Raw genomic sequence first — 122,193 nt, forward strand, 5'->3', positions numbered from 1 at the left:
TTTTTGTTTGTTACCCTTGCTTGGCAAACACTGTATAATTCTGAGCACATGTTATAAATATAAGGTAACTTTGGCTGTTTTAGATTACGTTTTTACGGAATTATTATATACTTGTAAAATACATTTGCCCCAGTGGACTGCCACTCCCGTGACCCTTATCCTTGGTTACCTCTTCCATGCTTAACCCCTTAAGGACTGAGCTAAATGTACACGTTGTGATCAAATAAAAACTTGAATTTTGACTATATGTCTGTTCAACCGTAATTCACCTCTTTCATATTAACCTCTTAAGGACGGTGGGCGTGCTATGCCGGCCTTAGGGACCTGGCTCTAAACGCCTGGCTCGCGGCGATCCCACGCTTGCGATCCCACGCTTGCGATCGCGATGGGTGGACTTACCTGCCATGCCAGGGAATCCCCCTGCTGCCATTCCGTCCCTCCTGGGCCATGTGATCGAAGGTTATTGCGAGGACCTCGCGATCACATGGACGGTATAGCCGTCCACAGGAGTGCCAGCAGGGGGAGTGCCTGTAATTACAGGTAGTCCCCCTGCTGCCTGATAAAAGTAAAATACAAGTTTTAAAAACAGTTTAAAATAAAATATATACTTGGATCATATATATATATATGTGTGTGTGTGTAAGGAATAATTGACGACAGGCCGTTGAATTATTAGAAAAATAATGCACACCCGAGGTGGTAAAGCGGTCCCGACGTGAAGTGTATCAATTTAACTGTTAATAGCTCTTGACTGATTCCTCTTCTGCAACTGTCAATAGTCGAATATAATAAAAGTAGTAAGAGGCTTGCACTCACGGATTTTTGAAATAGAAAGAGACTCCTTTTATTGTATATCCATTAAAACCAGACCAACGTTCCAGCCACCATCCGTGGCTTTCCTCAGGATCAATACATCACACACAATACATATGATAAAACGAAACTTATATAGTCAAACAATTGATTAGTTAATTAGAAAAAACACACCCCTCAGGTGTTCACTTTATTTCTCCGGCGTCCCTCTATTCTAAGTGCGCATGTGCCAGCATATCGCAACCCGGAAGTTGCGGGCTGACGTCTCCCCCTGTTGCCCCGGTAACCCGATGTTACCTCGGGCTCCATAGCAACTGAGGTAACATATCTAACCGTGCGCCGGGACTGTGAAACACCTGATCATGCATACAATCATACTTATTTACAGTGACATAGTATAACCTAACAGTACACATCCTCATAAGAAGTAATTAAATAGCATGCTTATAACAATCAACTCTTATATGCTGCATAACAAATATTTAGTCAATGCCTGTTAAATACAACCAGGTGTTATAACCTTTTATATCTTACTGAATTGAAATATATATATATATATTTCTCACTAGAGCTAGTCTTTATCTAAAGTGACTTGTTCAAAGGGACAACCGTGTCACATAAAGCACTTTAATGTATATATAACACACGGTTGTCTCTTTGGATTTGTTCTATGCACTTTAATGTACATAAAAGCATTTAAGTCACTTTAGATAAAGGATGTGTACTGTTAGGTTATACTATGTAACTGTAAATAAGTGATTGTATGCATGATCAAGTGTTTCACAGTCCCGGCGCACGGTTATGGAGTTGTTATGGAGCCCGAGGTAACATCGGGTTACCGGGGCAACAGGGGGAGATGTCAGCACGCAATTTCCAGGTTGCGATATGCTGGCACATGCGCACTTAGAATAGAGGGACACCGGAGAAATGAAGTGAACACCTGAGGGGTGAGTGTTTTTTTCTAATTAACTAATAAATTGTTTGACTAAATAAGTTTGGTTTTATCATATGTATTGTGTGTGATGTATTGATCCTGAGGAAAGCCACGGATGGAGGCTGAAACGTCGGTCTGGTTTTAATGGATATACAATAAAAGGAGTCTCTTTCTATTTAAAAAATATGTGAGTGCAAGCCTCTTACTACTTTTATTATACAGTTTGGCAATGGCTTTAAGAATGCACCCGGTGTCATAAAAATTTGAGTTAGAGTGCAAGGACTATTGGGATTTATATATATATATATACATATATATATATATATTATTGGCAAAATACACATAGAATGCTATTGATTAAATTTATAAATATATATATATATATAATAATTCTACATATATATATTTATGTAATAATTTACATAATTAGGTCATTTTATTAATTACAATTTGCGGGACCTGCCTGACAACCCAGGCCGAAAGTCCAGGGAATTTAATTTGCTAGCACTATATTTAACCCTGTAACTTGTACATAGGGGTTACTATTTTACTTGGAAGACTTTGCTGAACACAAATATTAGTGTTTCAAAACAGCAAAATATATAACAACGATGATATCGTCAGTGAAAGTGACATTTTTTGCATTTTTCACACACAAATGGCACTTACACTGACGATATAATCGTCCTTAAGTGGTTAACAAGGGGATCCTGAGGCTCTGCTATATGGGAGTTGGGATACATACAATTGTCAGTGCCTCCACCTGACTGGGTATCCAGGCCATGGTTAGGTTTCCCAGGCAGGAACATAATAAATAACTACCATACACAGCAGTAACAGTAAAACAGTATGAATGTGTATTAAATGACAATGGCATATAAAAGTAAGGCAAGTAATGTAGTGGCTAACTAAACACACCAAAATCAGTCTAACCAGGCCCAGAAGCCAAACCACCTGCAGACTCATCCTCAGGTTTCACCCTAATGGCTGATGGGTACCATTTAATGCACTGAAGTGTTGGGGTCCTTTAAGATAATCCACAAGATTAAAGGGACACTATAGTCACCAGACCAACTACAGTTTATTGCATTTGTTCTGGTGAGTATAATTATTCTCTTCGGACTCTTTGTTGTAAACACTGCCTTTTCAGAGAAAATGCAGTGTTTACATTACAGCCTACTGATAACTCTATTGGGCACCCTTTAGAAGGCTACTGGGGGTGCTTCCTGGGGCAGTCCTGCCTAGCAGTGTCAATACCCTCTGCATGGAGACACTGAATTTTCCTCATAGAGATGCATTAAGTCAATTCATCTCTATGAGGACATGATGATTGGCCAGGGCAGTGTTTGACTTGGGCTGGCTCTGTCCCTGATCTGCCTCCTTGACAGTCTCAGCCAATCCAATAATCAGAAGCACTGTGATTGGCTCAGATGACCATGATGTCAGCAGACAGAGGCAGTTCACAGGCAAACAGGTGTAGAGGTAGCAGATGCAGACTATAATGCAAGCAAGATTTTACTATATTTATGGGGGCATGAGGGAAGCAGAGGGGCTAGACGGTGGTTTTAACACTATAGGGTCAGAAATATAGTGCTCCTTTAAAGCAGTTATAAGTCACAGGAAGGCAGTTACTACAATGCCACGGGAGGGCTGTGTGACTCTTTATCATTGTATGTGAAGGATAGAAAGCCCTGTGAGAAGGGGAGAGAATACTCCTCACCACTGATTACTTAGGTGGAGCCAGAAAGATCCAGGGTCAGTTAGCCATTTGCTGTGTCTGGATCCTGCTTCACAACTCTGTAACTGGATCAGGGTGCAGCTGGCAGCACACACTGGATTCACACTGCTCCCAAGCTCTGTCACTGGATCAAGGTGCAGCTGGCAGCTCACACTGCTTCACACCTAGGCCTCACACACCTTCCCTGCTGCAGCGCGTCCTTCTCCCCCTGAATCTCACATTGCTCTGAAGAGTTCCAGCTCAGGGTTCCCCCTAATGGTTGAATTGGTCACATGTTGCTTGGTTTAGTCCGGTGAATTAACACTTCACACCTAAACCAAGCAACTACCAATCAGCCGAAATGGCGCAAACCAAATCGCTCCAATTAGCGTTAGGGGGAGGAAGGAGTTTTGCCGCCCAATCCAAAGAAATGGCGCGAAACTTGGTTGCATCAATCCGTGCTTGAGGAGGATGGTTTTTTTTGCGGCTCAATCAGAAGATAGGGCGCAAAACTCGATGTCACCAATCCGTTGGAAGGCGCGAAACTTATTTGCGCCAATCAGCGTCCAGGGATGGGAGGGGTTTCGCCACCCAATCAGATAGAAGGGCGCGAAACCCCGTTTGAACAAGCGCTCCTCCTCGGATTGGTCGCTCGCTCCCTGCGGCGACCAATCAGCGCTTTATTCGTGCTGGCCAACCAGGAGAGTGGGCGCTCCCTCTCCCATTGGTCGGCACGGACATCCATGCGACCAGCGGGAACCCTGTGGCCGTGAGACCTACTCACAGGCCCAGAGACTCTCTGGGCTGGCACGCGTCCCTCTCCCCGGTGGGTATCACCACTCAGGTATCCTGGGGAGAGCGCTCTCCTGGGCAGCCACGAGTGTAACCTCGTAGCTACCAGGTAAGGGGCAGTGATGAGGGATTACGGGTAGGACAAGGAAAGGGAGGAGTGAGCGGGTAGGGTGATCCCTGACACTGGGATCAAAGACAGTGTATACAGGCCGGTTCGGGAGACGAATGCTCTCCCCCTGGTGGGTGTTCGGTAATACGAACCGGCGGCCACCCAAGGGAAGCATGCGCCGCTCGTTCCCTTGCGGTCTGTGGTTTTCACATCTCATTAGTGAGGTGGGAACATTTTAAGTAAACGTTCTAACTGAGGTGGCGGGTGGTCCAGCGCCCGGGGCTCAGAGCGCCCCCGGTCGGTCAAAAGGTGTAGTGCAGAATTTTATAGTCAAAATTATAGAAAAAGGAATAGGAAAGAGGGGAAACACACATTCTAGTAGGGTACATCCACACACAAAAGAAAAAGGCAATTCAGAGTTTACGCAATCCCACCACAAGCCAGATATGGAATTTTAGATCTTCGTATACCGATAAATTGTCCTGTAACATGCAATTGTCACTTGCCTCAATAAATGATTGCGAAATAAATTGCACATGACTGATATTAGCAAGCCTGGAACTTATGATCTAGGCTGGCTAAAGACGCCCCAATGGTTCTGCCAGAGGTGGAGTTACACCACCAGCTGCCAAGGGGTTAAACTCTGTATGTGCAGCGTTTCACAGTAACATTCTGCACATACAAACTACAAACACCATGGCCACTTCAGATCACTGAAATGGTGATGGTGCTTGGAGTAACCCTTTAATTGATTGCCCTAATAAATATTTAAACAAGGAACTGTTTAAATTCACAAAGATGATCATAGTATTTCTGGTGCTGGTTTATTGAACTCTGAACACAGTGGTGGGCATGAAATGTCTCTCAATTAGAATGCAGTGTTGCATTATTTCTATAATATAATTGGTGATCACAGACATTTTCTCATCGCTGTATATTGAACAATTGAATGCATGCCATGTTAAACCTCTTAGTGCTTTTTTCTCATTAAAAAATAATAATACAGAAAGAAAGTCTGTAAAATGATTTATTACAGACTGGAATACACCTAATTGCAAAAGGCAAAACTGGAACTGTGTGGACTGTAGAGCTGTTTGCGGGATCCGATTAAGCATGTGTATGATAATCTAATAGAATCACTGCCAGGAAAAGAAGCACTCACAGCAGTTGTCAATCAAGTACGAAAACAAGGTGTTATAAGAGTGCAGAGAGCACTTCTTGGCCATCCATGACCAGCCTTTACTATAATACCCATCAAATGCCAGACCTAGCAGGAACATCTCAATTTACTTTGCCATTTCTGAAGGTTACCAGGAACACAAATAAAGATATTTCCATAAAATTTATGCACAAGGAGATGTACCCGATTATTACAGTTTACCGATAAAATGCAGTAGAAACAGCATTGGCAGCACAGTTAAATGTTTGATTTTTATAGGAGAGTCACCACTTGTTATTATGTTACAGGGATGATAAAAATAAACCTGTACTAATTCTATCAGCTGTATTATTATTGTATTTTACTTTTATTTTAATATTTTATTTTTTCATAAACCACCATGTTTAATAGGCACAGAAATGTTCATTTGAATAGGAAATGGATGAGAAGCATATCCCCCAATTAGATAAATACATAATTTGGTTATCATGACCTTCTTTGCTCGAGCCATCATGACTGTTGAGGGTACTGTCCACAAAATTATTTCCTCATGTTTCTCATAATTTTAACACAGAGTTCCCATGGTCAGCCTTTAGTTATTTATTTATTTATAAAATATTTTATTTATAAAATATTTTACCAGGAAGGATACATTGAGATTTCTCTCATTTTCAAGTATGTCCAGGGTACAGAGGGAGACAAATGGACAGAAGGACAGAAGTTGCACACAATAGCCATGAACCTCCACACTCTGTAGGGTAAGAGAAGAGCTAACCAGCCTCCTGTTCACAGGACTTCCAACCATTTGCAGACAGTCCTGATTGATAAAGAAACAGGGAGGGGGGATAAAGAAACAAGGGGGGAGGGGGGTAAAGAAACAGGGAGGGTGGGGGGGATAAAGAAACAGGGGGGAATAAAGAAACAGGGAGGGAGGGGGGAGAAAGAAACAGGGAGGGGGGGAGAAAGAAAGGGGGAGGGGGAGAGAGAGTGACAAGGGAGGGAGGGGGAGAAAGAGAGTGACGAGGGAGAGAGATTGACATCCATCACACACACACACAATCACACAATCATGCCACCCTTACACACACAGAAACACACAATTCATCCTTACACACACTCAATGCACCCCGTGCACACACACACAATCGCACAATCATGCAATCCTTACACACACAGAAACACACAATGCATTCCTTACACACACTCAATGCACCCCTTACAGACGCACACACTGCATCCCGTACATACACAGAATCACACCTTGCAGCCCTTACACATACAAACACAGATTCACACAATGCATTCCTTACACACATATCAGGACATCCCCTACACACTCCACCCCCTGTGAACAAACTCATTGGTGGAACGTGAAGGTGGATCCTGGGACCCAGACCTTGAGCTGTGTAAAGGGCCCCCAAAAAATGGAGCTGCTTCCCGTTCTCACAGAACATTGATTTTTGGGACCACAGTTACAAACAGCCTCCAGAGAGCCTGTTCTACACCATACCAGTGGAGCCAGACTGCAGTTAGAGCCCATCATCATCCTCATCTGGTTGTAAGTAGGCAATCTAGCATATTATTCGTGGCACTAATCTCTAATTTACCTCACATTAAAGAAACACTATAGTCCCTAGAAGCACTGCAGCTTAATGTAGTGGTTCTGGTGTCTATAGCCTGTCCCTGCAGGCCTTTTAATGTAAACACGGCGGCACTCCAGCACTGGCGTTAGTTAACATGGCAGAAAAATACTTGGAAAGGGTTAGGGGGGCTACTAATAAGGATAGGGGGAGATGGGTAGGTAGAAAAATAATTGGAAGGGTTTAGGGGGGCTACTAATATGGATGGGAGGAGGGGGGAGGTAGAAAAAATATTGGAAGGGGTTAGGGGAGTACTAATATGAATGGAAGAGGTAAGGTGGGTTCTAATATGCATGGAAGGGGTTAGGGGGTACTAATATGCATGGAAGTGGTTAGGGGGGTACTAATATGCATGGAAGGGGTAGGGGGTTAATATGCGTGGAAGGGGTAGGTGGGGTTCTTTTGTGCATGGAAGGGGTAGGGGTGGTTCTAATATTCATGGGAAGGGTAGGGGTGGTTCTAATCAGGAGGATCCCGGCGCTGTATCCGGGTAAGTAAAACCCCTTCCTTGTAGTGACCCTTTAATGTTATTATTTAATCATTTATATGGCAACTGCAAATTCCGTAGCGCTGTACAATGGGATAAACAACTCCTAGTTTACGGAATAAGAATATACCCGGCGAGTAAAAATGCTATCCCCCCCCCAGATTTTTTTGGGTTCCTACGCCCATGGGAGCTCAATATAACTGTCCCCATCAAGTGCATCATTATACATCCTTATGCTATGTTCAGGGCATTAGGACCCTGTAGAGAGCACTAAAACAGTGCTCCCTGCAGGGTCTGCCCTCAGTGGGCTGGCCTGGATAACGGACAGGAGGTAGCCTAGAGGTGCATTCACACCAGGTTGACCTGCTGATCCTTCAGTTGGACACAACCCCTTTCAGGGGGGGATCGCCTACTTCGAGCAGTGTCAGTAATACAATCGCAATACTGATCTGCCCCCCTAACACACAAGTTCCAATTAACAAGATACCGATGGCATGTGTTCATACCCTAAATCAATATATACCGGTACCTATAAACAATTTACATCTTGTTATAATGAACATCCTCAAGGTTATTCACTAAAGTTAGAATTGTGAGGATATTAATGTTAAAATAGTCAAACTGGAAACGTTCTTCAAGCCAGCTATGCTTCCAGATCAGTTACTTTGGCATTCCATTTGAAGTTCACGTTGAATTCATGTTCAATTCCCAAAGATTTTACTTTACTGAATAACCCTGCCTAAGTTAGGAAATAACTGTTGCAGACTCATTCCCGTTCCATTCAGTTGTTCGTTTCCTAAATGCACAGTGTGTGGTCCCCCTTTTATACCTCCCCAAACACCGACCACCCCTGGCTGTTAACTACACTCAAGTAATTAACTTGAGTGCTTTTCCTGGGTGGCCGCCATTCGTATAACCGAATGCACGTGCTCCACTGAATTTTGTCTCCCGAAAACAGGCAGCGGCACCTTGTCGTCGAATGCCTGGAACTCCTTTTGGCCACGCTATCCCGCGAACCTGGGCAAAGATTGTACCGCTGCTCGTTCCACTTCCCGACCAGCTAGGCGAACGACGTTCAGGAGATATGAGCTACCGACTGGGGGGATCATTCGCTCCCTAAAAGTCAGAGGGAACATTCGTTGGTGATCGCACAGGAAAGTTTAACGGCCGTTGCCCCCATTCAGAACTTTACCCAAATGGCAATTACGTTATACCAAATGGATCTGAGCGGTATTTGGACAACTTGTGCGCTCAGATCCGGGCTATTCGGGGATATAAGACTTGTGGGGTTCCTGTGAAATATGATTATGTTTTTGGGGTGTTTTATGTAATTTTTATGTTTCCTGTAACTTTTTGACTTAATTATCTCCCAGACACAGGGACGCCTGGGAGGGTTTGTGTTGTTTTGAATGGAAACCCCATGCTGGGGTTCTGTGCATAAAAGGCTGAGATTTTGCTGATTAAATCAGTTGTACTCCCAGAACTGTGTGTCGTCCAGTTACTGGGGAGGGATAGAGCTATTCACATTTCAGTGCATTGTTCCAGAGATCCTCTCTTTACGGATCAAGCAGAGGAGAGTCCTGGTCAGGACTAGCGCTCCGCTAAAATAACACATCACATGGACTAGACGAGTCTAACATTTTAATAACAGGTTTCTCAAACTGTGCTATCCATGGAGTATATTGCTGTGGGACTGTAAGATCTAATTAGGGACACTTCACTCATAATCTGTTCCTAATAATATTTGGCTAGAAAACAAATACATATATTTTTATGAGAAATATGCCAGCTTTTGATTTTCACAGGGCAATAATATGCTTACTATGCGTTCTGATAATGTGCAATATTTGCTGGTGAGACAGTAAGTGCTTTATTTTCATATTATTTAGTTAAAGGCCATCCTTAAATGTTTCTCTCTGTGCATTGCTGGTAGCCTAACACTGTAAAGTTTACCATAGTTTTAGAAATTTCCCTTGAAAATCTTAGCAGCAACGTGACAAAAGTCTTCATTAGCTCGTGTCACATATTATATGTGTTCTATTTAGTGACTATGTACCGCAGTGAACATAGCAAAGGATGACTGCTATGGTGACTGTTACCATGGGACTCACCTCTCTAATCTTCTGACTACCATGGAAACCGTATCCATGGTTTGGCTACACGATGTTACTAGGGAGGGAAGGAAAACTATGAATTGATGAATGTATATAAAGTGTGTTTGGTAATATGGAGAATAAATATGGGCACGAAAATAGACCAACGTCCTACAATTTTAGTAACAGTAATAAAGTATAATGTATTTAACATATAGAATAAATCCCAATCATCCCAAAGTAATAGAAGCCCCGATAAAAAAAGAGAGAGATCCAATAATGGCATGTAAACCAAGGGTTAATGTACACTGAATACACCAGGGACATTTAAATAATATGCATTCTATAATAATAATATTACCATTCAATTTATTTGAATATAAAATTTCTTACAGATATTTTAGTTAGAGTAAATTTTGGTAAATACATTAATCTATTCCTAAATACATTTATATGGAGAAAATGTGAGCAAAAAGGTAGGCATGTCTTTTAAATGAGTGAGAAAACAGGGAGAAGAGATTTTTTTTGTGTGATTTTGTTAAAATCAGCCATTTTTCCAACAGGGGGAGGCTGGGGTGCAATGACACGATCCCTAGGTATGTCTATGGCTGCTTTCTATTACTGCCAAGGAGCAAATTGGATTTTTAAGATACTGATCTGGATTTTGCTAATCTAGCTTTGTATTTTACCGTTTGGATCTGCATTTCTGCTGTTTAAACAAGTTGAAATCCAGAGTTAATTGAGGAACTTGTTTTTCAAAACTCGAACAATATTAAACATGGAGAACAATGTCTGGGTTTTGCAGTCTGAATACCCAGTGCACAACTGGGTGGATTTGTCCCATTAAGTCCTGGGGCATTTAGACTATGTATGTGTATGTGTATTAAAGTGGCTCTGTCACCCCACAAATTATTGAGCATGGCATAAAGATAAAACCTGTATCCCATAAAGACTGTATTGGAATTTCATTGACATTCCAACACAGTCAAGAGATATCAAAAGACAAAGTAGGGACTACTTTATCTTATGGTAAAACTCTAACCTGACAAAACTAGACAAAAGGCAGAGCTACTGCTGACGAGTTTCAACACTTCCCACACCTGCCGCTAGGGCAGCGGTTCCCAACCCATCGTATGCGTACCCCCAGCGGGTACACAAAAAAATAATTTTGTTAATGGCGGCTGCACGGGCAAATGCACAGGATCACCCCTGCCGGACCACATAGTGCCAGTGCTGTCTGCTGTGTGCCTTCATGGGCCAGTGGGAGATCACAGATCACCCCAATTGGTCCACGGACACTGACAGGCAGCCTGCAGGAGAGGGAGGGAGGAGGAGCCGGGAGGCAGAAGGTTTCTCCTGTGAGCTTGGCAATTCGGAGCGTTGCTGTGGTTTACCACGGCAGCACTCCGAGGATCTTGCGGGAGGAACTCTGTCTGCAGCCAGAGGAGCTACAGGCAGGGTAGAGCTGCCCACCTCCACCAGACCACCAGTGCAATGTTCCCGCTCCCTGAGGAAAAGGTAAGAAGAGGGTAGAGGGGACATACAATTTATTTATGTTTGTTTTGTTTTTTTAAATAAAAATAAATGAAAAAATGCTTAATAACTCCTATTCCCTCCCCCCAATATATAGGCCCACACAGTCACACAGAGCACCACACACACACACACACACTACCCTTTACCCACACACTGCACCCCTCACAAATATATCACCCCTCACACACACAGCACCCCTCACAAACACAGGACCCTCACATACGGCACACACAGAGCACCCCTCACACACAGACAGAGAACAGCTCACACAAAGCACCCCTCACACACAGCATCCTTCACACACAGCACTCTTATCACACAGCGCCTCTCACAGACAGCACCCCTCACAAACACAGCACTCCTCATGTACGCAGCACCCCTCACACGCAGCACTCCTCACAAACACAGCACTCCTTATGAACACAGCACCCCTTACAAACAGCACCTCTCACACACAGCACCTCTGACAAACACACATACTGAGTACCCATCACAAACATATAGAGCACCTCTCACACAACACCTCTCTCTCACACAGCACCACTCACAAACACACAGAGCACCCCTCACAAACACATAGAGCACCCCTAACACATAAAGCACCTCTCACACACAGCACCCCTCTCACACACACACACCACCCCTCACAAACACACAGCGCACCCCTCATAAACACACAGAACCCCTCACAAACACACAGCACACCTCACACACACAGCACCCTTCACAAACACAGCACACCTCAAACACAGAGCACCCCTCACACAGTACCCTTCACCAACACAGCACCCCTCACGAACACAGCACTCCTCACACAGAGCACTTCTCACACAAACATATACACACAAATACAGCACCTCTCACAAATACAGCACCCCTTACAAACACAGAGCACCCCACAAACGCATAGAATACCCCTCACACTCAGCACAGTGTGTGCCAGGGTATTTATCTATGTATCTGTGTATTAATGTGTGTGTCAGGGTGTGTATCTGCATGTGTATCTGTGTGTCAGGGTATTTATCTGTGCGTGAGGATGTGTGTCAGTGTTTGTGTCTGTGTATCTGCATGTTTGTCAGTATATGTATGTGTGTGTTAGTGTGTATGTCTCTGTATCTGCATGTGTATCTGTGTATACATCTGTGTGTCAGGGTGTGCAATCTGCATGTCAGGGTGTATATTTGTGTGTCAGAGTGTGTATCTGTGTGTCAGAGTGTGTATCTGTGTGTCAGGGTATGTATCTGTGTGTCAGGGTATGTATCTGCATGCGTGTCAGGGTATATATCTTTAAGAGTGTCAGTGTATGTATTCTTAAGTGTGTCAGTTTATGTATCTATGTGTCTTTGTATCTGCATGTGAGTCCGTGTATGTATCTGTGTGTCAATGTGTATATCAGGGTATGTATCTGTATGTGTGTCAGAATTTGTATTCTTAAGTGTGTCAGTGTATGTATATATGTGTCAGAGTGTGTATCTATTTGTCAGTGTGTCTGTGTGTCAGGATGTATATCTGTATGTGTGTCAGGGTATGTATCTGTGTGTCTACATGTGTGTCAGGGTATATATCTATGTGTCTGTATCTGCATGTGTGTCAGGGTATGTATCTGTGTGTCTACATGTGTGTCAGGGTATATATCTGTGTGTCAATGTCTGTATCTGAATTTGTGTCAGTGTATCTGTGTGTCAGTGTAGGTATCTGTATCTGCATGTATGTTAGTGTATGTATCTGTGTGTCATTGTGTGAATCTGTGTGTGTCTGTGTCTGTGAATCTGCACGTGTGTCAGTGTATGTATCTGGGTTTCACTGTATCTGCACATGTGTCAGTGTATGTATCTTTGTGTCAGTGTGTGTATCTGTGTACATGTATGTGTGTCAGTGTGTTTGTCTCTGTGTCTGTGTATCTGCACGTGTGTCAGTGTATGTATCTGGGTTTCACTGTATCTGCATATGTGTCAGTGAATTTATCTTTGAGTCAAGGTATGTATCTGTGTACCTGTATGTGTGTCAGTGTGTGTATCTGTGTATCTGCATGTGTGTCAGTGTTTTATTGTCTCTGTATTTGTATGTGTGTCAGTGTTTGTATCTGTGTATCTGTATGTATGTTTTTGTGTGTCTGTATGTTAGTGTTTTATCTGTATGTTTGTGCATCATTGTATCTGTGTGTCTATACACATAGGCGTGTGCAGCCTATTGCATAAGGGTGTGCACCCTAAAGCACAAACACACGCCGCGTGTATATGTATGTGTGTATATATATATATATATATATATATATATATATATATATACACACACATACATACACTGCTGTGTGTGTGTGTGTGCTGTGTGAGGGTGGTTTGAGGATGTTATGTGTGTGTGTAAGGGCGCTGTTAGTGTGATGTGTGTAAGGGTGCTGTTTGTGTGTGAGGGTGTTTGTGTGTGTGTGTGTTTGTTAGGGTCCTGTTAGTGTGCTGTGTGTGTGTTTGTGAGGGTGCTGTTTGTGTGCTGTGTGTGAGAGGGTGGTGTGTGTGAGGGTGCTGTATGTGTGTGGGTGCTGTATGTGTGAGGGTGCTGTATGTGTAAGGGTGCTGTATGTGTAAGGGTGCTGTGTGTGTGGGGGTGCTGTGTGTGTGTGGGTGCTGTATGTGTGTGTGTGTGTGCTGTATGTGTGTGAGGGTGATGTGTGTGTGGGTGCTGTATGTGTGAAGGTGCTGTATGTGTGTGCTGTATGTGTGTGGGTGCTGTGTGTGTGTGGGTGCTGTATGTGGGAAGGTGCTGTATGTGTGAAGGTGCTGTATGTGTGGATGTCTGTGCTGTGTGTGTGTGAGGGTGCTGTGTGTGTGGGCTGTATGTGTGTGGGTGATTGTGGGGGGTGGAGGTGGGAGTACATTACTTAATATACCCCCTCCCTTCTTACCTTATGTAAGGAGGGGGGATTCTTGTTCCTGTTTCCTTCCCTGGTGGTCCAGTGGAGGTGGGGTGCCATTTAGTTAATATCCCCCCTCCCTTGTTACCTTATGTAGGGAGGGGGGACCATGCTACCGCCATACCTGGTGGTCCAGTGGAGAGTGAACTCTACCCTGTGGGGCTAGAGTTCACTCTCGCGAGATTTGAGCGTCAACGCTCAGATCTCGCGAGAGGAACCCGGCGGAGCTGCTGGTTGAGCTCCCCGGGTCCTCTCCTGCCTTCCTCCATGCATGTGGGTCGGTGGGGAGGGAGGCTGAGAGCAGAGCCGGCGCTCAGATAGCGCCGGCTCTGCATGAGCCGACAGGGGGGATCCTGAGATCTCCCCTGCCGGTCCCACTCCATAGGCATGCCGCAGGGATTAGGGTGTGACCAGGCACACCCGGCACACCCCGTGCGCACACCTATGTCTATACATCTGTACCTGTATGTATGTCAGTGTGTGTATCTGCATGTGTGTCGGTGTTTGCGTCTGTGTATCTGCAGGTGTGTTTGTGTGTGTATCTATGTGTGTCAGTGATTTTTTATGTGTGTCTGTATGTGTGACAGTTTGTGTGTCTGGGGCAGAGGAGAAACAGGGAGAGCCTGGGGCGGAGGAGAAGCAGGGAGAGCCTAGGGCAGAGAAAAGGGGGAGATGGGACAGAGAAAAACAAATACATTTTAATTAAATGTAACTATATTAATTACAAACAATTTGTTAATGGGAGGGTTACAATTTATGGAAATGGGCTGCCAAGGGGTACTCAAGTACTCAAGTGACAAAAGGTTGGGAACCACTGCACTAGGGGATAGCATCAGGCAAAGACCCCAGAATGTGACAGAGTTACTTTAAATGTAATTTTCATTTGTTTGCATTGCGTATTGTTGTAGAGTGTGAGAATGATGAAAATAGTTGGAAAATGTATTTGGTAGTTTTATTCTTTTGCAGTGTGTTTTGAACAAGAAAGTAACCTTGACAAAATAGTGTAATTTTGTGTTAACCCAGATAGCTATGCCATGGAGCCTATTCATATAATGAAAGACTATGGGAAAGACTTTAGCTCCATGGCAATTGAACTGTGTGAATAGGATCTGCGCGCTATTCGGTAGTTTTGTGCGCTCAGATCCCAGCTATCTGGGGATATGTGAAATGTCTGTGTGTTATGTGTAAAAGGTGACTTTCTGTATTTTAAAGTGTTTTATGTCTTTCTGTAACCATGTGGTTAATGGAGTCTGCTTCTAGCCCTGGATAACTGGATTACTTTCCTCTTTGTCTCCAAGATAGAGGCCTATGTAAAACCTGTCTAAACCGGTTTGCCATTCGGCTAGTAAGGGACAAAAGATACTTTTAGTAACTTTTGAACCCCTGGTCTGATCCATGCCATTTTTTAATATGTTGTTCCCCTGAATGATTGTGGATATGTTATTTTGTGTGAATGTGATGTATGGTTTTGAAGTTATAAATATTGTGTAAAAAGTATATTTTAAACTGTATGAATAATGGGATTATGTGCCAAACTAAGGGGAGGGGATGTGTGGGAGGTAACATCTATGTCATTGGTTATTTTATGCCTCCCCCTGGGTGTGGCCTGTATGTGTACTCTTGTAATAAAAGCCAGGCTGGATGTGCCAGACCAGAGTTCCTGTTTTACCCTCAAAGTGAAGTGTTGTCTCATTATTGGGGGAAGGATTTATTGCATGCTGTTCCAGTTGACTGCTAGGAGTGTAAGCCTATTCGTATGGTTCCTATTCAACGGTCTACAGCATTCCTATGCTTGAGAAGATTCATATGCTGCATCGGTTCGGTGATTGTGGTGTCTGCCAGAGTGCTTGGAGTCCTCAGGAAGCGCTAGGAGCATCCTTTAACGGAGGTACCCAGTCGGGGTGCCAGGCGATCCGTTACAGGGATCTACCCAATCCATTTCCCATCCTTGTAAGGTTGTGTATGCAAAGGTGTATTTTATGTACAAATGCCACTGGAATTCTCTGGTGTACTTGTATGTAATGATGCATTTGAATGCAGGGTTGCGTTTGTATGTAGTGCTTGTGTTTGTACGTGAACAGCCAAAATGAAGAATATGTCCTGCTCTTCAAGCAAATCCATTTACTTCTCTCATGATTCTTACTGCTACAGAATGTGGTGTCATCATGAATAGAGGAATCCATATTCGTATTGTAATATGGGAAAACTGCACTTTTTTTTTGGAGTACAAGAAAACAAGACAATGCAATGCAGTTGTAGTCACACATATAAGTAACAAGTAAAACATAGTAGGTGTTTGCATTTGAAGCTTAAGTGGCCAAAGTTAGGTGCGGTAAAGGCTGTAGTGTCGATAGCTAGGTGACACGACCTACGGGTCATATTAGTAAGCTGCATAACCCTGGAGACAGGGGTGTGGGGTGGGGGGGAAGGCAGATAAGCCACTTTAATAGCCATGTATATAAAAGCTAAGAAGCTCAGAGTAGTCAGGTGACCACTGAAGGGGAACTGCAAGCAACTGAGCAGTGCAGCAATCAAAATTAAAACCAAAGAAAATAAAACTACTTCAACTGAGAATGACCTAACGATGTAGAAAACACAGGTGAATGGGTACAGGTATGTCCCGTTGTTGCTTTATCCTGGAGCTGCAGAACCAGCAGGTGTGAAGACCGCCACATTATCCACGTCCCAGCAATGAGTAGACGTGTTGCTCTTCGAGGCAGTGGCAGTTGTAAGTCCCAAAGACTGTAGGAAAAAGTCCTCCTGGGACACAGAAGTTATCTTGAAGCATTGCCCATTCTGTTCCGGGGTGAGCACACTTGGTGAGCCCCATCTATATGGGATCCCTGCTTTTTACAATTGGGCTGTCACTTCAAGGTTCACTGGCAAGTGGTAAATTCCTTCCAGCAGTATGTTCTTGGCCTGCTTGTGTGGTAGGGTGGCGGACATTAACCGTCTGATAAATTGTGGCAACTCGCCAGCGTCAATAATCTCAGGGATCACCCGGATTTTCAGATTGCATTGGCATGTAATGTCTTCAAGCTGTCCCACCTTAACACTGAGTGCTGTGTATGCGTTCGAGACCTCGTGGAGCTGGTTTGCAGCGGCGTTCTGCTGGATACCTAGACTCTGGATAATGTCCTCCGTGGCTTTTATTCTGCCAGACAGCGTGTTCAGGTCCGCTTTTAGCACCGCCATTTCGGAGAGAAGAACGCGTTGCGGTCAGTAGTCATCGTTATGATGTCAGATTTCGTATACCACTGAGGTTCAGGTTGCTTTTTAAACAGGGCTTTGCTGCCTCAAGGCTGCGGCTGGACCTCTGCGGGGTACCCTGCTCAGGGCCAGATTAAGAGCCCAGTGGTCCTGGTGCTGACAATTATGATGGGCCTAATTACAAAATCGTATTGACCAAAAACACTAAAACAGTCCTACCTCCTCAGCGTCATCTATCTGATGGAGATGGTGCTGTAGGTAAACTCATAGGATGCAGCCATGAAAAAACACATACCCTATGTTTATCTCACGCTTTCACCTTTCAAGTAAATCCATACCCCATACCGTGTCCAGTAAAGCAGGAAGTCTATGGATAGGGTAAATGGATGGGCCACTGACACAAATCACATAACCAGAACTGCCGAAAGGGACAAACATACACAAAAAGAGGGCATTTCTGTGTCCCCATGTCTCCCAGTCCCTTAGTGTCTGTGTCCCCATGTCTCCCAGTGTCCCCATGTCACTAGGACACTAGGGGACATTGAGAGACATTGGGACCTTGGGAGACATGTGGACACTGAGATACTAGGGAACACTATGAGACCTGGGGACACTGGGAGACATGGAGACACTGGGTGACTTTGAGACACGAGGGGACACTGGGAGACATGGGGCACTGTGATACATAGGGGACACTGTTATATATAAGGGACACTGGAGACTTGATAAAGACCTGGGTACAGGTCAAAACGTTGCAGTGTCCAATAATGCTTAAATCTATCACAGTGAGTACCTGAGATTTTTTATTTTATACTAGGGGACACTGAGACGCTTTGGGGCACTGTGAAACATGGGACACTGGGAGACTAGGGGATTCTGAGAGACTAGGGGACACTGAGAACCCTACGGACACTGAGAGACACCAGGGACACTGAGACACTCTGATACACAGGGGACAATGTGATACATAGGGGACACTGGAGACTTGATAAAGACCTGGGTACAGGCCGAAATTTTGCGGTGTCCAATAAACCTGCTTAAATCTATCACAGTGAGTGCCTGAGATTTTTTTCTTTTATACTAAGGGACACTGAGACACTAGGAGACATGGGGACACTGGGAGACATTGGGACACTGAGAGACTAGGGGACTTTGGGAGACTAGGAAACACTGAGACACTAGGGACACTGGCACACTACGGACATTGAGAGACACCAGGGACACTGGGAGACAGGGATACTTATATACTAGGGACACTGGCTGGGAGACATGGGGACACTGGAAGTGCCCCATGTCTCCCAGGTCTCAAAGTCGCTTAGTGTCCCCATGTCTCTCAGTGTCGCCTAGTGTCTCAGTGTCCCCATGTCACCCAGTGTCCCCTAGTGTTTGTATGCCCATGTCTCCCAGTGTCCCTTAGAGTCTGTATCCCCATGTCACTAGGACACTAGGAGACACTTAGAGACACCAGGGACACTGAGAGACATGGGGACACTGAGAGACAACAGGGACACTGGGAATCATGGGGATACTGAGACACTAGGGACAATGGCTGGGAGACATAGGGACACTGAGAGACTCTTGGCCACTGGGAGAGATGGGGCCACTGTATCCCTAGTGTATCAGGGTCCCCATGTTCCCCAGTGTTCCTATGTCTCCCAGTGTCTCAATGTCTCAGCATCCCCAAGTCTCTCACCGTCCCCGTGTCTCGCAGGCTCAGAGCTGCTGTGTGGACTCTCTGTGCAGAGCTGCTCCCCCGTGGATCAGTGAGTAGAGAGAGGCAGGGAGGGAGATGCTGTAACTTCTTATCCCTGCCTCTCTCCACACAAACAGCGACCCCTACTGGCCGGTGCTGGTATTGCAGAATAATCTCTGTTTATACTGAGACAGACATTTATATTGCCGGTATTACTGCAATACAGGCACTGGCTAGGCAGCCTCAAATACTTGAGAAATACTTGGAAACCATAAGAAATACATGAGAAATATCTGGCAACCCTAAGAGTAGTGTGTATAAAAAATAAAAAGTTTTTTTATTTTTTTTTTTAATCAATGGGCCTATTCCCTGGGCCTGGAGCTGCAGCTCCATCATCCCCTATGTTAATCCGGCCCTGCCCCTGCTTCATCCTCGGATACTGATGGGGAACCATGAGGTAAGTCAGGCATCAGGTCGACCATTTTGGGTTTATCTCGGGCATGCTCTCCTCCTGAGCCTCGGGATTTTCGGGAGTGTTTCCCCATTGTCTCCTATGGCAGGTGATGTCTCTGGGAGGTGAAAGTAGCTGTATTATGGATCTGATTAGCGGATATTGCCTTTGTCTTGCCGGAGCTCAGGAGATGTGTGACCGTGTGGTATGGTAGTTAGCTCCGCCACCCACCCCCCCCCCCCGTTAGAGATTTGATGAGCATCCAAATTTATGGCATTACATGCATGCATGATCCCCAGAGCTGGATTAAAGGGACATTATAGTCACCCAGATCACTTAATCTTAATGATGTTGGATGACGTCGGAATGGAATCGAGTGATTAATGGGTTTTTAACCATTTACATGCCGAGTGGATTCCCTATACAATACATTTCATTAGCACACACACACACACACAACACCCCCCCCCCCTCCCCGGCCCCTACACATATGCACTACATTCCCTGTGAGCAGGCTCAGGGGTGGGCCCTGTGGGTGAACTCATGGGCGGGCCTTGTGGGCAGTCTCCAGGCAAGGCATTAAGCTTTGTAAAGGGCCCCAAAAGTTCTGATGGTAGCCCTGTGTGGAGGAGTCCAACTGTTGTGTTTGTAGGAAGTGGCTGTTATTCCTGTGGTTCAGTGGAAGGCATGTTTAATTGGATCTCTGGTGGTCCAGTTGAGGGTTCACTGGAAAGCAGATAACCTGGTTGCCCTGTGGAAGGTGAGCGGGATTCCTGGTGGTCCGTTGAGGGAGAGTTGTGGTCTGCACTAATATCAGGTGCAGATGATTTTAATAGCAACCTTGCGGACCCCCGGCACTTCTCAATGACTCATAGAGCTGCAGCCAGCACTCTAAGTCATTGAGAAGTGCCAGGGAATTGCAATGAAGCTCTTAAAGTCATCTGCATTCCATCTGTAATCCGGCTCTGATGCTCCATAAAGTCCCATAAGAACTATTGTGGTAGCGCTTGCATTTATACAATGTAGCCACGAGCAGCACTACTTTCAGTGAAAAATAATTCATGAAGAAAGTTTGAACAAGTAGGTGGAAGTCTTTGGTGGCTTCTGTTCACTTATGTGTATATTTCCCATTAATGGTTTCTAGGTGAATGAAACACAACTCATGAAGCCATTGTACACACATAAAGCCAGGTGCGTACCTAGAGCATTTGGCACCTGGGGCGGATCCTGTATTTGGCACACTCACACACACCAACTTTAAAATGTAAAAGCACCCACAATATTTATTTGTTTTCAAGAATATTTATTGCACAAATTTGTAAACTGTATGCTAGAAAGAGTCCCCTCAAGACCCCATTAGAGAATACAATGGAGTCTAACACTCTGGCCTCCATTCACAATATAGTAATATAACACAGCTCTCTGATATCCATCCCAAGTTGGCTCTTCTCTCCTTAATTACTGTTGCTGCTGTCGACTGGCAGATTGGTTGCTGTGGCCGGCTGGCAGTTAAGCTGGCTGCTGTGGCTGACAGGCCTCTTTTTTTCCCCCAACCCTTTTGTTTGTCTCTTTTCCTCTTCCCCTCTGTGTCCCTTTTTCCCCTTCCCCTCTGTGTCTCTTCCCCCCATCCTTCTGTGTGTCTGTTTGTCCGCCCAGCCCTTCTGTGTACCTCTTTGTCCCCCACAGCCCATTTTTGTGTGTCTTTTTCTTCCCCCAACCCCTTTGTGTGTGTCTTTTTCCCCTTCACCAGCCCCTCTGTGTGTTTCTGTCACCCCAGACGCTCTGGGTCTCTTTGTCCCTCCTCTGCCAATCCGTGTGTCTTGTTGTCCCCCCTCTGATTCTCTGTGACTGTGCCCCTCTGTGTGTCTTTTTCCCCCCCTCTGCATCTCTTTGTGCCCCTTAGTGTGTCTCTTTGCGCACCTCTGTGTGTCTTTGTCCCCCCAGGCCCACTCTGTGCCCCCCAGACCCTCACTATATCTGTTTGTGCCCCCCAAGTGACTCATTAAAGCCCATCCTCTTCTTGTGTCTCATTAACCCCCCAGCCCCTCCATGTGTCTAAATTACACCGCCAGCTTCATGCGACTATTTAACCCCCTAGGTGTCTACTTCATCCCTCTCCCCAGCCCCTCATATACCCTATTGTAGCGTGGCTGAGCTGAAGACCAGAGTGGAGGAGCTTCTGTTCCCCTACCGGGTCAGACAGGAAGCAGTTCTGTGCTCTCTGTGAGCACTTCCTGTCACACCGTGTCCGCGGCTCAGCCACGCTATATGTAGTGAGCACTGCCCCACCTGCCCGTCACCCTGCGATTGTGCCGTGCCCTCTTGGGCCAGTGTGCCCCCTTGGGCCAGTGTGCGGTCGCCTGTGGCCAGTCCCACTCTGATTACCATTAATGCATGGTAGCTTGAGAAGAACCCACCTCCTTAGAACGCCACTGCATATAGCATATTAGATTTTCTTTTGGAAATTATCATCTCAGCTGTAAAGCATCCAAGCATAAGGCACTCATCTGTCTAAGGACTGGGTGGGTCTGAAACATGCAAGGAAGATTTTTCTTTGGCTTTTGTTTTCCCTTGTGAAATAAACTTTTCCTTTTGGATTTCGAGCACTTACTTTTTCTTGCATTATTTTTTATTTTTTCTTTGCATAAGGCAGTTTAACTAGCTTTCAAGCTCCTCACCTTTTAAAAGATATAGAAAAAAAACAATGACTTTGAACATGCATACTAAGGCCTCGATTTAATACGTTTTCGAAATGAATCAATATGGTTAGAAAACTTTTACCTAAATAAGTTACTGATGGTCTATGGAAATTTTTGTAAAGAAATAATTTAGAAAAATGTTCTAACAGTATTGAACCATTTAGAAAGCTTCTTAAACTGAGGCCTGAGCATAGGTTACCCAGCATGAGCATTAAAGGGAACATATAGTCTGGGAAATAACAATTGTTGTTTCCTTGTATCATTTACTGAAATAAAAATAAGTAGAAAATAAAGATTACTTACCTCATTTCCAGCACCAAGACTTCTCCACTGCAGCTGCCTTCTCCGCCTCCAAAGATGTGCATGATAACATCCGCGATCATATCCAATCCAGTGCATGTCATACAGACTGGAGATATGCATTCGTGATTCCTTCAAGTAAGTGCTGATATGAGTAACATTTAATTGCAGGACCAAGGTTGACTTGATCCAGGAGGATCAGCAAGACAGTCACTAGAGGTGTATTTAACCATAAACCATAACCATAAAACTGCAATGCTTTACATAACAGGATTAATACTCATAATAGACAATGTGGGTACTTGAAGACCCTTCGACCTTCCTATTTTCCGTCAGGAAATCCATCCGCTTTCTGCTTCTTTTCATAGGGGTACTTGGTAATCCCTCTCTGCTCCAGTACTGCACAGAGTACAAACCACAAGCATTTTCTCCATACCATGTTACACGGCTATTATCACACTCTAAATAGCTTTCAGAACATTTCCCCCACATAGGCATTGAATAAATAAGCTTTTCCCAAATTTTCAGCACTGTTGAAAATATTTCCAAATGGTTTATCCACAAATATTCCCATGAGCCTCGACTTAATATTTTGGATAAGATTCCCAAATTATTTAATATTTTTGTATAAACTTATAAAATGATTTAACCCCTTAAGGACTGGACTTTTTTTGCGATGTTGTACATTTGCGACCAGGCATCTTTTTACACTTTTGTGGTGTTTGTGGTTAGCTGTAATTTTCCGCTCTCTCATTTACTGTTCCCATACAAATTATATATTGTTTTTTTCAGGACAAAAGGGGCTTTCTTTACATACCATTATTTATATAATCTCATGTAATTAAATTTTTTAAAAATGAAAAAATATGATGAAAAATTGAAAAAAATACATGTTTTTTGACTTTTATGTGAAAAATCTTTTACTCATCTACAAAAGCGAATGAAAAAAACTGCTAAATAGATTCAAAATGTTGTCCTGAGTTCAAAAATACCCAGTGTTTACATGCTTTTTGCTATTTTTTTGCATGTTATAGGGCTATAAGTACACGTAGGATATTGCTGTTTCAAAACATACATTTTTAAAATGTATCAATAGTGACATCGTAACACTATTATCTGTCATAAATCGCTAAATAACACCCCACATGTACATATTTTTTTTAAAAGTAGACAACCCAGGGTATTCAATATGGGGTATGTCCAGACTTTTTTAGTAGCCACTTAGTCGCAAACACTGGCCAAAGTTAGCGTTCATATTTGTTTGTGTGTGAAAAAAGTAAAAAACTAAATTGAACGCTAATTTTGGCCAGTGTTTGTGACTAAGTGGTTACTAAAAACGACTGGACTTACCCCATTTGCAATACCTTGGGTTGTCTTCTTTTGCAAATGGTATGCCATCATGGGGGTAATTCTCATTCCTGGGCTACCATACGCTCTCAAAGGCAACGTAACCAATCTGGCCATTTTCAATGTAAAAATATTTGACCCATATATTTGACCCTGTAACTTTCAAAAACGCTATAAAACCTGTACATGGGAGGTCCTGTTCTACTCAGGAGACTTTGCTGAACACAAATATTAGTGTTTAAAAACTGGAAAATGTATCACAACAATTATATCATCAGTAAAAGTGCTGTTTGTGTGTGAAAAATGCAAAAAAAGTCACTTTCACTGACAATATCATCGCTGTGATATGTTTTACTGTTTTGAATCACTAATATTTGTGTTCAGCAAAGTCTCCCGAGTAAAACAGTACCCCCCATGTACAGGTTTTAGGGTGTCGTAGAACGTTACAGGGTAAAATACAGTGATAGCAAATTAAATTCTCTGTACTTTCCGACTGGGTTGGCAGGCAGGTCCCTTAAATTGCAATCAATAAAATAACTTAATTATGTAAAAATATTACATAAATACGCACGTAGAATTTAAATATATATGCATATTTATATATTTGAAGTCTACGTGTATATTTATATAATTATTTATGTAATTTTGTATATGGACATATGAATAGTTCGCATTCTTTTTATTTATTTATATATACATAGATATATATACAATTTCATTCTAAGTGTATTTTGATATAAATATATATATATTAATATCAAAATACAGTTAGAATAAAATTTTGTATAGATATATAATTTTTTTTTAATTTTTTATTATTATTTTTAAATTTTTTTATTTAATTTAATTTACTTATTATTTGTATTTTATAATAATATATATATACAATATATATAGTTATTATATATATTATATATATACGTGTGTAATTTAATTATAAGTGTATTTTTATATTAATATATGTACATATTAATATAAAAATACACTTAGCATGACATTATATATATGATATATAGACATATATTATATAGGTATAATATATGTCTATATATCATATATATATACACATATATAATAATATTTTTTTTTTATTAACTATAACTTTAAATTTTTTTTTGATTTTACAGTTGCAGGGAGACTGCCTGTCAGCACAGACAGTCCCCCTGCAGGCAGAGACTAGGACACCTATTGTGACCATGTGGTCGCCCTGTTGGGCGATCACATGGCCACAGGGGTCCTAATTCGCCATGGGGAGACTGTCTGGGCTGCAGGCAGTCTCCCCACAACGGGAGCACCGCTGATCGCCGCCGGGGGAACGACGGCGATCGGGTAAGTACATTTTAAATTAAGGACGGTTCAGGACCGTCGTCGGTCGGCAATGGGAAAATGCCGATGACGGTCCTGAACCGTCCCGCGTCCTTAAGGGGTTAATATAATAAAAAAAGATTTACATTTTGTGTGTTTTATATATATATATATATTTAAAAAAAAAAAAAATCCAGAATCCAGCGCACTCGCTTATTAACTAAACAGTGATTTCAAATCTTAGAGATTGTAATAGTTTTATTTAAAAACACCTCACCTAGGCAAAAAATGATGGGGGTTTAGTTACATTATATGATCATACATTGCATAAGCCTGCCAACTACGTCAAAGTACCCCATATTCGGCAGGTGCAGCCCTCTTGGTTTCTTTTATATATATTTTTTTATACATTGATTTTATTTTTATATATGATATTTTTTGATAATTTAATATATAGCAAAAATAATTACAAAATTGTATTCAAAAATATGAAATCATTCGGAAAGCTTATCCAACAATATTAAATCAAGGCCATAGAATGTTAACTAAAATTCCAGTTGTAGGAAGGTGAGACTAACCTAATTTGGATCTTGATATTCATTGGACAAGCACCTGCTGAAATCAAGAATGACTACTTAAAGAGACATTATAGTCATCAGAGCTTAATGTAGTTGTTCTGGTGTTTATCCCATGTCCTTGCAGGATTTTTGTTGTAAATACAGCCTTTTTAGAGGAAAGGCAGTATTTACATTACAGCCTATGAACACTTCTAGTGGCCACTCCTTCCACATTCAGTATCATGGAGACGCTGAACATTCCCCATAGAGATGCATTGATCCACTGCATCTTTATGAGGAGATGCTGATTGGCCCGGGCAGTGTTTGGCTCCGCCCCTGGCCTGCCTCCTTGGCTGAGATCATCAGAATTGATGATCTCAGCCAATCTAATGCTTTCCTATGGGAAAGCATTGTGATTGGCTAAGATCATCACTTCTGATGATGTAAGCCACTGAGGCATATTTGGGGCATAGCCAGCTCCGACAGACCTGCGCCGGGCTGAAAATAAGGTGAGTTTTACAGCTATTTAGGGGGGCAAGGGGGGCTCAATAGTTAAACACTATAGGATGAGGAATGCATGTTTGTGTTCCTGACCCTATAGTGTTAATTTAAGAGCTCATTGTTGGATAAAGTGGCTGCATTAGAGCTGACTCTCTCAACTTGAGTTACCTGAGGGAACTGTGAAAGGTGCACTGTGAGCACCAAAGCAAATTAAGTGCTTTTGTAATTTACTTATTTTTTCTCATAGTTAAGATTAGTATTCTCCCATAGAAACATAGAAACATAGAATGTGACGGCAGATAAGAACCATTCGGCCCATCTAGTCTGCCCAGTTTTCTAAATACTTTCATTAGTCCCTGGCCTTATCTTATAGTTAGGATAGCCTTATGCCTATCCCACGCATGCTTAAACTCCTTTACTGTGTTAACCTCTACCACTTCAGCTGGAAGGCTATTCCATGCATCCACTACCCTCTCAGTAAAGTAATATTTCCTGATATTATTTTTAAACCTTTGTCCCTCTAATTTAAGACTATGTCCTCTTGTTGTGGTAGTTTTTCTTCTTTTAAATATAGTCTCCTCCTTTACTGTGTTGATTCCCTTTATGTATTTAAATGTTTCTATCATATCCCCCCTGTCTCGTCTTTCCTCCATGCTATACATGTTAAGATCCTTTAACCTTTTCTGGTAAGTTTTATCCTGCAATCCATGAACCAGTTTAGTAGCCCTTCTTTGAACTCTCTCTAAGGTATCAATATCCTTCTGAAGATAGGGTCTCCAGTACTGTGTACAGTACTCCAAGTGAGGTCTCACCAGTGTTCTGTACAATGGCATGAGCACTTCCCTCTTTCTACTGCTAATACCTCTCCCTATACAACCAAGCATTCTGCTAGCATTTCCTGCTGCTCTATTACATTGTCTGCCTACCTTTAAGTCATCAGAAATAATCACCCCTAAATCCCTTTCCTCAGATGTTGAGGTTAGGACTCTATCAAATATTCTGTACTCTGCCCTTGGGTTTTTACGTCCAAGATGCATTATCTTGCACTTATCCACATTAAATGTCAGTTGCCACAACTCTGACCATTTTTCTAGTTTACCTAAATCATTTTCCATTTGGCTTATCCCTCCTGGAACATCAACCCTGTTACATATCTTAGTATCATCCGCAAAAAGACACACCTTACCATCAAGACCTTCTGCAATATCACTAATAAAAATATTAAAGAGAATGGGTCCAAGTACAGATCCCTGAGGTACCCCACTGGTGACAAGCCCAAGCTTCGAATATACTCCATTGACTACAACCCTCTGTTGCCTGTCACTCAGCCACTGCCTTACCCATTCAACAATATTGGAATCCAAACTCAAAGATTGTAGTTTGTTGATAAGCCTTCTATGTGCAACAGTGTCAAAAGCCTTACTGAAATCGAGGTAAGCAATGTCTACTGCACCACCCTGATCTATAATTTTAGTTACCCAATCAAAAAAATCAATAAGATTAGTTTGGCATGATCTCCCTGAAGTAAACCCATGTTGTCTCTGATCTTGAAATCCATGTGTTTTTAGATGTTCAGAAATCCTATCCTTTAACATGGTTTCCATCACTTTCCCCACTACTGAAGTTAGGCTTACTGGCCTATAGTTGCCCGACTCCTCCCTATTACCTTTCTTGTGAATGGGCACAACATTCGCTAACTTCCAATCTTCTGGGACTACTCCTGTTATCAATTATTGGTTAAATAAATCTGTTAATGGTTTTGCTAGTACACCACTAAGCTCTTTTAATAGCTTTGGGTGTATTCCATCAGGTCCCATTGACTTATTTGTCTTTACTTTTGACAGTTGAAATAGAACCTCTTCCTCTGTAAACTCACGTGTAATAAATGACTCATTTATCCTTTTTCTTAACTGAGGTCCCTTTCCTTCATTTTCATCTGTAAATACCGAACAAAAATATTCATTGAGGCAGTCAGCTAGACCTTTATCCTCGTCTACATACCTTCCTTCTTTTGTTTTTAATCTAACTAATCCTTGTTTTACTTTTCTTTTCTCATTTATGTATCTAAAAAAGGTTTTATCCCCCTTTTTTACTGACTGTGCTATTTTCTCTTCTGTGTGTGATTTGGAAGCTCTTATAACTTGCTTAGCCTCTTTCTGCCTAATCTTATAGGTCATTCTGTCTTCCTCACTCTGGTTTTTTTTATAATTACTAAATGCTAACTTTTTGTTTTTTACTATTTTGGCTACATCTGTGGAGTACCACAGTGGTTTCTTGAATTTTTTGCTTTTACTGACAAGCCTAATGCAATTTTCTGTTGCCTTCAGTAGTGCAACTTTTAAATAATCCCATTTCTTTTGGACTCCATTTAAATTGCTCCAGTCTGATAATGACTCCTTTACACATATTCTAATTTTGGAAAAGTCTGTTTTTCTAAACTCTAAAACTTTTGTTTTTGTGTGGTGTGACTCAGTCACTGTTCTTATATTAAACCACACTGACTGATGATCACTGGATCCTAAACTTTCACCTACAGTAATATCTGATACCAAATCTCCATTTGTTAACACTAAATCTAGTATGGCCTCTTTACGAGTTGGCTCCTCAACGACTTGTTTTAGAGACAATCCCAGTAGGGAGTTTAGAATATGTGTGCTCCTGCCACAAGTAGCTATTTTTGTTTTCCAATTTATATCAGGAAGATTAAAGTCACCCATGATGATAACTTCCCCCTTCATTGTCATTTTAGCTATTTCTTCAACTAGTAGATTATCTAACTCTTCAATTTGTCCTGGGGGCCTATAAATCACACCTACACGAGTTACTGTGTGATTACCAAATTCTAATGTAACCCAAACTGACTCTATGTTCGCCTCACTAACCTTTATTAGGCTAGATTTTATGCTATTCTTTACATACAGGGCCACCCCTCCCCCTTTCTTGCCTTCCCTGTCTTTTCTATATAAAGAGTACCCTGGTATTGCTATGTCCCAGTCATTTTTCTCATTATACCATGTCTCAGTAACAGCGACTAAATCTACACTATCAGTTGCCATTATTGCCACAAGTTCATGGATCTTATTCCCTAAACTGCGAGCATTTGTAGACATGACTCCCTAGTACAGTCTCCTTTGTTTAACCCCTTAAGGACACATGACGTGTCTGACACGTCATGATTCCCTTTTATTCCAGAAGTTTGGTCTTTAAGGGGTTAACCTAAAGGGACATACTAAATCCCAACAAAATCGCTGTTTAGTAGATACTCCCCCACTGACAAGATACATGCATTTAATAAAAAATTTTTCCCATAAGGGGTATAAATAAAAACAGCTTGTAAAAGATGCAGATATCTTGTCTGCAGCTTTTGCAAGCTCTCCCCTTCCAACCCCGCCCCGACTTTCTGTGTCTGTCCAATCACAGACTTCCCAATGCAGCTCAATGAGAAGTATTTGCAAGGCATGTGCTGTGAGCAATTGCTGCCTATTGAGTTTAGCTTCACTGAGCTAACCAAACCAGAAAGTAACTGGACAGGTTGTCTGACACCCAGAGGGTGTAACCTGGTTAATTTATAAAAGTGCCTTTTGCTATTGAAAGCTGAAGTTTTTGTAAAATTAAAGAGTGTTATTTTAAAAAGAAAAGAAACGGAAAGAAAAGTGCTCTCCAGTTTTCTGCAACATAACTTAACCCCTAGCCCTATCTCCTTTCCTACAAAACATCTTTATTATCAATGATAGATCAGTGTGAGCTAAGCTGCTGCCTTGACTCCACTGTCACAGCCAATCACTGTCCTCTTATTATCTGTATAGTATGTCAAAGTCATGCAAAGGGGGCAGTTAATGAGAGGACAGTGATTGGCTGTGGGGCAGATTTTCTTGACCCTAGTGTAAGTAACGGTGTTCCTGTAACCCAGGCACGTAAAACGAGATTTTATACATTTCAGGGCTTAATTAGGTAGTATAAAGACTGCAGGCTGTTTACACTTTTTGCATTTTCTATTAGCATCATGATAGCTTCCGTGCATCAATGCGGTGACAGTAAAGTTCTTGTTAGCTTAACAAGAAGCTGCATCTGCTCGTTAAAATGATATAAATTCCTGGCTGGTAGAAAGCCCTCTCTGTCTGTGTTGAGGTCAAGATGCATCAACCTAACTGCCACTTTTGCTCACAAATTACTCATGGCAAACACTGTGTGTTGTGTCATGAATTTGAAACATAATGGTCTTTTTGACTGGTGTAAGCTTATTCATTACAATCAGTGATTGTAAAAAGCCAGCTTCTTGTCTATACCTGGAGTGCGATCACATTGCACTGTAACTCACATATTGTGTCATACTGGGCTCGTCGAATTAGTGAACATCATGTGGGTTTTTTTGCATTTTCATTTTTATTAGATCAGGTTTTTGTTTCGTTTTCTTTTTTGCATCTTCCAGGTTCAAGAAAAGGCAAAATACTGCTACAAAAATAGGAATGTAGTGCATGCTCTGAAAAGGGTATAAAGCACAAGTCAAGGGAAGCATAGGGTATAGCGTAAATTAGGACAAAGTTTAGGGGAAGTATAGTGCTAGGGATGAATTTGAAAAGGAGCAGAATAGAGGCAATCCAGGAGGGTGGGTGTGTGATGCAAGGGAGGGGTGAGGGGATTAAGGTGCAATTCAGGAACAGAGGTGGGGTCTTTTTAAATTCCGCAATGAAAAAAACTTGCAAATATAATTAACTGGATGGCATTCCATATAGGTGTGCTCTCAGGAGAGGGTGTGACAGAAAAAGCTAAATAGAGCCTACAATGGGAAGCAGTGGCAGAGAAGTGAAAAGAAAGAAAAGGTTCAAAGGAAATGGGTATTCAACAGTCATAGTCCATATTGTCAATGTAATGGGATTAACGAGATTGTTTCTGAGTGAGACTGAAAGAAAGAGAGAGGCAGAGATATATGGAGAGAGAGAAACAGTGCTTGGAACAGAGACAGACAGAGTTATTCGCTATAGTGAGAATTGCCAGAAATCAAAGTGATTTCAAAATAGCTGAACTGAAAGCATATCGGACTTCATGATTTTTTTGAAAACAAATTTGGCTTGACTGAAAACACTATTACATTAAGGTTTTATTTAAACCGACTAATGCCCAATTGGGCATTATTCTTTAGGTCCCCCGATCCACACTCACACAAACACTTATAAAATTAATTAAATAAGCTTTTACTTACCCGGAATCCAATGCCAAGTGAAGTTCCTGGTCTTGCTCAGAATGCCCTTGTCTGAAGTGCAGTCAAATCAAAGGCTTCTCATAGAGGAGCCTTGGATTGGACCATCTTACTGGTTCAGAGTGCATGCAGATGCTCTGAGCTCGGAAGGGGAGAGGTATTGGATAGGAAAACGAGAAGGGATGGAGGAAAGAACATTTGTTACCAGCCTTCTAGGTGCATGGACAACAGATTTAAATTTTGCACAAAATTGACATTTGGCAGTCTGGAATACTGCACATCCAGATTCCTTCCTCCATGACCACTTCTCAAAGTACGAGTGATCATGGACGTTGGAGAAACCCTTTACATTTGAAATTCACTTTGATTTCCTGACAGTTCTCACTTTAGTGAATAACCATGAGAGAAAGAAACAGCTAGAGAGAAAAAAAAAGAGAGAAAAAACTGAAACAGAGAGAGACAGTGAGACTGGAACAGAGAAAGAGAGAAAACAAGGAGAGAGATAGAAAAAGGACCGAATATCGTATATTTAGACTTTTTATCTCAAAATATTCTAATCTAGTCTAGAAGGGGAATTCAGATAAAACCTGTGATAATTTTTTACATGTAAAAAGATTCAGTCCAAATAGTGAGAGAATGTGACAGATAGAGAAAGCCCTTTATATGTAAACATTAGGGATAAAGAGGTAGAAAAGGAGAGAGAAAGCGAGAAAAGACAGATTGTGCACAAGATAAGGGACACTTCTTCATCTCATCATGTCAGAAAATATGAGATGAGAAATGCAAGCGAAAAATCAAGGAACAGCACGAGAGCCACCACAACAGGGTCAGCATCCTGCAAAAGAAGACAAATATCAGAGTGGTACTTGGATAGGAGAGCCTTTTTGAAGCATGAGTGAATTACTTTACTTCATTGTAATAGTTGACACAAACCTTTTGCATACGTGATTTTAGGGGGGGTTCCATTTCCCCCCCAAAGTCCACAGCTTCCTCCATGCATTCTGTGCTAGGTGTGGGGTCACTTAGTCCACTGTCCGGAAGGATTTGTGGGAGGTCTTGCTCCTCTGAGTTACCAGGTGCATGGGTTGGTGTTTCCATCTCAGGAGGGCTTTCTTCTTCCTGGATGGGAGGGCATGGAGTTCCTTCTCGCAACTGGCAGCATGTAGGACCTGGAGGGGTGTCAGGGTGACTTGGAGGTAAACTGGGATCTGGGGTTTGGTCAGACAAAGGGGTTCCATCTTGACACAACTCAGGGGGACGTTGCTTCAGCCAAGGCAACCCACCCTCAGCTACTTGGTCTTCCCCTTCCTGGACACATAACGGACCTGCAAATCACAAGAATAATTAAGGGCTGAATGCCTACAAATATGTCCAGATCAAATGCTGAAAGAGATGTGATGTGGAAAGTTAAACTTAATAGACCCACATCTTTCTTTAACTCTGGATTACCATGTTACTATGTGAAAATACTTATACACAGTAACATACAAAACAGTGAGTATCATAGTTATAGGTCTGTACATATTCAACTCACAGGCACACGCACATACACAATAAACAATGTGTATATGTATTAATCGGTGCACATTTATATGTAGTACATATCAAAATGGCAGTACTTCAGAACAACTATGATCATAGACAGATAGACACCGAGCCAGAGTAACTCATCAGAAGACCTTAGGCAGGGTACCCATGTGGACCCCATATTTTCTCAGCTAATTCAGCAGCATATCACATTGCCACTACTCCTAACTCAGGGCTGGATTAACATAGGGGCTGATGGAGCTATATATTTTTTTTTTTTTTTACATTTGTTTTTGTTTTTTTACACTCTACTCCTAGGTTTGCCACCTGACTGGTATTTTACTGGCACAGATGGTATTTGAGGCTGCCTGGCTGTGCCAGTATTGCAGTAATACTGGCAATACAAATGCAGATATCTTTCTCAGTATAAACAGAGATTACTCTGCAATACTAGCGCCGGCCAGTAGGGGTCACTGTGTGTGTGGAGAGAGGCAGGGATATGAAGTTACTGCATATCCCTCCCTGCCTCTCTCTACTTACTGATCCGCATGGGAGCACCTACACAGCGCAGAGAGTTCAGACAGCAGCTCCCAACCTGCAGAGACAGCCTACAGCTTAGGGAAGTGAGGGATGAGGGGAAAGGATGCAGGGAGACATTGGGGTACTGAGACACTAACGGACACTGGGATACCTGGGGACACAGACACTTGGAGACACTGGGAAACATGGGGACACTGAGACACTAGGGGACAGATGGGGACACAGACACTGGGATACTGGGAGACCTGGGGACACTAAGACACTAGGGGATGCTGTGAGACATAGGGACATTGAGAGACACATTGGGACACGGAGACACTAAAGACACAGTGTCTTCCAGTGTCCCCATGTCTCCCAGCCAGTGTCCCTAGTGTCTCAGTGTCCCCATGGCTCCCAGTGTCCCTTAGTCTCCCAGTGTCTGTGTCCCCATGTCTCTCAGTGTCCCTAGTGTCTCAGTGCCCCCATGTCTCCCAGTGTCCCCATGTCTCCCATTGTCCCCATGTCTCCCAGCCAGTGTCCCTAGTGTCTCAGTGTCCCCATGTCTCTCAGTATCCCTAGTGTCCCCATGTCTCCCAGTGTTCCCAAATGTTTCAGTGTCCCCATGTCTCCCAGTGTCCCCAAGTGTCTGTGTCCCCATGCCTTACAGCCAGTGTCCCCATGTCTCCAAATGTCCATAATGTCTTAGTGTCCCCAAATGTCTGTGTCCCCATGTCTCTGTGTCCCTAGTGTATGTGTCTCCATATCTCCCAGTGTCCCCAAGTGTCTCAGTGTCCCCATGTCTCACTGTGTCCCCATGTCTCTCAGTGTCCCCTAGTATCCTAGTGACACTGGGAGCAATGAGGACACAGACACTGGGTGACATGAGGAACACTAACACTGTGATACATAGGGACACCGATGCCAGGCTGGCCTTCCAATTCTTTGGGCAGACATGCCCCCTTTTTGGAAATTTTCGCTCCTTTTGGCAGCTCTGGTCACGTGATTCGTGTCAGTGGCCCACCCCTTTACACCGCCCATTTACTTCCTGCTTCACTGGACACTGCTGTTAGGGGGAATGGATTTACTTGAAAGATGAAAGCATTAATTAGAGAGAGATTAGCATATTTAAAAAAAAATCAGTGTTTTCTTATAGCTGCATCCTATTAGTTTCCCTCTGGCACCATCTCCACCAGATACATAACGCTTGAGAGGTATGACTGTTTTAGTGTTTTTGTTCGATAAGATTCTGTAATTAGGCCCATCATAATTGTCAGCACCGGGCCCACTGGGCTCTTAATCTGGCCCTGTCCTAACCTTTATTCTTTTGAAATGTAATACTTTGAGTAAAAATTGTATTGTTGTGCGATAGATAGATAGATAGATAGATAGATCCAGTTTTCTGGGGTTGTGAGTGTATGGTGAAACAGCTATCACTAGAAGCTGTTTGCATACTGGCAATATTAATATATTTTTTGCAAGCATAATGTGCATGTATAAGGTCAAGTTTGAGTGTGTGCATGTAGAGTTATGTGCCTGTAAACACAAGAGCTTTGTAGGTATGTGTCTATAAATGCATTTGTACCGGGTTGTGCTTGTGTGTGTGATAAATTGGTCAACCTACTTGCCCTTGTATTTGATCCTTTAAAATAAAAAAAATAAAAAAACATGTCTGCCTGGCTTCAGGCACCTCCTTTAAACAGGCACCTGGGGACAAACACACCATTATTTCACCCATGCCTGTGGCAATTATCTAATCATTAAGGCTTAAATGTTATCTTCTAGTACCTACATCTTTGCAGCATACATATGGCAATTAGCTAATAATTAAGACTGATATTTATTATTATAATAGCCATTTATTTAGCGCCAACAGACTCCATAGCGCTTTACAATATTATGAGAGGGGGGATTTAACTATAAATAGGACAATTACAAGAAAACTTACAGGAACGATAGGATGAAGAGGACCCTGCTCAAACGAGCTTACAGTCTATAGGAGGTGGGGTATAAAACACATTAGGACAGGAATTAGTTGTTTAAAGAAGTAAAACATTTGGTTCTCAGAACACCTATATCTTTACAACCTAGCTTTTATTCCAATTGTTTTACCACATATAATGTGAATAAGCAGAATATAATACACCTGCAGGAGCCTGTTACCATAACAACAAATATCAATTACCACTATGTAGACCTTCACTGCTAGTAGGACTATAGTGATTGGGTCATATCAGAACGGATTCACGGAATATTTGTCTCAGAAAACTAGGTTTACTGCAGAACCTCATCATAAGGAGCAAAGCAACAATCTTGTACATGCATTTAGAGGAAATCAGTAAACACTTGCATAATTAAATCTATACTTAAAGACTGATTTAGCAGCTGTAGGAAATGGTACTGTTTCTTACAAGAATATATTTGCATAGACATCTGTGCTTTCATCTGTTTATTTATTGTTTTTTATTTATGTTTTTTTCTTTTATTAGGGTAAAAAAGCTCATGGCACTTAAACATTGTCAAGCATCAAAAGATGTATGAGAGCCTGACAAGCATCAAAAACAAGAATTACAGATAGTGCAGTCATTAAATGACTTCATTATTAGTATATTTTTTTCCCGCAGTTTTACTGTGCCCAGACCATTATGCCTAGCAGCATTCAATCCAGTGTATTGATTCTTTATAAAAAAAAAGCATCAAGAAAAGGACACAGTACTATAAAATACATAAAATAGATTCCAGCCCCCCAACTAATCTAATTTTTGAAATAATAATAATAACAACAACTATGATATCATTCTAATATTGTTGGATAAGCATTAAAATAATTTCTTATCTTTTGGTAAACATTTAAAATAATTTCTAAGCTTGTGCTGCAGGGCAAGTTGGACCTACCAGACACGAATGTCAATAATTCACCCAATTACTCCAGAAATAAAAATGTTATGACATATGGAAATCTACATACCCCGCAACTCAGGACTATTCCTTCTTTCCCCTCATGTCCATAAAATACTTACACCAAACTATACTGACATCATAATTGGAGGCCCTTAGTCTATCATACGATCAGACCATGACCCTGCTGTGTCCAGATTCTCTACCCTTTGCACATGGCTGCTGACTCCTTCGATCACCAAATCCCATTACCCTTTCATTCCCAAAAAGTAATGCAACACCATGTTAAGTGGGTAAAGGCAACAGTCACAGTTTTATTTAAACCAACACAACTAAATACTGTCAGCTGCTGGTTTTACCCAGCAGACAGGTACACTTTAAACTTCTTTCAGAGTCTCTTCAGCCTGTCCTTTGTCATCAACCAAATTCAGGCTGCGACTCCCCAAGCCCGTCCGGGTATTATTCATTCACAAAACTTGCTGGCGCAGGAAACCCGCCACCGCAGACCACTACACCAGCTATAGGGAGGGTGGATGCGTCCCCCAAAGCCAGCGCCTATTCAATTATTGATTGTAACCCCATATTAAATTTATTCAAACCGATATGATTAATATATACCAAATCAGTAAGCATAATGTTACAAAGACCAGTTATATTGTTATACTCTGCCTCTTTTTATTAAAACCCTATTTTACCGGCATTCAATCCATACAAACGGATTACACAAACTGTTATAAAGTCTCATTCATCAGTACGAATTATGGACCATCTAGCCTTTGGCGTGTGCCACCACTTAACCCCGTCACCCCTCGAAGTACCGAATGGCCGACCACCCGGCAAGCGGAGTCTGCAGTTAACCACAAGCTAATTGACGGTCCACCTACGTTCTGGCGTGTGGCATCGATTAGAACGTTCATCTTGCGGTTAACCGCAGGTTAAGTACCCCTTCTGGGCGGTCTCCGTTCGTGTCCCGATTGGCCGGGACAACCAGACTGATAGCAGGGATCCATAAGTACGGAGTCGAGGTCCCGCTGTCTATTGGCGGACCTAAATACATGGCCGCCATCGAGGGCTTACAATCCAACTACCAAACAAGACTTTCTATAGCAGAAACCTCCCATTTTGTTCGTGGGATCTGGGCGCAACTCGTATACTTGATGCATCCAGATCTGAGCTACCGAACGATTCGTGGAATGAACTATATTCTATCTATAATGCCTAAGTTATATATTTTTATGCTGTTTGCTGGAACACACTAAAGCATGGTCTTTTGGGCGCTTGGAGATAATTAGATTGTATAACCGTTGGCCTCATTATCTCCAAGCTGGGCGGGTACTACTCTGAAAGATACATTGATTGGTTGTCTAGTTGCATTGTACCTGTATCCCATCAGGTCCATAGGGGGCTGTCCCTGGACCTGGGGACTTGCATAAATTGCCATGCTTGTGTGCCATTAAAGCCAGTTTGTTTTACCCTCAACTCGCAGCCTCGACTCGTGTTGTAGGGATCCGGGAAATCCTAGCTTTACTATAGCTAGTGGGATATTCTACACTTACAGGTTTCTACCGATTGAAGCATCGTTCGACTCTCTGACTTCGGGAACCAGGACATCCAAGCGATCCAACCTCCTGCTAGACCGGAGGCAATCGTAACAATTGGTGTCAGTGGTGGGATCATCCTGGAATTCCTAAGAGAGGTACAGAACGGATGGAGAGCAATTACGATAAGTTGAAGCACACCACGTTGAAAGATTTACTCGAGAGCCGAGGTGGGAACGCAAGTAATCGACCAAGGAGAGAGTTGATCGCTGACCTAACCGAGATGGACCAGAGTTTCACCATGGCAGAACTCACGATACTACCCAACGATGAAAAGACAAGGATTGTCAAGGAAAGGCTCCCCTTATACGGGCCGAACCCTTCCGTGGAACTAGTGAGAAAATTTATGGCGGAGGCAGAGGCGGATATCGAAAGAGCCCGAGCCCATGAGCTCAGCATGAAAACCGCACAACCTGGGACCACCATCAACACACACAGCAACCCCACAGAATTGGCGGGGCAACCAAAGATCCCGTTCGCGGCATTTAAGCCATTCGTGGAGAACGAGATGGGGATCGACACATTTTTTACCGATTTTGAGCGGCAATGTGCCTTGCATCAAATCCCCACAACAGCTTGGCCGCGTCTACTGGCAGGGTAATTAGCCGGGCGAGCAATGGAGGCTTTCAAGACTATTAGCACAGAGGAAGTAGCTCAATATCCGCTCGTAAAAGACACCTTATTGAAATGGTACGCGGTAACCCCCGACACTTACCGCAGGCAATTCCGCGACACTAAAAAAAAGACGAATGATACCCATGCCGAATGGGCACACCGAAAGTGGAGAGCAGCTATTCATTGGATGAATGGGTGTCGAGCAGTCACAGCAGCCGAAGTTTTAGAATTATTTTTATTGGAACCTTTTTATGAGGGACTGGAGCAAAAAAAACGAGAGTGGTTAAAAGACCGACGACCGAGCGATCTCAACGAGGCAGCGAGACTGGCTGATGAACACCGGGACGCTCGGGTACAAGAATCTAACAGCTCCCGAACAGTAACCCGCACCGAACCAAGGGACACGTACCGACCAAGCCCACGAACTGAGTTTCGTACGCCTGTGCCGGCAGGACCTACCCGATACGCCGGACCACCCAGCCACTACACACAGGAGCGCTCCCACCCCACCTGCTACAAATGCAAGCAGCCGGGGCATCTCATTGCTAACTGTCCCCTCAACAACAATTACCCATCGAGGAATTACAATGCAGCCCCCTCGGGAAATAATCGCCCAGCGCGCGCTTTCTGTATTGAACAGGAAAGCCCCTTGGAAGAATATCTGGGACCCTTACACGAAGCCAACCCCGTATATGCCACGAATGACAACCGGCAACACCACAGACAGGAGGTATTGCTGGAGGGCTGCCCCACGCAGGGGTTGAGAGACACAGGGGCCACTATCACCCTAGTACAAGGTCGACTGGTCCCAGCACATAAACACTCCACGGACACTGTTGCTGTCAGAGTGGCTGGAGGGGACATTTATAAGCTACCCACGGCTCAAGTACATTTAGATTGGGGTGCGGGGAAAGGACTTGTGAGGGTGGGAATCATGTTTAATTTGCCAGCTGAGGTTTTACTGGGGAACGACCTGGGACCCATGACTTCTGCTTATGCTCCTTCCTACAACTCGGAGGCGCATCCTGTCACTACCCGGTCACAAGCAGGAAGGACTCGAGACCCTTAACCAGTGCGGGAGTCTCAGGTAAGACCAAACCCGACTGTAACTAATCACCCGTCCCCATTACCCTGGGATACCCCTGCAGCCTTTGAGGCTGAAACTAAAACGGACCCGACCCTTCAGAAATATAGGGAGAGAGCCGATACAGGGAATGGGGGATCAGACCAAGAGACGTTCGCATGGGAGCAGGGCAGACTGTACAGACTTACCGAAAAGAAAGGGAACCATAGGAGACAGCCGGTCATTCCCCACAAGTATAGACAAGATATACTCCAGGTGGGTCATGACATCCCATTAGCCGGACATTTAGCAGTAACCCGTACCCTCAAATCTATCACCCATACCCTCTTTTGGCCAGGAGTACATGCAGACGTGCGCACATACTGTAACACATGTGAGGTCTGCCAAAGGGTAGGCAAGAGAGGAGACCACCCTAAGGCACACCTCGTGAACATGCCCATTATAGAGGAACCCTTTAGCCGGGTAGCCATCGACCTAGTAGAGCCCCTCGCCACCCCTAGTCCATCCGGAAAGAGATATATTCTTACCGTGGTGGACTACGCTACCCGCTACCCAGAGGCAGTGGCTCTATCCAATATCCAGGCAGACACAGTAGCTAATGACTTAGTGCAAGTCTTCTCTCGGGTAGGATTCCCTCGGGAGATTCTATCCGACAGGGGTACCCAGTTCACTGCTGAACTAACGCAACAACTATGGCATGTCTGCAAAATAAAATCCCTACTCAGCTCCCCATATCATCCTCAGACTAATGCGCTATGCGAGAGGTTCAATGGAACCCTCAAGCAAATGTTAAAAACCTTCACCCAGGAATATAGAGACTGGGAATGTTTCCTACCACATCTCCTGTTCGCTTACCGGGAGGTGCCCCAGGAAACAACCGGATTCTCTCCATTTGAACTGCTATACGGACGTAAAGGTGCGGGGCCCCCTGAACCTGATCCGTGAGCACTGGGAGGGAGAGACAGAGAATGCTGGAGTACCCATCGTACCTTATGTACTGGAGCTTAGGGACCGCATGGAGAAACTAGCCAGGTCGGTCAAGGCTAATCTCCAGGCGGCCCAGAAGCGACATAAAGTATGGTATGACAAGGGAGCGAGGCGGAGGAGTTTTTGTATAGGACAAAAAGTGATGGTGCTCAAGCATGTTAAAGCAGACAAGTTGCAAGCAGCATGGCAGGGGCCTTACCAGGTAGTGGAGAAAAGAGGGGACACTACCTATGTGATTGCCAGCTGTCACAATGAGAACCTAAGAAAGATATTCCACGTGAATATGTTAAAGGAATATCTTCAATGACCAGAAGATGTATCAGCCATATGTAGCCCCGCATCCGAAGACCCCGATAGCCTGCGCATACCCAACTTGTTAACCCAGAATTGCCCGTCTGATACAGTGAGCCAAGTGCAGATAGGGGACCGACTTAACCCAGTGGAGAGGGAGCAATTACACAAACTGCTCCAAGAGAAACAGGCAATGTTCTCACAGGAACCAGGGTACACCGACTTAGCCACCCACCAAGTAGACACCCCAGGGCAGCAACCCTTAAGACAGGCCCCCTACCGGATCCCCGAGGCGGTCCGGGCAGGGATGAAAAAGGAGATAACTGAGATGCTCAAGCTAGGGGTCATTGAATCCTCCGATAGTCCTTGGGCGTCCCCCGGTTGTACTGGTACCTAAGAAAGATGGTACTACCAGATTCTGTGTGGACTATCGTAAACTTAATGATAAAACCGTGACCGATGCATACCCCATGCCCAGGGTAGATGAGCTGCTGGATCGCATAGCCAGGGGAAACTATCTAACTACCATTGACCTCTGTAAAGGTTATTGGGAAATCCCCCTGGCCAGGGAAGCTATCCCCAAGTCGGCATTCGTCACCCCGTTTGGCTTATACCACTTTAAGGTTATGCCATTCGGGATGAAGAATGCCCCCGCCACATTCCAGCGCTTGGTGGATAGACTCCTTGATGGCTTCCAGGATTTTGCCTGCGCATACCTGCATGACATAGCGATCCATAGTGAGTCCTGGGAGGAACACTTATGTTGGAATAGTCCTGGATCAGATTCAGGCCGCAGGCCTGACCCTGAAACCAGAGAAATGCCATTTTGGAATGGCTGAGGTACAGTACTTGGGTCACTGAGTGGGATGCGGGAAGCAGTGACCGGAGCCAGCTAAGATAGAGGCCCGAACATGGAAGCGTCTGTATGAACAATCATAGGATCTATGAGGCAGTAATAATTTGGCTTTACCCCAATCAAACACTTTCACCTTAACGTATTGTTCCAGAACCTCCATAACAAAGGAGACATGGTTGGAACATTAATAAGGTGAATAGGCTGTACTTTGGCGATACACCCTTGACGACAATTGTTACTCCAAGAAACAATATCACCTCTCTCCCAATCAATAGTTGGATTATGCTTTCTTATCCAAGGAAACCCTAATACTATTGGGAAACCCGGGGAAGTGGTCACTTGGAGCACACAAATCTCCTTGCGTAACACACCTATCCTCATATGAATTGCTATGGTTTCGTGTGTAATCACAGGTACCTGGAGGGGTCTACCATCTATGGCCTTAACAGCCAAGGGTGTATCTCTTAACCGGGAAGAAAGAGATTTTTCAATGGCAAAATTCTGGTCAATTAAGTTCTCTGCTGCACAAGAATCTATTAAGGCCATAGTCTTAACTATGTTTTTATCCCAGGTCAAGGTGATGTGAATAAGAAGCCTGTGATCATTATGTTTCAGGACAAAGAAGAAGGTGCAAGAGTTTTCCGGCCTGCTAGGACAATTCAAACGGAGATATCATCTTTGCCCGCAATACAGACACAGCCCCTCCCTTCTCCTGTATTGACATTTGGCCTCGCTTAACCTAGTCATCCTTAATTGCATAGGTTCCAGTAAAGCTAGTGTCATGGAGTCAGGATTGTTATATACAGGGGCCATACGAATAGATACCCTTCTAGGCCCGTCTCAGGTATATTGTCTGTACCTCATTCTTACATCTATGTGTGAAATTAAAGTTATTAACTCCTCTAGGTTTTCTGGAAGATCCTTAGTAGCAATCTTGTCTAATATAGAATCTGAGAAACCGTTCAGGAATACATCCACAATGGCTTGGTTGTTCTAACCAACCTCAGAAGCTAGAGACCTGAAGTCCAGAGCATAGTCTACTAAGGTTCTGTTTCCTTGCCTAAGGCAAAGGAGAGACCTGGATGCATTGGCCTTTCTACCAGGGGGGATCAAAAGTACGCCTTAAAGCCTCTACAAAAGTGACATAGTTGTAAACAATAGGATTGTCGTTTTCCCAGAGAAGATTTTCCCAAGTCAAGGCTCTATTCACTAGCAGTGTTATGATGAAGCCCACCTTCGCTCTATCTATAGGATATGAACAAGTTCAAAGTGGATACTTATCTGGTTTAAAAACCCATGGCAAGCCTCTGGTGCCCTACCATAACGCAATGGTGATTTGACATGAGAAGAGGCACCCACTGTAGCCAACTCGAGCCCAGTAGGCAGGGGGCTGCTGAGGGAGTTCGACCTTCATCTGGTCCAGGAGTAGACCGATTTATCAGGGTCTGTAAGGCAAGAGCTATTTCATCCATTCAATGGTCCATTTCCTCAAAGCGGGTATCATATGGACCTGCCTGGGTACTTACATGGCCCTGCCGGGTCCATAATGGCCCTGTTGTAATGTCAGGAAATACTGGGATCCTATACGTAGAGTGTAATAGAATAGTAACGTGTACCTGACCTTAGAATGGCCGGGTTGACGTCAGAAAGACAGAAAGTATACAGGGACAAGCCGAGGTCAGAGGAGCCAGAAGCCAAGAACAACGAGGGTACAAAAGCATAGTCAAAAGGTAACAGAAGGAAGAGTAATAAAACAAGCCGAAGTCAAAACCTGTCACATTCGCCGACGGTACTCAGCTGTCCCAGAGCATCCACAATGCCCTGGAGGTCAGTCTTCAGCAGTTATAGTGCCTGTGGCTGCTGCACCCCAGTCTGCATACTCTGAACCTCGATTCACAGCCAGGAAACTCAGAGTTTATTCCTCTAGCACTCCTAAGATGGCAGCCGCTGCATGAGGAGACTGGTCTGCAGGTCAGAGGTTGAAGGAGGTGTGGCTGAGGGGCGGAGCCAGGACAATGATACATCTAAGATGGGGCTGAGTCCCACAGTCAGTCATATTGATCTCAGTTAACCCATTTACAGATGGGTCCAGGTTATGTGATTGAGCCACTCCTTTATAAGCAGAGCACACCTTTCAGTCAGTACTTGGTTGTTTTGTTGCCTGCCTCAGAACTTCTAGCCTTTACCTCCCTGTGTTTCCTGTCCTTGCTGGTTTCCTGATTTTGCTGATTGCCACCCACCTTGGCCTCTGGACCATCTGACTCTGATTTCTGCCTGACACCTTCTTTTGATTCCTTGCCTTGGATTTTTTCTGTTATTTTATTAAAGCCCCGTGCCATCACTGAACCAACAGCATCCTGTTCTCAACCTCAGGATCTCTGTGGATCATGCTTGTAAGGGAGAGCTGTTACTGCACCCGAGTTCCAGGACTGAATACAACCCCAGTGGTTTGTTACAAAACCAAGAATACAATACTAAGATACAACGCACTATTTGTCAGGGCTCCGCGGGCAGCGGTGAGGGGAGGCTGCAATCCTCTCGCAGCACTCACCCTCGGTCCGTCGCCGCCCGCGGTCCCCTCTCCCCTTACCGTTAAGCGAGCGGCGTCCTCTCCTCCTGACACGCCGCTCGCGTCCTCCTCTCCTCCTCCCAGCGGCAGCATGTCTAACGCTGCACGCTGGGAGCCGGCACTATTATCTAAGCGCCGGGGTCACTCACGTGACCCGGCGTTAAAGCTACAGTGCAACAAACACAGTGGGGGGTATAGATATCCCCCACGTGTGTTTGTTAATACTGATTGGTGGTTAGCCAATCAGGATTCAGGCTAGGATTTAAATACTTACCTTTCCTGTCTATCTGTGCCCTGTTGTGGTCTTTGCTTTATAGTATCGATTGTGAACGTGTGCTTTCTGGTTACGTACCCTCTGGCTTGTTATACTGACTTTGTGACTTTCTCCTACCCTTTGACCTCGGCTTGTTTCTCGTTATTCTGTTTTCTGGTTCCCCTTACTCGGCTTGTCTCCTGACTATTCTTTGTGTGCTTAGCCCGGCCACTCTAAGGACCGGTACAGCACACTTTCTGTGTGTGTGTGTCTGTGTGTGTGTTAGCGTGTTGGGTTCCCCGGGATCGTGACATTACAACAGGGCCATAATGGAACCTGCTGACATACCACAGCTCCTAGTTAATCAGGAGGCTAGAATGGATGGCTTGGACCACCGTATGGATCAGTTTGCTCAAGCTTTGCAGACCATACTGGCTCGTACTGCACACCTGCAGCCTGCCGTCCAGGAGGCAGTTGCTGCTGTGTCCGAACCCATTGCCACTCCAGTACCCGTTCCTGCTCATGTAGTCCATATGACACCGCCACAGCGCTATAGTGGTGACCCAGCATTGTGTCGTGGTTTCCTCAATCAAATTGACATCCATCTGGTGATGAATCCACGTTCCTATCCCACCGACAGATCCAAAATTGCCTTTTTGATAAACCACCTGTCTGGGAGAGCTTTAGCATGGGCAAACCCCATGTGGGAAAATATGTCTCCTATGTCCTTTGCGGATTTTTTGTCAGCATTCAAACGCACGTTTGATCAACCCGGTAGGGTTGCCTCTGCTGGCAAAGCTCTGCTTAGGGTTCGACAGGGTAACAGATCTGTAGCGGATTATACTATCGAATTCCGCACTCTAGCAGCTGAAGTGGTTTGGAATAACGACGCCCTCGTAACAGCCTTTCAGGAGGGTTTGGCCGCTTACATACTGGATGAAATAGCATCCAGGGAACTGCCTGTCCTTCTAGATGATATTATAGACTATGTAATCCTTATTGATAACCGCATTAGAGAGAGACGTAGTCAAAGACGGCTGGATACACGGGTGTTACCTGCTCTACCCAGTACTGCATTACTAGCGTTACCCGCTCCTAGGCAACCATCCCCCGAACCCATGCAATTGGGTGCTACGGGGTTAACTGAGGCTGAAAGAACGTATCGTAGAAGGGAGGGGTTATGTCTCTATTGTGGAAAGAGGGGTCACCACTGTAATACATGCCCTAAATTACAGGGAAACTCCAGCACCTAAGGCCTAGAGAGGGGTCGGCCTCGGGTGTTATGACTTTGTCCCCTCATGTGTCCATCTCCAGACCATTTATTACGGTCTCTCTTTTGGTCAATAAAACCACCATAACAACTAAAGCCTTGATCGATTCAGGTGCGGCTGACAACCTTATGGATGAGACCTTTGCCAGAACCGCAGCCTTGACTTTGATCCAAAAGGCCACACCCTTGGCCGTTGAGGCCATAGATGGTAGACCACTTGAGAGACCTCTGGTGACCCATGAGACCCAAGATATAGAGATGTCTGTGGGTGCTTTACACAAGGAAAGGTTAACCTTCCAAATAATTGACTCCCCTACTGCTTCCATTGTTCTGGGTTTTCCCTGGTTAGTGAAACACAACCCAGTACTTGATTGGGGTTGTTTAGACATACTCTCCTGGGGGGAATCTTGTCAACGAGACTGTATGGCCCAAGTACGTCCCATTTGTTTACTTAACGTGCCCACGGCTAAACCGCTTTCTGTTTCTGTCCCTTCTGTGTATGCAGACCTTGCTTTGGTTTTCGAAAAAAGGGAGGCAGATAAGCTACCCCCACACCGTGAGTATGACTGTGCCATAAACCTATTACCGGGTACTATGCCTCCTAGGGGTAAGGTCTACCCTCTTTCTGAGAAAGAAAACCAGGTCATGGAGGAGTACATACGAGAGGCCTTAAGTAAAGGTTTTATTAGAAGGTCCTCCTCTCCTGCTGGTGCTGGTTTCTTTTTTGTGGCAAAAAAGGAGGGAGATTTGAGACCGTGTATAGACTACAGAGCCCTAAACAATATAACGATTAAAAATGCCTATCCGATTCCCCTCATTACCGAATTGTTTGATCGTGTCAAAGGTTCTAGATATTTTACTAAACTAGACCTCAGGGGGGCTTATAACCTTGTTCGTATTAAGGAGAATGATGAATGGAAAACGGCGTTCAATACGCGTAGTGGGCATTACGAGTATCTGGTCATGCCTTTTGGATTGTGTAATGCTCCTGCCGTTTTTCAGGACCTCATCAACGATGTCCTTAGAGATCTACTGCATGTCTGTGCTGTAGTCTACCTAGATGACATACTTGTATATTCTCCAGATTTGAAGACACATCATACTCATGTTAGGATGGTGCTTAAAAGGTTGTTGCAGAATGGTCTTTATTGTAAATTAGAGAAATGCTTATTCGACCAAACCTCTGTACAATTCCTGGGTTATGTTATTTCTGAACAAGGATTCAGCATGGATCCTTCAAAATTGGAAGCTATACTGTCCTGGCCCCTTCCCCAAGGACTTAAGGCAATACAGCGATTTATAGGGTTTGCCAATTATTATAGAAAGTTTGTTAAAAACTTCTCATCCATTATTTCCCCTATCACTAAACTGACAAAAAAGGGTTTACACCCCAGGGTTTGGAATCCTAATGCTATTGTGGCATTCGAGACTCTAAAAAAGGCATTTGCCACTGCCCCTGTGTTACACCATCCTGATCCTTCCCTTCCCTTTGTACTGGAAGTAGACGCCTCTGAATCAGGTATAGGAGCAGTGTTGTCACAAAGACAATCGTATGACGAACCCCTCCTTCCCTGTGGTTACTTTTCAAAACGCTTGTCAGAGTCTGAAAAGAATTACGACGTTGGGAACAGGGAATTATTAGCTATAGTGATGGCATTTAAAGAATGGAGGTACTTGTTAGAGGGAGCTAGACACAAGATTTTGGTTATAACCGATCATAAAAATCTATCCTATATCGCAGATGCTAAGAGGTTATCCTCTCGTCAGGCTAGATGGTCTTTATTTCTCTCACGTTTTCAGTACATAATCACATACAGGCCTGGTTATCGAAATGTCAAGGCTGATGCCATCTCCCGCCAGTACGAACCTGTAGATTCTATTACCTCCACTCCTGAGCCAATTTTACCCACAACTAATATAATTGCTACTACCCGTTTTGTTATCTCGTCTCTTTTTCTTGATGGTATCAAGTCATACCAACCCCAAGCACCCTCTGAGACCCCTACTGGTAAGCTGTAAGTGAAAGTAAAAGACAGAAAGAAGTTGTTGACTTTATTTCACACAGCCAAAACGGCTGGTCATCCAGGGGTTACCAAGACTTACAAGGGTCTTCTCCAACAGTTTTGGTGGCCCTCACTCAAAAAAGACGTGGTAGATTACGTGCAGGCTTGCCGTGTCTGTACACAGTGTAAGTCCCCTAATGTTAAACCCCTGGGACTCCTTATGCCCCTATCTGTACCCAAGAAACCGTGGACACACTTATCCATGGACTTTATTGTGGATCTTCCTTCATCTGATGGGCAGACAGTAATTTTGACTGTAACGGATAGGTTCTCCAAAATGGCGCACTTCATTCCGCTTAAGAAGCTACCTTCTGCGGTTCAGTTGGCTCAGGTGTTTGCCAAAGAAGTGTTCCGCTTGCATGGTATACCACAAGATATCGTATCTGACAGGGGCCCTCAGTTTGTCTCTCGGTTTTGGAGAGGCTTTTGTGCTGAGATGGGGGTCTCCTTATCGTTTACTTCCTCCTATCATCCGCAATCTAATGGAGCTGCCGAACGAGCAAATCAGTCTGTGGAGTTGTATTTACGCTGTTTCACGAATGCACACCAGGACAACTGGTCCCGTCTCCTTCCCTGGGCTGAGTTTGCCAGGAACACTGTGTCTCATTCTTCTACTGGCGTAAGTCCTTTTATGGTGGCTTATGGGTTCCAACCCGCTGTCCTTCCCGGTGTATTCTCCGACAAGGGAATGCCCGCTTTGGACGAGCACCTCGCCTCCTTACGGAAGATGTGGGATCAGGTCCATGCTGCTCTTTGTCGTGCTGCTGCTACTCAAAAGAGGTTTGCTGATCGTCGTAGGTGTGCGGCTCCTTCTTATGCTCCGGGTGATAGGGTTTGGTTGTCCTCTAGGAATCTCCGCCTTAGGGTTCCCTCGATGAAGTTCGCGCCCAAGTTCCTTGGTCCCTATAAGGTGTTGCGTAGGGTGAATCCTGTATCCTACTCCCTGGCCTTGCCCCCTTCCATGCGCATACCTAACACCTTTCACACCTCCCTTTTGAAGCCCTTGCTCTGTAATCGGTTCTCTGGCTCTCTCAGGCGTTCCGATGCCCTCCGCGCGGTCTCTAGTGACGTATATGAGGTGGCTGCTCTCCTTGATTCTCGTTTCTCTCGAGGTCGGTTGCAGTATCTGGTTGATTGGAAGGGTTATGGCCCGGAGGAGCGGTCGTGGGTTTCTGTCTCTGACTTGAACGCCCCCTCCTTGATCCGCTCCTTTCATGCGCGGTTTCCTTTGAAGCCTTCGGCTTCCCGCCCCCTGGGCGGTCTTCGAGGGGGGGGTTATGTCAGGGCTCCGCGGGCAGCGGTGAGGGGAGGCTGCAATCCTCTCGCAGCACTCACCCTCGGTCCGTCGCCGCCCGCGGTCCCCTCTCCCCTTACCGTTAAGCGAGCGGCGTCCTCTCCTCCTGACACGCCGCTCGCGTCCTCCTCTCCTCCTCCCAGCGGCAGCATGTCTAACGCTGCACGCTGGGAGCCGGCACTATTATCTAAGCGCCGGGGTCACTCACGTGACCCGGCGTTAAAGCTACAGTGCAACAAACACAGTGGGGGGTATAGATATCCCCCACGTGTGTTTGTTAATACTGATTGGTGGTTAGCCAATCAGGATTCAGGCTAGGATTTAAATACTTACCTTTCCTGTCTATCTGTGCCCTGTTGTGGTCTTTGCTTTATAGTATCGATTGTGAATGTGTGCTTTCTGGTTACGTACCCTCTGGCTTGTTATACTGACTTTGTGACTTTCTCCTACCCTTTGACCTCGGCTTGTTTTCTGGTTCCCCTTACTCGGCTTGTCTCCTGACTATTCTTTGTGTGCTTAGCCCGGCCACTCTAAGGACCGGTACAGCACACTTTCTGTGTGTGTGTCTGTGTGTGTGTTAGCGTGTTGGGTTCCCCGGGATCGTGACACTATTGGGACTTTAAGAACCACAACCGGGCAAAGTGCTATAGGTGAACCAGCCTTTTATTTTCTGGTTCTTTAATTTTGAGGCCACACCCCCCAAAACGTTTGAATTTGGATGTTTTGGCGGGCCGTGAAGTCATTGACGCCATGACGTCGGCACGTCCGCACCTCGGTGACGTCATTAGCGTCATGATGCCGGTGCTCGCATGCCGCGCCATATAAGGGGGCGGAGCCACAGCGGCCGGCATTGAAACTGCTGGACAGAAGCCTGGGACTGAGGAGAGGATCCCTCTCCTTTTGCACACAGTCCCCAACCCAGGTAAGCATGGCACATGCCCTGACACTATAGTCAGTGGCGCCATGCTGTGCCCCCCTTGGGCCCCCCCAAATGCCAGCAACCTGCTGGCCATGTGTTTAGATTCTATTCCCTCGGGCTGAAACAGGCTGTGACAGGCAGCCCGAGGGAATGCAGAGGAGCTCAGCTGGAGGCTGGGGGCTGTCTGTGGCCGGAGAGAGCACTGACAGGCTCCCTGGCACAGGCCCCACCCCCAAAGTCCCGCCTCCCGCACATAAGCCCCACCCCCGCCATTAAGCAGCAGCCCATGCTGCTGCTGCAAAGGCCAGAAGATGGCTGACCCCTGTGTGTGTGGCTGATGGCTGTGTGTGTATGTGTGTGTGTGTATGGACTCAGCAGTCTGTGTGTGTGTGTGTGTGTGTGTGTCTGGACTCAGCAGTCTGTGTGTGTCTGTGTGTGTGTGTATGGACTCAGCAGTGTGTGTGTGTGTATGGACTCAGCAGTCTGTGTGTGTATATAGACTCGTCTGTGTGTGTGTGTGTGTGTGTATGGACTCAGCAGTCTGTGTGTGTGTGTGTGTGTATGGACTCAGCAGTCTGTGTGTGTGTGTGTGTGTGTGTGTATGGACTCAGCAGTCTGTGTGTGTGTGTGTCTGGACTCAGCAGTCTGTGTGTGTGTGTGTGTGTGTATGGACTCAGCAGTCTGTGTGTGTGTGTGTGTGTGTATGTATTCAGTGTACTGTGTGTATGTACTCAGCAGTCTATCAATAATTAAATGTTTTATTCCTGTGAGTTGTTGTGTAGGAAGGGCACCAGTGCACTGCTTTGCCCGGGGGCCCTTAACGCTGTTAAGATGGTACTGCTTGTGTGTGTCAGTGAGCTTCTATTTAGTGAGCATGTGTGTGTCAGTGAGCTTCTATTTAGTGAGCATGTGTGTGTCAGTGAGCTTGTCTTTAGTGAGCTTGTGTTTGTCCCTGAACTTCTTTGTAGTGAGCCTTGTGTTTATACAAGTGAGTTTGTCTGTAGTAAGCTTGTGTGTGAGTCAGAGAGTTTTGTCTGTCAGTAAGCCTATTTGCGCATGTCAGTGAGCTTGTGTGCTTACTGTACAATATTTACATATTGACTTGTAGAAATGGCATACATTTTTTCCAGGGCTGCTTTGGATTCTCAGTTTGGCTCTGCCAGCGAGTGCGCTTTACAGCTGAATCATCTGTGTGAGCTGCCGCACACTTTAGCCCTGTTACACACGTCTGGGAGCTGCTGTTGACAGGTACTAGTAGTCTAGAGATTGGGACATGGGGTATATGCTCAGCTATCTGTATAATACTATAGTGCTGTTCTCTGTATAATACAGATCTGTGTGTGTATAATATCCCGGGATACTCAGTGTTCCTGTATAGTGCTGCTCTCTGTCTTGGGATATTATACACAAACAGACCTGTATTATACAGAGAGCAGCACTATACAGGGAGCACTGACTGTCCTGGGATATTATACACACAGCCATGTATTATACAGAGAGCAGCACTATACAGGGAGCACTGACTGTCCCAATTTATTATACACACAACCCTGTATTATACAGAGAGCACTGACTGTCCAGGGATATTATACACAGACAGTAATTGATAGCTGTGCTGCAAAATGTCCTTGGAATTTTTTTTCAAATGTTGGCAACTATGGCACTGTATCAAAGGAAATGTGTTTGGTTTTTTAATAATCCCTGGTGGAAAATAATGAATCCTCCACCAGGGATTATAAAAAGAAAACCAACACATTTTGTCGGGGGCGGGGCTTAACATGCGGTAGGGGCGGGGTCAAACTGCAGCCGATGGCGGGGTTGAATGTGCCCCCCTACTTTTGTCCCTGGCCCACCCTGTGCCCCCCCCAAAAATGAATCCTTGAGACGCCACTGACTATAGTGTCCCCTTACGTTTAGCATAATGTGAGTCAGAAGACTAACTTTATGCATTCCTCTAACTGGTCTGTTGTACATCGACCTTGCAACATTTATATGACATGCTTTATGTTTATGTCCGTGTTTCAATTTCAATCCCTCAACTAGTCTATTTTTTAAATTACATAGTTACATAGCTGAAAAGAGACTTGCGTCCATCAAGTTCAGCCTTCCTCACATTTGTTCTTTTGCTGTTGATCCAAAAGAAGGCAAAAAAAAAAACAGTTTGAAGCACTTCCAATTTTGCAACAAGCTAGGGAAAAAAAGTCCTTTTTGACCCCAGAATGGCAGTCAGATTAATCCTTGGCTCAAGCTGCTATTACCTAATTGCTATTGATTACCTAGAATAATAATAATAACTATGGCCTCATTTTAATTCTGTTGGATAAGCTTTCCAAATTACTTTTATGTTTTGGGTAAACTTTTAAAACAATTTGTTTTCAAAATATTAAAATATCAAACAATACATCCTATATAAAAATATCAATATATCAGAAATATCAAAACATTGAATCAAAATCAAATTGATGCCTACACCATAATTTATAAATATGGATTGAGCCATTCTGACCTGCTTGTTTGAACTCTTTTAAAACACAGTGGTGATGATAATAGATGATCCAAATCAATATTGCTATCTGTGTGCATTTCTTTAAAGGACCAAACTTCTGGAATAAAAGGGAATCATGACATGTCACACATGTCATGTGTCCTTAAGGGGTAAGCATGTTCCAATCTGTCATTTTGGGTATAAGGGACATGTTTATTTGTTTCATTTCGCTAAGTTATAGGCAGGCCCGGACTGGCCATCGGGCACACCGGGCAAATGCCCGGTGGGCCGCGATGGCCGTGGGGCCGAAGCCGGCAGGGGAAGGTCCCAGGACTTCCCCTGCCGGTTTATGCAGGGCCGGCACTATCCGAGCGCCGGCCCCGCTGTATTCCATGTCGGGCTGGTGGGGAGATCAAAGATCTCCCTCACCGGCCCACATGCTATCCAATGCGGCCGCCGGCGGGGAGAGAGAGGGAGAGAGACAGCCTGCACGGAGAGAGGACCCGGCGGAGCTCTAACTTGCAGCTCCGCCGGGTTCCTCTCGCGAGATCCGGAGCGTTGCCATGGCAACGACCGGATCTCGCGAGAGTGAGCTCTAGCCCGCAGGCTAGAGTTCACTCACCACGAGGACCACCAGGGAACACTGCCACTCTGCCTCCCAGTCCCAGGAACCAGTCCCCCCCCTCCCAGGCTAAAGGTAAGAAGGGAGGGGGGGGACATAATGCCTGTTATTTTATTTGTTTACCCCCCCCACACACAAAATCCATTCTAACATTTATACATCACTCACACCCATCACACTCAGCACTCTCACCCACATAACACACAGCACTCTCACACCCATCACACTCAGCACTCTCACACCCATCACACTCAGCACTCTCACACCCATCACACTCAGCACTCACACCCATCACACTCAGCACTCACACCCATCACACTCAGCACTCACTCAGCACTCTCACCCACATAACACACAGCACTCTCACACACAGCACTCTCACACACAGCACTCTCACACACAGCACTCTCACACACAGCACTCTCTAACCCATCACACACAGCACTCTCACACCCATCACACAAAGCATTCTCACACACATCATACACAGCACTCTCACACACAGCACTCTCTAACCCATCACACACAGCACTCTCACACACATCGTACACAGTACTCTTACACACATCACACTCAGCACTCTCACACACAGCACTATCACACTCAGCACTCTCACACCCATCATACACAGCACTGTCACACACAGCACTCTCACACACCACATTCTTACACACATCACACACACCACTTACCGCACCCTCACATACCACTTACCGCACCCTCACATACCGCACCCTCACACACAGCACCCCTCACACACAGCATCCATCACGCACACATACAGCACCCTTCACATACACACAGAACCCCCCCAACACACTGCACCACACACATACACAATAGTTCCAAACCCACACATATATATATACATACACACACACACACACAGCACCCCTCACACATACTGCACCCCTAAACACATTACATTCCAGACACACACTAGATCCCTTACCCAACTCTGGATCATCTACACACATATAAACACTAGATCCCTATATACACTCTGAATCCGTTATAAACACACTCACTAGATCTCCTACACATTCTGGGTCCTTCAAACACACACTAGACTCCTATACACATACACACACACACACACACACTACACTCTTAACATATACACTCTGAATCCCCTATACACACACACACACACACACACACACACTAGATTCCTTGTAAGTAAACACATACTACACCCCTAAACACACACTTTCTACAAACACTACATCACCTATACACACACTCTAGCCTGTTTGCACACATGCTACATCCCCTTTACATACATTCTCTACAGCCCCTAGCCACATATGCATCACATTACACCACAGGCACAACATGTCTAAAACTAACCTTATTACACAATACCACACCACAATCAGCTCACTCTACACACACGCAATACCACAAGCAGACTCCAAACACATGCACAATACTCTTTCCTGGCATTTTTGTCTCCTGGTATCCAGTTATAGAGACACCAGAGACAAGTTGCAAGGAAACACAGTGCAAGCATGTTATTAAATTTGCTTGCACTGTGCAGAACAAATACAGTTTTTTTTTTCTCATGCTAGAGCTCTTCAGCAGAGCTCTGCGCATGGTCTGCCCTGGAAGAGCATTGAACCAACATGCTCACTTTGAGAGGGGGCGTGCTTGTCATTAGTGATGACAAAACACACCTCCTCTGACCCGCCCCCTTCTTAGTGGGCCGCTGGGATAAAAAAATGCCAGGGCCGAATTTTTCTCCCAGTCCGGCCCTGGTTATAGGTAATATAATAATGTAGCCCCAGGTAGCCAAAGCGCAGCTAAGCGGACAAGGGCCTTGACAGGAGTTAGGAGGCGGGCATAGGAGGAGGAAAGGAAGTATGGGTAAAGGGGATGGGATATTTAAATAGGCAGCCATTTTGTGTTAATTCACTTTTAATCTCCTACCTGACCGAGTTTGTGTGCACTTCTGTGGGCACCTATTTGGTCTGGTGGGGTCTCTTTTTTCTCCTTCTGCAGGGCCATGGACGAGGTGGAGAAGATGCTGGAGGTGATCCGGTCGGCGGCGCAGGGTCGTGGAGCTGCATGGCTGCGGGCCCAACTCGGTCCGGCCCTGGCGGGGATGGCGGCCCAGGAGGGCGAACGGGACCGTCCGGTTCGTGCCAGGAGGCCGCCGCGGAGGCTGAGCCCAGGCGCGGGGCCTGGTGAAGATGGAGCTGGTGGGCGCGTGTCGGCGGCAGGAGGACGCGACGGGCCCGGTGGCCATGCGGTCGAGGCCCCGCCTCCCGCCGTGCTGCCTGGGCCGCGGGGACGTGCGGAGCGACGGGCGGCTGCCCGGGACCGTGGACCGTGGCGGTCTGGCCCTCGGGTCGAGGAGGGCTGCACCTGGATCGGGGGTTGCGGCGTCGGCCGGGCCCTCCGGAGTGACGGTCGGCGTGGGGTCGCGGCCCAGGCCCCTCCGTCCGGGACTGCTGCTGCCAAGGCCGGAGACGTGGGGCCGACACGGAGGCTGCTGGACCACCAGGCAAGTGCACGGGGCTCTGCCAGGGGCCCCCTTGGCGTGTATGGGGAGGGATGCTCTTTGCCCAGTGGTAGTGGGGCTAATGGGGGTGAAGGGCGCAGGCCAGAGCATGAGGAAGGGCAGGGGGGGGGAAGGTGATTCCTGGGGGGCTCAGGCTAGCGCAGGGACTGCAGGAGGGGGGCGCGCAGCTAGGAGAGAGGGGTTGGGGTCTCCGGAGGGGTCCCTGGGGGTAGCTGGGGGGGATAGGGGGTCCTCGGCCGGAAGGGGGGTTAGGTCTGGGCCTATGGGGCAGTTAGAGTCCTTGGGGGCGGGTGGGTCTGTTCCTCAGGTGGGGGTCAGAAAGGGGGGTCGGGCTAGGCTTGGTTCGGCAGGTATGGGGGGCGGTACTGGGGGCGGGGAGAAGGCGGTTCGCTCTAGGGAGCGGTTGCCGGGGTGCAGTGGTAGGCTGGGGAGGTCCAGTTCGGGGTCCAGCGGTACCAGCACTTCCCCGGTTAGAGCGTGTAGGCCCGAAGGGAAGGGAAGGGGGTAGGTATAGGCGGGACAGGTCCACCTCGGGCGGCTCAGAAGGGGACGGGGCAGGGCCTCCAGGCGTGGTCGGCAGAGGCGGAACTCACACCGGGATGGTAGGAGTCGTAGTCCCCGGGGCGGGGCCGTTCGGGCCTCAGGAGCGCAGAGCGGGGGGGGACACAGAGCGGGAGGCTTGGTCGGATGGCAGGCGCTCCCTGGGGCGGGACGGGAGGGTAGCAGATGGTCGGTGCACCCTACCCAGGACTTCTTCTCCTCGTTACAGGTCTCGGAGCCGTTCTCCCTCTGTGCTGGCTGGGCACCGGGTGGACTCCCCGGTTGGCGGGACGTTCACGGATGTTCCTCATCCAAGGCGGACAGCGATTGTCGATGCAGCCCCGAGCGTTAGTCGGACGGGGGGCTTGGCCGGTGAGTTACGTACCTCTTTGCAATCCACTACATTGGTTCACACACTACAAGCACTTCTCCACTCACTGGGAGCGGGGGGGCAACAAGGGGACGGTGTAGGTCAGGTGTGGGCTCAGGGGACAGGGGTCTCGGGTACGGTCTCAGCGGGACCTGGCTCGAGCGGGGGGTCGGGGGGGCGGTCGACGTGGAGCCGGGCGCGGGTGCGGGTCGCAGTGCCGCGGGCAGCCTAGCGGACGCGACAAGCGAGCGGGTGGAGTTGGCTGGGGGGGGGGTCCCGGAGGCGGCCAGGCAGCACGCCTATGTGTCCTTTGCGGGCCCCCTAGGGGTACACCTCAAACAAGAGGTGAAGGAAAAGATATGGAAGGGCGAATTCTGTGAAATCTTTTCCCTCCTCCCGTTAGAGGAATTTATTGACCTCAAGGAGGAGGATAAGAAGGATGAGAAAAAGGAGGAGGAGGAGAAAAAGAAATGGTATCGTAAGATACCGAAGTCTTTCGGCAACTGGCTGCGGGCGTTCTGTGTGCTGGCCAGCGTCTTGGGGGAGAAATCTCCTGGCTTATGCTCCTCCCTGTTCTGTTACTTAGACGGTATTTGGGAGGCGTACCGCATCTACGGGGGACTGGCGTGGTGGCGGTATGACGAGCAATTCCGCCAGCGCCTGGCGGCCAATCCGGGTATGAGGTGGGACCAGATGGACCTACCTCTCTGGATGAAATTGATGATGGCACAGAAAGCACAGCCCTTTCAGCACACGGCCGGCGCAAAGGGGCAGTCCGCCTCATCGGCCGCCACAGCAAAGGGCTTCTGCTGGCTCTTTAACGAGGGCCAGTGCAAGTGGGGGACCGCCTGTCGCTTTAAGCACGAGTGCTCGGGTTGCTGGGGCGCCCACGGGCTTACCCGATGTTTCAAGAAAGGAAGGTCGGGGACTGCCGGAGGTACGGCTGCGAGCGGAGGGGGGGAGGGGCTTCCCCTGCCCAGGGGCTTAACCCCAGTGAGGCTAGACACGATGGAACCGTGGCTAAGCCGCTACGGTAACAGGGCGGACGCCGCGGTACTTCGGGCGGGCTTTGGGCAGGGGTTCTTTATCCCCTTCCGGGATGAAGGGGGGTCGCAGGGGCGGCGCAACCTTAAGTCGGTTGCGGAGTTCCCTGGGGTGGTTCGGGAAAAGTTAGGGAAGGAAGTCTCGTTAGGTAGGATGGCGGGCCCGTTCTCAGCTCCGCCGTTGAGAGGTCTTAGGGTTTCCCCTCTCGGGGTGGTCCCAAAGAAGGAACCGGGGAAGTTTAGGCTCATTCACCACCTCTCCTACCCCAAGGGGGCGTCGGTGAATGATGGCATCGACAGGGAGTTGTGCTCGGTGTCGTACGCATCGTTTGACCGGGCGGTCGAGCTGGTGAAAAGGGCCGGGCGGGGGGCGTTGATGGCTAAAGTGGATATCCAGCTTGTCATCACCTGCTGGGGTGCTTCTTCGAAGGGGAGTACTTTGTGGACTTATGCCTCCCGATGGGCTGTTCCATCTCCTGCTCGTACTTCGAGAAGTTCAGTACTTTTCTTGAATGGGTGGTACGGACAGAGGCTGGGAACGGTGCGGTGGTGCACTATCTGGACGACTTCTTTTGCGTAGGGCCGGCGGCCTCCCTGGCCTGCCTGCACCTGCTGAGAACTGTCGAATGGGTGGCGGGCCACTTTGGGGTCCCGCTGGCGGCAGATAAAACTGAGGGCCCAGCGGTGTGCCTTAGTTTCCTGGGACCGGAGATAGACTCGGTGAAGGGTGAGTGTCGGCTGCCGCCGGCGAAGTTGCAGGGTCTGAAAGGGGCGGTGGCAGCAGTGGCTCGGGTGCGCAAAGTTACCCTACGGCAACTGCAGTCCCTGATCGGGATGCTCAATTTTGCTTGCCGGGTGATCCCCATGGGGAGGGTCTTTAGCCGCAGCCTGTCGGCAGCTACGGCGTAGGGTGCGCTCCCCACGCCATTTCATCCGGGTGTCGTCCTCTATGAGGGCCGACCTGGACGTATGGGATACCTTTTTGCGGGATTTCAATGGTACAGTGTTCTTCAGGCAGGAAGGGGTGTCGGCGGACGAGCTGGAGCTGTTCACTGACGCGTCGGGTAGTGTGGGCTTCGGGGCCTACTTCGGTGGGAGATGGTGCGCGGAAAGATGGCCGGAGGCATGGGGGTCGAGCGCCCTCATGCGGAACCTGGCTTTCCTGGAACTGTTCCCGCTAGTGGTTGCGTTAGCTCTGTGGGGTGAGGATCTGCGGAACCGAAAGGTGGTCTTCTTCTCGGATAACATGGCGGTAGTGCACGCGGTGAATAATCAGTCGGCGGCGTCTAAACCGGTGGTCAGGCTACTGCGGCGCTTTGTCTTAATGTGCATGTCCCTGAATGTAGTCTTTCGCGCGCGCCATGTGCCCGGGTACTTGAACGAAGTGGCTGACGCTCTCTCTCGTTTACAGTGGCCTCGGTTCCGGACGGTGGCACCGGAGGCATTGGAAGTGGGGCAGGAGTGCCGGACGAGATTTGGCAACTGGGAGCGTCCTGCTTGGGGGACTTGTGAAGGATTCCCTGGCACCGGCCACGTGGGCCGCTTACAGTAAGGTTTGGGGTTTGTGGGAGCGGTCGTGGGCTGGACTGGCCGGCGTGCCGGAGGGGGAGGCGCTCCGGGACGCGTTCCTGTGGTACACCTGCCAATTGCTGGCGCAAGGGGCTTCCCCGTCGCTGGTTGACAGGTCCATGGCGGCGCTGGCCTTCTGGTTCAAGCTGCACGGGAAGGAGGACCTTACTAAATGCTTTGTCGTGCGGCAGGCACTTAAGGGATATCGGAGGGGGCGTAGGGTCCCGGACGCGAGGCGCCCGGTGTCGGTGCGGGTGTTGGGCGACCTGTTGGGGGGGCTACCGGACATTTGCTTCGACGGGTTTGAGTTGTCCCTGTTCCGGGCGGCGTTTTTACTGGCCTTCTTCGGGGCGTTCAGGATTGGCGAGCTGGTAAGTGCCAATCGGGCGTCGTCCGGAGGCTTACAGGCTTCGGGGGTCCGGATTCTGAACGGACACTTGGTGGTTCATCTGGCCAAATCCAAGACGGACGTCCTGGGGGTGGGCCGCGATGTGACGCTACGGGCCTTGCCGGGCTCCCCTCTGTGCCCGGTGGCGTCGGTGGTGGAATACTTGGCCAAGAGGCCGGTGGTTGGGGGATCACTGCTGGTGCATGCTGACGGGTCATCCCTTTCCCGTTTTCAGTTCACTAGGGTCTTTCGGTCCGGCCTGAAACGGTTGGGGCTCCGGGCGGATAGATTTGGTACACACTCCTTTCGCATTGGGGCAGCCACGGAGGCCGCTCGGTTGGGGCTGGGGGATGACACGGTAATGCGGATTGGGAGATGGGAGTCTAAGAGGTTCCGGTCATATGTGCGGCTGGGTTTGTTGGAAGGTTAGGACGGGTCGCTTCGGGGATCCTGAGGGGACTATTGTGGGGGTGTTTTTTCAAATGCTGTTTTCTCTTTCTTCCCCAGGCCATGTAGCATGGATCGTGGGCCATTCATTTGTCTTCTGGGCCGAAAGGAGGGTCGCAGCTCGAGCTCAAGGCCAGCAGCTGGGCTTCGCAACGGACCAGTTGGCGGTGAAATGGTTTGGGTACAGGGGTTTTCGCTGGGGGGAAGTCTGCGGGAAACTATTCCGGTTGGTGGCGGGTGGGCATAGGCCCGACCTGCTCGTCCTCCACGCGGGGGGCAATGATTTGGGCCTCACGCCGCAACGGCGGTTGGTGAAGTGGATGAAGCAGGACCTCAACAAACTGGGGGACCTGCTTCCGGGGGTGATGTTTGTATGGTCTGAAATTATCCCGAGGCAGCGTTGGAGGCACGCTAGGGATGCGGTGGCCATCGAGAGGTGCAGGAAAAAAGTGAATAGCTTGATGGCAAGCTTTGTGAGGAAGCTGGGGGGTGTGGTAGTGCGACACAGTGAGTTGGAGGGTGCGCTGCCAGGGTACTACCGCTCGGACGGTGTTCACCTTTCAGCAGTAGGATGGGACCTGCTGAACCTCGGGTGGCAGGACGGAATGCACAAGGCACTATTTCTTCGGGGTGGCGGAGCTCAGACAGCTTAAGGGGTCAAGGTCTGAGCTTGTGGCGGGATAGGGAGCTGAAGGAGAAGGAATAGGCTCCCTAGGATGAACGTCATGGAGACGTAAAACTGTGGTCCTTGGTGGTTGGTAGGTTTTGAGTCCTGTCGGTGGCTCAGAACCTGGTGGGGTAGGGGTATCCGGGTACACCCCTGCCATGGTTAAATTGTGTTTGGCACTTTAAGTTGGTATGTTGGAATTATGTTGGTATATGTTATATATATGTGTTATTATATGGGGGTCATTGCCTTTGTTATATTAACAGAAGGATTCGGATGCGAGGGCGGAGCATGGGGGCAATGACCCAGGTTTATTTGTTAAGTTATTATTACTGTGATTATTATTGTTATTATAATTATTATTGTTATTATTATTAAGTTATAAGTAATATGGTTATTATAATTATTCAAGATTCTTTAATAAAGCTGTGGACAATTTTTCCCATATACACTAGTGTCAGTGCATTATTGGGGAAGGTATGTGGGAGGGTTGTCCTGGTATCCGACTGCCCATATGGCGACTATACACCGGTCATGTAGCCCCAGGTAGCCAAAGCGCAGCTAAGCGGACAAGGGCCTTGACAGGAGTTAGGAGGCGGGCATAGGAGGAGGAAAGGAAGTATGGGGTTATGGGTAAAGAGGATGGGAAATTTAAATAGGCAGCCATTTTGTGTTAATTCACTTTTAATCTCCTACCTGACCGAGTTTGTCCCACCCACCCTCCCTTTAGGTTGTTCCTGGTGGGGGTTATCCCGTTTTTTCACAGCGGCGGGATAGGGAGCTGAAGGAGAAGGAATAGGCTCCCTAGGATGAACGTCATGGAGACGTAAAACTGTGGTCCTTGGTGGTTGGTAGGTTTCGAGTCCTGTCGGTGGCTCAGAACCTGGTGGGGTAGGGGTATCCGGGTATACCCCTGCCATGGTTAAATTGTGTTTGGCACTTTAAGTTGGTATGTTGGAATTATGTTGGTATATGGTATATTTGTTAAGTTATTATTACTGTGATTATTAGTTATTATTATTATTATTGTTATTATTATTAAGTTATAAGTAATATGGTTATTATAATTATTCAAGATTGTTTAATAAAGCTGTGGACAATTTTTCCCATATACACTAGTGTCAGTGCATTATTGGGGAAGGTATGTGGGAGGGTTGTCCTGGTATCCGACTGCCCATATGGCGACTATACACCGGTCATGTGTATTTCCACTTTGTTTTAATTAATGCACCAGAAATTATTTTAATGTACACAGCGCATTATATTTAGGCAGAAAGAGGTTTGATACGGGAATTGCAAATTTTAGGGAAGAAACTAAGTAATCAAGAAAAATAGCTCAATTGAAGAACTATTTTAGTTAGCTATTTGTAAAATTGCAGCTGTAACTTTTCAAGATGCACAGAGAAGAAAAAAAAAACATCATGAAGAAGCAACTAATTAACAAGTGTGCATCCATTTTAAAGTTTCAGTTATATAGGAATACACAGCATTTTTTTTTATTCCAGACTGTACCGCAAGTTTTCATACATTTTATTAATATATGCTGTTAGTATAGATTAACAATGACAAATAAATATTGACAATATGAAGCTCTTGCTTATCATAAAGTACAAATGTGGCATGAAGCTAGAATTGGATTGGACTAAAAAGCAAACTTACGTGGGATTGTTGCCAGGATTTTTACTAAAGATAAATATGAGGGTATGGATTTGCGCTTTTAGCAAATAGAGAAGGCTGCAGCTGCGGTCCAAACAGTTCTTAAAACCTCAGCATAACAGGAGAGCCAAGACAGGCTCAGGCCTCTGAAAAACATGTCCACATTGCTGTACGATCGTGCCAAGTCACGTCCATGAGAATGCTTGTCTAGCCAACCTGATCAAGAGGAAATAACTGCTCCTGAAATGAGAATGTGCTTTCTCCTGAGATAGACATTACTTTGCCAAATGAAATCACTATCAAGGCTGTCGTCAAATATGTGAACCAGCGATCCGCAAACAGGCAAATGGATGCTGTATATCCACATAACAATCTATATATGCATGCAAAATATATCACTTCGTGGGCATATTAGAATACCTGCCAGACATTTTTATAAGTTGAATTGTGATAGGAAGACCAAAGAAATTTCTCACAACGTTACATACCAGTATGGCCTCAGATGAACATTATGGCTCTAGTAGCATTGTCATCTTACCAGGGCTTGTAACTTTTGAAGCCACAAAGATCAATGTTTGGTGGTTTGAGTGCCATTGCCTAACAAAGAGAAAAGGGTCAGCAATTTGCATCAGGCGACTTTCCCAGGAAATACAATATATAGCTGTTAGAGGCTTTCCAATGACATCTCAAGTGATGAGTCTCATTGGTCCAGTCAGAGTTTTGGCTACTAAAAAACTCAGTCAGTAACTGTTCCCATTTCTCTGTGTGTGCAGAAGAGCCATCAGCAGAAAAAAATGTTAAAGAGCAATTTTACCATGCTTTTGTCCTCCTGCCAATTTGTATTCAAGCTACTAGTAGAGGCATTAAGTGCCTCATGAAAGGATTATAGTGGACAATGGAAATAAGCACCAGTGTCGCTGTAGAATAGTTGATCCCCAGCCATTTATGTGCAAATAGAAACTGCTGGCTTTTAAATTCAGATTTAGTTGTTTAATGGAGACCTGACCAAAATACGGTGTTCATCGTTATCATGTCCCAAGCTGAGAGGTTAGGCTTTAGGTTCCATGGCATTCTCTGTATGTCACACCACTTCAAAATGATTTAGTTAGAACCAGATTATTAACCCCCAAAAGCGCTCTAGTACCATGACCATTTGTCACAAGCTCGCTTACCTGAAGGTCCCCCACCGCATGTTCATACACAGCTGCGACAGATCCCCCTCACTGCACGCTGAGGACTCTGACGTGTTCGACCGCAAGGACCTACGGCCGGCATCCCTGCGACACGTGGACGCGGTACCACGGCTCCCTACACCACGCCGCAACCCGCGGTAAGCTCCAGCCGAACCCACTTGTAAACTCCACATACTCTAGGTGTGCGCCCAATAGCCGGCCTCTTAAAGGGACAGAACACCTGAAACAGCTTAAAGGGCTAATCACCGTTTAACCAGTATGTGAGACGTGGATACCTCTCCCCTATATAAACCCAGTCAACCCTTACCTCAGTGCTCAGTTATACTGTGCTCTTCAGTATATACACTCCTGTAAATCTTGTCTCCATCCAACCCTTGACCTATCTGCCTATTATACCGTTCCTTGAACCTGCACTGCCTGTCCCTGGACTTTGGCTTACCTTGACTACAAGATTGTCTTATCCCTATTTGGTACCTCGCTTCTGGCTCACTACTGCCTCCTGGGCCCCACCTGTCAAAGACCCAACACCACTACAATAAGTTGTACAATAAAGTGTGGTAGTTATAGTACTTGCAACATCTTTTTTAAAATAGTGATTATTTCATTATTCACCAGTGCTCATCTCTATGATGAAAAAGTGATCTACCCTATTTGTGAGTGAGAACATTGCACCTGCAATACTGAATTTAAAATCAGATTTAAACAAATGAAACATGAGTTTTATAGGCAATAAATAGGCCAAGTACTTAAACTAGCTGGTTCTTGTATACTGTCAAAATCTCTTTTTTCTCCATTAGTTTGTCTGTCACGAACGCACCCTACTTCAAGAGTGTGCGTGACGTAGTTGTGGTGATGAAAGTTGTGGTGATGAAAGGGTTAAAGTTCACTATTTGTCTGCACTAGACCGGAAATAATGATAAAATCCCCCTTAACACCACCCACAATCAAGCATAAATACTATACATATTACTATTTTAACGCTGCCACCACCAAGACAATTTATAAATGGGGTGCCTTGGTCCCCCAGGTAACTTAATAATAAAGGCCCAGCAAGTACAACTTAGAACAATATTTAAGCAATTGCAAAACACTAATTAGTCTCTTCAGGTAACGTGACTCTTTACCAGGCAAATGCAGAACTTAATAAAGGAATATTTATTATGAGCAAAAAATAGTCACAGTCAGGGACGTATTAGCCGCGAGGCAAACAAGGCATATGCCTTGGGTGGCACTTTTCATTGGGCGGCAAATAAAGCCGCCCCCAAATGCCCAGGCAAATGTCTTGTTAGCCTGGCAGCTAACTAACAGTCCAGGCAGGCGGGCGGGTAAGTAAGAATCCATGCGGGTTGCGCTGGTGAGGGAGCACTGATTAGTGAGCTCTCTGCTCAGCTCCCGCACGCGCCGCATAGTGAGGCCAGGAGCCTGAGTTTTGAGGTTTTTTTTAGTTTTCAGTTTTTTTATAATCAAAATTAAGAATTAGGCTTATTATTCTGTGGGTACATATTAATGTTTCTTTTGGATATGATACTGAAACACAAGGCTAATGATCATTAACATATCAAAGTTAAGAGGCAGAGGCCATATGGCTGAAGGCAGTTAGTTTACATTGGAACTAGACTTCCAGGCCACTTATTTGTGACTTATCACACCTTACAGAGCCGTTAAATAATCAAAGGATCAATCCATGTTGTAAACCATCTGCCTCCTTTCACATTCCTATGCAATTTACATTATCCCTTCTGTCATCTGACCTTGCAACCAAGTGGCCAATTCATATATGCACTACACAAATGACATTACATGGCAATATTCTGTTGTGCAACAATGAAATATGCACCCTTGGCGTGACAGTGACCACAAGTGAAGTGTCATAATCCTGTTGCTCAGAAATGTGCATGCTCTAACTCTAATATGTCTTCTTCTGGACACATTTTATGTCTTATAATATCAAGGTAAACAGGACATGAACAAATGCTATCAAGGCTGCATAGAAAGGGACATTGGAAAAAACAAACTATGTTTACATTCTAAATAACTACTTCATCACCTACACTAATCAGCCACAACATTAAAACAACCTTCCTGTTATCATGTAGGTCCCCCTTGTGCAGACCACACACCTCTAATGTGTCGAGCATGGACTCGACAAGACCTCTGAACGTGTTCTGTGGTATCTGGCACCAATACATTGGCAGCAGATCCTTTAAATTCTGCAAGGTGCGAGGTGGGGCATCCATGGATTGGATTTGTGGTTCTTGTACATCCCAAAGATGTGCAATTGGATTGAGATCTGGAGAAAATGGAGGCCAAGGCAACATCTTGAACCCTTTCTCATATTCCTCAAACAATTCTTAAACAATTTTTTGCAGTGTGGCAGTGTGCATTATCCTGCTAAAAGAGGCCACAGCTGGGGTGGGGCCTGACCGCTGAGCTGAGCAGACACTAGTTAGAACAGCTGCTTCTCTGCGCAATGACAGAAAAAAACTGCTTTTAATCGACACATATGTGCCACCGGGCGATAGGTGACATCAGGGTGCTCAAGCTGATACCTAATAAACAGACCTACCTGCGGGATTCACCCTAGCGTTCTAAGCTGCCTATGAGCATGGTAAGAGCGGAGGAGGCAGCCAATCTCCCAATGACACACAAGGCTGAGAACTCTAATATGGGCCCTCACCCCATGGACTGGTGGGGGTTATCCTGGTAACGTACTCATGCTCCGTGGCAGCAATGCCAACAATGACTTCCTTTCCCTAAAATGGCAGCAATCATAAACGGCCTTTTAAAGCAGCACAGCCACATTCCACTCTCCAACAGCTGGATGATATCTTAACAGCATTCTGGCTTTGCATAATGGAGAGACGAAGGATCTCTCCCCTGCCCCCACAACATTTCTTACCTGTGGATGATCATCCCCTGCCGTAATGCTGACAGCTGATGCAGCAGACAGTAGGGACCTAATGCAATGGCCCTTCTCACTAGGGCCATGCATGGCACTTTTAGACCTGGACCTGAAGGTGGATATTGATGGCTACCAGGCTAAGGACTGTACATCTGACCCATATTCACCACTCATCTATCTTGATTGTAATGTCCAGTCGATGCGGCACAGAGGATTCAAGGATGAAACCATACCACCTGTATTGCTGGATATTGTGCTGACCCTGGCTGCGATAGACTCACACACAGATACTGCAGATGATCCCAGGCTATAAGGGGGCTATTTTGCTTTGTCTCATGTGTATTGGGGATGACATCTGTACTTTCACGCAATTTTCAATTACACTTATGTACATAGAATTTACTTTTTATTTAATTTTTTTCGTTGTTCTATTCATCCTGTGCACTGTTCCTTCTATTGAAGTCACAGTAACTTTGTTTACATTATCCATGTCTCCTTTTCCTTCCATGCCTCTCACGAGTCACTCATTAAGACATGGCCTTATGGCAAAAACTGATTTTGTTATTTCCTTTTTAAAAAATTAAGTGCAGTATTATTGACATGTCTTGCTGTACCTTGTACTGTTTATTATTGTATATTTCTCAGCTAAAATGTATTTCAATGCTTGTAGTTCTCATTCTGCACTGAAAAAATAATGTAAAAAAAAAGGAAAGAGGCCATCAAAAGCCACTATTGCCATGAAGGGCTTAAGTGGTCTGCAACAATCTCTAGGTAGGTGGTACGTGTCAAAGTAACAGCCACATGAATGCCAGGACCCAAGATTTCCAAGCAGAACATTACCCAGAGCATAACATTGCCTTCGCCAGCCTGCCTACTTCCCATAGTGCATCCGCTGCCATCTCTTCCCCAAGTAAATGACACACATGTACCCAGTCATCCACCTGATTTGAAAGAAAACCTTCTTCCATTGCTCCATGGTCCAGTTTTTACACTCACGTCCCCATTGAAGGCGCTTTTGGCTATGGACAGGGGTCATCATGGACACTCAGATCGGTCTGCAAAGCAACCCCATACACAGCCAAATGTGATGCACTATGTGTTCTGACACCTTTCTATCATGACCAGCATTAGGTTTTCAGTAATTTGAGCTAGAGTAGCTCTTGTGTGTGATCAGACCAGATGGCCTTGCCTTTGTTCCCCACGTGCATCAATGAACCTAGGGTGCCCATGACCCTAACGCCAGCTTTCCGGTTGTCCTTCCTTGCACAATGTTTGGTAGGTTGTAGCCACTGCATACCAGGAACACCCCACAAGACTTGCCGTTTTGGAGATGTTCTGGCTTAGTGGTCTAGCCATCACTCTTAGTCCCTTGTCAAAGTCACTCAGGTCTTTTCGCTTTTTTGTTTTAAACACATGGAATTCAAGAACTGACTTGAGATTCAGTTCTAAAACACATAGGATGTTAGACTGGTGGCAAAATAACACTTATTACTGACGGATAAAGGATAGGCCAATGCTACATTTGCTATACAGCTGCTTAGAGAGAAATTGATCATATTCCAGGGACTATGCAAATCCATAAAAGTTACAATTGCTTTTGTTTTATGTGTATAATGTATAGGTATTGCCTTGGCTAGTGTCTGGTTATCATTTATGTGTCAGTATTTTTGTTTTTTACTTTCAGTACTCTGTCTGCCTACATGAATGTACAATTCTCAAGTGTCCTTGGGTTTATGTAAGAAGCTTGCTGTGCATTTTCAATAGAAATAATTGCCTAAACTACCCTGAGCTGCATTGTCTATGTTGTGGAGCAACAAGTGTTGAAAATGCTAGTATGGAAGCTTACCGATCCGTTAAAACTGCTGAATTTGGGACTTTTAAAACTTTAACTTACTGTTGGGCGTCTATGCCATTCCAGGTATAATTTGTTACATTCTGGAGTTTAGTGAATAAAAACTTTAGTGTGTTAATGCTTTGCTATCAACAAAGGGGAGCAGGAGGGAAGGCTGTGCTGGTCGATGCACAACTCTCCTACACTCCAAGCATTAGACCTCAGAGAGAAAATCCCAGTTCTTGTCCACTTCCTTGTGTTCTCTCATTCCTCAATGAGTAAAAGAGTGAGGGATATTCAGGGCCGGTGCAAGGATTTTTGCCGCCCTAGGCAAAAGTAAAGTTTCCGCCCCCCCCCATGTGACATCACAATGCCCCACCCATATGATCTGCCATGTTAACTAACGCCAGTGCTGCAGTGCCGCCGTGTTTACATTAAAAGGCCTGCAGGGACAGGCTATAGACACCAGAACCACTACATTAAGCTGAAGTGGTTCTGGGGACTATAGTGTTTCTTTAATGTGAGGTAAATTAAAGATTAGTGCCACGAATAATATACTAGATTGCCTACTTACAACCAGATGAGGATGGTGATGGGCTCTAGCTGCAGTCTGGCTCCACTGGTCTGGTGTAGAACAGGCGCTCTGGAGGCTGTTTGTAACTGTGGTCACAAAAATCAATGTACTGGGAGAACGGGAAGCAGCTCCATTTTTTGGGGGCCCTTTACACAGCTCAAGGTCTGAGTCCCAGGGTCCACCTTCATGTTCCACCAATGAGTTTGTTCACAGTGAGTGGAGTGTGTAGGGCATGTCCTGATATGTGTGTATCTGTGTTTGTATGTGTGAATCTGTGTTTGTATGTGTAAGGGCTGCAAGGTGTGTTTCTGTGTATGTACGGAATGCAGTGTCTGCGTCTGTAAGGGGTGCATTGAGTGTGTGTACGGGGTGCATTCAGTGTGTGTAAGGAATGCATTGTGTGTTTCTGTGTGTGTAAGGGTTGCATGATTGTGTGTGTGTGTGTGTGATGGATGTCAATCTCTTTCTCCCCCCCTTCCTTGTCACTCTCTTTCTCCCCCCCTTCCTTGTCACTCTCTTTCTCCCCCCTCCCTTGTCACTCTCTTTCTCCCCCTCCCTCCCTCCCTTGTCACTCTCTTTCTCCCCCTCCCTCCCTCCCTTGTCACTCTCTTTCTCCCCCCTCCCTCCCTCCCTTGTCACTCTCTTTCTCCCCCCTCCCTCCCTCCCTCCCTCCCTCCCTTGTCACTCTCTTTCTCCCCCCTCCCTCCCTTGTCACTCTCTTTCTCCCCCCTCCCTCCCTCCCTTGTCACTCTCTTTCTCCCCTCTCTCCTTTCCTTGTCACTCTTTCTCCTCCTCCCTCCCTCCCTACTCTCTTTCTCCTCCTCCCTCCCTACTCTCTTTCTCCCCCTCCCTCCCCACTCTCTTCCCCCTCCCTCCCCACTCTCTTTCCCCCCTCCCCACTCTCTTTCTCCCCCTCCCTCCCTACTCTCTTTCTCCCCCCTCCCTCCCCACTCTCTTTCTCCCCCTCCCTCCCTCCCCACTCTTTCTCCCCCTCCCCCTCCCTCCCTCCTCTCTTTCTCCCCCCTCCCCACTCTCTTTCTCCCCCCCCCCACTCTCTTTCTCTCCCCTCCCCTACCTCTATTGTAGCGTGGCCGAGCTCTGTATGGTCCGCGGGTACAGGGAGCTTTTGTTTCCTGTACCCGGCCGGACTAAAAGGAAGGTGCACACTCAGTGCACACTTCCTGTTAGTCCGGCCGTGTACAGGAGACAGATGCTCCCTGTACCCGCGGACCATACAGGGCTCGGCCACGCTACAGTGAGGGAGTGACAGGAGGGAGTGCTGAGCGCTTCCCTCTTGTCAGCCCCTCTCGTCATGCTGTGCCCGGGCGGGCAAAGCTGCAGCCGCCTGAGGCTCTCTACAGAGCGATCGGGCGGCTGCAGCATGAGGGTGGCCGGCGTTCCTGGCGGCGCCCCTTCCGAAGGCTGCCTAGTCCGCCTAACAGGTAGCGCCGGCCCTGGGGATATAACAACAGTATACTTGTTAGTGTGCGTATGATTGCTAGTGTGAGTCTGTGCAGTTCAGACAATTCAGGAGGAGTGAGGGTCTGTGAATGTATTGTGGCAAGAAGGGACATATGAGGGTAAATTGCCCGATTTGTCTGGAAAACTCTCACACCTAAGTACCATTAGGGGACCGACCTTAGGTGTTATGTATATGTCCCCCACTATGAGGTCAATTGCAAAGCCCTATTAGACTCAGAAGCAGCAGAAAGCTTTATTGATGCACACTTTGTGTCCACACACAAAATACCTCTAAGGGAGAGGCCAACACCTTTGGGTGTTGAGGCCATAGATGGTAGACCGCTTAGGAATCCGATCATTACCCATGAGACCTTACCTGTCTCATTGCATAAGGCATAAGGAACAAATCAATTTTCAGGTTCTCTCCTCACCCTTTTGTCCCATTGTACTTGGTTTTTCATGGCTAATCAAACATGGTCCACATATAGATTGGAGGAAAGAGGAGATGATGTGGGGTGATAGATGTTGTAACAGATGTTTAAAGCCTATAACAATGGAATTGGGTACTATCAATGTTCCTACTGCCTCTCCATTGCCCACTGCGGTTCTCTCCCAATATGGGGAGGTAAAGGAGGTATTTAACAAAGTACATGCCGATACACTTCCACCGTATAGATCTTATGATTGTCCAATAAATCTATTACCAGGTACTATACCTCCGAAAGGGAGTGGTTATACCCTGTCTCCCATGGAAAGTAAAATCATGGAGGAATATATACAGGATGCGTTAACTAAAGGTCATATACGCAATCTTCTTCCCCAACAGGAGCAGGGTTTTTCATTGTATCTGAAAAAGAGGGTGATCTGCGTCCTTGTATTGATTACAGGGAGCTTAATAAAATCACCATAAGGAACGCTTACCCTATACCAGAGGCGTAGCGTGGGGGGTGCAGAGGGGGCCGGCCGCACCGGGCGCAACATCTGGGGGGGCGCGGACTGGCCCACCGGGACACCGGGAAATTTCCCGGTGGGCCAGCACACTAGGGGGCCGGTGCGTGGCCGCCTAGTGTGTACCAGCCCCGGCAGCAATTACAGGGTGACTAGCAGGAGGGGAAGCGCTCCCCTCCTGCCGGTCAAGGAATGTAGTGTGGCCGAGCAGGCAGACCGTGTAGGGGAGCTTCTGATCCCCTACCCGGTGTAACAGGAAGCAGTAAGCGAGCCGAGAATGCTCCTCCCGCGAGCAGGCAGGTTGGAGTGTTGCCGTGCGTTACCATGGCAACGCTCCGACCTGCCTGCTGTTCTCGCGGGAGGAGAGTGAAGTCAGCCTGCAGCCAGAGGAGCTGCAGGCTGAACAGCACGCGCCACCACTGGACCACCAGGGATTGAATTGAAGCTGTTCCCCCTCTCCCCTCCCTGGGCCCTGACCAAAGGTAAGGGGGGAGGGGGAGTAATACAAACGTTTTTTTTTGTTTTTTTTTAAAATATAAATATATCAATGCTTTAACCCCAACCCCATACACACACTACACTCCTCCCCCTCACCAACAGCACCCCCCCCACACACACAGAACCCCCCCACACACAGAACCCCCCCCACACACACAGAACCCCCCACACACACACAGTACCTCCTCACACACACACAGAAACCCACACACACACAGAACCCCCCCTGCACACAGAACCCCCCCGCACACAGAACCCCCCCCCGCACACAGAACCCCCCCACGCACACAGACCCCCCCGCACACAGAACCCCTCCACGCACACAAAACCCCTCCACACATAAACAGCACCCCTCCACACATAAACAGCACCCCTCCACACACACAGAACCTGTCCACGCACACAGAACCCCCCCACGCACACAGAACCCCCCCACGCACACAGAATTCCTCCACACACACAGAACCTCTTCACGCGCACAGAACCCCTCCACACATAAACAGAACCTCTCCACACATAAACAGAACCCCTCCACACATAAACAGCACCCCTCCACACACACAGAGCCCCTTCGCACACAAAACCCCTTATCTAGACAGTATGAGACAGAGGAGGAAAAGGAGCAAGAGAACACTCCTATTATTCCTCCTGAATGTGTTTTGGCTTCCACTGTCCTTTCTTTGCCCATGCCTCTTCTTGGTGTCATGATTGTGGCTCAACCTCAGGCACTTATTAATAAACCTTCAGGTCTCCTGTTCATTCCTGAAACTGAAAGGACGATTCTTGCTATTTATCATAATAACATTAAAACTGGGTATCCAGGTACACGCAAAACCATTTCAGCCGTAACCAGTGGCCAGTTCTGGTGGCCCTCTCTTTATCACTTATGTCAATACTTGACAGACTTGTGCTGTCTCTAAGGTTCCGCACAAATTGAAATGTGGGTTGTTACAACCGCTGCCGGTGCCTTTCATTCCATGGTCTCATATAGCCATGCACTTCATTGTGGAGTTGCCTCTCTCAAGGGATATAACACTATACTCATGGTCATAGATTGATTCTCTAAAATGGCCCATTTTGTCCCGCTTAAAAAATTACCTTCCTCACAAGACCTTGCTCAGATTTTTATTAAGGAAATAGTGAGGTCATATGGGATTCCTCAAAAAAACATTTCTGACAGAGGTTCTCAGTTCATTTCTCGATTCTGGAAATCTTTTTGTTTAAAAATGGGTATTGACCTGTCTTTTTCTTCATCTTATCAACCCCAAACTAAAGTAGCTGCTGAAAGGGCAAATCAGTCTCTGGAAGTATTTCTACGTTGTTTCGTTAACGCTTCCCAGGAAAATTAGGTTGACCTCTTGCCCTGGGCAGAATTTGCCCGAAACAACGCTACGCATAACTCTTCCAAACTAAAGCTACGTTTAACTCTTCCAAACTTAGTCCTTTTTATGTTGTATATGGTCTCTACCCTACTGTTTTACCTTCTGTGTTCTCTGATACAGATATCCCCACTGTGGATGAGCATCTGACCCTTTATGAGGAAACATGGGATCTGGTTCATTCTTCCTTAGCTAGCGCTGCTTCCCGTTTTAAGCAACATGCTGATAAGAGACGTAGTGGTGCACCTCCTTATCAAGTAGGGGACAAGGTTTGGCTGTTCACTAGATACATTGGTCCTTTACGTGTTTCACGTAGGATCAATCCGGTGTCTTATGTCCTTTACCTCCCTGCCAACCTTCGAATACCCCATACTTTTCATGTTTCTTTAACCCCTTAAGGACCAAACTTCTTGAATAAAAGGGAATCATGACATGTCACACATGTCATGTGTCCTTAAGGGGTTAATAAAGCCAGTTATCTGCATAAGATACACTACTCCTGCCGCGCTACCCACGCCCTTGGTGGTTGCGGGACAGGAAGAGTACGAAGTCCGTTCTGTTTTGGACTCCAGGTTCTTACATGGTTCTTTGCAGTATCTGGTGGATTGGAAGGGTTATGGTCCTGAAGAAGGCTCATGGGTTCCTGTTCCATCTGATCGGTGCGGTCACACTAAAAGAGAGAGAGGTTACTCACCTTACCTCCAGAGCCTCTCCCTCCATGCAGTTTGTTCAGCATTAGGAAGGGCGCTGCAAGGTCGGCACTATATAATAACGCCACCCACAATGACGTCACTAGTGACTTAAATGTGCGTGCGGCGTCACGTTTTCGCCGTGCACGCCATTTCTGGGGTCATGGGACCCAAATCAGCCAATAGAAGGATTTACTGGGTTATTTAAACCCAAACCTGCAGTTGTTCAGTGCCCTGTCGTGGTTTCCATCCTGTTGGTTATCTGAGAGCGCATTCCTGATTCTGATTATTGTTTTTTGATCTTGGCTTGGCTTGACTTATTTGTTCCTTTCTGTATTCCTGACCTCGCCTCGTTACTGTTTATTCTATTATGTTAATTCCAGCCATTCTAATGCCCGGTTATACGTTGTTACTGTTTGTATTTGTTACTTGTTTTACTTAATTCTGCATGTTGGGCCACTGGTTCGTCCTGACATTGTCCTTGTCCGCTCTGCAGAAACAGCATGAGGCCTTATCACTTTGCATGGATTCCTTGGTGGATGTTACCAGATGCAGAAACCTAAAGATTAGAGGTATTTTGGAGGATATTACTACTGGAGAACCCCCACAATACACCAGGCAGTTGATCTTAACATTATTGTTTCATAGGAAAGCCAAGGCTTTAAATATTGATCTAATTTACAGCATAATCTAGATCACCTATAGCACCACCTAATGTTCCATATGATGTCATAGTTGTCTTTGGCACAAGTACAGATACAAATGAAGTCAGAGCTGTTTTGAGGGAAACAGCATCATAAGACATTGAGCTGGTCCCCATCTCCACTACAACCACATGAGAGCCAGAAGCACCTGCTTAGGAACCTCCATTAGCTCTCCTGAGCAATCATACAATGCAGGTCTGGCTCATTGTATGATTGCTCTCAGCCTGCTCCATCAAGCTTAGCTTAGTTCAAGGGTTGGCAACCTTTGGCACTCCAGATGTTGTGAACTATATCTGCCATAATGCTATTACAGCCATATTGCTGTCAAAGCATCATGGGAAATGAAGTCCATAACATCTGGAGTGCCGAAGGTTGCTTTCTCTGGCTTTGACAGAGAGCGTCTGGCTGTCCTGAAACTAGTCAAATGCCCAGCAGATCTCAGGAAATAAGTCAGGCTGTTCTGAAATGGCTTGACTACTTGCGAGGCACCATGGCACTCCTGGCACCATAACTACTACAGCATACTGTAATAGTGAAGGTGTTTGGAGTGTTCCTTTACCACATCACCCAGGGTATGGGCTATATATTGGCCCCATCTAAGTAATTGACCCTGCTTGGAAACATTTCTACAAACAAGGCAATATTCCCTCATGGTGATTACATGTTAGTTTTATTGCCAGCTTATGGACATCACATCACAACAGTCACTGTCACAGTCACTGTCATCAAAACAAAACACTAAGCCCTCAATGAACACTATCCTAGCAACCTATTTTTCTACCCTACACTTTTGTATCACATTACCCAACTCCCTCTAGCATGTAAACTAATTGAGCAGGACCCTCAATCCTCCTGTTCCTGTGTGTCCAACTTGTCTGGTTACAAATACTAATCTGTTAGTCCACCCATTGTATAGCGCTATGGAACTTGGCGCTCTATAAATAATATTTAATTGTATACTCTCTTGAAAGAGGAATACAGTTGCACCGCAGGAGAACCACCTGCAATAGGGTTGTCCTACTCTCCACAGTCACGCAATCTTTGGAATAGAGGATGTTGTTGGCCTAGCCCACTAAAAAGCTACATATTTCTTAGCAATTTTTCTAGCACAATGTATTGATGGAATTTTCCATCCCACCATTTACAAAAACAGTTATGTGCACCATGACATATACACTAAGCCTGTCCAAAAGATGAAATATAGGTAATGTTCCTCCCAGTTCAAGCATGCTATTGGCACACACTCACTTGGCTGCTCCAGAAGCTCCTCCAGGTCATGGGACAGGATCCGGGCAGCATGAGAAGCTTCCAGTGCCTGCTGAGCGGCAACTGAAGCAGATTCAGCTTGAAGATGGGCATCAGCTGCACTATAAGAAAAAGAGAGAGATTCAGAATGTCACTGAGAACAATAGGCAGGAACAGGCTGTTCTCTTTCTGAAGTATGTTTAGGGCCAAGAGAACAATTAATACACTGGTCTACTATGTTTTATTGTTTTTTGGTCATAATTTTTTAGTTAGAAAATTTGAATTAACACAGAAAGCAAATCAATGGACTATTCAGTTTGTGCATATGCTTTTTATGTGTAGTGTTTTAGGTTGTTTAGTGCCTAAAGAAAGGTCAGTAACAACAAGGAGAAACAATACCTTGCAACTCACTGAAACGCTGACAAAACCTGTCTGGAAATCATTGTAAATTAAATAATAAGGTATTACACAAATGCATGTCCACAACAGTTAAATGGTTACTCCATGCATTATATCCATATTATACTACATATTGCTGTAGTGGTCACGATGCTAGGAGTACCCTGGCCATTTTTCCCAGTAATGGTTTAAACCTTTTTAGAATGGGCTCCTGGTCATGTTGCTTTAAGTAACCCTTTAAGTACACAATAATGGAATCCACAAAAAGCGATAATACTCATCACAAGGGAGAATTAGAATAACTGGAATGTTTGGGTATAGACTTCGGCAATTATTCATGGAAATTTTGCCCATTCAAAATGGTCACTCATTTAATAAAAAAGGACAGAGCTACTGGCTCTCTCCTTTCAATTTGATTATTTAAAAAGAAGAAGAGGGCACGTGCCATGCCTAAATCCCCCATGCTTCCCTTATCCAATACTACCCAACCTATCACAGGCAATTCTTCAGATATATGAGACGATATGTTTTAAGAAGATAAAAAATATCTGATGGCAATTAAAACATTTTTCCAAGGGAATTTAGTTTATTGCCCACCCTCTCACTATTATTATGGTTAGGGGTAGGTAAGGCCTTTTTAAGAGAGGAGGTGGTGGCCATAATTTTGTCTGGGCCACAATTTTGCAGGTGGGTAGGTAGAAATTTTATTAGTAGTGATGCACAGTGCTACCATCTTGGTAAATTTACTATGGCGGCACACTAGACGTTGCTTCCTCTGCTCTCCCTAGGGCATGTGTGTAAAAGGATGTGCATACTCATTTTGGGAGAATCATTGTTGGAAGGAGGTGACTTGACCCTGTAAGAATGTGAGTGGGTATTGGCAAGCAATGAATAAGATGACAAATGTCATGGAGCTTGATTAAAGCTCTACCTTTTCTCAGCTTTTGTCAACCTGTGGTTTCTATATCAGGAAAAGTAGTTCCTTTATTTTTTAAAGTAGTTTTCTTTATGTATAATTTAATAAAACAACGTAATTCAGTAAAAAGTGCAGTGGCCCTGTTGTTTAAAACCTGTAATGTAAAACATTGCAGTTTTGTTTAACCCCTTAAGGACCACGCTTCTGGAATAAAAGGGAATCATGACATGTCACACATGTCATGTGTCCTTAAGGGGTTAAACTGCAATGTTAACATTGCAGGGTTAAACACCAGAGGCGCTTCCTCTACCGAATGAAACTCAGTCATATGACCAAATAGTTACATAGCTGAAAAGAGACTTGCGTCCATCAAGTTCAGCCTTCCTCACAAATGCTTTTGCTGTTGATCCAAAAGAAGGCAAAAAACCCAGTCTGAAGCGCTTCCAATTTTGCAACAAACTAGGAAAAAAATCCTTCTTGACCCCAAAATAGCTGTCAGATGTCTCCTTGGATCAAGCAGCTATTACCCCACTAATTAGAAATTATATCCCTGTATGTTATGTTTTTGCAAGTATTTATCCAATTGCAGTTTAAACATCTGTATAGACTCTGACAAAACCACCTCTTCAGGCAATGAATTCCATATCCTTATTGCTCTTACTGTAAAAAAGCCTTTTCTTTGCCTTAGATGAAATCTCCTTTCTTCAAGCCTAAATGTGTGACCTCATGTGCTATGTATAGCCCTGTTTATGAATAGATTTCCAGATAATGGTTTGTACTGGCCCCGAATATATTTGTATAATGTTATCATATCCCCTCTCAGGCGCCGTTTTTCCAAACTGAAGAGATTTAAATTTTTTAACCTTTCTTCATAACTAAAATGCTCCATTCCTTTTATCAATTTTGTAGCTCGTCTCTGCACTTTTTCTAGTGCCATGATATCTTTCTTTAGAACAGGTGCCCAAAATTGCACAGCATATTCAAGGTGTGGTCTTACCAGCGATTTATAAAAAGGCAAAATTATATTTTCATCTCGAGAATTTATGCCCCTATTTATACATGACAAAACCTTACTGGCCTTAGCAATGGCAGATTGACATTGCATATTGTTACCTAATTTGTTGTCTATAACAATTCCCAAATCCTTCTCATGTGTGGTTATCCCTAGTACACTACCATTTAGGGTGTAAATTGCTTGTGCATTCTTAACCCCGAAGTGCATAACTTTTCATTTTTCTATGTTAAATTTCATCTGCCATTTTAGTGCCCAGTCCCCCAATCTATCCAAATCCCTTTGCAGCAAGGCAATATCCTGCTCACATTTTATTACTTTATAAAGTTTTGTGTCATCTGCAAACACTGATATATGGCTTTCAATGCCCATTTCAAGATCATTTATAAATATGTTAAATAGAAGCGGTCCCAAAACAGATCCGTGAGGGACACCACTTACCACTTTTGTCCAGCTTGAAAATTTACCATTTATGACAACTCGCTGTACTCTATCCTTAAGCCAATGTTTTATCCAAGAACAAGAGTATTCATCTAGACCAATTTCTTTAAGTTTGAAGACTAACCTTATGTGATGAACCGTATCAAATGCCTTGGCAAAATCCAAGTAGATCACATCCACTCCAACACCCTGATCTATATTTCTACTTACTTCTTCGTAGAATGCAATTAGGTTAGTTTGACATGACCTATGTTTCATAAAACCATGCTAATAACACAGTTCTTCCCAATGAATTCCTGAATATTATCCTTTAATAGCCGTTCAAATAATTTCCCAGTCACAGAAGTTAAGCTCACAGGTCTATAATTTCCAGGCAAGGATTTTGAACCCTTTTTAAATATAGGAACAACATCTGCCTTCCTCCAATCCTCCGGTACAAAACCTGAAACAAAAGAATCTTGAAAAATTAAATACAGAGGTTCACTTATTTCCCCACTTAGCTCCTTAAGTACTTGTGGGTGGATACCGTCAGGCCCCGGAGCTTTATTTACATTAATTTTCTTTAATAGCTGTAGCACCTTGTCTCGAGTTATTCAATCACAAGTTATCTGCAAGTTTGTTGCAGCAATCATATGTATATCTCTTGCCATAGGATCCTCATTAATATATACTGAAGAAAAATATAGTTGTTTAAAATTTCTGCCTTTTCCTGGTCTTCATTGACTAACAGACCCATCTCTGTTTTCAGTGTACCTACACTTTCATTTTTTGTTTTTTTAGAATTAATGTACTTGAAAAAAATTTGGGGGTTTGGTTTGCATTCTTTGGCTATCAATTTCTCATTTTCTAGTTTAGCCACTTTAATTGCCTTTTTGCAAGTATTATTGGCTTCCTTACAACTCAAAGGGAAGCATTGGATTCAATGCTTTCCTATGAGAAGTTTTGATAGGATCTATAATCTTTAATATTATTTTTATTGCAATTGTGGCGTGGAGGGCCTAGAAACTATCGGCTAGGGCATTATAATGTTAGGAATATTGTACAGCGCTACGGAATCTGATGGCGCTACATACAGGGCCGGACTGGGAAAAAATTCGGCCCGGGCATTTTTTTACCACAGCGGCCCACTAAGAAGGGGGCGGGGCAGAGAGGGTGTGTTTTGTCAGCACTAATGACAAAAACGCCCCCTCTCAAAGTGAGCATGTTGGTTCAATGCTCTTCCAGGGCAGACCATGCGCAGAGCTCTGCTGAAGAGCTCTAGCATGAGAAAAAAGCCCTGTATTTGTATTTAATAACATTTAACAAATTTAATAACATGCTTGCACTGTGTTTCCTTGCAACTTGTCTCTGGTGTCTCTATAAATGGATACCAGGAGACAAAAATGCCAGGAAAGAGTATTGTGCATGTGTTTGGAGCCTGCTTGAGGTATTGTGTGTGTGCAGAGTGAGCTGATTGTGGTGTGGTATTGTGTTATAAGGTCGGTTTTAGGCGTGTTGTGTTTGTGGTGTAATGTAATGCATATGTGGCTAGGGGCTGTAGAGAATGTGTATAGGGAATGTAGCAAGAGTGTGCATTGCGGGCTATAGTGTGTGTGTGTGTATAAGTGATGTAGTGTTTGTAGAGAGTGTGTGTTTAGGAGTGTAGTATGTGTTTGCTTACAAGGAATCTAGTGTGTGTGTGTGTGTGTGTATATATATAAATGTGTTTGGAAGTATTGTGTATGTGTGTGGTGCAGTGTGTCGGGGGGGTTCTGTGTGTATTTGAGGGGTGCAGTATGTGTGTGTGAGGGTGCTGTGTGTTTGGGTGCTGTGTGTGATTGATTTGTGTGAGGGTGCTGTGTGATGTGTGTGTGGGTGCTGTGGGTGATTTGCGTGTGTGGGTGCTGTGGATGATGTGTGTGTGAGAGTGCTGTGTGTGATGTGTGAGAGAGTGCTGTGTGTGATGTGTGTGTGAGAGTGCTGTGGATGATGTGTGTGAGTGCTGAGTGTGATGTGTGTGAGTGCTGAGTGTGTTGTGTGTGAGAGTGCTGAGTGTAATGTGTGTGAGTGTGATGTGTGTGAGAGTGCTGAGTGTGATGTGTGTGAGAGTGCTGTGGATGATGTGTGTGAGAGTGCTGAGTTTGAGAGTGCTGTGTGTGAGTGTGATGTGTGTGAGAGTGCTGAGTGTGAGAGTGCTGTGGATGATGTGTGTGAGTGCTGAGTGTGATGTGTGTGAGAGTGCTGAGTGTGATGTGTGTGAGAGTGCTGTGGATGATGTGTGTGAGAGTGCTGAGTGTGAGAGTGCTGTGGATGATGTGTGTGAGTGCTGAGTGTGATGTGTGTGAGAGTGCTGAGTGTGATGTGTGTGAGAGTGCTGAGTGTGAGAGTGTTGTGGATGATGTGTGTGAGAGTGCTGAGTGTAATGTGTGTGAGACTGCAGAGTGCTGAGTGTGAGAGTGCTGTTGATGATGTGTGTGAGAGTGCTGAGTGTGATGTGTGTGAGAGTGCTGGGAATGATGTGTGTGAGAGTGCTGAGTGTGAGAGTGTTGTGGGTGATGTGTGTGAGTGCTGAGTGTGATGTGTGTGAGAGTGCTCTGTATACATGTTAGAAGGGATTGTGTGTGTTTGGGGGGTAAATAAAAAAAATAAAAAATAATTAAGCATTATATCCCCCCCTCCCTTCTTACCTTTTAGCCTGGGAGGGGGTTCCGGCATGGTGCACCTTCCCTGGTGGTCCAGCGGTGAGTGAACTCTAGCCTGCAGGGGTTGCCATGGCAACGCTCCTGATCTCGCTAAAGGAACCCGGCGGAGCTGCAAGATAGAGCTCCGCCGGGTTCCTCTGCTGGCAGGCTGGCTCCCTCCCTCTCTCTCCCCGCCGGCGGCCGCTTTTGACAGCATGTGGGCCGGTGAGGGAGATCTTTGATCTCCCTACCGGCCCTCCATGGAATACAGCGGGGCCGGCTCTAGGATAGTGCCGGCCCTGCAAAGAACGGCAGGGGAGATCCCGGGACCTTCTCCTGCCGGCCTCGGCCCACGGCCACCGCAGCCCACCGGGCATTTGCCCGGTGTGCCCGATGGCCAGTCCGGGCCTGGCTACATACATAATAAAATAATAATAATAATATGGGTTTATATTCCTATAATACAGGTTGTAACACTATAATGTTCCTTTAATATGGTTCAATGATTACAAATACACATACTTAAAGGAACATTTTATTGTTCGGAACAACCTTGCAAACCTAAGCTGAGTTGCCATGTTCTTTTTTGAGAGAAGAGGCTTTCTCTTGGCAACCCTTAAAAGTAAACCATACTAGTTCAGTCTCTCTTTAATTGTATTTTTCTAACAGTCATGAACGTTAACATTTAACATGCTAATTGAGGCCTGTCGAGTCTGAGATGTAACTTGTTTTTTTGCAATTCCTCTGAGCAATGCACGGTCTGACTTTGGGGTAATTTTGCTGGGACATCCACTCCTGGTAAGATTGACAACTGTATTTAATGTTTTCCACTTCTGAATAATCTTTCTCACTATAGAATGATGGACTTTTAATTGTTAGGAAATGGCCTTCTAACCCTTCCCAGTTTGATGGGAAGCAACAATTAATTTTATCACATGACAGGAGGCTTCAGATTTTGCATAACTTTCTTTACTTTATGCCTCCAGCAGCACAAGTCAATCAGAAAACTTTAAACCAATCAGTAACAGGCATCACATCCATATATAAAGCCCTGACAGTCACATGATTTCCTCTTTCTTTGCTGCTTACCAGCCAAGGCACAGGTCAGAGTATTTTTCTCCAAACTGTTTTCATTTATACTACATTTATCATTATATTTGAATGTTTATGGTGTGGTATTTGTCCCCTGCTACCCTCTCCCTTCTCTACCCTGATTATCTGCTAAATTGCTTTTACTTTTTGGTATTAGACTTGCTTTTCTACCCTGATAATTTGCTAGTTGCCTTTTCAGTTAGTATTAGCTTTGTCTCTTTGACCCCTTAAGGACCAAACTTCTGGAATAAAAGGGAATCATGACATGTCACACATGTCATGTGTCCTTAAGGGGTTAATATGATAATTTGCTAATTCCCTTTTGCTTTGTGGGGATTACATTGGTCCTTCTATCCTGATTTTTGCTGTTGATTTTACGTTTTTCTATTGGACTTGTCTCTGCTGGCACTTTGTTGTTTCTCTTTCTCTGATTTAATCTCGCGCGGATCGCAGCGTTTTACCGTGATCGCGTTTTGTTTGCTCTGGTGCCAGGACTTCAGGGCAGGTCTCTGGGGGTTGGGGGTACCGGGTGGACTCAGTACTGCACCGGCGGGCGTTCGCGGAACGCACGGCGCATTTGCGCGCGAACAGCGGCCATCTTAAATCTCGCGGCTATCGCGAGATTCACGTCGGCCATTCGGTTTTAGCCAGTTCGTGATTCCCACGAACTGGCAGTCTGCTCTACATTGTCAAAATAAAGTTCCTGTGAAATGAAGTTCTCCAAGTCTTTTTCTGGGAGATTATGTATTAAATGTTCACTGCTGAAATCAATCCTGTTACACAACACTGGCAGGTGGAATAAAGTTGACAGGATTATGCATGAAGTGTCCACTTATGTAGGACTGATCCCTGCTGTGTGCATATATTGGATGCAGTACTCCGGTCTGCTGGCAGTTTGCTCTATAATGTAGCCCCATGTAGCCAAAAGCACAGCTTAAGCGGAACAGGGCCTTGACAGGGGTTAGGAGGCGGGCCCAGGAGGAACAGACAGGACAGGTGGGTTATGGGATATGTGGGTTTGGCTATTTAAGGGAGGAGCCATTTTGTGAGGTTCACTTCTAATTTCCTACCCGGTTTAGTTTGTGTGCATCCCGGTGCTCTCTAAACTTGCTGGGTAGGGTTTCTCTCTTTGTCTCCTCTGCAGGGCCATGGATGTCGTGGAGAAGCTTCTGGAGGGGATCAGGACAGCGGCGCGGCAACAAGGAGCGGAATGGGTGCAGGCCCAGCTGGGCCCGGTCCTTGCTGCGGCGGCAGGACATGTGGCCGGAGACTCGCGCCCGGCGCGGGCCAGGAGGCCCCCGAGGCGTTTGAGCCCGGGAGGAGAACCGGAGGTCGGTGGCACGGGAGTGCAGGAGACAGCCAGTGGAAGTTGCAGCAGGCCCAGGAGCTGCCTGGTCGAGGCTCTGCCTCCCAGTGTGCGGCCGGGGCTTCGGCGAGGTGAGTCTAGACGGGCGGCTGCCCTGGACATCGCTGCACCAACCCCTAACACGGATGGGGCCATGCGCGGAGCAGGATCCAAAATGGCGGCCGGACGGCCTGGTGCGGGGCCTGGCGGGGCGGGGTCTCGGCCCAGGAGGGCACCCCCATCGGTCTTGGCAGTGGACAGCAGCACGCGGACTGGGACGGTCCGCGACGGGCCCAACGTACAGCAGGCAAGTGCAGGTGCCCCTTCCGGGGGTCCCCTTGGCGTGGTGGGCAGGCGGGGAGTGAGGCCCGATTCCAGGGAGCGGGCGGACGGGGGGGCGGGTAGGCGAGTGGCCCAAGGGGAGCAGGGGTCGGGCGGTGGGCCCCTGGGGGGGGTGCGGGATGCTGCGAAGGGGTCTCGCGGAGTGCAGACTGGGCAGGCTTCCGTGGGGGAGGGTGGGGGGTCCCTCGGTAGTTCGCTTGCGGGGCGGAGGGTAGAGCCTGCGGGTCCGGTGGAGGTTAGGAGGGCGGTAGAGGGTAAGGGGAAAGGAAAGGCGCCGAGGTCCGGTCGGTCGGGGATAGCTGTCTCGGGGAGCGGGGTGTCACCGTCCGCGTCCGTAGAGGGCCCCGGGGGAGGTGTTCCTGGTCTGGGTTCTGTAGGAGCAGGGGTAGGTCGGGCTGCAGCGGGGTTGGGGCGCGGGGCAGGAAGCGGGGGGGGCGGGTCTAGTTCGGAGTCTGGTAGTGCTAGCCCCTCGCCGGTTAGGGCCCCCAGGACGCGCAGACGGAGGCCCCGGCGCAGGCGCGCAACGTCAGGGAGTTCGGCAGGGTCCGGGTCCCCCAGGTTGCATCGACGGGGGTTGGCTTCCAAAGGTGACGGTAGGAGTCGTAGTCCACGTGGCAGGGCTCTCAGGGCCTTTGGGGCGCGACGGCGGGAGGATACCCGGCGGGAGGCTTTGGCGGTTGGCAGGCGCTCCTCGGTTCGGGACGGGAAGGTAGTGGGGGAACAGTACGCCTTGCCCAGGACTTCTTCTCCTCTTTCCAGGTCCCGGAGTCGCTCCTCATCTGAGTTTTCCAGGCACCGGGTGGGCTCCCTGGTTGGCGGGACATCGGCGGATGGCGTTCATCCTGGATGGGCAGTGACGGACTGCGCAGCCCCGGGTATCCTCGGCTCCAGGGGCTTGGCCGGTGAGTCTACTGAATCGCTACAGTCCAGTGCACTAGTACAAACACTGCAGTCACTACTCCACTCACTGGGAGCGGGGGGTGGCACACAGGGTAGCGTAGGGCAGGTGTGGACGCAAGGGGGAGGTGAGGCGGGGTCCGGCCTAGGGACCCCGGCGGGAGTGGCGGGCGGTGAAGCTGTGTCGGCTTCCAGTGCGGGTGAGGTGGGAAGCGAACGGGCGGAGTTGACGGGTGGGGTGACGGAAGCGGCGAGGCAGCATGCGTATGTGTCCTTCGCGGGCCCACTGGGGGTGCACCTCAAGCAGGAGGTGAAAGATAAAATCTGGAAGGGGGAATTTTGCGAGATCTTCTCTCTTCTTCCCTTGGAGGACTTTCTTGACCTCAAGGAGGAGGACAAGAAGGACGATAAGAAGGAGGAGGAGGAGAAACGGCGGAGGTATCGCAAGATACCGAAGTCTTTTGGTAACTGGCTAAGGGCATTCTGTATCCTGGCCAGCGTAATCGGGGAAAAATCGCCGGGCTCCTGCTCGTCCCTGTTTTGCTACTTGGACGGCATATGGGAGGCATACCGCACCTATGGCGGATTGGCATGGTGGCGGTATGATGAGCAGTTCCGGCAGCGGCTGGCGGCGAATCCGGGCATGCGGTGGGACCAGATGGACCTGCCTCTCTGAATGTAGCTCATGATGGCGCAGAAGGCGCAGCCCTTTCAGCACGCGACTGGCGCTAAGGGTCAGTCCTCCTCGTCGGCCGCCTCGCAGAAGGGCTTATGCTGGCTCTTTAATGAGGGCCAGTGCAAGTGGGGCGCAGCCTGCCGCTTCAAGCACGAGTGCTCGGGCTGCGGTGGGGCTCACGGGCTCCAACGATGTTTCAAGAAAGGAAAGTCCGGGGGGACGGGAGCCTCTGCCGCGGTTGGCGGCGGAGGGTCTCCCACTACCTCGGGGGCTAACCCCGGTGAAACTAGACGCGATGGAGCCCTGGCTAAACCGCTACGGTAACAGGGCAGACGCGGAGCTGCTTCGGGCGGGGTTTGGGCAAGGGTTTGTCATTCCTTTTCGGGAGAGGGGTGGCACTGCGTGCCCTCATAATCTCAAGTCGGTGGTGGAGTTTCCAGAGGTGGTTCGGGAGAAGCTGGACAAGGAGGTGCGGTTGGGTAGGATGGCAGGGCCTTTCTCGGCCCCGCCGCTGGAGGGCCTTCGGGTCTCTCCCCTCGGAGTGGTCCCCAAGAAAGAAACAGGGAAGTTTCGGCTCATTCACCATCTTTCCTATCCTAAAGGGGAGTCGGTGAACGACGACATTGACAGGGACCTATGCTCGGTCTCTTATGCATCGTTTGACCAGGCGGTCGAGCTGGTGAAGAGAGCCGGGCGTGGTGCGTTGATGGCCAAGGTGGATATAGAGGCTGCTTTTAGATTGCTTCCGGTACACCCGGCGTGTCACCACCTGTTAGGGTGCTTCTTTGAGGGGGGCTACTTTGTGGATTTGTGCCTTCCCATGGGGTGTTCCATTTCGTGCTCTTACTTTGAGAAGTTTAGTTCATTTCTTGAGTGGGTGGTGCGGATGGAAGCGGGAGATAAAGCGGTGGTGCACTATCTGGATGATTTCCTGTGTGTGGGGCCGGCCGGCTCTCCCGCGTGCCAGCACTTGTTAGGTACTATTCAATGGGTGGCGGGCTGCTTTGGGGTGCCGCTGGCGGCGGATAAAACTGAGGGCCCGACTGAGTGCCTTAGTTTCCTGGGTCTGGAGATCGATTCAGTGCGGGGGGAATGTCGGCTGCCGCTGGCAAAACTAGAAGGGTTGCGCGGCGTGGTGGCCGAGGTGCGTCGGGCACGGAAGGTGACCCTGCGCCGACTGCAGTCGCTGGTCGGTATGCTCAATTTCGCCTGTAGGGTGATACCCATGGGTAGGGTGTTTAGCCGCAGCTTATCGGCGGCTACCGCGGGGATTCGTTCCCCTCACCATTTCATACGGGTATCTTCATCCATGCGGGCAGACTTGGGGGTGTGGGATACCTTCCTCAGGGACTTTAACGGAACGGTGTTCTTTCGGCAAGGGGGCGTGTCGGCAGCCGAGCTGGAGCTGTATACCGACGCGTCGGGTAGCGTGGGTTTTGGGGCCTACTTCAGCGGGAGCTGGTGTGCAGAAAAGTGGCCGGAGGCATGGGGGCGGAGCCCCCTCATGCGTAACCTGGCGTTTCTAGAGCTGTTCCCGCTGGTGGTGGCGTTGGCTCTGTGGGGGGACCGGTTGAGGGACAGGAAGGTAGTTTTCTTCTCGGACAACATGTCCGTGGTGCACGCGGTTAATAATCAGTCTGCGGCATCGAGGCCGGTGGTGACTCTGCTGCGTTGCTTTGTTTTGCTGTGCATGTCCCTGAATGTGGTCTTTCGCGCACGCCATGTGCCAGGGTACTTGAACGAGGTGGCTGACGCTCTGTCTCGTTTTCAGTGGTCCCGGTTTCGAATGATGGCCCCGGAGGCCCAGGACAGGGGTCAGCCGTGCCCGATCGAGATGTGGCAGCTAGGAGCGTCCTGCTTGGCGGACTCGTGAAGGCTTCGCTGGCGCCGGCCACATGGGCCGCATACAGTAAGGTCTGGAGTTCATGGGAACGTTCCTGGGGCGGGCTGGGCCGAGGGGTACGAGGGGAGCCGCCTCTGGATGCCTTCTTGTGGTTTACCTTTCAATTACTGGCGGGGGGCGCCTCCCCGGCGGTGATTGACAGGAACATGGCAGCAATGGCATTCTGGTTCAAGCTCCATGGGGGAGCGGACCTTACCAAGGCGTTTATTGTCCGGCAAGCACTCAAAGGGTATCGGAGGGCTCGGAGGGCCCCCGACGCCAGGCGCCCGGTGTCGGTGCATGTGCTGGAAGGGCTTGTTCAGGTGCTGCCCACCATTTGTTTCAATGCATTTGAGGTGTCGCTATTCCGTGTGGCATTTCTTTTGGCTTTCTTTGGGGCGTTCCGCGTCGGGGAGTTGGTGAGCAACACCCGGGCGGCCACGGGGGGCCTACAGGTGTCCGGGGTACGTATACTGGATGGGAAGCTGGTGGTACACTTGGCTAGGTCCAAGACGGATGTGGAAGGTAAGGGCCGGGACGTTCCGCTGGGGGCGCTGCCGGGCTCGGCACTGTGCCCAGTAGCTGCGGTGTCGGAGTTGGTCCACGCGGATGGCTCGTCGCTCTCTCGCTTCCAATTTCAGAAAGTTTTCAGTCTGGGTCTGGGTCAGATGGGACTGGATGCCGGCACATACGGTACCCACTCCTTTCGTATTGGGGCGGCCACGGAGGCCACACGTCTAGGTTTGGGGGATGAGGTAGTCAAGCGGATTGGGAGATGGGAATCTGTTAGGTTCCGCTCATATGTACGCTTGGGTTTGTTGGAACACTAAGGGGCATTGGGGCGGCCTTGGGGGTACGGGTGGTTTTTATCCTGTGTTTTCTTTCTTCCCCAGGCCGGGTCGCTTGGATCGTGGGTCATTCCTTCGTTTTCTGGGCTGGACGGAGGGCTGCAGCTCGAGCACAAGGCCAGCAGCTGGGCTTTCCGGAGGGCCAGCTCGTAGTGCGCTGGTGGGGGTATCGGGGCTTTTGCTGGGGGGACGTCTGCAGGGCAATATTTGGTATGGTCGCAGGCGGGGCGCGGCCGGATATGCTAGTCTTACATGCAGGCGGTAATGACTTGGGCCTCACCCCGCAGCGGAGGCTGGTTAAATGGATGAAGCAGGATCTTAACCGGTTGGTTGATCTGCTCCCCGGGGTGATGCTGGTATGGTCTGAGATTGTTCCGAGGCGGCGGTGGCGGTACGCACGGGACCCGGTTGCCATTGACAGATGCAGGGGCAAGGTAAACAGCCTGATGGCGAGTTTTGTCAGGAAACTGGGGGGAGTGGTGGTAAGGCACCAGGAGCTGGAGGAGGGGTTGGATGGGTATTACCGCTCGGACGGTGTACACCTTTCGGCAGTGGGTTACGACCTGCTGAATTTGGGGCTGCAGGAAGGGCTGCAGAGGGCGTTCCTTCTTCGGGGTGGCGGAGCTCAGACAGCTTAAGGGGTCAAGGTCTGAGCTTGTGGCGGGATAGGGAGCTGAGAGAGAGGACATAGGCTCCCTATGAGGAACGTGAGGAACATGGAAAAATTGGAATTATGGTCAATGGTGGTTTCGAGTCCTGGAGGTGGCTCAGAACCTGGTGGGGCAGGGGTATCCGGGTATACCCCTGCCATGGTTACTTATGGTTGGCACTTGTTCGGTTCAAGTTGGCGAGGTTGGAAAATGTCGTTATATATTTGTATTTGTTATGTTGGGGGTCATTGCCCTCTATTAAAAAGAAGGATACGGATGAGAGGGGCGGAAGGTGGGGGCAATGACCCATGTTTATATGTTAATTTATTTAAAGCAATATTATCGTTATATATTATATAAATTATTTAATAAAGCTGTGGACAAATGTTCCCATATACCAGGTGTCAGTGTGTTATTGGGTTAGGTATGTGGGGGGGTTTTTGTCCAAGGTTCCGCCAGCCCATATGGCGACTATACACCGGTCATGTTACATACAAATGTCATGTGGAATAAAAGTTTTCTTGTAAATCTGGAGGATTAAGACTGGACTTTTCCCTGCTGTGGGCACATAGTGGATGCTTTACTCTATCTGCTGGCAGGGAAATTAAATAGAGCCGATAACTTACTCAGCTCCCTAATCCCACTGGACCTCACAACCACTGGATATACTCCATCCCCACAGGGATACAGGACACAGTAGTGGAGGCACATAACGGAGTGATTAACAGGGGTGACCCCCCTTATGCTGGGTGAACCCCAAGCATGGCAGACACCTCTCCAAAGTGACATTGTGGTTCAGGGGTGACCCCCCTTACACTGGATGAACCCCAAGCGAATCTGGTCCCTGTCCTAGTGACATACCTATACTGGGGTGAAGCCCCTACACTGGGTGACCCCCAAGCAAATCTGGTCCCTGTCCTTGTGACATACCTATACTGGGGTAACCCCCCCTACGCTGGGTGACCCCCAAGCGAATCTGGTCCCTGTCCTAGTGACATACCTATACTGGGGTGAAACCCCTACGCTGGGTGACCCAAGCGAATCTGGTTCCTGTCCTACTGACATACTTATACCGGGGTGAACCCCATACGCTGGGTGACCCCCAAGCGAATCTGGTCCCTGTCCTACTGACATACATAGACTGGGGTGAACCACCTACGCTGGGCGAATCCCAAGCGAATCCTATTCCAGTACTAGGGACATATATATACTGGGGTTTAACCCCCACGCCCTAGGACGGGCTGATAACCACGGAGTACGATCTGTTACCGTATGCACAGACCGGAACACAATGGATACATGTATGTCGACAGAACCAGGAAGGAGAGCTCACGGTGCTGCCAAATCTCCACAGTACTTTATCAAATAAGGGTGACCCCTTGGATAATTTGGAGGCTACCATACCTCCCCATACACGGGCTTACGTCCCGACATTACTGACCGCTCATCCCGGTCTTATTGAGGGTGACCCCCTCCTCAGACCACTCCCAGGAAATCTCTAAGTGGTACTGATTGAAACAATTCTGGGTGACCCCCAGTTGTACGTGGAAGCCCACTTGTGGCAATAAGTGTACTGCCGTACCTGACACCTGTTCGGTACCCCACAAACCGAAAGAGTGTCCCAACATGCCATAAGAGACATACATACAGGGGTGACCCCCCTAGGCTGGATGACCCCCAGGCTAGTCTTACTACGGTGCTAGTGGCATAGGTACGAAGGGGTGACCCCCCACGCCCTTTGGTCTGTGCATACAATGACAGAGTGTACTCTAGGGCTTCTACCTTCAGAGTACACTCTGTCATTGTATGCACAGACCAGGGCACACTAGATGCATGTGTTCCGACACCTCGATGCTTCAACTGGAGGATCCGCACACCCTTCCCTTAACCGAGAAGGAGAACTCACAATACTGCCAAACTCCACAATTCTAGGACATATAAGGATGAACCCTTGGATTATACATAGGGAGGCTTTCACGTCTCCCATACTCGGGCTACGCCCCGACATCGCAGACCACTCATCCCGATCCTACTGAGGGTGTCCTCATTCTCAGACCACTACCCAGATCCTGAGAAAGTGGTACCTATTGATCGAAATTCTGGGTGACCACAGTTGTACACATAGGCACACTGAGTGGCAATAAGCGTACTGTTGTACGATCCTGGCTCCACAGACCGAAAAGGTGTGAACCAACAGGTCGGACTTCCCTCAATTCCCCTGACCGATTTTCAGGGGAGGATTAAAGCCGCCAGGGCAGCTCCGGAGGAAGAAGTCCTCTCCAAGATACTGACTAACAAGTCGGACACCTTACCACCTAAACACCATTGGAAGGGCCCAACACGGCTTCCCCAAAGGGGAAAGAGAACACCCCGACTTAGCGGAACCGTCCCTCAGAACGTCCTGTCCATTAAACATCTCAGGCTCCATCATCAGGGGACGAGGACTTCATCCCTCCCCCTTCTCTGGAGATCATGAGAGAATGGAGAGTCTCCATCGGAAGAGATAAAGTGACAGAATCCGCCTAGCAAGAAAGGTTTCCTTAGGCACACTGGACAATCTGGTTTGACTCACGTACCACCCGACACCGGTTTACCGGAGCACCGGGCACACTTTGCCAACTTCCGCCTTCGGGGGAAAAGATGTCCGAAACAAGCTCAGGGTGGAATGCCCATACCCTCTATGAACAAACAAGATAGTCCTCACCAGGGAGCTCGGTGTCACTGCGGGGATATCTATGTCCCGATCAGGCCGGGGTCCACGTAAAGGTGTAAGAGAAGGACTCAAAACCAGTTAGGATGAATTACTGGACATGATCAGACCCGAGTAAAAATTCTATACTTTGCGGAACTGACCCAACCCAAGACTCACCTCTAGAAACTCACGATGTGAAGGAATGGGTGCAAAGGGCAATATGTAGGTTGGGGGAACGCAAGGCAGACAGTGGCACAGAACGGCACAAAACAGCCCAATTAAAGATGGATTTTACACCTTTGAAGTTAGGGACGAAAGAACAAGGACCTCAAGCGGACGGACTATTGTTTTGGTAGTAAGGAAGAAGACAGGAGACTATCGCCCAGTCATCAATCTAGGCCAACCCAATGGTTTTGGGGCGTACCGACAACTCAAGAAGGAAGGTATGCATCTATTAGGAGAACTAATCCTCGAAAGGGGTTTGCAAGATTGGATTTGAAGGACACTTACCTACTGGTTCACATGGTGCCTCAAGAAGTTTCGGAAGCTGGTCATGGCGCACTGAAGAGCAAAGGGTATCCGCTGTAGCATACCTAGACGACTTGCTGACCTTTTGCAAGTCCAATTCCTGACTACGTCTACAAACTAGATTTATGTTACTGTTTCGGGAATTGTTGGGATTCATAGTGAACAGAGAGGAGTCGGTTCGATCCCAGTTCCCGAGTAACTACGTACCTCTACTTCGGAATTGATTCCACCTTGGGCGGATTACACCTTCCCACATCAGCGATAGCGATTTTTCGTAAGGAAATCCGATGGGTACGGCGGAAAGGCTCCATAATCCCTTGACTATTTCCCAGGACCACTTCACTACCGGGCCAGACATCGGCTGAAAGCTCACTGCCTGAGATCTGGGCACACCTATGAAATTGGGATCACAATGGCAAGGACTTCGATAGTACTCATTACCGAGGTAAAGGAGCCAAGCATGGCACCTAGAATGATTGTTGTTAATTGGTATCATCCTCTGCTTCTTCAGTTTTAACTTACCTTCGGGCAGATCCAAAAGGAGAACATCATCTATTGATAATGCAGGAGCGGCTAGAGTTGGTGGATTGGTGTCTTCCAAGGGAGACTGGTATGTCAAGGGACTATCGCAACCAACTAGAGACCTATTATGGGACTCATGGACAACAGGTATTCCCCGAAATAACTTATCCGCATGGAACACTTGGAGTTCGCTGGGGTATGGAAAGGGACTGCGATCCTTTTATTACCCCTATCTACCTCGATGTTGAATCTCTATCATAATTTTCACTACGGACCGATCGGAACGATCCGACCGTTCCATTAACGGGATACGTTCCGCTATTTCGCCGGCGCATAGTACGATTCACGACACTTCGGTCGATCAAGAGCCTTTGATAGGCCGCTTTCTGTGGGGTAGCAAACGGTCCAGAACCATGAATCAAAGTATCACTGTTGTGGGACTTTGATTGGGGTCTTTTGGAACTAGTCAGATAACACGAACCTATCCCTCCATCAGCCATAGTCACGTTACTTTAGATTTTTCGTCGCGTATCAGATATACTGGAGTTTGACGTAGATGGTCTTTTCGGTATCACCAGAAGGAAGGATCTCTACGGTGTCTCGTAGAACTAAATCCTATTCGCGTCCGTATTTTACCCGGTTCCCGGCGGTTTCCCAGTCTTTGTGCAGTTATAGCGGTGTTTTGTTATATGGAGATCCCGACAACACTTAGATTGTCACATTAAGGACATCTGCTGGGCTTATACCAACCATACAAGCCAGTTACCATGAACACTCCGTCTAGATGGGTTCATTGGTTGTTATCGCTAACGGGGGTGGAGACGTGCTTTGGGTACTCATTCTGTACGAGACGCGGCTGCTTCTCAGGCCTTCACGGGGGGGCCTCTATATTTTACAGGCGGCGAATTGGACACGCCGAGACAATTTCCGTATATTTATTTCCGTCAAACCACACACGCATCCTTCTCGCTCATACCACAGCTTTAAAAATGCAAAATATGAAGCCTCCTGTCATGTGATAAAATTGTAGATTATGCTAATGTAGTGTACCTATAATCTTAATTTTAATAATGACAGGAGGCGAGTATTTTCCCTCCCTGTTTCCCTCCCTATACTCTGGGAAATTCTAATTTTCTGGTTGTCATTTTCACAGTATAATTATAAGGTTTGGGGTATTTCAGTATATTTATGGGATGCTTATCTGGTTGACAGGTGTTACAGCCGTGGCGATTATTAAGTATACTATGGTTGTTTAATGTTTCAGTATATTAACTTAATATACATATAGTACTGGATTTAATGGGGACAACAGTTGATTTCCATCACCTTTCACGTATTTCTGTTCTTTTCAGAGTAACCATCATAAAGATAAAGATCAAGATAAAGCTGGAAGGTTTCAAGTCGTGTTCCAAGTTGCATGTGCTACACGTTACTCAGGACTGTTATTTGAATTCCCTGACGTTATAATGGACTGTTTTTCGCATCAAAGAAAGAGGAAATCATGTGACTGTCAGGGCTTTATATATGGATGTGATGCCTGTTACTGATTGGTTTAAAGTTTTCTGATTGACTTGTGCTGCTGGAGGCATAAAGTAAAGAAAGTTATGCAAAATACTCGCCTCCTGTCATTATTAAAATTAAGATTATAGGTACACTACCTTAGCATAATCTACAATTCTCTAAGATCATTATTGATGTCTTTCCTCCTTGGCATTGTGTTAACACATACCTGAATGCAGAACCGCCTTAGGCTGTTAGGCGCCCTGTGCAAAAAATCTTCACAGCTCCCCCCCGCCTCCCCTGTCATCCCCTTAATTCATGTATAGTGTGTGTGTGTATAGGGAATTTATTAAGTGAATACTGATTTAAAAACAAATATATATCCCCCTTCCCTGTTGTTACCTTGCAGTGAGGGGGTCATGCTGATCTCTCTCGCGCGCTCGGTCTCTCTCGCGCGCTCGGTCTCTCTCGCGCGCGCTCGGTCTCTCGCGCGTGCTCTGAATCTAGTCTGCACTTCCACCGGGTGAAGTCCATGAGTAACTGTCTTGCGAGCTCAGACACTTACAGTGTTAATCCGTGGCAACACACTGATTGGCAGGAGCTCGGAAGACAGCTACTTATGGTCTGCAGCCAACAGAGGGGCAGATCACAGGCAGACAGCCACACAGTAACAGTCACACACACAAACAGGCAAACAGTCATACACACACAGTTACAGTCCCACACACAAGCAGACAGTCTCACAGTTAGACAGACACACACAGCTACAGTCACACAACACAGTTAGTGACGCACACAGGCAGACAGTCACACACACAGATCCAGTTACACACAGGCAGACAGTCACACACAGTTAGTAACACACACATTGTTACAGTCGCACACACACACACACACACACTTAGTGACTTACACAGTTAGTCGCACACAGAAACAGTCACACACACATAGGCAAACAGTTGCACACACAGATACAGTCACACACAGACAGACAGTCACACACACAGGCAGACAGTCATACACAGGAAGATAGTCACTGTGACGGACCGCCTGGCATCCTGACTGGGTACCTCCGTCAATAGTACTTGCAAGTACTCCTAGTACTTGCAAGCACCATAAGCACTGAACTGGAACACCATAACCACCATAAACCCCACTAACCGCCGCAGCTTGGTTGGAATCTCGCTGTTCTCCACCTTCCCTGGACCAAAGACCAGGATCCAGCTGCCAGTGGGTAGACCTCTCCTGGTCTAGAGAGCGTAGCAGGAGCAGCTCTTATAAGAGCAAGTGATTATACTCAGGGGAGTATTGTGATTATAGCAATCCCTAGAGTGTGAATATAGTTCTCCAATCCCCCAAACATTTGCCAAGACTTCATGAAGGAGTAAACGAATCTCAGTTTAATGGGAGCCACACTTGGCCTTTTATGACAATCCCCATACAAGGGGTACGCCCACATGGACCTTGTTGGGGACTCCAACACAAAGACACAGACCAATAAGAAAAGTGATTAAATGCCTGACACTCCCATAACAATCATACAATCCCTCCTCCGTGATTAGGAGATAATTGGATCGGTAACTGTACTAATTCTAATCCAATTATCTCCAAGCACAGAAAAAACATACTTTTTAAAACACCCCAAAAGTACCCTTAAAATACATAAAACCCCACAAATGTTATATTGCCTGATAGGGGTTCAGGAATTTCCTGGAAGTCATTTATTTGACCGACCACAGGCATGGTCCCATAGCCAAAAATAGTTCCATAGAATCGCGGCTAAGTGCCCCTGGAGGACCAACCGGGAACCGCAAGGTTTTCATGCCGAAAATAGTTCCAGGGCATTCGCGGCTAAGTCCCCCTGAAGTCTATTCGTGGTTTTGGTCCATGCAAACAAGATGGCCACCACCTCGTGGTCGTCCATAGGAATTGCGGCCACCCAGACGAACACTTAGACCACTGTGGTGGAAATTGCAACAATGTATCAATTAAGCTTAACAAGCTTCAGGGTGGTCTCCGGTTCGTGCGGCTGTAAACGGACCATATAGTCCCAATTGCACGAACAGAGCCTGTTTTAAAGTATTTTAGCCAGGTCTATTACAGGGGCCATATTCACAGTATAGGAGGCTGGCAAACAGCCCCTCTAAAAGGCAGTGGCAAAGTTACTTTCGTCACAGTCACACACACAGGAAGACAGTCCACCTGGGTAGCCAGAACTACTTTAGCACCCCCTTTACACGTGTCAGCTGGGGCATGTGTATCTGCTTGCCCACTCCTAAAACCGGCCCTGCCTGAATGGTCCAAACCAGCAAACTGATAAAACTTTGGCTTTTATAGAGATGGTTACACTTGCTGATGGTCAATTAATCAACAGCACCCTTCTGCTACTTAGCCTCTTATTTCCTATGGAAGGGTGTACTTAGTTTGTCACATATTTTGGCTTTATTTGTGTTAAATAAATCATGACACAATATAATAATCATGTATTGTTGTTCATCTAAAGTTGTATTTACCTAATTTTAGGACATTTCTAAGAAACAGATGACTGTTAATATGTTCTGATATGTTAAACCATAGAATCAAAGAGGACATACTTTTTCCCATGATTGCAGCACCATTTTGCAAACTGTAGGACATCGACAACAACTGCTCAAACATATGATTTCATTAAAAAATTTATCTATGTTGTTCTTGACAGAATAACTTCAGAACTAAAATCTTGCTTCTCAAAAAATGAATGAACGCCATTAAAGGACCACTCCACACCCCAAAAGCACTTCAGCTTGATGATGTACTTTATGGGTGAGGAGTACCCTAGTTTAACGCCAGTTTATAAAAGTGCTGATTTCTTTGAGAGAGCAGCACTTTTATAAATTAACTGGGGAACTCCCCCCTGGCTGTCAGTCAAACATCCAGGGAGGATTCCTTCCTACTTCCATTAGCTCCCCTGAGCTAAAGGAAGTGTCAGGCACACTCTACTTGAGTGTGCGCGTGCACGTGGGGAACAAGTCAGAGGTTTCTCAATCAAAAGCCTCTGATTATCATAGGGTTATTTCCCTGTGAATAGACTGAAAGTCTCTTCCGAAAAAAAAAGTGGAGGGTTTACAAAGGTTGCAGTCATAAGAACTGCAGCTTTTGTGATCTCTTTTAGACTATACTCCCACTGAATACATGGATAACAATATGCATGCATGTATTCATTGGGAGTATACCTACTAAACTGTGTTTTTGTGGAGTGGTCTTTTAAACTGGATTTTATAACAAGACACGGAGGCTCATATTGAATAACCCTTTCTTTACTGTCCACCAATAGCAGCAAAGAATATAAACAGAATGAAAAAATAATGAACATATATTAACATAGGCCCCTCCCCGCTCAGGTCCCAGTATAATAGGCAGCACTTCCCTTCCATTTCCCTCTTTCTTTGCTGCTCCGACACAAAGATAAGTACATGTCACGTTTGTCATATTATTCCCTATTGACATTTGTTTAGTACTATCATTCCTTATAGATTTTATTATTATTAATAATTATTATTCTAGTTACTATTGTACTATGTAGCTTCATTTTTCTTTATTTTATTTTATTCTTATTAATTTTTGGTATATATATTTATATCCATTATCTATTGCTTATTCTGTCTTAATTAGAATCCTTTGTTGCATACTTTCTATTTGCTTATTGTGTCCAGGGTCCAGACCTCCACTGTCATGTTTGGTGGCTTTTTGCCTCTGTTTACCTCTTTTTCCTTCTGTTTCTCCTTGCCTTGAAATCCTCAGCGCCATTTTGTGCACGTTTTCCCCCGATTTTCGGCTGTGTGCGCATACAAATGAAGCCGTTCGGCTGATTCGTAGCGCACACATACCGCTCTTCATTCGGCAGATAGGGCTATTCGGCCGTTTGCCGCATTCGCTTAATTTTCGCGAATGGCCCATTCGCCAGTTTTTTACATTTTTCCTATACTTGCCTATTATATCCACAAATTTGTCTCTTTTACCTGCCGAACGTTCGGTTTCTTCTATTACTACCTAACTTCACATTTTTTGCCGCGAATCTTGCAAGATTACTGGTGGACATTTTCTGACTTCCTGTCTTCTTCCCTATCCTCTGTCAGAGTGTGCCACTGGTCTGGGCCCTGGTAAGATCGTTTTTTGCTTTGTTGCTACCTGTTTGGGTGACTAACCCATACTATTCTTGACAGCTTATTGGGATTAATTTAACTGTTATCCCTAACAACCTGCTGTGTTATATATAATGCCTAAACCCAGACTAACTTCTGGTTCCCCTCCCTCTGGGGAGTCTGATACCCCACTCAGTAGGGGTGAAGCCCCTGTCACCTCGGGTCACCCGATAGAACTACCCACTCTGATGGGGCGCAGTTCTTAGCGCTACAGCGCTCGGTGACAGACGCCATTATGGCAGCCATGGGGTCCATGTCATCTACCCTCTCCCACACCATTTCTCAGGCCCTCCTGCTACGTCCTTTGGACGAGCACTACTCGGGCTCCACGACGCCTCGGTTGCGTCCTCCTGTGGACCCACAGGGAGAAATACCCAAGAAGGCTACCAATAAGTCTAAACATCCCTCTGCCTCCAGAAACACCATGACTGGCGTACCTACGGTCGCCCCAGAAAGCGTGTCACATCCACACAAAAGAGCCTTTCCGCGCCAGGCAGAACGGGCGCGGCTATGGAAATGTGCCAGAGCACAGGTAGAGAGCGACTCCGACTCAGAAATCAGGTCAAGTGAGGAGGCTAAGATTGAGTTGGACAGCGACTCTGAGGTGGATGCCACTGATACGGGCTTTGACCTCCTTTCCTCTGCTCAGGCAGAGAAGTCCGGAGGCGAGCCAGGGACTAGGCACTCCGCAACTGCCCTCGTGGATCCGTCAGGCGTTCCACTCTTCGACCCGGATGGCTTACACCATCCGAGATCGGCAGAGTGGCTCCCGGCCGACCACGTTGCCACGTATCTGGAGAATTGGGTGCGACGCCCACTTAGCAAAGCGGGCCGCAACAAATTGAGGGCGGAGTGTCCAAGGCCTGTGTTGCCTAATAAAGTTGGCAACACTCCAGAGGTAGACCCCAAGATGACGCAATTTCTAACAAAACTAGGCTGGAACCCCCGTAAGGGACTTGAATCTGCCTTGAAATCCTGCCAGGATAAACACCTGGATATATTTGGCCCATGGGCAAAATTATTTGATTTGGCGGAAGATGCCAGAGCGGAGAACCGCATGGTTGACCCTGAAGACCTACGTGGTTGGGTCCAGAGAGCAATCTGTATTGCCGGGAGCGTTAACACCTCCCTCTCGATTGAACGGCGTGAAGCCATTCTATTTAAGATAGAACCAAAACTGTCCAATCTCGCCCTCACAGAAGCCGGTAAGGATGCCCAAGGTCTTCTCTTCGGCGGCTCCTTTATCAAAGATTTGGGGCGTTTTGTTGGGGCATTTACTGCCCTGGATAAGGTACAAGCCTCCATGAGGCGAGTTTTCCAAGGGCGGGTCTCCACCAGGGCCGGCAGATCCAGGAGCCGTCTGTCCGGCCGTAACTATTTCCAATCCCGTGGCACGGGACGAGGCTCCTTTCAACAGCGAACCCAGTACCAGGAGACTAACACCCGTCCCTCCTTCTTCCCATCTCGCGGACGCCCGTGGCGATCCAGAGGCTTCGAGGTCACTCCAGTTCCAGACGACCCTACGGTGAGTTACCTCATACCACATATTTCTTCTCATGTTTGTGTAGGGGGCAAACTCCGAATTTTTTTCCCAGCATGGTCACAAATCACATCGGACCCCTGGGTACTGACCACTATTCGGGGTTTTCTCATAGAACACCTTATACACATTCCCCCCCCTCGACCGATCTGCTTTTCACTCTAGGATCGCAGAAGGATCGACGAGGAACTCTCCACCCTTCTTACCAAAGGGGCTATAGAATGGGCGCCCCTCAACCCTGCAGGGGTCATAAGCAACATTTTCCTAGTGGAAAAGAAAGGTGGTCATTGAGACCCGTCATAAATCTGCGCCCCCCTCAATGCCATAGTCCGGTACTGTCATTTCAAGATAGAAGGTATCCACCTGTTACGTGATCTTCTCCTTCACGGAGACTGGCTTGTAAAGCTAGATCTCAAGGACGCGTACCTGACGGTACCGATTGCGTTGGGTTCCCGAGACCTCCTACGCTTTCATTGACAACGCGAGACTTGGCAGTTTACATGCCTACCTTTCGGCCTCTCCTCGGCACCATGGTGCTTCACGAAGCTACTACGTCCGGTGATGGCCTGGTTACGCAGTCGGGGAGTTCGTCTAATCGTATACCTAGACGACATCCTCCTCATGGCCCAAGATCTCTCCACTCTCCTTACCCACCTCCGACTGGCCATAAACCTCCTTTCCCGCTTGGGTTTCGTTAACAACTGGGAAAAGTCGTGCCTGACCCCCGCCACTCGCATGGAATTCCTAGGATTCCTCGTGGACCGGGAGAAGCGACTCTGAGCCTGCCGAAATCCAAGATCTGTTCCATCCACAAAGAGCTACGCAGAGCCCTCAATCGGCCCCAGCTCACTTTGCGACAGCTTGCACGGCTGATCGGCCTCCTGGCCTCATCGATACAGGCGGTATTCCCAGGCCCGCTCCACTACTGAGCATTGCAACGCCTAAAGATTGCACACCTGAGAGCCGGTGCATCCTATGCAGATCTGGTGTCACTGGACAGCGAAACTAAGGACGAACTGCGATGGTGGATTATCAACCTGTCCGCATGGAACGGCAAAGCGATCTTCGGCTCCCTACCGGAGTTCACGATCAACTCAGATGCAAGCCTCCACGGCTGGGGGGCCCATTGCGAAGGAATTTCAACGGGCGGCCGTTGGTCGGCAGCCAAATCCCGGCTACACATCAACGCGCTGGAACTCCTAACAGGTTCCTTCGCCATCCGCAGCTTCGCGAAGGATCGAGCCTTGACTTGCATCCGTCTCCGCATGGACAACTTCTCAGCGGTGAGGTATGTCAACCAGTTGGCAGTGGTACACAGTTGGCAGTGTTGGCCACCTTGGCGAAAGACTTTTGGGAATTCTGCCTGGAACGGAACCTGATGGTCCACGTGGAATACTTACCTGGTCTACACAACATTCAGGTGTACTGGGGGTCACGTTATCTTTCAGACACCAGCGACTGGAAGTTGGACACGGAGGTGTTCTCCAGATTGTCATCTCTTTGGGGTCCCTTCACTATCGACCTCTTCGCTTCCCGACTCAACACCCAACTGTCTCGCTTCTTCAGCTGGAGGCCAGACCCGATGGCGGAGGCGGTGGACGTCTTCCTGCAAGAATGGAGCGGGGGCCCCCTATATGCTTTCCCCCGTTTTCCATGATCCCACGCTCGCTCCTGCAGACCCGCAGACACCGGGCGGAGTTGGTCATGGTGACCCCCTTCTGGGAAACGCAGTCATGGTTCCCTCAAATACTCGAGATGGCGATGGACTATCCCCCACTACTGCCATCGTTCCACGACTTACTGCTGGACCCGACGGGACGAGGTCACCCACTCCGGCTGGACGGCTCCCTTCCACTCCTGGCGTGGCGGATCTCCAGGGACCCTGGGAGATCCAAGGAGTTTCGGACGCAACTAGACGCCTGTTGGCGGAAGCATGGGCTCCCGGAACTAGACGGGCATATGGGTCAGCTTGGCGAGCTTAGGCTGGCTGGTCCTACGGTTCATCCGGTCGTACTTCCCTGTTGTGGAATTATCCTCTTCAGTTATAAGTTGTCTATTTTTGGACTTTACCGTTCTTGGTTGGACATTGTTACTACGGTCGCATCTTCAGAAAGAGGGAAATGGAAGGGAAGTGCTGCCTATGATACTGGGACCAGAGCGGTCAGGGGCCTATGTTAATGTATGTTCATTATTTTTTCATTCTGTTTATATTCTTTGCTGCTATTGGTGGACAGTAAAGAAAGGGTTATGCAATACTCGCCTCCGTGTCTTTAATAAAATCATGACTTTTCGTCATGTAATAGCAAAATCATGCAATAATGCATTCCTCCCTGATTTACACAACCTTCCTAGACACTTCCTGTAAAATTAGATCTAATCTTTAACCCCTTAGTGACCAGATCACTTTTCAATTTTCTTACTGTTAAGGGCCAGGGCTCTTTTTACATTTCTGCTGTGTTTTTTTAGCTATAATTTTCCATTTACTCATTTTCTGTACCTACAGATATTATATAACGTTTTTCTCGCCATTAAATGATCTTTCCAAAGATAGCATTATTTTCATCATATATATATATATATATATATATATAAAATTATAAAATATGACATTTTTTTTTTAAAAACACTTTTTTGAACTTTGACCCCAAAAATCTGTTACGCATCTACAACCGCCAAAAAACACCTGTGCTAAATAGTTTCTAAATTTTGTCCTGAGTTTAGAAATGCCCAGTGTTAACGTGTTCTTAGCTTTTTTGGGAAAGTTATAGGGCTATAAGTACAAGTAGCACTTTGCTATTTCCAAACCATTTTTTTTCAAAATTTACACAAGTTACATTGTAACACTGATATCTGGCTAAGGTATTAAACTTGGGGTATTTTGACTCTTTTAATGCAACCATTTTACCACCAAATTAAAAATAATTGGTGATTTTTTTTTTGACACACATAGCAATTTAAGAATACATGTATGGAGAACCTTAAGGGTTACTGCCAAAGAACACCCCAATATGTTTTCACCAACATCTCCTGAGTACAGTGACACTCCCCATGTATAGGTGTGTCGGGTTCTCTGGGGGCTAAAAGACGTTATTTGGAGGGGGCGCATACCAGTTTTCCAACTTGGAATTTTTACAGCTGGTCATCATGCACCCATGTCCTATTTGGGACATTTTTGAAGCCAGCCAATGTAATTTACCCCAATCACACCACATATTTTTAAAAATTAGACACCCTGGGGTATTTCAAATGGTGGTATTTTAACATTTTCCATGCACTAATTCTACCACCAGTCTTTGTCAAACTTTTGGGTAGTAATTGTTTTGTGTTATTTTTCTCTCACATTGTACTTTAGGCATGGATTCTCAGTTGCTGTTATGTGTTACTGACAAAAAACACCCCAATATGTGTTCAGCAACATCTCCTGAGTACAACAGTGCCCCCAAATGTACAGGTATTATGGGTTTTTGCAAACTTACAGGGGTCAATGTAGGGCTTTCCCCTTTTGCAGATTGAAATTTGCCAGATTGGTTTGCTGGGCCCATGTTGCCTTTGAGACCGTATAGCAGTCCAGGAATTAAAATTAACCCCATCATGGCATACCATTTGTAAAAGTAGACAACTCACGGTATTTAAAATGGGGTATGTCCAGTCTTTTGTAGTAGCCACTTAGCCACGAATGCTGGCCAAAGTTGGCATTCATATTTGTTTTTTGACTTTTTATTTACACAAAAACTTTTACTGGTGATTTCATCGTCATGATAAGTTTTACTGTTGTAAACACTCATATTTGTGTTCAGCGTAGTCTCCCGAGTATAACACTACCCACTATGTACAGGTTTTATGGTGTTTTGGAAAGTTACAGGGTCAATATAGGGCTTGCCCAATTCAGTTTGCCAGATTGGTTTGCTGGGTCTGTGTTGCCTTTTGAGACCATATGGTAGCAGAGGAATGTAAAATAACCCCATCATGGCATACCATTTTCAAATGTAGACAAACCCAGGGTATTCAAAATGGGGAATGTCCAGTCTTTTGTAAGTAGCCACTTAGACACAAACGCTGGCCAAAGTTAGCGTTTTTAATATAAATGTGTGTTTTTTTTTTTCAATTTATTATATATAATATGTGTGTGTGTGTATATTTATGCAAACACGTAATACGTGTGTATGTATGTATGTATGTATATATATATATATATATATATTTCCTATATATGTATAATATATTATAATTAAAGCATTTTATAATATATTATACATATAAAATGCACATATATGGTTTCATTATAAGTGTATTTTGAGATATATGTGTATATATCTCAAAGTACACTTATAATGAAATTATATATGTATAATATATTATAAAATCCTTTAATTATTTTACAATATATTATACATATATAATACAGACACTCCTCACTTACTAACCGGGTTCCGTTCCGACGACCCAGTCATAGAACGAATCGGTAAGTGAGGAGTTAAGGGATTCCCTGCAGAGAATCCCCTCGACGACTCGCACTTACGCTTGGTCATAAGTGCGAGCTGTAGTAAAACAGGTAGGTCACCTGTTTATGTATAATGTATTTTTATTTTTATTTAATTTTTTTACTTTTTAGCAGCCTGGGGGACTGCCTGACAGCTCAGACAGTCCCCTTACTGACAGCTCCTAGAGTCCTATTGCGGAGATGTGATCATGGTGATCACATGGCCCTTGAGGGCTGGGGTGGCCGGAGCTGCTGCAGAGGCACTGCTGGGGTCTCCCGCAGTCCCCCCCAATTATGATCGCCGCAGATCGCCGGTCCAGGTAAGTCCAGGGCTCCTTTTTGCCACGGACGTACTAGGTAAGTCCGTGGTCCTCAACAACCTTTTTTTGTCGGCATACCTAGTACATCCATGGGCGTAAAGGGGATATACATAGATATATATATAATTTCATTCTAAGTGTATTTTAATATGAATATTAATATCAAAATACAGTTAGAATAAAATGACATATATATATTTTTTTTACAGTTTATTTTAATTATTTATTTTTATAATATAATAAATATAGTTATTATATGTATTTATATATATATATATATATATATATATATATAAAGAAACCAAGAGGGCGGCACTCAACTGAACATGCATACATTATAGGGTGCTGCTGGGGCCAAAATATACAAAATACAGAATCCAGCGCACTCGCCTATTAACTAAACAGTGATTTCAAATCTTAGAGATTGTAATAGTTTTATTTAAAAACACCTCACCTAGGCAAAAAATGATGGGGGTTTAGTTACATTATATGGTCATACATTGCATAAGCCTGCCAACTACATCAAAGTACCCCATATTCGGCAGGTCCTATCCTAGTAGCAACCTAATGCTTGCTCTTACTATTACAATCTCTAAGATTTGAAATCACTGTTTAGTTAATAAGCGAGTGCGCTGGATTCTGTATTTTGTATATATATATATATATATATATATATATACACACACGTGTGTAATTTTACTTTAAGTGTATTTTTATATTAATATATGTATACATTAATTTAAAAAATACACTTAGTATGATGTTATATATAAGATATGTATACATACATATTATATATAGATATTATATATTTTTTTATTTATTTTATTTTAAAAAAAAATTTACTTTTATTAAGTTTATTTTTACTTGGACTAACATCATTTTTAATGACAAACTTTCAATATTACAAGATACACATTTTTGTCTGTTTTTTACATCTACATCACTGGACTAATACGGCTACAATCTTATATATATATATATATATATATATATATATATATATATATATATATATATATATATATAATTTTTTTGAAAAGCTAAAATATTATAATCATTCAAGCATCATGAGATATTGCTACAATGTGCACACTTATTGTGAAAATAAAGAATGAAAAATAACTGCAAATTCAGCTATTATCATATTGTTATAATATTCTCTTGGCTGTTCCCCCTCTGATCTCTTGGCCTTTAAAGCTCTGTGAGCTTTAACAATGAGCCACATGTTGTTAGAGATGTCTGTCAGCTTGGACTTAAATATTGGACCATGGACTGATGTTGCTTGGTCGAGAATAAATTAACCACAGAGGGCTCTGGTGACTGTTTGGACACTCTGTAAGGTTGGACACTCTGTTCAGCGTATGTGTTGGGAACGTTTGTCTACTCGTTTCTTGAGTAGCAGTTTGCTGAATATCCGAGCGGAACTCAGCACTCACACGTCTATCTGGCTCTGAGTCTAAGTCATGCCCCCTTTACCACCTCTTCTAACCATATCCCTTCATTCTCTACAATCTTTTTTGTGTGTGTATGGCTCTATGTACACAATGGTAGGTGTGAAAGGTTTGCACGTGAGAAGTGTGAATCATTGTATGGGACTCCATGTGTACAAGAGGAGTTCAGGGCTGAATGTGCGTTGCGTGTATATGGAGGACTGCCCAAAATAGTATTGTAATGCAGCTATCATGTGATGTATGTGTATCTGTAATTGTGTATGTGTATCTGTGTGTCTGTAATTGTGTATGTGTACCTGTGTACGTATGTATGTGGCAGCATCTCAGATTCGTTCTGAAAGAGTCCAGCCACGTGATATGAAAAATAGAGACATTTATTGAAGAAGTTACAAGAAACCTTGTACAAAGGACAATGACGCCTCAGACCCCTTCAAAGTAAACACCTTGGGGCCTTACACAGTATTCCCAGCATGTCTTTCACTGTTCAAAACACTCTGCAAAATCCTATGTTGGAATCGACATCAGTAGCCTTGTCATATGTACCTGAATCTCATTGAAGATCTGAAAGCTCTTCCCTTTCAAAGGTGATTTTAGTTTTGGGAAATGCCAGAAGTTGCAGGGCCCCAAATCAATCAACAGAGTCTCTGCTCTGCTCTGATGCAAATTCGTTGCTCTACTCACTCAGCCATTTTGAATACAACGGCCACACAGTACACATGCTCACCTAACAGCATTTAGCATCCCTGCTAACTAGCAAAGTAAAGTCGTCATTGTTCATGCAACACATTTCAGTCCACTCTCCTTGGCTGCCAAGTTACATTCATGTCGCACAAACCGTTCTTGTTATATTAACAATGGCTGGACTTTTTCCAAACAGACCTCCTACGTATGTATATGCATACATTGCAGCAAACACACACTTGCCAACACAAGCATTAAATACAAACACAAAGTGAAATGGCGGGTGGTGAAGGTGATAATAGGTCACAAGTCTAGTGTGGGCAAGCCACTGTCATGAGGTCACTCCCAACCTCTATACACAATATACACAATGTCTAAACACTAATTCAGACTACAGGGCGCCACAATCACTAAGACATATATTAATACAGTACAGGAGAATCCCATAAATAAATAACAGTAGGTGGAAATCCAAAAGTCCACTTTATTGAGAACAGTAAAATGCAATAGTGCAACATGCACAATGTATGCAAAAACATAAAATAATTAAATATACAGCCAAATTGGCCAAGAACCCCTAAGGATAGCAGCTATAAACTTACAGAAGACTTCAAATATAGTAAGGTGCCAAGTGCTAAAGTGCAGGGATGCAGGGTACTTAATATTGCTGCTCCAAGAGCTGAAAACAGCACTAGATACACCAATACTACAAAATAAAGTGCTTACAGAAGACAAAACTACTATACCGAAAATGCAGGGATCTTGTACAACTTACAACAATCAAGTAACACGTTCATATAAAATGTAAGTTACTTAGCCAGTCAATAGATGGGATTGAGTTAGTAGATAACTCCCTAATTCCCACGGTATTAGGGAGCTATCTACCAAAAGGTAGTAAAAATTACTTAGTATTAATAAATTCTGCCCCTACTCGCTATAACGCTGTGGCTGCTCACTGTTAAAAAAAAAAAAAAAAAACAGTTGTCCCCCCTCCCGAGCCCCCACCCGTGACGCGCGAGTGTGGGCTTTTAAACTGAAGGGGGGACCTATTGTCCCCCTCACCCCACCCCTGAGCAGCGGGTGGGGGCCCTAAAGTAAAATAAGGGGGAGGACAATAGGTCCCCACCCCTGAACCCCACCCCTGAGCAGCGGGTGGGGGCCCTAAAGTAAAATAAGGGGGGGGAATATATTGTCCTCCCCCCCGGCCCCCACCCCTGAACGGCGGGTGGGGGCCCTAAATTACTTCAAGGGGGGGCCTATTGTCCTACCCTCGGCCCCAGCCCCTGAGCGGCGGGTGGGGGCTCAAAAATAATTAATAAACCTACCTACTCCCTCACCCTAAAACTAGTGAGGGGGGAACAATGACTAAGTACCTGTAAAAGAAAATAAATAAAACTTACTATTTGATTTCTTCTTTTTTCTAAAATCATTTTTTTTCAGCCCCAAAAAAGGCCAAATAAAAAAACATAATATCCGTTGCACTTAAAAGAAACAAAAACATAAAAAAAACCAAGCGCAAAAAAAATCAGACGAAACCCCTCCTCGATGCTGAAAAAGTAATCCATCTTCACCCATGGAGGGCACCGTGCAGACTGAGCTCCTGCAATTAGGCTCAGAGCATTCTGATTGGTTGGTTTAAACCATCCAATCAGAGTGCTCTGACAGGTAAATGAAGAGACTGACAGGTAAGTCTTTACATTTACCTGTCACAGCACTCTGAATGGTTAACTTGAAATTCAACCAATCAGAGTGCTCTGTGTCATTTTACACAGCGTGGGAAATTTCTTTGGAATTTTCCCACGCTGTGTAATTGGACTCATAAGAACACTCTGATTGGTTGATTGAAAGCAACCAATCAGAGAGTTATGAGTCAAATTACACAGCGTGAGAAAATTCCAAAAAACTATACAATATAATCTTTACTTAGTATTAGTAGATTTGACTGAAAGACCAATTTAGGTCTTTCAGCCTTTTGGTAGATAGCTCCCTAATACCTTGGGAATCAGGGAGGTATCTACTAAGAGGCTGCAAGAGAAAATCCGAAGTTCCGAATTTCAGAATGCCGAACCGAACCGAATATTTTCCCCATGCACATCCCTAGTTACTAGAAGGGGGAAAGTTTTTTTTAAAAAAAATACTCATATTTAAGCACCCGGGATATGCATGAATGCATATAAACACCCATAAACCTTGGAGCACTTACAGAACAGACCTCATTATCATTTGATAATACCGCAAAACCTCTTGTCACCAACATCAACAGCTTAATGAAAGACACAATTGACTTCCTCAACACCATCACTGTGACCATCTGTAGATGTGGTTTCTCTGTACTTCAACGTTCCACATAAAGACGGTATTGATGCTTGCTTTAATTTTCTCTCTTCAACAGCAATCAAGAACAATGGCAGAACTGGCACGATTCATCTTCACACATATTTACTTCAGTTTTAGCAATGAGGTTTATCTACAAACCACGGGCACTGCTATTAATACTTAGATGGCACCCCAATGTGCTCATTGTTTCGTTGAAGGCCTAGAAGAGAGATTACTAGAAGCCCAACACACCAAACCTTACAAATATTACTGATACATTGATGGTATCTTCAGCATTTGGACCAGAGTTGAGGGAAAACTCAAACAATTCCATGACTCATTCCACCCATCAGTGAAAATAAAAATGGACGACCCTACAAAATCCGTAAACTTTTTGGACTCAACTGTAACATGTACTAATGGAAAAATCCACACCTCTCTCTATAGAAAGCCCAGAGACAGATGCAGTTATATTTATAGCCCCAACTTCCATCCTTCCCATACGAAGCAGGGCATCATCTACAGTCAAGCATTCAGACACCAACAAATATGCTCTGACCCTAATGGCCACAAGTTACATATAGATGTAATCTCTCAATCTATGAGACTGAAAAGTCTACAAATAAAGGACTATTACCAAACAAATCCACTCTTCTCTAAAAACCCTGAGCATGCACCTGCTTCAAAACATGGAGTACAAAAAAACAACTCTAAACACCACTTTTGATTACCTACAACCCTGCTCTTGAACAGAAAATTATTGACAATGTACAACCATGTTAGCAGAAGATGAGACTCATAAAAAAACATCATCTCTGAATCCCCCATTTTGGAATTCAGAGAACTCCCAAAACTGCAGAAGAACTTATCATCAAGACGCTAACCACTGAAGGGATGAATAAAAAAAAAGTGCCACATCGTGCAGAAAACCCCTCTGCAAACTGCGCCAGCGCATATGTACAGATAATACAGACACCCACAACAAAGAGACCAAGAGCATTAAAGCAGAGGTACACAAAAGGTAGATCCACAGTTGTTTTAACACAGATTCCATGATGCTTTGCCATTCTAAAGGCATGCAAAGCATAATGGGAGTTGCAGTTTTAAAACATCTGTGGATCTACCTTTTGTGCACCCCTGCTTTAATGCTCTTGGACTCTTTGTTGTGGGTGTCTTGCACCCCTGGATTAAAGGATCACACTCCTGCACATCTATCAATGTAATGTATATGATGCAATGCAAACACATTTCAAACCCTACAGTCAGGGCCGGATTAACATAGGGGCTGATGGAGCTGCAGCTCCAGGCCCTGGCCCAGGCCCAGGCCCAGGCCCAGGCCCATGGAATAGGCCCATTGATTTAAAAATAAATAAAAATAATTTATTTTTTACATACACTACTCTTAGGGTTGCCAGATATTTCTCATGTATTTCTTATGGTTGCCAAGTATTTCTCAAGTATTTGAGGTTGCCTAGCCATTGCCTGTATTGCAGTAATCCCGTCAATGCAAATGTCTGTCTCAGTATAAACAGAGATTATTCTGCAATACCAGCACCGGCCAATAGGGGTCGCTGTTTGTGTGGAGAGAGGCAGGGATAAGAAGTTACAGCATCTCCCTCCCTGCCTCTCTCTACTCACTGATCCGCGGGGGAGCAGCTCTGCATGGAGAGTCCAGACAGCAGCTCTGAGCCTGCGAGACATGGGGACGGTGAGAGACTTGGGGACGCTGAGACATTGGGACACTGGGGAACATGGGGACCCTGAGACACTAGGGATACAGTGGCCCCGTCTCTCAGTATACCCATGTCTCCAAGTGTCCCTGTTGTCTCTCAGTGTCCCCATGTCTCTCAGTGTCCCTGGTGTCTCTAAGTGTCTCCTAGTGTCCTAGTGACATTCAGACACTGGGAAACATGGGGACACAGACTCTAAGGGACACTGGGAGACATGGGGATACAAACACTAGGGGACACTGGGCGACATGGGGACACTGAGACACTAGGTGACACTGAGAGACATGGGGACACTAGGCGACTTTGAGACCTGGGAGACATGGGGCACTTCCAGTGTCCCCATGTCTCTCAGCCAGTGTCTCTAGTATCTAAGTATCCCCATATCTCCCAGTATCCCTGGTGTCTCTCAATGTCCGTAGTGTGCCAGTGTCCCTAGTGTCTCAGTGTTTCCTAGTCTCCCAAAGTCCCCTAGTCTCCCAGTGTCCCAATGTCTCCCAGTGTCCCCATGGCTCCCAGTGTCCCCATGTCTCCTAGTGTCTCAGTGTTCCTTAGTATAAAAGAAAAAATCTCAGGCACTCACTGTGATAGATTTAAGCAGGTTTATTGGACACCGCAACATTTCGACCTGTACCCAGGTCTCTATCAAGTCTCCAGTGTCCCCTATGTATCACATTGTCCACTGTGTATCAGAGTGTCACAGTGCCCCATGTCTCCCAGTGTCCCTGGTGTCTCTCAGTGTCCGTAGTGTCTCAGTGTCCTTAGTGTCTCAGTGTCCCCTAGTCTCTCAGAACCCCCTAGTCTCCCAGTGTCCCATGTTTCACAGTGCCCCCAAAGTGTCTCAGTGTCCCCTAGTATAAAAGAAAAAATCTCAGGCACTCACTGTGATAGATTTAAGCAGGTTTATTGGACACCGCAACATTTCGACCTGTACCCAGGTCTCTATCAAGTCTCCAGTGTCCCCTATGTATCACATTGTCCCCTGTGTATCAGAGTGTCTCAGTGCCCCATGTCTCCCAGTGTCCCTGGTGTCTCTCAGTGTCCGTAGTGTCTGAGTGTCCTTAGTGTCTCAGTGTCCCCTAGTCTCTCAGAATCCCCTAGTCTCCCAGTGTCCCATGTTTCACAGTGCCCCAAAGTGTCTCAGTGTCCCCTAGTATAAAAGAAAAAAATCTCAGGTACTCACTGTGATAGATTTAAGCAGGTTTATTGGACACTGCAACGTTTTGACCTGTACCCAGGTCTTTATAAAGTCTCCAGTGTCCCCTATATCTCACAGTGTCCCCTATTTATCACAGTGTCTCAGTGCCCCATGTCTCCCAGTGTCCCCTCATGTCTCAAAGTCACCCAGTGTCCCCATGTCTCCCAGTGTCCCCAAGAGTCTCATAGTGTTCCCTAGTATCTCAGTGTCCACATGTCTCCCAAGGTCCCAATGTCTCTCAATGTCCCCTAGTGTCCTAGTGACATGGGGACACTGGGAGACATGGGGACACGGACATGCCCCCTTTTTGTGTATGTTTGCCCCTTTCAGCAGTTCTGGTTATGTGATTTGTTTCAGTGGCCTACCCTTTTACCCCATCCATAGACTTCCTGCTTTACTGGACACTGCTGTTAGGGGTATTGGTTTACTTTAAAGATGAAAGCGTGAGATAAACATATGGTATGTATTTTCTCATAGCTGCATCCTATGAGTTTCCCTCCAGCACCATTTCAATCAGATACATGACGCTTAGGAGGTAGGCCTGTTTTTAGTGTTTTTGGTCAATAAGATTTTGTAATTAGGCCCATCATAATTGTCGGCACCAGGCCCACTGGGCTCTTAATCTGGCCCTGCCTACAGTACTAGCCAGGCCTTAGAAATTTCTCAACACTGCAGAGCACACATACCAGGGGTGAATTACTGCTCAGCAGGACTAAATTGTCACTCACCAATGGCTCGAGTGTAAATCTTGAGCCCTGTATGTGTGTGTATATACATATATATTTGTAACCAATCTGTATACACACACACACACACACACAAAAGTTGTTTTTTACTTGTATACATTTCAAATGAACGCCTCCTTGCCAACAAGTCAGCAATTTAATAAGCACTCCCAGGACTTTCAAGAGGTGCAAAAAGGTTCCTATTGATTGACACCTGCTTTTCAAATAAAAAAGCAATAAAACTGAACTCTTCTGAACCTACCCAAAGTCTTGTGTGAGTGTGGTCCGGTTTCTAGAATATTTGCATGGAACTTGACAAGTCCAGGGTACCAGTTTATGTTATAAATTGTTCTTAGGGCCTATCATTTTGTGTCCCCCATAGTGCTGGATTAACTCAGAGGCTGATTGAATGGCTTTTGCAGCCCTAATCTTTTACCCAGCATCATAAGTAAAGTTCTTGTGAACAGAGTTTTTCTATGTAAATATTTATGTGACAGTTCATGTAACCACGGGTGCTGCAAACTTTGCCCTTTTGGTTACATCTTTATGGGCATTATTGGGGGAGTCTGAGGTATCAGTCATGTGACTCACTTGTGTCATGCAATTTCTGGGCTACATCCTGATCTGCAATTTTGATGTGTACCTCTATGCTGATTGTTCCCTTAGTCCTTTATGGCCAAGACGTTTTTTACGCGATTCTTGAGTTCCCTTATATATTTATTAATTCTGTGCTCTTTACCTTTTTGAGAGCTAGGAATGTCCCTCTTTCATGATGTCAGAGGTCTTTTGATCTTTAATTTGGCAGTCTAGTTGGAGTTACCAGAGTGTCAACCCAATGGGGATGTGGTATTGTGCTTTGGAACTTAAGGATTTAATTATTTTTTAATTACATAATTTTTGTACTTTCTATATGGTATATAAAGGAATGACCGTACATTTGAGTTTATGACTTGACAAAGGCAGTATAGGTTGAAATTTTATCACACTTTGTCTGCTGTTTACATTAATAGTCTGCAATTTAAAGAATATATTAAATGGCTGCATCTTCTATTTTCCAAGTTGTGGAACTATAGTGAAGTGCCAATCCTAAGAACCAGGAGCACCTACCCTTCCTTGTGGGTTATAAAGGAAGAACTATGAGTGCAGATCCTCCTCTTTGTATGTGAAACTATGTAGATATTAATTTCATATTCTTAGCTCTTATCACACAACCACCAAATATTGGAATTTCAACAGTGAGGCTGACTAAAAGTGAAAGTGATGCAAATTCTAAATCAGGAGCTTGGACATGTTACCGTACTAACCTATATATGGAAATGGAGAGGGAAAACACAAGGGATAAACACCAGATAGTGGAACAAGAGACATAAAAACAGATGGGTTTGAGAGATGCTAATAATAAGAGGGATAGATACTTTAATATATCTACTAGGGATCGACCGATATTGATTTTTTTAGAGCCGATACCGATAATCTGGGAACTTTCAGGCCAGTAGCCGATAGTTTACCGATATTCTGTACATTTAGTTTGAAAAAAAGAAAGTGTGGGTGTGTTTGCGTAGTGGATACAGTGTGTGTGTGTTTGTGTTGTGGATGCAGTGCGGGTAGTGGATGCAGTGTGTGTGTAAATATCTGCGGTAGGAACTCCCCCCGCCTTACCTGTCTCTTAGTGCCCCCCCATTCACCTTAATGTTCCTCTCCCTTCTCTTTTAGTGGTCCCCCCTCTACCCCTTAATGTTCCTCTCTCTCCCCCCTAGTGTTCTTAACCCCCCTCCCCTGTCCCATAGTGTTCTCCTCCACTCCACTGTCCCGTAGTGTTCTTTCCTCCCTCCCCCAGTGTTATTTCCTCCTCCCCTTTGCCACTGTTCTTTCCTCCCCCCGCCAGTGTTTTTTCCTTCTCCCCCTTCCCCTGTCCCATAGTGTTTTTTCCTTCTACCGTCTCCCCTGTCCCATAGTGTTTTTTCCTTTTCCCTTCTCCCGTGTCCCATAATGTTTTTTCCTTCTCTCTGACTGTCCCATTGTGTTTGTTTCCTCACCCTACCTCCCCTGTCCCATAGTGCTCTTTCCTTCTCTCCCCCGTCCCCCGTCTCCCCCCGTCCCATAGTGTTCTTTCCTTCTCTCCCCCCTCTGTCCCATAATGTTCTTTCCTTCTCCCCCCACTCCCCTGTCCCATAGTATTCTTTCCTCTTCCCTACCCCCTCCCCAAGTGTTCCTCCCCCTGTCGTGTCTCTGCGGTACAGGAACGTGTGTTTCTTGTACCCGGACAGGAAGTCCTCTCTCAGTGAGCACTTCCTTTCAGTCCGGCCGGGTACAGGAAACATAAGTTCCTGTACCCCGGTGCGTACTGCTCCTCTCGGCCATGCTTCACAGTGTGCCTGGAAGGAGGGAGCACTGTGCGCCCACCTCCTGCCGGTCACTCCAATCTAGCGCCCCCAGGGCCAGGACGCGCCAGCCCACCTCATTATCGGTATTACCGGACGATTCTGATATTTACAAAAAATAAAAATCTGAATATCGACTGATACTATCAGCAAAACCGATAATCGGTCGATCCCCAATATCTACCACCTCCCTTTAGTTTATCTGTCCATCTTTAGTGGCTAGAATGACAAAAATGTTATCACAGCATCAGCCACAACATTAAAACCACTGACAGGTAAATTAAATAACATTGCTTATATAGTTAGGATGGCACCTGTCAGGGGTGGAATATATTAGGCAGCAAGTAAACAGTCAGTTCTTGAATTTTATGTGTTGAAAGTAGGAAAAATGGACAAGCGAAAAGAGTGGGATCTTAAGAACATCCCCTTAAAAAATGACATAATATATACACAGTGCTCTATACAATAAGAGACTCATACCGATGTGAAAGGCACGGCGTATATATTATCATACACATATTATTATTGTAATGTTTAAGGTGATGGTCTTTTGATCCCACTCTTTGTCTACTTAAGGTCGGAGCACACTCGTGCACATGCGCTCTGTATTTTACACGGGTTACCATGGCAACCAGAAATAACTGTCGCTGCCAGATGATGTCACAGGGGAGGATTAGTGGTTCTTCACACTGCCTATATAAAGCTAATTTGTTTATTATATGTTTATGTCGATACTCAAGTTAAGTTAAGTTCGATACTCAAACTGAAACGTTGACTAATTATGGATTGACCTGAAAATTTAATTGGAATCTTTTTTTGCAAGACCTTGAGTGCTGGCTTTCCTGGAAAGCACATTATATACATATATCTATCCATATCCTCCTTTTATCACAAAATATTTAGAAGTGATCAACATGTAAAACCACAGACATAACTCATAGGGGAAAAGAGGACATAGACAGTATAATCCTTGCCTGTGGATATGTCATATGGTATTCAATTTTTACCAAAGAACCAGAATCATTATTTATGTATATAACAGATATAGTTGATAAAAAATGATAAATATCAACTCACTTGATAATGAGTTATATTATTATATTATATTTATATTATTATTATTATATATTTCCTGCTCTTTGATATATACACTTGCAGACTATATGTAATTTATAAAATTAGCAAATAGTGAAGTATAAGTAAAATAATTAATGATAGGGGCGGGGCCTGACCTGCAAGCAGAACAGTCGCATGGTGGAGGAGCTCCCGCCACAAAAACTGTTTATAGGGAGAAACTCTCAGTTTTCAAGCCTGAAATGATACCGGGGTACGCCACCCATGTCAGGGGCTCCCTGGTGAATCACCCGATACCAGACTCGAGTGTATCCTGTAATCGTGAGTCCAAGGTGGCAGGCTGCGGCCTGCGGTGGATGGAGCTGGGGGGAGATGGCCGTTATCCTCGCCCCTACGCCGGAGATACCGAGCCACTGACTACCCGCTCCCCCCCCTTAGGACCGGTGGGGGTGATCCCGGTCCAACCCCTCCAGGCAGCAGGGCTACAACGAGTGCTGACAGCAGAGCCTCACAGGCAGCCCTTAGCTACACAGGCCTATACTATGGCGGGCGACACATGTGACCACAACCGCACAGAAAGGCACCACTTGCAGTACAAGCTTGATGCCTTATTCGACGCCTTTTGGGCAAAACTGGCAAGCAGAGAGCGACAGATCACAGAGTCAGTGAACTCACCCAAGGGCGAACCCGCACATACCCGCCACAGCCGCACGGGCTCCCGCCCGACGAGACCAAGAACATGGCGCTGGAGATGGAGACCCCTCCTGCCTGCACACAAACAAGCGAGATCACGCTGCGCAACGATGCCACCGCGAAGTGACCTACACGCTCCCCACAGATACAGCATGAAGCCGAGACCCACAACGCCACCAACAACTGGCAAGCTTCCTGCACGGCTCCGAACCCACCCGATATCACGGAGAGCCCCAGATTATCAGAAGGGGACTCCACTTGCCTGTAACTTCGAAGCAAGCCCCCACAGCGACGGGCGGATGAGCCAGCCCCTGGAACCAGCGACGCTGCACCATAATATGCTCCAGGAGGACTCCAAAGTATCCCCAACATCTCTCCCGGTGCTGGGCATAGGCTGACAGTAAACCACAGAGGTACATACCCAAAGCCTCTGCTGCTGAGGACGCTGTCTATGCCACACTGCAGCCTCCTAACCAGAGACTCTCTAACAATGTAGGACTTTAAAGAAATATTCACTGTTTTGATTTAGCATTCTCATAATATTCTTTTCATACTTGTGTAATGCCTTACTGTACTCATCTATCACACTCTCAGATAGCCTGTCAACTACTCATTTAATGAGGCCAAACCTGCCTGCCTGGCAAATACTATGTGTATTTCTCTTTCCATACACTCGTGACTCGCAAGCATATACCATACCAACGCTCTCACATAGCTGCACACACCTGAATAACGCATGCTGACCACACAAACTGAATACTAGCATTCATAGGACACGCATAACCAACTTGAACCCAAACTGTATTACTAAACATGTGTGTAGCTGTCTTAAACGTACTCTAATCTCAACATAAAAATGTGCCGACTCAGCGTAATGGAACAGAGCAATAGTTTTAAATGTTTAACACCTCATGTCCTATGTTTCATTGTGAATAATGCCTATTTTCTGCATTTGTTTATTGTGATGATGCAGGAAAATTGGTTAAATCATGCACAACAAAAAATAAAGAATTTAAAAAAATAAAAATAATTAATGATAATAAGACATCCTTCGATATATATATATATATTCTTTATACTCACTCAGTAGGCACATTGACACGTTTTTTTCTGTATGCTTCTCATTTACAAAGTTTTGAGATTCTTTTGTGGTGTTTGTATATTTGATGGGAGTTTGACTTTTTTTTTTTTCTATCTATTTGGTTACTTATATTTTCCACAAACATAAAAACCTGAAAAATAAAAATCTGGTCTGGCTTCTGACACATATACGACAGTATGTATTAAAAAGATAAACATTTGGATTAAATGGAAAAGTGACATGTTCTTTGGCTAGGCAATCTGCATGGCACTGCCCGAGGGAGACACATGTCCAATGTTTATATTGTACTAAACTGTCAGGAATATCACACTGCACAGCCTCTGCACACAGTTACAAGGAATTAGTCACGATATTTGGGTAGAAAAGGCATCAGTAATACAGATTGTGACACCTCCTTACCTGGCCACTGCCATCTCCTGCTTCTGTTTTGCAGTTCCCTCTGCTCTCCTTGCAGCCTCCACTGCTCTCTCCACTTTCTCTCTCCCTTTCCCCCTTCGTAGAGGAAACAGGCTCTTGACCTTGCCACTGGCCAGCATGTTCATTTTATATTTGCCCTCTTCTCGAGAGCCATCTGGATAAGTTGTCCTTCCATAACCATGCCTCCGATTCCGCAGCCATTCTCCCTCATAACAAAGTCCATTTGACCGCCGGCTGACCCCATACCCACTGCGACGATCCCCCCTCCATTCACCTGCATATGTTTCAGTTTCCCAGGCAGCAATTGGTAGCTCTGGTTCTGTCTCTGCCACACTGGGGCTGGAACCATCTTGACTGGCACTAGAGCTAAAGGATCCCCCAGCCCCCCGTGTTTCACTCCTCAATGAGCTTCGTTGGCTGTCCCGACCCCCAGAAGTGTTCTTGGAATCTGAGCTACGATTCAGCCGAAAGCTATTGAGGATAAGTGAGCGTGTGAAGAAGAAACCTCTTTTCTTGGGTTTCCCATTGCCCCCAGTTCCAGGTAGTTCGGAACCAACGCCTCGGACTTTAAGGACAAAGCCCCCACGAGAACCAGAGGCCGGACTTCCAGGAAGGAGGCCGGTTACTGTGGGGCAGTGGGGACCAGGAGAATGAGGCATAGAACTGAGTGTTGGAGTACGAGGGGAGCGCAGGAGGGCAGCTTGGTGGTATGGGACACTCTGACGCACACCATATCCATGTCGTTTGCCAGACAACCATTGGCCTTGATATGTACCTGCATGGATAGGATGGAGACAAGATTGGCAAATATCAGAAACTTCTTGATAAATAGATTAGTCACAGTCATTTTATAATAACCCTTAGAACACTACATAAAAGGCAGATTTATCATATTTGATAATTGTATATATACATAATATTGTTCATTCTTGGGCAGTCAGATTGTGACACAGACATATCACTGCACAGAAAGATACCTTACCTCCATCTGAATATGTTTCAACGCCATATCCATCTTGTTGACCATCTGTCCATAGTCCCTCATAACGTGCTCCAGACAGGCTCTCTCTCACTCCGAGCCTCCCTTTCAGGCCATGTGTCCACTCTCCTCGATACAACCAGCGACCTTTGTGCTCCTCACCTAACCCATTCCTTTTGCCCTGGTCCCAATATCCACGGTATGTGTTTCCACTGGGCCAAGTGTATACTCCAAGAGATTCAAAGCCATTGCTCCAGAGACCACTGTATTCACCCTGTTTTGTAGGGCCTTTACACACGCCATAACCATGTGCTCTGCCCTCCTGCCAGTCTCCCATGTAGCACCCTCCATCAGAAAACCCAAATGTTCCTCCGCTGAACATGCATGAGCCGGTCTCACATATATTTCATCCAACCCTTGGGATTCTTTCGAGTTGCCTTCCCACACACCATGAGATTTGTGCCTCTAGTCTGGTCCTCACAATTTCATGGCAATGAAGAGGAACACAGCCTACTACTCTTCATTGGACTGGACCTTAGCTTGTCTCTTTGCAGCCTATTTGCAATAGAATTGCCTAATTTATCAGGAGCACTAAATCTTACATGCTGAGGTTTCAGTTACCTTCTACAAAACTATTCTGAATATTTTTGGCCCAAGTTGTTAGTGTTCCTCTTTCACCCTGTCTTAGAAGGTCTGTTTGTAAACATTGTTTCACTTTCTGTCTGTCTCTGAAGGATTCTCCCAAAGGATCTCAGAGAGTACAGGTGCCTGGAAAAAGCAAATAGTACAGGTACATCATTCTCTAGAATATATTCCTGAACTGTTAATATGTTAGAGAACCTTTGGAAACAATGCTTTTTTAATCCATGGTCAACAGTGTTATGGCATAAAAATAAATGTCAACTCAAATTAGATTATTTTAGTGTGACACACACACACCTCTTTAAAATGCAATAATCAAAATTGTTGTAGTTTACATATTAACAGTAATGTATATAAAATAGAGTAACACAAGCACATGTATACAGTGAAACACTATTTACGTGTTTATGATCCCATACACAATAAGGTCAACGCACAGATACAAAATAATACTAGTTATGTGCAATAATACATACTGTGGCAAGCAGAGCATGCTGATACTTCATATTAATGATAAGTAAAATAGACATTACATTCTTCTAAGCTTATGTGATATTGTTTACATAAAGATGCGTACATCAGCACAATGATATATCCATTTTTGCAATTTCAGGTTCTCAGTACACATTTTTACACTATAACACTCATGTAGATATAGAAATCACATGTGGCAATACACCAAAAATTAAAAAAAAAACATGACCATACATATACCAAGACAGATACAACTATGATACATAGACAAAATCCCCATAAAATGATTGTTTATACATATACATATACATATATATATATATATATATATATATATATATACACACACACATTCTCTCTCACATATATACACGTCTGTTTAGCAGAATATGTATGCATTCAAAGATATACAGATAAATACTAACATAATTTTATGTAATCAAGATCTATGTCAAACAATGTATAAATATATACACAGACACATGAAGTGAATTCAGGCAGGCATATATGAGAATCTGCTCACATGAATATATATATATATCTCTTTACTCACCTCTCAGTGGTTACAGATGCAGTTTGGAGACAGCTGATGGGTGGAGGTTTGGAGGGGGGAGGAGTGCTGAGAGTAGAGGGCTGTGCCACGGGTGGAGATTTGCATGGAAGGTGCATGGGCTTGAGGAGTGCAGTGGGCTGGAGGAGTGCTTTGGATTTAGGGCTAAATGGGACCAGGTGTCTGAGCTGCAGGATGGGGAGGGCAGGGAGGGGTGCTTGCTTGCGCTGTATGTTATGGCAGATGGGGGTGGGTATGATGTCTGGGTGCTAGGATTGATGAGGAGGGCAGTTTGCTTCCCAGATTAAGGTTGGGTGTAAAGATGTGAGTGAGTAGTGTAGGTGTCTGAGAGCTGAATGAGTGCTGAGGATATGAATGTGATGAAGGAGGGTCTCTGGGGTCATATTGGTGGGATTGCTGAGATGGTGATTTGGAAAGAGGTGGTACTTGTTTGTGAGAGGAAACGTGATTAACTCTTCATTGCCTTTGCAAATGTAATGCGTGGTGTGCATATTTAATTATATATATATATATATATATATATATATATATATATATATATATATATATATATATATATATATATATTTATTAGATATACACTATGAGGATATTTCTTTATATATATTTATATATATATATATATATATATATATATATTTATGGATATAGACATCCCATACATATAATTATATAAGTATAAATTAAGAATAATTCTCCTTGTTTACCCGAAATCCTAGGTACACACACACACACACCGTATATAGATCTGCTCATTAGCGCACAGTCTTCCTTCCCTCCCTAGTAACATCCTGCAAATGGGCCATGGATACAGTTTCTATGGCAACAGGAGTAAGAGAGAGGCGGGTCCTATGGTAACAGTTGCTATGGTGAGGAGGGCTGCAGCATCCTATGCTATCTGGTTACATGCACT

General features: G+C 45.9%; 1 protein-coding gene across 1 annotated transcript; it reads right to left on the reverse strand.

The window, feature by feature from the left end:
• Positions 1-30,628: 30,628 nt before the first annotated feature.
• On the reverse strand, positions 30,629-121,614 carry JPH4 (junctophilin 4). Its single transcript, XM_063454870.1, has 6 exons — positions 121,263-121,614; positions 119,597-120,361; positions 118,597-119,389; positions 75,927-76,045; positions 32,382-32,773; positions 30,629-32,283 (listed from the first exon to the last, which is right to left on the reverse strand). Exons 2-6 carry the CDS (start codon positions 119,973-119,975, stop codon positions 32,203-32,205), a joined length of 1,764 nt encoding a protein of 587 aa, XP_063310940.1. The 5' UTR covers positions 119,976-120,361; positions 121,263-121,614; the 3' UTR covers positions 30,629-32,202.
• Positions 121,615-122,193: the final 579 nt, after the last annotated feature.

This window comes from Pelobates fuscus, chromosome 5, assembly GCF_036172605.1.
Source record: "Pelobates fuscus isolate aPelFus1 chromosome 5, aPelFus1.pri, whole genome shotgun sequence".
NCBI lineage: Eukaryota > Metazoa > Chordata > Amphibia > Anura > Pelobatidae > Pelobates > Pelobates fuscus.

What these genes read in the sequence shown, in the direction of transcription:
- JPH4 (XM_063454870.1), bottom strand. Translation starts at nt 119,975, where the DNA reads ATGTTCAGCGGAGGAACATTTGGGTTTTCTGATGGAGGGTGCTACATG. An exon ending in CAGGAGATGGCAGTGGCCAG is followed by an intron (nt 76,046 to 118,596) that starts GTAAGGAGGTGT and finishes TTTTTCTTATAG; the next exon opens with TGCAGCTGATGCCCATCTTC. An exon ending in GGAGCTTCTGGAGCAGCCAA is followed by an intron (nt 32,774 to 75,926) that starts GTGAGTGTGTGC and finishes TGTGATTTGCAG; the next exon opens with GTCCGTTATGTGTCCAGGAA.